This window comes from Lycium ferocissimum, chromosome 2, assembly GCF_029784015.1.
Source record: "Lycium ferocissimum isolate CSIRO_LF1 chromosome 2, AGI_CSIRO_Lferr_CH_V1, whole genome shotgun sequence".
Classification (NCBI taxonomy): domain Eukaryota; kingdom Viridiplantae; phylum Streptophyta; class Magnoliopsida; order Solanales; family Solanaceae; genus Lycium; species Lycium ferocissimum.
The window spans coordinates 71666787-71789229 of NC_081343.1; the positions used below are offsets into that span (position 1 = coordinate 71666787).

Genomic DNA, 122443 nt, shown 5'->3' on the forward strand with positions numbered 1-122443 from the left:
TAAAAGGAATGCATCCTGTATATCTGAACTGCTACTGAGGGCCAATGATATGCATAAATATTGTATATATATGCGTATATAACGCTTGCTCTTATATATACATATATTATATTATATACATCTATATATACATATACATATATGTATATACATATATAACACTTGTCAAGCCTCTGTGGGCATCCCATCATATCATATCTGCCTCTGTGGGCATAATTACCATCATATAACCAACTGATCAAGTGGTAGTACGTATATAAATGCCGCAACCTTCCCCATAACCCATATACATATAATATAAGTATACGCGTATATAACGCCTGTGGGGTCATAGCAGTTTCATCAACATGTGACTCTATGATGCATACTGAATCTGGAGAGGAACTTGCTAAGAACAATATTAACAAGACATGAATCAACATAGAATATCCCTAGCTGCTAAGAATAGAATCATTATGGTGTAGCGTTACGTTTCGTTCATATGAATCATTTCCAAAAGAAGGAAGGTTAACCTTAACATACCTCAAGTCATCAACACAATCCCACAACGAATCCGTCGAGCTAGTACTCCAATCCTATAACAAAGGAAGGCATTTCCAAGCTTAGATGGTACTAGTATATCATGTATATCAAACGATAAATAGATTCTAAAACAAACGGGCTACATTTTCCATATTTCTTAATCATCACACACATCCAACAATCAATATAACAATCTCATATGATCCTCTTTAAACGCATATCTTCAATATTTAGAGACGTACAATAAAACAGTCTGATATACGCTTCGCATACTACACCTATATACTTCCTTCTTCCAAATACACCAAGTGTAACAACCTCAATACTTATATACTACTATCCATACAACAAGATTTCAGCTCAAAAACACATTAACAACATGGCTCAAAGCAGATTACAACTCAACATAAACTCAAGTTCATATTTGAATCTTCCCTCCAACTTCTTTCCCTCCAAACCTAGTATCACCATCACATAAACTATCTTTTTAAGTGACATATTCAAGAAGGTGGAATCTTACTTGTGTGTCGTGATAGTGAATTTTTCATTTTTGCTTCACGGAGAAACTTATATAAACACTTCAACAACCACAAACCCAGTGTGATCTTTCAAGTGGGGTATGAGATAGAGATGTTGTTTCCGATAGACCCTATCGATAGTAAACACTTGATTTTTGATTTTAGAATTTCAATTATCATTTTAAAATCTTGCTTCGTAATTCAAATTAATAGAGCATCAAGTGAACATTCTCGTGTAATTTAATTTAATGGACACCTCTTGCTGTAATATGTGGGTTTTTAATTAACAAGCACTAAGTTCCATTATTTAATTGTAAGGATATAGAATAAAAACTTTGCATACAAGTTTAATTCAGAGAAAATGAAAGGAAGGTTTAAAAGTTTTATGTGTTTATTTTTCATTTTTTTGTTACACCTAAGAAAAACTCTTTTTCCTTTCCTTTCTTTTTTCTTCCTTAATTTTCAAGATTTTTTTTGTCTCCACTAAATACTATTCTGAGCGCTTTGTAATTTAGGAGAAAAAGCCCTTGAAGGATTATTTCTTGTGAATTTTGGTGTGGCTTGTGAAAAAACTTCTTCTCTCTCTCTCTCTCTCTCTCTCTTGTTAAAAAGGAAGTGTAAATCAAGCATCTCCATAATTTAAGAGAGAACTTTAAAGGATTCCTTGAGGTGGATTCGGATTTCTTGTGGAAAATGATCTTCTTCTTCTTTGTTATTAAAGTATATGGAAAATATGTGAAAAATTTAGAGTATATTGTTCAAAAAATATAATTAATTAGGGGAAATATCGGTCTTTTACATTCGTTTAACTCTTTTCTACATTCTTTATCTGTCGTTTAAGATCCATAGAGAGAACTATTTTAATGGCATTGATCATAATCTTCCTTAAATGAGCATATGACTTTTTGGGAGTAGTAATTGTAGACAACAAAATTCTACCCTGTTTGCAATAGGAGATGAGTTCAATTCATCTTCAAACTCTAAGGTTAGTTATGGTTTCTTGGAGGCTACTCTACCCTAAACCCTAGATCATATCTTTAAAAGGGGACACATATTCCCTTAAAAATACATGTCGGATACTCATAAATCATGGGTATTTACAAGGAGATCAATTCTGCCTGACGTTCTTGGTGATCAAATATATCTCAAGGAGGTCCAAATCATTCTACGTTCGAGAAACATGCAACTAACGGCCCTCGAATTATGGAGAAAATTTAGGAGAGAAGAATCAAGGGAATATATAGATTTGTACTCACAATCTTGATAAATGAATTTACTATTTTATTATTTTGTGATTGTAGTTTATTTGTTGTATCTTGAGAAAATTTGTTGCAAGCAGTAACTATTGATTTTTTTAATAAAGTAATTAATGCCTTCTTGATTTTCTAAAATGATAAATAATTCATACCAGTTTTTGTTGAGATCTTAAATCGAGTTAAAAATTGAATAACAATGATAACAAACCCTAACTTTACCAAAGAGAGGAGAGAAAAAAAGAGTTTCATTCCGTGGAAAGAGAAAATCAATCAGTTGAGTTTCACCCGCCTTGAGATCCTTTTATATAGTTTGGGTTTTTCTGGTTTAGGTCGGGTAGAGTACATGTCAGTCTAAATGAAATAAAACTAAATACATTTGCCCAAAACTATTACAATCAGAAACATACACTAATATATACAACTCATATACAAGGAGTTCTAAACTATATACAGCCTGATCATGTAATGCCAACACCTCACCCCCCCTCTCAAGCTAGAGGGTGTGAAGACTCCAAGCTTGCCAAGAAGGATGTGATGTGTAGAGCCTAGAAGAACCTTGGTGAGAATATTAGCTAGTTGAGCAGCAGAAGGCACAAAATGTAATGGGATAAGACCAGCTTGGAGACTATCTCGAACAAAATGACAGTCGACCTCTATGAGCTTCGTAGGTTCATGGAAAACTGGATTTTTTGCAATATATAAGGCTGCCTGGCTATCACAAAAAATAGGAACTGGATGTGAAATAGGCAAACCAAAATCAGCAAGAAGTCTTACTAACCAGGAAACTTCAGCAACAACCTTGCGCAGGGCCCTGTATTCTGCCTCAGCTGATGACAAAGATATAGTAGGTTGCTTCTTGCTTTTCCAAGAAACAGGAGCACCACCAAGTGTAATAAAGTAACCAGTGACAAACTTTCTGGACTGGGCACAAGCAGCCCAGTCTGAGTCAGAATAGGCCAATAAAGAAAAATCAGCAGAGTTTGATAGGAGAAGCCCAAGATCAGGGGCATTCATAAGGTATCGCAAAATATGAAGACCAACCATCATATGAGGAACTTGAGGAGCTTGTAAAAATTAGCTCAATTGCTGTACAGAAAAAGAGATATCTGGCCTTGTGTGCTGAAGGAAATTCAGTTTACCGACTAGCCTCCTATAAGAGGATGGGACAGTCAAAGGTGCACCCATGTCAGCAGTTAATTTGAGTGACACATCAAGGGGAGCAATCACAGGATTGAAATGAGAGCAGTTGAACTCAGTCAACAATTCAGTAGTGAACTTGTGTTGGGACATAAGGTAACCCTGAGGGTGAGTAGTCACTTCTGAACCCAGAAAGTAATAAACAGAACCAAGGTCTTTAATTTTGAACTGATCATCCAAATAGAGTTTCAAATTGTCAAGTTCAGTGACATCATCTCCAGCCAAGAGAATGCCATCAACATATACAGCCAGAACAGTAAGAGAATCATTAGAGGTTTTAGTGAATAAAGAGTAATCATTTTTGCTGGATACATAACCTTTGTTGGACAGAGCCTCAGACAATTTGGAGAACTATTGTCTAGAAGCCTGTTTGAGGCCATACAAGGACTTTTTAAGCTGGCATACCAATGGAGCAGATGTAGGGGTGGAAGAAGAGACTTGCAGGCCAGAAGGAACTTTCATGTACACCTCTTCATAGAGATCCCCATGAAGGAAAGCATTATTGACATCAAGTTGATAGACTACCTAGTGTCTTTTGGCAACAAGGGAAAGAAGAACTTTGATAGTGGCGAATTTCACAACTGGAGAGAAAGTTTTAGTGTAAGTAATCCCCTCCTGTTGAGTATCACCTCTGATGACTAATTTGGCCTTGTATCTTTCCACAGGCCCATCAGATTTCTGTTTGATCTTATAAACCCACTTACATGATATTGGTTTCTTATTATGAGGAAGGGGCACCAGATCCCAAGTTTGATTGGCTTTTAGAGCCTTAAATTCCTGTTACATGGCCCCTTGCCAATTAGGATCATGAACAACCTGTTGGTAAGTTTGAGGTTCAAGCATATGCAGCTTACTGGAAGAAACCTTGGATATAGGTGCAGAACTGGAGGAGACTGAATTACAAATATAATCAGACAAGTAAGAAGGGGGAACAGATGGCCTAGATGATTTTATAGTAGGAGCAGGAATAGGAGGTGGAAGAGGAGCAGGAACAGGAGGGGGTGGTGAAGCAGGGGAAGGAGGAGGAGAATAAAGAGGACTAAGGGGAGGCAATCAAGATCAGGAATAGGATGGGGAGAGGGTCTTTGGTGGAGGAGAAAGGACATGTACTGTAAGTGGAGGAGTATCATCAAAGAAGAGATTAGGGGAAGAAGGGGAAGGAATGGATGAGACAAAATAGGGGAAATGTGTTTCATGGAAGACAACATCTCTAGAAAAAAAATATAGAATGGGTAGCAAGATTCAACAACTTGTATCCTTTCTTGCCACAAGGATAACCAAGGAAGACAGAAGGAATGGCTCTAGGTTGAAATTTATCCCTATCAAGTTTAGGAGTGGTTGCATAACAAAAGCAACCAAAGGATTTGAGATGTTCATAGGATGGTGGCACACCATGTAATTTCTCAAAAGGAGAAGTGTTATTGGGAACAGAAGAAGGAAGTCTATTAATGATATAGGTGGTTTTCAAGACATAGTCACCCCAACATTTGGGAGGTAGTTTGGATTGAAAAAATAAGGCTCTAGATGTTTCAAGGAGGCGTTTATGTTTTCTTTCCATAACACCATTCTGTTGAGGTGTATGTGGGATAGTAGCTTGGTGAAGAGTGTCGTTCTCAGTAAAAAAAAAAAAAAGAGGAAGCTTCAAAGCTGCTACCTAGCTCATATGCATTGTCAGACCTAAAAGATTGTACAGGGGTGTGAAACTGTACCTTGACCATGGATGTGGAGGCTTTTAGAATGGTCAGGGCATTACTCTTACAGGAAATGAGGTGGGTCCATGTGACTCTAGTATAGTCATCTACTAAGGTGAGGAAATACCTATAACCATTATAAGTTTGAGTGTGGTAAGGGCCCCAAGTATCAATGTGTACTAATTGGAAGGGAACTGTAGAGTGTATTTGACTTTGTGGAAAGGAAAATCTTTATTGTCTTGCCAAGGGGCAAACAGGGTAGGTGAAAGTTTGTTTGGGTGAAATTTTAGAATGAATAAAAGGAATTGACTTCATTTTGTGATAAGGCTTATGACAAACCTTTGATGCCAAAACATATTTACTTTATTAACAGCTGGAGAGGAATTACACGATGAGGTACGGGATGGGGGAAGAAGTAGTATTTACAACATTACAAGTGGAAATAGAAGCATGATGAAAATCAGTACAAGCAGAAGTAGAAATAGGAGTAAACTTATTACAAGAGGAAATAGAAACAAAACAGTAGTAAAACTGCAGCTAGTAGGTTGAACTGGATCATGGATGGGATTGCATGGATAGTTGTTGTCATGTTAATAGTAATACAGTCCATTTGAAGCTTTACCAATTTCCAGTGGCCTCTTCAGAGAAGGGCCCTGTAAATGACAAGCAGAAGTAGAAAACATTGCTAACCAATGTAATTGTTTGAGAAGTTGATATATAGAAACTAAGTTGAAGTGGAAAGAAGTTACTAAGAGGACAATGTGCAGAGTGAGGTCATCTCTAAGAAATAGGGACCCTGTTGACACAACCTTTAATTTGTATCCATTTGGTAATGTAATAAGGAAAGGGGTAGATAAAGGTTGAAGTTGGTGTAAAATATGTTTGTGAGGTGGCATATGGTTTGTTGCACCTGAATCTAAAATCCAAGGGTTTGTTCCTAATTGAGAACAAGCACACACAGTGTAACCATTAGAACTAAAAATAATGCTGTTACACAAACCTGTAAAATTGGCAAACCCAGAAGATTCACGCAGTGTGTGCCCTGAGAGCTAGGGGATAACTGGGCTTGTTTTAACATGCTCATAATTTGGTGAACCTGCTCTTGTCTATAACCATAGATTGAGAAGTCCTGAGTGGGTGGAACAGGCATAATATGAGGACGAATTTGAGAAGTATGATCATCTGATAATTGCGCATAGGCTGCTGAAGATTTCTTATTGTTTGTGAACTTGAAATCAGTAGAATATCTGTGTATCCTGTAGCATTTCCCCATGACATGACCAGTTCTCTTGCAATATTTGCAATACAGGGTAGAAGGGTTCTTGTTTGAGGTGTTGTTAGGGTTGCAAGCAACCTTTTGCTAGTAAGTTTTGCTGTTGGAGGATGAAGCAGGATATTGATTGAAATTGGTGTTGTGATGTTGATTGAAATTATTGAGAGGTCTAGTTGATGAGGATGATGCAGAGAAAGTAGCTGAGTCACCAGAAAAACTGGGAATCCCAAACTGAGCCTCCTTCTGGCTTTCATCATTTTGGAGCAATGAATAAACCTTGCTCAGTGAAGGTAAATGTGTCATCATGAGGGTGTTGCTTTTCACAGTGGAGAAGCCCTAATTCAACCCATTAAGGAGTTGGAAGAGTTGCTGATCTTGGATGAACTTAGGTAAGGCACCACAAGTGCATTCAGGCCCAACATAGGAACAATTCAGTTCATCCTAAAGACTCCTCATTCTAGTGAAATAAGCATCTATAGCAGAAGATCCTTGGCTAGTGGAACTAATTTCCCTTTGTATTTGAATGTATCGAGAACCATTAGATTGCCCAAACCTTTCATTTATGTCTTTCCAGACATCTTTGGAAGTGGGAAGACACATTACACTGATTGCTATGTCGCCTTGAGAGTGAATTAGTAATCCAGGCCTTCACCATATGGTTACATCTTTCCCAAAATTCAGAATAAAGTGAATTTTCTTCAGGCCTAGGGTATTTACCATTTACCATACCTAATTTGTTTTTGGCAGATAATGAAGTCACCATACTGTTCCTCCATATGGCAAAACGAATTGGAACTAATTGATAAGTAGGTTTCTCAGATGGATGAATGTAATAGGGATGCGATGAATCTAGGGTAAATTCTGTAAATCCTTCAGTATTACTCGAATTAGCAACATTACCAGTATTGTTTGCGGGAGTACCCATATTAAACAACTAATACAATAATATTTTATGTGAAATGCGAAAAACAGATCGAAAAACACAAAAAAAACCTAAGTATCGATCGACAGAATCGCAAAATCCTCGAAGACGCAGTTTTGATATGTATCGAGTAAGTGAAAAGATGTTACCAGTCTTCTTCTTGACTTGAAGAAGCAGGGTCTTGTCTACAATGGCAAAAATCACAAGAAAACTCGAAGAAAACTTCAAATCGAACCCAAAAAAAATGAAGAAAACTTTAAACCCTAGCTCGAGGGTAATATCGGTCGATTGCGGAACCTTAGATCTTTCAATTGAACCGCTCTGATACCATGTTGAGATCTTAAATCGAGTTAAAATTGGATAACAATGATAACAAACCCTAACTTTACCAAAGAGAGAAGAGAGTAAAAAAGAGTTTCCTTTCGTGGAAAGAGAAAAATCAATCAGTTGAGTTTCACCCGACTTGAGATCCCTTTATATAGTTTGGGCTTTTCTCGTTTAGGCCGGGTAGAGTACATATCAATCTAAATGAAATAAAACTAAATACATTTGCCCAAAACTATTACAATCACAAATATACACTAATATATAAAACTCATATACAAGGAATTCTAAACTATATACAGCCTGATCATGTAATGCCAACAATTTTTGTACTACAGTGACATATAAAGGGACCTCCATTTTTGGTGTGGCTTGTGAAAATACTTCTTCTCTCTCTCTCTCTACTGTTAAAAAGGAAGTGTAAATCAAGTATTTCCATAATTTAAGAGAGAACTTTGAATGATTCCTTGAGGTGGATTCAAATTTGTTGTGGAAAATGATTTTTTTTTTTTTGTTATTAAAGTATATGGAAAATATGTGAAAAATTTACAGTATATTTATCATGAACTTTTCGACTTCTTGTATCCCATTCGTAGTCCTAAATGGTAGTGTAATTTTGTAAAAAATGTGACAAGAAAAAAATAAGATAAAGGGAAATATAAAACTACAATAAGAAGTTTTAAGTTTGATGATGTCTTTGAAGAAGACAATGATTAATACGCAACCAATCAAACACTATTTGAAAACGATTTTTTTACTCCGAAATGAACTATTCCAATGTTTCTAGATTTCTTGCTCTCATTGAACCAGTTATATCTATATGCATTAGAATTTTCGCATTATTTTCTTCTTTGATTCTTTTATTAGCTTATTTATCCCTTTGAAGAAAACTTTTGGAAAATAAAACTATCACCTTATAAAAGAGTATGAAAAGAGTCTTAAGTTACATATAACGGTTAATATTTTGTTTCATCCGGTCACCCTTTTAACACTTAAAAAAAATAATTATATTATATAACTATGATATAGAGAGAGTGAGATGACATCTCATTTTGGCCAAACAATGCGATAATCTTTTTTTTTTTTTTTCTGTCAAATTTTTTTCTTCCCTGGTTTTCTATATTAAAGAATCCAAAAGTTAATTTTAGAATTATCTTAAATACAACTCCCCCCCTTCTTTTCCCCTTCCAATTATAATAATTATAACAATGAATGTCATATCATAACTGCACTGCTCAAGCTATAATTGGGTAAGTAAAGGGGCTTAATGAGGTTATGACCTATCAAGTTTAGTTCTTATTTCGCTAAATATTTCACTTTTAGATGGAACTTTTATCATTTTTTTTGGAGCCTTTCATTCAAATTATGTTAGAATATTCTCAATATATTTTTATCTTTGTGTTATTTCATAAGTTAAAAAGGAGTATTTTAGCGAGGACAAGTTTGCTAAAATGATCATTTTGTAAATGTATTTATTAGGCAAAATACATCAAAACCCCCCTGAACTATACCCGAAAAGTCGATATCACACCTAAACTATACGAGCGACCTATTACACACCTTAACATCTAAAACCGAATTTATTTGCACCTTATAAGCTAACGTGGCAAAAAAAACAATGATAATTAATAAATAGGCGAGTGAAGTAGTAAAAATAATTTTTAATTTAATAAAAGCTCGATTTTCTTTCAACTCTTCTTCTCCATTTTCACCACTACCACCCCACCACCCAAACCCGCCTCTCCTCCATTTCATTTCCACTAAGGTGTTTTGGAGGAATTAGAAGAGATAATAGCATCATTAGCAACTAATGCACCAATAACATTCGGATTTTGGGAGGAGCAGGCTACAGCCAATCATGGATTAGTCTTCAATGGAAGGACGTTCTTCGGAATTGGGAATTCATTAGTTTTGTGTGTTACTCAGTCCAAAGCACCCTAAATTCTTCGAAATATATGCGACCATTTTCTCGAAAGAAAATGATGATATTTGCTTATGTGAGCTTAAAAAAAGGTTGTTTGGGTTTAGAGACGAGTGAATCTGTATCTTGGCTTGGTAAACCTCTGATGGTATGTTTTTTTTTTGATCCACCAAGGAAAAAATTCCAGCAACCAAGCCATAGAATAAGGCAACATCCAACTCAAGTTTTGGAAAAGTAAGAATATGCAAAACCAAATTTCTGGAGGAACATGGTTCAATCTGCCAAAATTGTTTCATAACAGAGACTATAACGACATTAAAACTTAACATCTTCTCGCATTCCGTATTCATTGCTTACGCCTTTGTCTTTCTAGAAGCCAACCGTGTCTCCCGCTCCTTCGACGGACTCTTCCTTCTCGGACAATGTCAACCCAATATGGCAAGGTGAGACATATAGGGGTTGATTCGTCCATGTCCGCGTACGTGCGGCGCCTCTGTTTTTGTGCTTCATTTACTTGGATGTGAGAAATGAAAAGTGAATCCACATCCAAGCCTTTAACCTCAGCATTGCTCTCAGCATTTTTGAGTAAATCTAGAATAAACCCTGCAGATTTCACAGGCCAACGTCCTTGACCATTTGAATGGCGATTCTTTGCCTGAGCAGTACGACCAACCCCACGACAAAAGCGTGTGAACGGGATGGCTTGTTTGATGGTGATGAAATGGAGGAGAGGGCGGGGAAATGAAGAAGAAAGGGACGGGTGGGGGTTGGGGGTGAAGAAGAAAAGGGGGATGTGGTGGTGGTCTGGGGGTGGGGGCTGGCGGGCAGGTGGTGCTGGTGGTGTGAAGGATTTGGGGGGTGGGGGTAGCGTGAAGGTGGAAGGGAAGGGGGGGGGGGGGGGATGGGGATGGTGTGGTGAAATGAAAAAGAAGAGGGAAAATTAGTTTTTAAAATTTTTAATTTTGTTAATAAAGTAAATAAAGCAAAATTGTGAAAGAATAAATAAAATAAATAAAAATTAGAGAATTTTTTGACGTGGCACTGACATGGATTGACGTGGTACTGACGTGGACTGACGTGGCATTGACGTGGGGAGAGAGTGTGTACACTACCTCTCCTAATCTAACCGGTCATATTATATCGGGGAGCAAAAAATATCACTTTTAAATATATTAGGTGTGTAATAGGTCGCTCGTATAGTTTAGGTGTGATATCGACTTTTCGGGTATAGTTCAGGGGGTTTTGATGTATTTTGCCTATTTATTAGTTTGATAAATGATGTGGGTAATCCGAAAGCTTCGAGGTGCGGGGGCATGGAAACGTTATTCTTTAAATTTAGTCAAAGAATTAGTTTGAAATGTGAAAAATAATGTTATAGTATTTGCTTGCGAGAATATGGCCGGTTGTCGGGTAGTGCTCACTTTCCCTTTTTGAGTGCAACCTTTATTCTTCCCCTCCTTGCATTGCGGAATCCATGATGGCACAGACACGGTGGGGATCATACTAAGTTGATTTCCAAGAGCAGACCTTAAGTTGATGTAAATGTGGGAGAGTGATAGTTGTCATAGTTGTGGCAAGTCAGGGCACTGGGCAAGACAATGCCCCAACAAAGCCAGCGTGGGCGATGATTTTGATGGTAAGAAATTTCGACGGTCCTTGCCCTGCCGTTGCGGTGCTGGTTGTTGCAAACTTTTCACCTCAAACACACTTAAAAACCCTGGACGCAATTTCTATCGCTGCCCCGCCAACGACGTCAGTCTCTCTTCTCCCGGCTGCTAAATTTTTGTCTCTTTCATGACATGTTTCATCTTGTTTTGCGTTTCAGAAAAGCAAGTGTCAGTTTTTCAAGTGGGCTGACGAGGTAAACTTTGACGAATTTATTAATGTTCCGCTTTGCCGTTGCGGTGCTGACTTTTGCCGGGTGGGTGCCGAGAGTGATGCGGGTCGGATTTTCTTCATCTGTCCAATTAAAAAGGTTTTACCTTTTCTGCCTTGTACTTGCCTTCTTTTTCCTACATAATTTGACACCGTTTTTTCCCCTTCACATTTCTACTTTTGAATCTAGCAAAAGGACATTATATATAGATAAAGATCTTACTTTTTCGCAAAACACAAGCAAGAATCGTGGTATACTTGTAACAAAAATTGGTCACTGAACCTTGAACTTGCTGCATCATTTCCCCTTGGTCATTGATATAAGTTTTGATTTTACCTCATCATTTTTACAACTGTAGCTTGACTATCATTCATCCACCAGCATTAATGCTATATAAAGATTAAAGTACATAAATGTGGCTGGCTATCATTTTTAGTATAACGGAACATATCGGTCAATGATTTTTCTCTTTGTTATGGATGGGATTGGGGGTCTTTCTCTCTTTGTTACTATTCTAATTTTGGATCCTGAACATTTATCTGAAGAAGTTTGACAAAATGAAATGGTTGTTTTGGTGATACTCGTTTTCCTTCTGCTAAAATTCAAGCACCCCTCAGTTTCAAAAAAAAAATTCAGTTTCAAAAATCAAGCAGCCCTCTAGTTTTATGCTATAGACGTTCTTCCCCTCTTATTTTACAATCTAGTAATTTTATAGATGTAGTATCATTTTGCCTCTAGATTATCATTCCTCATATTCTTTTGTAGATTTGTTTTTGATGATTTTCCTTTTCTTTTTTCGTTTATGCTAGTGAACTCACTTAGTCACTTATATAGCAACTGAAGTGACACGGGCAAAAAGTAGTAAGTTGTAATAAAACACATTTGTTAGTGACAACGAACTATTAATATGTAAAAGAGAAATTTGCTCCTGAAAGATAATTTACTTAATGCAAATCTAAAGTCAAAATTCTACTTACACAATTGAAAATAAAAGAGAGGGTCTCAAACTCGATGCTAAAGTAAAAATTGCTTAAGATAGTTGTAGATTTGTAATAAATGTAACTTGTCACAAAAATATTGTAACAAATTTTTAAGAGTTTCTCTATTAATATTGTGAATGAATTTAGAATCACTATTCAGTGCAAAATAAAACCAAGTTTTAGGTAAAAAGTATAAGATAAAGGGGCAAAGGGAAAAAGGAACATAATAGAGTCAAGTTGATCAATATCGCAAAAAGGAAAAAAAAAAAAAATCTAGATGCAAAAGAATTTACATAAAAAGGGTCTAGAGATTGGTAAATTAAAGAGTAAAGTAGACACTGTCTTTCTATAATCACCGTTCAATAGACGATGTTGAGATATGAAGGGATGATTGTCTATAGTGATATAGTCAAAAGGTACCTGATTTTTCTTGTTCGAATGGGGAGGGGAGGAATGGTACTTAATGAAAATGAATAACACAAAATAACTAGGTTTTCTGATCATGGTGAAACGAAGAGTGTGCATGAGCGTCGGCAGTAATATTCCTATAGATTATGTGAAAATTACAATGTTAAAAAGCATTATGTATGGATATATATACTGAGAAACAAAGAGAAATTAAAACAACAAATACTATAGCCATGCAACATAACTCATCTTAGATATGTTGCATCTTCAAATTTCGAGATTGGATCATTTTGAAAAAAGGTGATTGAGTTGGCTTCAAGGTAAGGAAATAGGGAATGCATGGCTGGGAGAAATACTTTCTTCATTTGCCTTACCTGGTTATTAGTCTATGCCCTAACCACCAGCACAACTAAGAAATGCATTGTACTTACTTGACTTTGGAAAATAAGTGCTGCTTGTTTGCTTGGGCACTGCGGAGCATATTTATGGTAATATCCTATCCTTGAAGTTGTGTTGCTGGGATCTTCTAATTGTATTAGAATCCCGCTTTTACTTGTTTTAGATCTTCTCATAGTTAATTTTCAAAGGATTGTTATATTTTAGCTCTTCAAACTTGAACTGCTATTGACCAAACTCTTGACAGGGACATGGAGCTTGTGACTACAAACTATGGCTAGATGCTGAGGAAGCAGTAGCAAGAAGCGCCCAAGTAAATGAAAGCACTAGTTCATCTCTGTCGACACTGACCAGTGTTGATGTCAGTTCTGCATCTAGTGACTTGGTTGAGGAATGCAGTGTAAGATCCGGAGTTGGTGATATGGACACATCTCCTGAAGAGATTTATTATAACCTCAACACTTTTCCTGCAACAACTGGACCACTGAAGAGTCGCACAGTAATTTTAGAGGATTTCATTGGAGAGGACGAGGTGTTGGATGAACCTTCAAGAAAGCACTGCAAAAGATCACGAAAAGGTGAGCTTAAAGTTGGTGATACTTCTCTTCTCTCTTCAACTGGTTGCTTGCAGTTGCCAGCAACAAAGTCGAGGAACTGTTTGGCTGACGAAATGCTTCATCTGTCTCTTGTGGAATCTGAGGGGGAGATTCATCCAATACAGACTGAAGTTTGCAAACAGATTCTTGTAGATGTTCCAGGTTTGTGTAGAAACTTACTCTGCTTCTCCTATTTTCCAATTTGTTTCCAATGATCACTCACCTTGTAGATCTGACAGGTATTTATGTTTCTTTTTTGTTCTTTTTAATCCTTTCCCCTTGCTTTGCCTTGCAGCTTCATTTGCTCCTTCCCTAGCTCATTCTTCTGTCTCACCAATGCATTTGGTGGCAACAATGGATTGGATGTTAAATTCTATTCATCCAAATTTAAATGTTGCACTCCAGGGTTGGTGGGGCAGGCTTGCCTTCCCCCCTCCTCGGTGCTTGATGGTACCCTCAGTAGAGCATTTTACGCCCTGTAAGTTTCTTTTCTGCAACTGCGTAATAATATGCCCCCCCTACCCCCTCCTATCTCCACAAAAATGAACCAAAAGGGGTGGTTACAGATATCGTAATCTAGCCTCAGTCACCCTAACATATGGCTTGTTTTACTTCACTTTTAATCTCTTTGCAGATGTTTTTCCTCCTGAGCCCATCTTTATCCTTCAAGATGCGGGTAGAGAAGATGATGCTTCCCCAGCCACTCAGCAAAGAAATCTTTTACCAACTGAAATTAACATCTCTTCAATGCTTACGGTTGATGAAGATGTGCAGCTCCTAGACTCTATCAAAAAGAAGCCTGATGGAAAAAGTTTCCAGGGAGGTGGACAAAACAGCACTATGCGGTGTTCGATCTCAAAGGTATTTTGGCAGGCTGCTGATCGTCTTCAGAAGGATCTTCTTACCCTTCTTGAGTCGATGGATATCAATGATCACAAAACTATGATCAAAGAGACAGATGCTACTTTTGCTGCTCTGGACCAATTAGGTGTTGATCGCCAACATTTTAGTGAACGAGTGGAGACTTTTATTTCTTCTGTATCATCACTGGCTAAAATTGAATGCTCTTTATCCAGTGATCAATGCTTTGAAACCCTTGTTAATCACTGGATTTCCGAGAAACTAAAATTAGATGAGCTTTCTCATGCTCATGTTGAGGCAATTAATGCTTCTACTCTTGTTGAGCAACGCCTTCTAAAGCTTGAGGACGAAGCTTCTGTGGTTAGAGCTAGGCTTTCTCAAATCGAGGCTGAATTAGCCCATTGTGAGGTGGAGAACTCAGCTCTGCGATACAGATTGGAACATATCAGTGAGGAGAAGAAAAATTCTGAGGAGAGTCTTTCGATTGCATTGAAGGAGTTGGAGAATGCTCAAGAACAGCGAAATGCTGCAAAGACAGCATATGAGACAGCAAAAGCTATGCTTCATGAATAAATCTGGTGTCTACTCCTTAACAATGATGATGTATCGGGAGGTGCAAAACCTGTATGATTTCAGTTTGGGAGATGTCTCTGTGTCTACTTCACTACCATGATGAAGTATGGAAATGTGCCTATCCTTTATCCATTAGTAGTCAGGTTAAAGGATCATGAAGTAGACATAGCCTGTGCAATATGAATCACTTACGCTATTATGTTTGTGCTTTGTGTAGATGTATTTGTGCTTTGCGTAGATGTATTCTTCCGGATTTCGTCAAGAACTAGACCAATATTTGTATATACTTGGATCGGCTTTCCAACTTCCATGCACTGCGTGCACTATTGTAATAGCTTCTGTAAGCTGTATTTCTATTTTGTGAGAGGAAGAGGAACTCTCTCTAGTTAATCATCTAACTCGTGACATCTTCACTTCTTCGTCGTAGGCACATATTTCGTTTCCAGTGTAGCAAATGTACCAATTTATTTACTTACTGGAATTTCCTTCCCTTCTTTTTCTGTTGGTACTTGGTATATATTGTAAGTTGCTCTTAGTAGTATCCAACATGTAAACTCCGCTGATTCTTAATGAAACTTTGACTGCCTAATGGTTTGCTATGGAAAGGAGATGTGGATTTGATCCGGCCTAATTATGAAACTAGTCTTTATAAACGTGTAGTTGCGCGTTATTTTCAGTCAATCTCAATCATAGTAAAAATTATTAGATAACATTATTTGTAATTATATATTTATTTTATGAGTTACAAAAATATTAAGTACTACTCCCTCCGGATAAAAAAAAGTGTCCACTTAGTTTTTTTTTTCTTGAGTTAAAAAAAGTGTCCACTTATCAAATCAAGAAAGAATTAACATTGTTTTTCCAAATTTGCCCCTATTAAGTGTTATATGATCAAATCCCAATGCTTATTTAATTAGGGGTAGATTAGTCAAATTATCTATTTTTGTCTAGGAGTTAGTATTTTCTTAAGGGGTGTGCAAATGGCTAAATAGACTCTTTTTTTGATCCAGAGGGAGTATTATATTATAGGATTGTGTCTACGTAATATTTCTTTGAAATTGATGTTCCGCCTCTCGCGTTTAGAGTCCATCAAAAAGAGTACAACAATACAACAACAACAACATACCCACAATGTGGGTCCGGGGAGGATAATGTGTACGGCACCTTGCCCCCCACATTGGAAGGTAAAGGCGTTTCCAAAAGACCCGCGCTACAAAAAAGAAAACAAGGAAAAAGAGTCAGATACGGACAAGCAAATCAAAACAATGCGAAAATGAGAAATAGCAAGAGCAAGGAAGTCATGATAAAACAGCAAAGATAGACAAGACCCAACACATAGAAGCAGGATAAAATACTCCTACTGCGAGAAAGAAAACCTCGCGGCCCCCCACTAGCCCTCTACCCTGATACTCGACCTCCACCCCTTCCTATCACCGATCATGTTCTCGGTAAGCTGAAGTAGCACCACATCCTGCCGAATCACCTCTCCCGTGTCTTCTTTGACCTACCCCTCCATCTCTTTAGGCCCACCACTGCCATCCTCTCACACCTCCTCACTGGCGCATCAACGCATCTCCGCTGCATATGGCCGTTCGTCTCAACCTCCCTTCTCGCATCTTATCCACCACAGGGGCTACACCCACCTTGTCTCGAATCACTTCATTTCGAATCCTATCTCTCCTGGTATGCCCGCACATGCATCTCAGCATCCGCATCTCTGTTACCTTCATCTTCTGGTCATGAGCTTTCTTAACTGGCCAACATTCCGTTCCATACAACATAGTCGGTCTAACCACCGCTTTGTAGAACTTTCCCTTTAGAATAAGCGGCACCTTCTTATCGCACAACACCCCCGATGCGAGCCATTTCATCCATCCCGCTCTAATACGATGTGTGATATCGTCGTCAATCTCGCCAGTCCCTTAGATGATCGACTCGAGGTACTTGAAACTTTCTTTCTTCGGGACGACCTGAGTATCCAGCTGCACGTCCTCGTCCTCTACTTGACTCACATCACTGAACTTGCACTCTAAGTACTCTGTCTTAGTTCTGCTCAACTTGAAACCCTTCGACTCCAGAGTCTGTCGCCAAACCTCCAGTCTCGCGTTAACACCGCTCCGCGACTCCATAAAAAAAAGTAACCGTCAAAATACAACAATTAATACAAAATAAGATAATAAAGACTACAACGTTTACATATTAAAATTAAAATTCTCAGCCAAAATCAAAAGAAACCATCAAGCATAAATGATGTCCTAGTCATGAATACAAATTTGTCATAGTCACCGGAAGTTTGTTTTAAATAAAGCTATTAATTGATTTTGAAGTTTTAAATTATAACCTTATTCATATGGAGTATTCATTTATTTACTTATTGGGTGTAAACATCCTGTGTGAGTAAGGTTTTTATTGAAAGAAAATAATTTTTTTAATCAATTAGCATTAATATATTGTCTTTCATAAGGTTTGAGCACATGTATTGCATATCTGAAAGCTAGAAAAAGTGATAATGTTACGCGGAGTATCCCAGCTTGCACTTATACCCCATATGGTAATTGTCACAAGTTATATTGGTTTCGGTTGAATGAAGGTTTGAGAAGTGTTGCTTGTGGCTGAAGTTTTATCCATGGCAGCTGCAAAGGCGTCCCTCCTCTTCTGTCCTGAGGGCTTTCGTCTCTGCAAACCGTTCCCCACTACTACTATTACTGCTACTCATCAAAAGCCCTCCCCTTGTTCTATTACCTTAACCAAGGTCCTGAATGCGGATGCTGTATATACTAAATTGCCTCCCCGAGTACGGAAGGAGCAGGAGCGAGACGCCATCTCTCTCCTTAACGACCGAATTCGGCGGGAGCATGCTAAGAGAGATCACTCCATTCCTCTTAGGCCTGCCATGGATTCCGAGGAGGCTGATAAGTACATTCAGCTGGTCAAGGAGCAGCAGCAAAGGGGCCTCCAGAAACTCAAAACCAAACAAGCTGCTGCAAATGATAATTCAGCTCAACCTACTTTTAGTTACAAGGTCGACCCTTACACTCTCCGTTCCGGCGATTTCGTCGTCCACAGCAAGGTTGGAATTGGACGATTCGTCGGCATCAAATTTGACCTTCCCAAGGATTCCAAGGAGCCTATCGAATATGTCTTTATTGAGTACGCTGATGGTATGGCTAAATTACCCGTCTACCAGGCATCTCGTTTTCTCTACCGTTACAATCTGTACGTACACCATACCTTTTTACTTACCACCTACATATACATTTGTAATTCATTACACTGCTGCTCATTCCCCCCTTTTGGTAATTAAAATTATGCAGTAACTTCTGGACAAAATTATGCAGTCACCTTCTCTTTTTCAGTTCCTAACAGAGGGATACCTCCGACAAATGATCTTATGTCATGAGCTTCCCAGCTATAGACAATAGCCAAATTTCCTTAATACTATAGGAATATGATTTTTCGAATAGAGACTTTGCTTTGCACCTCGCAATCGAAGCAATTTCTTAACATCTTTTCCGGTTATGATGATACTTCCTCAGTACATCACTTAAAATGCCTTTTCAATTCAAGCTTAGTCACAAGCTATCCACTTTCCAACCCTTGGGAAGCTAGCCAAATAATAAGACCCATTTGCTGGTTTCAGCCTAGAGCATATATCTAATACCAAGATGCCATAGGAGCTTTATATTTTGGTCTGTTCCAGGCACTCTTTACATTGCTCTGGTCCTTTTGATTTGAAGGCCTCTCTTTCAATTAGCAAAGGCTGAACAGAAAAAGGAAATGGATCTGCTCTGTCTATGATTATCCTTAGCGAAATCGCTGCATATCACATTTCCAGAGGTGAGATGGGGGTCTGATTCTCGTTTTGGAAGAAATATAATTATTAAGACGGATATACAGGCTTTACCTTTTATAATCCTTTATCACCACCCTTGGAAAGAGTCTCTTGAGTTATGAATAACTGTGTAGCCAAGGGAAACCTGGAAATGTCCTTTATTATCAATTTCGTATGCCAGAGAGATAGTCTAGATTTGCTATTTGATTAGTGCTTTTTTTTTTTTTTTTTGACTATTCAGTCCTAATGAAACCAAAAGACCACGGACTTTGAGCAAGTTAAGCGATACTAGTGCATGGGAGAGGAGAAGGATGAAGGGTAAAGTTGCAGTTCAGAAAATGGTTGTAGATCTAATGGAGCTATACCTACACAGGCTAAAACAAAAAAGGCCTCCATACCCAAAGACTCCAGCTATGGCTGAATTTGCATCTCACTTCCCTTTTGAGCCCACACCGGATCAGAAACAGGTTTAATTGTCTCTTCTGTATCTTTTAAATTCTGACGTCAACCTGCAAGGTTTGCTTCTGCAAAATATAAGCTGTTGTTGGTTCTTGCCATGTGTATAGTTTAGCTGCAATTTTTTTTTTCTTTTTTTTCATCCAGTTGGTTCAGTAAGACATATATGACAAAATTTTAACAACACTCAAAAATAACAGTTTTGCTGTCTTGCCACATTCTATTCAGAATAACTTATTGCTACTAGTGGTCCGTAAAGTGTACTTAGCTTGGCACATTTTAGTCAGAGTAACTTATTGCTACTCATTGTCTGGAGAGTTTAATCATTTTTATTGGTTTACCTATAATGGGAAACCTTTTCTGTTTCTGACAGTTTGGATTCCAATGACAGGCTTTCTTAGATGTAGAAAGGGACTTGACAGAGAGGGAAAATCCAATGGACAGATTAATTTGTGGAGATGTTGGTTTTGGTAAAACTGAAGTTGCACTGCGTGCCATCTTCTGTGTAGTCTCTTCAGGGAAGCAAGCTATGGTTCTAGCGCCAACTATAGTTTTGGCTAAACAACATTTTGGTGTTGTCTCAGAGAGATTCTCAAGATATCCTAACATAAGAGTTGGACTTCTTAGCAGGTTTCAGGTGCATAACTCGATCTTTAGCAATACATGGTTGATGCCTAATAAGCACTTTCTACTTGAGCATCTACTCTTCATCATTTGAATAGTAGTTGGTTTGGTAAAAGAATGGTGGTTGCTTCCGAGCTTCAATGTTTAAAAGTTTACTCATATTGGTTTTTGCGAAACCTATCTTCTCGCATCTCATGATTTCTTAAGATTAGATTTCTTGATCAATAGGTCCATGGCAAGAAGTATTTTTTTAAATTCATCGGAGTGCCTTACAATAAGTGATTCCATTGATAAACTTCCATGCAAGTCAAACTGGCATAGACACATCAAATCTTCTGTCCATTGAGGATTTTATGCAGTTTGAGTTCGTTTAGGCTGTTTCACAAATCGTGCTTAGTTGATTGTTATTTATTTTGAAATTACATATTTAAAAAATTTCACCTTGTTGAGATGGTTTAATATTATTTAACGTCTGTATACTCTTCTTAATTATTGTCTACCTCTTTGATTATTAAGAAGAAAAACGAAAAGAATGACTGTTTGAATATGCAAGTGTACCAAACTAGATATAATGTTTTTTTTCTCTTTCTTTTTGGTATTTTCCTACCAAAATCTGAGTGGTAATGGTTCTCAATGTGAACTCCTTACGTATGTTATTTTTGTTTTAGTTCTTTGGTGTTGACACTGCTGTTTACCTTGTCCAAGCAAACACCGTAACCTGTATTCTAAGTCCTAATGCTAGCTTTCTTTGTGACCTACTATTCCTCAATAAAGACCAAGTCAGAGAAAGAGGAGTACTTGAGTATGATTAAAGACGGACATGTGGACATTATGGTTGGGACTCATTCACTACTTGGCAATCGAGTTGAATATAACAATCTGGGTCTACTTGTGGTTGATGAGGAACAGGTACGTCCACATATCTAAATGCCATTATATTTTGGATTATTTGTTTGTTATTTGCATCTAAAAACAGTAATATTTCGAATTTAGTCATGGATGAAATAGGTTGGTTACTTGTGTAAGTAAGGCCTTATAATGAGGAAAAAGTATGTGTAAACTCCCTTTTTCTAATGTTTTGGTTTCCCCTTTATAAATCAATTTCATTGATCTACAACCTGATTATGCAATTCTTTATTTGATCTATAATAAGGCCAACTATGATTATATTTTCTTGTTGTCCCGTGATGATAAAAAGCTCGAAAAGAAACTTTAACCAGAACCCCCCAAAAAGAAGAAGAAACTTGAAAAAAAAACATAAAGCTTTAGCATTCTTGGGTTCTGCATGTTTTCTAAAATAGCTTCTTTTGATTGTTTCACAAGGTTTAACATTCTTGCGTTGTTGTAATGAGTGATGTACGCTGGAGAGAAGCACCAAGGAGGTGGAAATTTTTCACGTATAAAAAGGGAATAAGACAAAAATACCAAGAGTGGGCGAGGATCTGCAGAAGGTTGTACAGAAGAGTAAAACCTAATTGGCATTGGAAGTCAACAAACTACAGAACTCTTCACACTCACTCACGCTATCTCCAATACCATAGATATATTTGTTCAAGGCTAGCTTGTTAGATGGGGCAGTCCTAGGATGCTATTTCTTTCTTTTGATAGGGTTCCATGATGAAGTGGAAAGCTGGTGTTCATTTATTCATGGTAGTAAGGTTTTCTCGTTATCCACTGAAATGAATAGTAAAATAAATTTATTGAAGAAGGTAGGTAACCCTGAACCTTCCTCTGTGTGTGTGTGTGTGTGTGAGAGAGAGAGAGAGAGAGAGAGAGAGAGAGAGGAGAGAGAGAGACAGAGAGAGAGAGAGAGAGAGAGAGCGAGAGCGAGAGAGTCTGTGTGTGTGTGTCTTTTGGACATCCTTCATACCTATAACCGATTCATCATATTTGATCTCCCTCTGAATTGTTCTTTGTCTTTTCAGAGGTTTGGTGTAAAACAGAAGGAGAAGATTGCTTCATTTAAAACTTCAGTGGATGTACTCACACTTTCAGCAACGCCTATTCCGAGAACTCTCTATTTAGCATTAACTGGATTCCGTGACGCTAGGTAATACCACCGGGTTTGTTTCAAATTTATCAAAGCCCTGGATGGCTGTTGATGAAGTATCCACTATACCGTTGGGCGTTCCAGCAGCCAAAATTGGGTATCATTAGTTTAGCAGTGTCAATGTTGGGTAGATTTGACGAATTGTGAAGTTACATTCAACTCAACATTTTGTCAGTTCAATTTGTTGACTGTTTTGCTTTTTGTCTCTCAAACAGTTTGATCTCAACACCACCTCCTGAGAGAGTTCCAATAAGAACACATCTTTCAGCTTACAGCAAGGACAAAGTAATATCAGCTATCAAGCATGAATTGGACCGTGGTGGCCGAGTTTTTTTTGTCTTGCCCCGCATTAAGGGTAATGCATTCTGTGCCTTTTGTGCACGTTAATTGTGAGTAGCATTATGTAATTTGGGTGCCAGGCTGTAGAGAAGTTTGCTGAAGTTCATCCATTGTACTCATTGTAGTTACATGGGTTCTATTACTCGCAGGTCTTGAAGATGTTATGGAATTTTTAGAACAAACATTTCCACATGTTGAGATAGCTATTGCTCATGGAAAGGTAATTATGGGATCTAATGCATTTGCTTTAAGTTCTGGAATTAAAGGTTAATACTTGGGAAGATTTCAATCAATTAATTGATCAATCAACTGTGTGATGTCTTTTGACTAAGCTGTTATGGGACTCTTCAATATTTCTTCCATAGCTTCCACATTTACTGAACCTTGTTCAGTTGTTCTTGTTTAGATTCTCTTTTGAACTGTCTGATGCCTTTGACTAAGCATACATGATTCTGGGAAACTTTATGTGGCAGGACCTATAAGAGAGGAACTGAGAATTGATTTATCATATGGGAGTAAGATTTTCGGGAATGAAAACCAAAAGCTTATTATTGATAGGTCTTATTTTGCTGAACATGTAATTTTAATAAGCCTTCAACTATGCCTATGTGTTCTTAACTTTTTATTACCTCATTTGTTCCTTCTCAGGCTTGTCTCATTTGCCGTCTTCTTTTTGAGAATCCCTTTCTCATTCTGTTTAGGTCAAACATTGAAACTCTTTCAACCTTTAGTTTAATGCATGTAGACTTTCTTGTGCATGGACCTTCGAGAGCTTAATTTGAAATGGGGAACTCAGAGAGCTTTATTTCTTCAAAACATTTTGGAGAGCTCTTGTGTATACACAGAGCATAGATGATCTTAAGTTGGATATAGGAGCAGGTTGCACGATCAGTGTAAATATAGTCGGATCATTATGAATCCTCATAATGATGAATTTGTTGTGACGCGCCCTTGTAGGCATGCGCTACAATGCCACCCAGACGTAGTTTTAATGCATAAAGGAGTCCATCAGATCACCACATTGGTGTGACGGAATATAAGCAAGGTTTCCTACACCATAGACATGTCTGGATAAAGATATTATTCACCACATTGCCGCTTGGTTGTGGTGTTAGATAAGAGAAGGTTCTTGCATTTTAATAGACAAATGAAGGTAAAAAAAATGCCAGTTCAAGTGAATGAGATCCGGATAGGTTTTGAAACATACTTTTTTTCAAGAAAGCAATGAAATAGTTGGATACTTGAAATAGGAGTTGATATTTCATGTCTATAAGAGAATATACTGGGGAAAGGGCTAGAAATATTAACAACGCAAGTTGCAGCTTGTAGTGTCATGGGATAGATAGAATAGCATAATGTTAAAGGAAAGTAATGTAGAACGGGTGTGAGATCAGCATATCATATGGGAGTGAATGTTTGGCCAATGCCTAGATGAATGTTGGAAATATACAAATATAGATGTGCAATCATACAAGGCTAGACAAGATTAGAAATTATTACAATCCAACAAAGGGTGCACGTAATACACATGAGAGAAGGAAATAGTTTGGCCATGTTATAAGCATACCTCTAAATGCATCAATACGTAGGTATGAAAATATGATAATTTGAGGTGTAATAGGGGATGAGATAAACCTTAAAGCGCATGAAGAAAAGTTGTTTCAATAGACCTAAGATCTCTCCGTATCAATTGAAATTAACTAAGAACTAACTAAGAAAGAATGCAATGAGTCAAAGGATCAACACAGGTGGTACAACTTATTGAGATTAAACTAGTTACTGCAAATTATTTAGTATTGGAATGAAATGGGCCTGAATAGATCAGAATAAATGATTCATGTATCCAACTCCAATTGATTTGGCATTGAAGTGGGGTTGATTGATAGACTGATTATTCTGGGGGACAATAGTGAGCAAATTTCTTTAAAAAGCAATAGCAATGGTGGCTGATATTACTTATTCTGTATCACTTGTACTAGAGTAGAGTTTAAGTTATTGGTGCATTTGCTCTTGCTATTACTCTAAAACTTGGTGCTTTTTTCATAAACAATACCTTTGATAGAATACTTACGTTCATTCAGTCATTAGACATTAATCTAAATTATGAACTCATATTTACATAGCATCTACACTGCATTGTTCAGTTCTAGTGCTCTCACATGCCACTTCATCTTTTCTGCCAGCAATACTCAAAACAACTTGAGGAAACTATGGAAAGATTTGCACGAGGAGATATTAGAATTCTTATATGTACAAACATAGTGGAAAGTGGCCTTGATATTCAAAATGCAAACACAATCATCATTCAAGATGTTCAGCAATTTGGACTTGCACAATTGTATCAGGTTTTTACATTCTCTTGCCTAAACAAACAGCAAGATTTTTCCTGCACTGTATAAGTGACATTGAAACCAGGAAGCAAATCGTTTGTTTTTGTCCATTGATTTTTCTTAGACATAAGTGAAAAAAGCATAGTTTACTTTAATACAGCGTTTTGTTCAATTTTACATGAATTAGATATTCCTTGACAGCATGTAATGTTTGCCCAGCTCTGCGTTAATACAGAATCTCCCTGTTTCCTTGATGTACCTGATTAATCACACAAGACGATTAACGGTGCTAAAAGAGAAAATTTGACTTTTGGGATAACTTAGGTAGCTGGGTTTTAGCATAGCAAGTCTTTGTTACATTCAAAAACTCCTTGTAATCTTGAGATTACATCGAAGTTCAATAGCATAATAGCATATATAGTGTTATTTTCGTTGTAGTGGCATTTCAGTCAAGCTCAGATTCTTATGAGACAAGGGATTTTTACAGAGTGAATAAATGTCGTTGAATCAGCCTTTATTTCATATTTGTAAAGTATTCTGTTCTTTCTTTCAAGAGGAATTTCTGGGTTTGGTTCTCTTGTGATGTTGACCATGGCCTGCTATTAAAGCTGCAGTGGTGAAGTCGACCAATTGTCTTCTACTCGGTTAATGTAGTGATTTCAAACTCCAATGAAAAATTATCTTTCCCGGTTCTTTTTCATTGTATTGACTACTAAAGTTGATTGATCAAAGATTTTCAGCCCTTAATTTCAAGATTTGGCCCCTTACATTGCTAGCTAACTGATTAACTTGTCTCTCTTAATAGCTTATGTCGATACTGTAGTTTTTGCAGTTCGGATGTCTTTTAGCGTACTTTATGAGACTCATCTATGACCATGGGCTAATTAGGCTGTGATGATGCGCTGCTGACAATTCCATATCTCTACTTTGCAGATTCTTAGTGATTATGGTTATTGATCGTTATAATGCTAGTTGCTGTGACTTTGATATTTTTTCTAATTCCTACTCTTTTTGATTATTTTAGTTACGTGGAAGGGTCGGACGGGCGGATAAGGAAGCTCATGCACACTTATTTTATCCCGACAAATCACTTCTTTCTGACCACGCACTAGTATGCTCTCGTTCCTCTATATTTTTCTAATGACGGGATATGTAGGAGATGGTTCATATATTCTGTCTTCTTGCCTTTATTCTGGTAATGTTGCGGCATTTCCATAAGAACAGGGGTTCTAATTTTATCTTATGAAGGACAAATTCTGTGATATACACGTTACTTACATCATCAAAAAAAAAAATTCTGTGATATACACGTTATGTGAAGTTACTTGCGGAAGATTGATCTTTATTATGGCTGTTACATGGGCTTTCATTTGACAATTTAGGAGAGGCTTGCTGCTCTTGAAGAGTGCTGTGAACTTGGCCAGGGTTTTCAGCTTGCAGAAAGAGACATGGCTATTAGAGGATTTGGCAATATTTTCGGCGAGCAACAGACAGGGGATGTCGGCAATGTGGGCATTGATCTATTCTTTGAGATGCTGTTTGAAAGCTTGTCAAAGGTCTGTTTGCATCATCCTTCTACTCCATTATTGCTAGTTTCAAAGATAAACTTGACTGGTATGTGCCTTAGCTAGCAGCTTAGCATTGCTTTCTTCATGCTAGCCTCCTACCTTATTTTGAGATCATGATACGTCTATGCATCAATTATGTACCTTTCAAAATGAAAGAAAATTGTAATGAGATCTGTTATCTTTATTTGTATTCCAGGTTGATGAGCATCGTGTAATATCAGTTCCTTACCATGCAATGAAGGTATTTAATGCTCTCTATATTTTCTGTAAGTTGATACATTTTTCGAGGACAAAATCCATTATAAGTCTGTGGTTGTGTCTCCATTATCCAATACCTAATGTGTGCTGCTCTTTTTAGGAACTGTCATTAATCATTAATTTTTTAATTGATTGGTTAAAATGTCAACCAGAGAAATTCGGATCTTAAAAATTGAATGATTTCGGGACAAAATATTCTTAAATTAGTAACTGTTGAGTCATGTACAACCAGAATTAGCCTAACTATGATGGATTATGAGCTTTTCATAAACACACCCACTTAGGCTTTTATCATGTTTTTATCCTTGTAAGATATACTAGTCTACTGTGGATCATAAAGAAATTATTCAACTTCTCAACAAACAACAATCACAAATTAGAGTTGAGATAAATATGAACGACCATTTTTTTTTTCTTTGCTCTTTTGGTGATTACGTTAAACACTAGGTGATTTTTTCCCATCTTCCCAAGTCTTGGTGGACAGAGTTACCCAATACTTGTGCTGGTGGGAGGTAGCACGTACCTCTTGGAATTAGCCGCGGTGCACGCAAGCTAATCCGGACACCATGGTTATAAAAAAGAAGTATGAAAAGATGTAGTAGTTAATTGGAAAGATGTGGCATCAAGTTTGAAATATCTCGGATAGCATCAGTTTAGATTATTTCATTTTGTTGGAAGGAGAGGATTTTCTAGATTAAAAAAGATGTCAAGTATTTTATGTCTATCCAATAAAGGAAATAGATCAAATATTTTGGTTAAATGGAGAATTAATTAAAAGTCGAAAAAATGGTTAACAATCCAGAGGTTTTTTTAAAGTAATTGGGCAATTATACATGTCCTATGTGGAACATCAAAAGTATAAATCACTGCTTTATTGCATGAAGTTTAATTAATTGTTAAAAGGGCACAAGAAAAATGCAAGGGAGCAACGACAAAGACAAGAAACTATACAGTAATAAATGATCAGTAGGAAGAGTCGAAGTTGTGCAATATTTAGTTTCTTTAGTTGAGTTTCTAATTTACTGCCTTATCGTTGTCTCTTGCTTCTGAACAGGTAGTAAGAGTACAAGGTTAAAAAATAACGACAAATTACTTGGAAATGCATGATCAGGGAATTAAGCTGGGTTAGTTAGCTAATATGTTGAGCACGACCACATTAGTTCGCTAGGCACATGGAAACGGCTTCATATAGGAACTTTAGACTAGTGGTTCTATGAATAGCTTGTAAGAATTTGTGTCTCCTGTTATAGTTATTCTGATTTTGTCACATCCGTTCTGAAAGATATAGCCTATTTATCTGCTGAACTACTTTCATTGGCAATTGCAAATAAATGGGTATAACCTTTTAACATTCTCTCACTTCCTGTCTCAGCTTGATATCAATATAAACCCTCATCTTCCTTCCGACTACATAAATCATTTGGAGAACCCCATGCAAATCATTAATGGCGCTGAAAAAGCAGCTGAAAAGGACATTTTCAGCTTGATGCAATTTACGGAAAATTTGAGGCGTCAGTATGGCAAAGAACCTTACTCTATGGAAATCCTATTGAAGAAGCTATATGTCAAAAGAATGGCAGCAGATTTAGGAATTACCAGCATATATGCTTCAGGAAAGATGGTTGGCATGAAAACAAACATGTCAAAAAAGGTTTTCAAGTTGATAACTGATTCAGCAACTTCAGATGTTCATCAGAATTCTCTGATATTTGAAGATGGCCAAATAAAGGTATGGTTTTGTTGAGTTTTACTATCTTCTCTATACCCATATTAATCCACTAGGGTTACATATTCTTCATTTGAAAGAATGGAGAAAAAGTTAATGTGAAAGGCGTGCTTTCCATATTTAATTGGCTTTGTGTAATGATGCGTCTTATTCAGGCTGAACTGCTCTTGGAGCTACCTAAAGAACAGTTGCTGAATTGGATCTTCCAATGCCTAGCAGAATTATATTCCTCATTGCCGACCTTGATAAAATATTAGTCCTTTCAATAAACTGTGATTCTTTACTTCATCTAGTAGGCAGCCCCATGGCCATCATCCATCGCTATAATAGGGTCCTGGGTGGCTGGTTTAATTAAGAATGTTAGAAGCTTGTCTCTCATCAGCGGCTGTTTCCCCATGTACAGTATGAAAAATTGAGATAGATCTGTATTGTCTATTAAAGCATATTATGTGATATCCAACTGGCGCTTTCCATTCCTCTCGGGCAATCAATCTATATCAGAAGTAAAAGCCACAAGGAGTGCATTGCCTTCTGAGACGAGGTTTATCTTTGGTCCATTCTTTTAATCTTTTCATTTTCTATTTTCATGTTTTGTCTCCTAATCATCAGAGACCTGGTTTGCTTTTTACCGTGCAGGACTAGCCGAGTTGTTTAAATACAGGATATAGGATATATTGATGGACTGTCAAATTTCTCGTGAAAGATATGTTTATGTGACAACAGAAACAATTAGGATTCGTCATTACCCTATTTGAATAGGGAAAGAACAAGGGATCATAATTTGTCTTTCACGTTCCCTTGGAGCCCTGACTCCTTTATGTTAGATGCCACCTCTTCATGACATTTTTTTGCCGAGTTTTGGCGCTTCATGGAATTTGTGTTGCATATTTATTCAAGACATTTGGGCTCAAATGTGATTCTAAATCTAATTGATGCTTAATTCTTCCTATTAGCTAAAATTACAGAAAGATAAAGAGATTACAAGGCTGAATGATTCGTTTGTGACTAAGAAATAAATTCTTATGACAAAGAAATTTCTTGGCAATTACTGACTTTTGATTCCAGCGGTCTAACCCACAGAATAACAACCAAAATGAATCCTACGTTACTGCAAATCTATTGATAAAATTATACCAGGTAGGTATCTTTAAGACAACTCATTGGAATATAACCAGTGCTTATACAGAAGTTGAAAAATAACCAACTCTCCTTTAAAGTAAGTTTAAATGGACTTTTTTGCCCGTTGCTCTTCATCATACTTAAGTACTAACCTATTTACGAAAGAGTGAAACACTAGGACATTGGTTTGGTTGGAGTTCTAAGTTGCGCAAAAAGTTGATTTCTACAATAAATCCATAAGATTTAAAACTAGGGCATAGCGTGCAGTCAGCAAAAATGGACACCAAGAGTTCGCTAGGCGAGCCTATAACAAGATTAAAAACGCTTTACAACCGTATAACACCATTCCCATTTCAGTAACCTATCTAATCCACTTCCTAATCTCCAGAAGAATTAGAACAATAGAAAAACCAAAGAACACAACTCCCGAAGAACAGCTCCTCTTTCAGGCTTTCAGCCACTGCTGGAAGTATGATTGCATCTTGCCACGATTAACAGCATTTCCCACATTAACAGTAGGAATTATCTTTTCTGGCCTCAGAAACTGCAAAACCAAATATTTTCATAAATTAGGATATAGCAATAGTTTGTAAAATTTTAAGGGAACTAGCTCCGGAAGACCGAAACATCCATTTGCGAATTGTACCAGTTGGGCAGTTGGCAATGACATTAACTAAATATTCAACTAGCCAAAAGAAATGTACAAAAAAAATCTCAACCTGCACAAATTCCTGCAGCTCTGTGAAATTAGAATGCTCACTATATGGAACACCTGCAGGAAATTAATGCAGTAGAAGAGTTGATTCAATACCTCAGCCAACTAGGAGCCACAAAAAGCAGTCGTAACGTACAGTAAGTAATACAAATTATACATAAAAATATGTAGGATCTAAACCTCCCAAAAAGCACCAATTTATCTCACCATAAATAGTGATGTTGCCCTTAGAAGTGGGTTTTATTAAGTTTAGATTATCCCCGATGGTCTCTGAGTAAGTCCATCCTGAAAAAAATATGGTAAGGATCTTTTGCATGATATAAGGGAAAGAAATCCACTTCAATAGATGGGTCACAAGCTATAAGTAACAAATATGAGTCACCTGTTGGTCGGAATGCCAACATGCTAGTGTACTGTCCGTCTTGTGATGCCAAATAATGCTGCAGCATCTTGGGAAACATTAACGGAAGAAGTTATAAAGGGAGAATGCATCAATCATCTAAAGAAGGGGATAATGCAAACCTCAAATCTCAAGGATGATATAGGCAATATGTGCAAAGGTGTATCTTTCCCGTTTGTTGACAGATTTTCAGAAATTCCAGCCCATCCAAAAGACCGAAGAACGCGCCTCCTGGAAGCATTTGCATATATTTTTACCTATGAAGTATTTATAATAAATCCAGTCAGATAATAGACAGCATAAAGTTTAGCTTTAAAGAGCACACATCGTAAGCAAACTTGTAACAAATTGTTGCCTTGTCCCAGAAAGACAAATGAAATTTCAATAGTTTGGTGCCATATGCCATGCTATTCATCCATATAGAGAAGGAACTTTAGAAATCTAAGTTATAGGAGCAAAGCAGTTTCATCTTCTGCTGAATGGTCCATGTATTTTTTCTAGCAATAACTCACAATTGTTTACTCTTAAACCTTTGATGTCTTTATAGGGTTGCTAGATACTCATCAAGTCATAATATGGATTAATATCATAAATATAACAAAAAAATAAACAAGAAATACTCGGAAGCAAAGATACCCCCAGTGCCTTTGAAATTGCCAAATACACATGTTCTTTTCCAATGCTGTATGCACCAACAACCACGATGGTTTTTGGATGATTATTCAAATATCTTCTCGTGACGCCTACAACAAATTCCAAAACATCTTCTTTTGAAGGAAACCTGAAGTAGATGTCTCCAAAAAATTAATATCTAGCACAACTGCGAACAACATATATCCACAACACAAAACAAAGAGAATTAACACCTGTACTTTGGATTGCAATATGTTGTGTCAAGGTAAAGTATATTAATACGTTGGCTTGCAAGAAGTGGATATGATTGCATCAGCTTCGAAGCCCTAAAGTCTCCGGTGTGCAAGTAACATTGTCCATTTGGGAGACGGAAGTGAATGATAGCAGCACCAGGACAGTGATTAGCATCAAGCATAGTAACTTTGATTCCTTTAACGTTGTTCTCAGTACCTAATTCCAGAGGACATATGAAACTGCAAAAGAATCAACGGAACGTAACTGTCCTGTACACTGTTTTGTGGTGGGAAGGAGTAAAATAACCCAAAAGATATGAAAATTTTCTTGCTCATTGAGTAAGACACTTTGACAAGGCAAAAAAAGAGTCCCTTACGATGGAGTAACATTAAGACAGATTCTCAGTAAGCGAGCAGTGAGGTTGGTACAGTAGATAGGCCCATGTGACCATCCTTTTGTCAAGCCAATATAGTGATCAGCATGGAAGTGACTAAGGAAATAGGCAGAACAGCCTTTGACAGGACCATAGCAGAATGCGTCAACGGTGAAGGGTGTTCCTGCATGAATGAAGGACTTAAATGTTGAATAACTTAAACTCAGAGAAAATGATGAAAACCAATTCCCAGTAAAGTGTGTTAACTGATTGTCCTAGAGCTGAATAATGCAATAGGCTAGAAAAATGGTGGCCCGGTAGGAGATAGGTTTAATGTCAATAGTAGTAGCCACTGATTATGCAAAGGCAATCAAGCAAAAACATACAGAGATTAGTAACTGAAATAACTACCACAGTAAGGAATAAGTGCAACTAAAAATGGTTAAGCACATTATATTTTTACATTCAGGTATAGTTATGAGAAGTATGTAACTAGAAATTGTGAAGAAGTTGAAGTTCAAAATGGATGTGTAGGCTGAATGTTTTGGAGCACACTAATTTGAAAAGGAAGGAAGAAGAATGTTTGGAGAAATGAAGATGAGAGAGTGACCTGGAATGTTCTTATAGAAGGGGCAAAGGCGCTGTTGAGAAGTAGCCGTCTTGTTGTTGTTGTTACTCTGTTGGAGGTTAGGCTTCTCAAGGCCCCACAACTGGAACAGATTCGTCTGCGTCAGTCTCCTCTTCTTAACAGTGCATATCTCATTTGCCTCACACTCATCATCAGTATAACAGCCGTCGTCGGAATACCAACGGAAATCACTACTCACCGTCCCTTTCAACTTCCACTTCTCCATTTTCGACCTTTCCTTTTCTCTTCCAACAATAAAGATGGCAGCACCTCTAACGTCGACCTTTCCACTACAATGACAAGGAATACTTTTCGGGGCCTAATTGTCCAGAAAATAAATACTCCGTCCCTCACAATTTTTCTGTCATCATTTCACAAGGCATCTAGGTTTATGAATACTTTTAAAATTTGTGATTAAATTTTAGATACTTGTCTGGTTACAAACTTTTCATTAAAGGAAACACAAGAATTTTAAAATTAGGGAAAACGGTCAAATATATCTCTCTACTTTAATTTATTGGTCAAATATACCCTTCGTTAGCTAAAATAGTCAAATATATCCCTCTGTTAGTCAAAGTACACAAATATACCCCTGAATGGATGGAAAATTTCAAATCATCCCAAATTACCCATTTAAAAAAAAAAAAAATTACCCATGCTCCATCACTTAGACCCGACCCGACCCACAAAATTATTTTCCCCCACCCTAATATACCCCTCTACGCGACCTAATCTGGTTAGTGGATGGTCCTTTGTTACAGGATATTCCAGTACCAAAGGATGCAACAATTCCCACTGCAAATATTAAATTTGTCATCACAAACCCCATTTTCTTTCTAATCTCACCATTTTGATAATTTCTGCAACAACATTACGATTTGAAAAAATTAAGTTAATTGGGACAAAAAAATAGCGGTACACCCAAAAAATATGATGAAAAACATAACTTGAAAAATGAATAAATTATAATACCAAATCAATTGATTCAGATTATTGGGTTCTCAAAATGGGTTTTGCAAATGAGATAGAAAAGAACTGTTCTTGTTGACAAGGAGAAATAGCGATCTCAAAAATATTATAACAACATATATTAGTACAAGATTTAGTAATTAATATATTTTCAAAAGTATTTGATATTTTATTTTCTTATTTTTGCTTCAAATGTATTATTATTATTATTATTATTATTATTATTATTATTACTATTATTATTATTTTGTAGGTCGGTCGGGTCTATGTGATTGGGCATGGGTAATTTTTATTAAATGAATAATTTTGGCTGATTTGAAATTTTCCATCCATTTAGGGATATATTTATGTACTTTGGCTAACAGAGGAGTATATTCGATTACTTTGGCTAACGGAGGATATATTTGACCAATAAACTAAAGTAGAGGGGTATATTTGACCCTTTTCCCTTAAAATTATGTTGTTTCTAATTCTCCGACATTTTTTTAACAGATTAAAAGTAAAAGTGTATCACATAAATCCGAACATATGACGTAAAAGTTTTAGTTAGCATTTATTGAGCTCGGAGTTTGAAGTTTACAATTCAAATTTCAAGAGAATTTTATTTAGTTTGGACCGTTTGTTTTTTGAACTATATGATATTGTTATGGAGTTTCTCTAAGGGTGTGTTCGGTACGGAGGAAAACATTTTTCGGAAAATGCTTTTCCAATTTTCTCATATTCGTTTAGTCAAAAAATTTGAAAAATATTTTCTTTAGGAAAATAAATTCTTCAAAAATGGGGAAATGACTTCCCAAATAAAAGTAGGGAAAACAAGTCCACAAATGCATTCCACCAATCACCCTACCACCACCCAACCCACAACCACCAAACCCCAACAACTCCCACCACCACAACCCCGCCGCGACCCAACACCCCCCTCTAAAAAAATTAATTTTGTTTTGAAAAAAAAGTTTAGTGTTTTTTGCACCATCCACCCCCACACCCCAACCATTCCTGCAACTTATGCACTACCCACCTCCGACCACCAAACCCCAACCACTCCCGCAGCCCATGCCCCACCCCCACCCCGCACCCTACCCCCACCTCTGCACCCCACCCCGCACCCTGCACCCTCTATCCCCAGCACCTCACCCCCACCCCTCCCCCTACCTCAAATTTTTGTTAAAAATTTTCTTCTGGGTTTTTTACACCAACACATCCCCCACCCCTCCCGATACCCCACCACCCCCTCCAAAAAAATTAATTTTTTTTTTAAGTTTTGAAAAGTTTTTTTTTTTTTTTTACGACACCCACCTCCCGCACGCACTCCCTACCCCCTCCTGAATTTTCTACTTCCTATTTAATTTTATCTTTATTAAAAAATTATAAAAATGAAAGTTTGAGTGGTTAAAAATTTTAAAAAATTGGAGGTGTGGTGGGCCGAGGGGGGTGGGTGGTAAAACTCCAAAAAAGTAACTTAAAAACTTTTAAGATAGCTTTTTTAGGGTGGGTGCGTGGGTGAGAGAGGGTTGGGGTATGGTATGTGGGAGGTGGGGTTAGAAGTTGGTGAGGGCTTGGGTGAGTATTTTTTAAAAATGTTTTCTGTAAACCAAACGAATGAGAAAAAATAAGTAAGAAATTCACTTATTTTCCACTACCCAAACGAACATGAAAAAATAAGTAGAAATTCACTAATTTTCCAAAAACACATTTTCCTCCATACCAAACCCACCCTAAAGCTCCACTTTACCCATTTCAAACTTTCAAAAATTCTGAAGTAACACTCATAATTTGAAAAAAAAATCAGGAGTGCACCATTATTCAATGAAACTTTTCAGAAGTTTCACTTCAAATTCAAGGAAAAATTTATGAGTGGTAGCTACAACACTCTATAGTTCCAAAAATATATATAAAATATAAAATAATCATGAGTAATGCCTACTGAAATAGTCAGTAATTTCATGAGTCGTCAAAGAGAACTATAATGGAAGGATTTCAGATGTGGTACTCGAGAGAATATGTAATACTCCGTAAATTCGGATTAGGTGTGGATGTGTAAATTGAGTATTAATGTGACATTTTAGACACGTGAAGTACTATCGGGATGAGTTTGGGTGGAAATAGTTGTTTAGATATCAAGATGAATAGTGAGGTGCTTAAGATTCGATATAATCGGCTAAGTTTACTTGTGTGCGCCTTTCGTGAATTCGTGAAAAAATCCGTTTCGAGAATTTGAGAAAACTAAAAAACATGAAAGTCAGAGATCTTTGAAATACCTTTCCAAGAATATATGGTGGGAGGCAAGCGAATACTCGTAATAAGTTATGCGCGTTTAAAACATCAATCGTGTAGAAGCTACAAGGGCCACCAGTGATGGCCATGGGTCGCGTGTGGGGGCGCGTGCGATGACCCCGTCAGATGTCACGCCTTTAATCGACGTAGCGTGATGGACACCGACCCTTTACCAGGGCCTATAGCGAACCCGCTGACTCTCGTAATACTCGTAATCGTACTGGGCCCTTAGCCATAACACAAATACATAATAGAACTTTTTCAGAAAAACAAATATGCTTTTCACCTTCTTTGTATCAAACAAAGATCTCGTAACGTACCTAAATCGAAATTTAATATAACATATAACAACACATCGGCTTATGGAGCTCCGGCCCATGCATCGACATACTATACATACTTTATTAACAGCATGCGCAAAGTCTTCAACATAGAACAAACTTTCATAACATAAACATCTCCGACTCCGACAAATACTCGGAGGAATGGAGCTCGCCAATCCCGCCGGAACATCTACACTAATGTCTTGCCGCATTCGTGCTACTGCCGGTACGAAACGGGCACTGAAGAAAGAGGTCGATGCGGAATATGTCTTTAGTACGTAAAGCATGGAATACGTAAAACGAGATCATAATCGAAATCAGTGAGTACAAACAACAACATAATAACTGTAATGTCAAGGCGTTTGCGTATCCGAAAACAAATCATCATACGAGGTGCGTAAGACCAATATAATGATCGGAATGCCAAAATGCTTAGCTTTCTTTAAAAAACATTTACCTCTAAGTATATATAGAAAATAGATCATATCATAAGCCGACATTAACCGATGTAGGATGCCAAACTTGATAGTGAATTTGCCAAAACCAACGTGGGATTCGCCTTTATACCAATGTGGGGATTCGCCTAAACCGATTATGGAATTTGCCCACCAGGTTTGCCCCACCATTGCGTTTCGCTCCCACCACCGGCTCCGATACCAGCCCGATCACATTTCGGTATCACACACACACACATATATATTATATATATATATATAACATATAACGCGTCCCCGGCCTCCGGTGAGGAGACTCGTGCTTAATCATCGATTATCGATCATCAGGTATTAATCATCATATTATCATATCATCACATTTAACAGAATCATCATATTATCATACCATTAGATTAAACAGAATCATCATATTTGTCATACACGTATCGCATTCATTATATTATCGTATCATCACATTATCAAATCATCATATTACCGTATCATCGTCGATTATATATTATCATATATCAAATCATCCATGTCATCGATTATCATAATATATACCCTATAGCCCGTAATAGGACCCGGCGGATGGAACGTGGTCGCCCTCTGCCTTGGGCGCACAACTCATCACTTCGGAAGTTTCATATCTCCGTCTCTCCGTCACACATCATATCATATAGCCACGTACCAGGCCGAGAGGGCTCAGCGGCACGGGACACATCATAACACCATAATATCGGACGCTCATCATACTTCGGATTGCGCGCACGATAACAACCGGCCGGGACTCGGCGAAGGAAGTAATAATAATATGCACGAGCGGAGACCGTGGGATCTATATGCAACTCAGAATATTTATACAAATATATGCAATGTAAACCATATCAATACAAGCCATTTATAAAGACTTAATCTCTTAATCAAAGCAAATCATTATTTACAAAATTAGAACAATAACCGATCACGTTTCTTATTTCGACATTTGCCACGGCACATATCAAACCGAACTTTAAAAGTCATAGCTTCATATCGGAATCATATTCTTTCACAATGTCTACTCGGGACTTGTCAAATAGAACAGTAATCATAGTTCGGTTTCAAATCACAATCACATTAAGTCTTTTTCGAAATCGTTAAATCCGATCATAGTAAAGTCGGGTTGCCCCATGATTAAGTTCTTTAACAAGTTGCTAGAACTATACGAGCCACGTCTTGCGAGGTCGGAGATATTCATACGATATGGAACCTCCTATGAGCGTTTAAGATCATCATCCGCGCCCGTTTGTACGGACATATGACGTTCGTAGACTTCCTATCGTTTTAGACAAAATTCTTTTGAAAAACAAAACTCTTATGCATTTAAAATTTAGTCATACAAAAGACATAAGGACCATAATTCGATCACATTAAGAATACGAATATCAAGAGACAACTCGAGAATCATAGACGTGCTCGGATCGTAGGAATAGAGTTACCTCGAGAATCGTGTCATAGCTTATTTACTCTAAGACATGCCAAAAGAAAGAAGGAGTAGCTTTACATACCTTGGCCGCTTCCTACGCTACTCCAAACTTAAGCCTCGACTTCTCACGATCTACAATAACGTCATTAGGTATCAACCATTAGCCATAAGCACTTAAGCATCCAATACCAAATTAACACTTTGTCTACAGAAATTTCGCGCAAAGACTTCCCCTACAATTTCAACATCCCCGAGAATTCAACTCGGCCAAATCAACAACAACCATACCAACAATCACATTTACAACATCAATAATCTATTCACAAAATATTCAAGATAATCCAACCCATATCTTACTTCACCCGAAACTTCCAAATGCCATAAGAACAACCACAATACATTTCTCTCCTCCGAATTCATAAACTATATCAACGATTCCATACGTTAGCAACATCATTTTCATTAATACAAGAAACTATATTGAAATCACATTATGTTCTAAATCAGCCCACAACAATTACGACTTCCATTTGAGTGATCAAACCTTCATTTTCATCACATAATCCCCAACAAACAACAACCAAAATACTACATAAAATTAGTTCAACATGCCTATACCAATTCAATATATTCGGCCACAACATCAACTCCAATACTTTATGAGTTTCATTCATTTCTACACATTACAACAACACACAAACATGCTAAGTACAATTAATTCACCACTCATATACAACCTAACATGCACACGGCCACAATCCAACATCCATGGTTCAACTTCATTATCCATATTTTCATGACTTTCATCCATTTCTACACACTTCAACATGTACAAATCATCCACAACATATGAAGAGAAGATTGAACCTTACCTTTTCCCTTCAATTCCTCTCCTCGGCTAGGCTTGCATATGGCAAGAATGAACGCTTTGCTCGCTCCAACGACTACTCCACATTAACAAGGACCCTCCAATTGGTAGGAAAGCTAGGAGGAAGAAATTTTCTAGGCCAAAATTAAGGATCACCACTCTCGGCAGCCCTTGGCCGAGAGTCTCCTTCTCTCTTTTCTTCCATCTTTCTTGAATTTTCCCAAGTTAAAATGATGAATACTACTATGTTTCCATCGCTATATATATATATATATATATATACATGCACATGGCCTTCTGCTTCTTTCTTTCTTTTCCTTTTTTTTTTCTCCAATTTTCTAGAATTCTCTAGGATGAAGAACATGTCTTGCATGGCCATGAATTATACATACACATATACATATACTAAGCATCCATGTGGCCATGGCCCACACCCCATGTGGCCGGCCACATGGCCAATTTTTTTTCATGAATTTGCAACTTTCTCTAATTCACTTTTGGCCCCAAATGTTTCCTTAATATTCCATACCAATAATGCTTACAAGCAACTTATACTTAAATCAAAGTCGAAAAATAGCCTTATCCATAACTTTCCACAATTGGCTCAGAATGTCCCAACGTACAAAATGCGGGATATAACAGGTGACCAGCACGGGAAATCATGCTCTCTTAAATTTGATCTACAGGGGGTCCCGCAATCGCCATGCGTTGCGGGCCCATCTCGGGAAAGTTCTGGTTTCGTGTAAAAAAGTCGAATTTTCGTGTTTTAACTCATATTTACGCTTGAGATTATTTCCCTAACATCCCTAATCATGAAAAATCATTCTAAGGGACAAATTAGAACAAGTCTCAAACCTCAAAACCCTCCAAGGTAAGTTTTATGATGATTAAAGGTTGAATTCAAGTCTCTGATACCTTTCTAACGTGATTAAACCCTTCTAATCCATAGAACCTTGATTGAGATGTTATCGTTGGATGTAGAAACACTAGAATTTGAATTCAAAGGAGTTGAGCAACAAAAAGGTAATCCTTTCACCTTCTAATCATTTGTAGTTGTGAATTGATGAATTCTTGGGAGATAAGTTAATTGGGTTTGATAAAGGGAATCATATGAACTATGGTAGGATTTTGGGATTGTTGACTTGGGATTGTTATAATCATAGGGGTGGTGAAGAATGATGTTAATTCTATCTAATTGGGATTGTAGAATCACCTGAAGTAATAGAATGGGAATTTGGTGAACAAAACCCCATTAATGAAGGTTGTGGAGTTTTATGCCCACCAAGTGTTTGATGAAATTCCTAGATGGCTAAAACTTGAGTATTGTCGCTAATGTTGATTCCATTGACATATATTGATATAGATTAAAGTCTAAAGGGAGCGACAAACATTGTATTATGCTCAAAAGCAGGAAATTAAGGTATGAGAGGCTAACTCTCTACGTTTGGGAATGTTAATGATTCTCCCTGTGCCTCGTTTTTTTACAACGTTACGAATTGCCTCAGGAACACAGTTAAGCTTAGTTCCTTGAATATTGGCAGAACTTCTATTCTTTAGTTTCGTAATTCATTCATGACTTTCATTCCGAATGTTGTAAGCTCAGTACGTAATTAATATAGACTCGTGTTTATACCCGTGAGTCTCAGGCTAGAATACTTAGCATGTTTATAAATAGTAAAAGCTTCAAGTCTCATAAATCGGATCTTGAATACATGTCTCAGTGAATCATTGCTCAGTATGTCAGTGTTGTACTTTTCAGCATGATTCTCAGTTCTTTTATATAAATTGTTTAATGTTGAACACTTGTGTTTTTTATCCTAAGGCCACAGTTAAGTGTATGTATACTTGGGCCCAAGGTCACAGAGTTGTGCACATATATTGGGCCTGAGGCCATTGGTTTTGGTTTCAGTTAAACTTGTGATTCTCCATTTAGAACATGAAGTATTCATATCTTTACTTCTTGAGTTCACTTCAGTTAACAGTTATCAGCTCAGTTTCAGTACTTACAGTTCTTTCTTTCAGTTGCTTTACATACCAGTGCAATTCAAATTTATTGACGTCCCTTTTTCCTGGGGTCTACATCTCGATTTACAGGACGATGAATATGCTCGCTAGGATTTCCAATATCAGGTGCTTGGTGAGCCCCAGTCTTTCGGGGCATTATCATTATTTTACAGTCTTTCAATATTTACAGACAGTCAGGTATGCTAGTGGCCTTATCCTGACAACGGTTGTTTTCAATACTTCATGGAGAGGTTTCATAGACTTGAGTGATGCGAGATGAGTTGCAGGCTTTTCATGTAAGTCATGTTGGCTACAACTTATGCTTCAGACTTATATTAGTGTTTCTACATTTTGATTTATATCATTCACACTTTGAGTATATCAGCATGTGTTAGTTTATTTTTCGCATTCAGTATGTTATGATATCACATGTTGATTCAACGCGCAGTTTGTTTGATCGGTCACATGCAGTCAGACACCGGGTCTTTGTGTTACGTCCAGACCCAAAATAGAAAATTCCAGGATTACAACTTTACTCTATGAATTTTTTTAGAAGTTTCGCTTCAAATTCAAGGAAAAATTTATGAGTGGTGCCTACAACACTCTATAGTTCCAAATATATATATATATATAAAATCACGAGTAATGCCTACTAAAATAGTCGGTAATTTCATGAGCCGTCAAAGAGAACTATAATGGAAGGATTTTCATATGGTACTTGAGAGAATAAGGGGGTAATTTCATGGTAGTACTTACATAACGTGAACCGCTAAGGTTTAAATTTCATGAATTTTTCTGTGAGTTTAAATTGCACATTTGAACTTTAGGAGTTTCACTAGCAAAAACTTAGAATTCCAGTATGTTGTGCTAAATTTCTATATTTTTCCAGTAAGTTTTTTTTTGTTCAAAATTTATTTTCACATTAAAATTAACAAAAATTAGCCTCCATCGTCATTTTATGATGCAAAACAAACACATAAAGATGGGCATATTTGCCAACTAGGATGATTTAAGGTTTCATTTAAATTTTGGTCTCACCTAAGAAATTTGAGCAAAAATAACTTAGTGGTGAACCAGTCGTAATTTTCACAAGCAAATCATTCAGCTTTGGCAAATTATGTTTAGCGATGGAATAAATTACGCTTTCGCAAATTATATTAAAATATATTAAACAATTGTTCACCCCCAAAAAAGGTTCAATTAAATTTGTCGGTGGTTTAAAGGATACGTGAATTGATTTATTATAAGTGGGTAGTAAATAAATGCAATTAGTGGTGAAATCAAGTAAATATAAAGCAAGAAAATAATAACATAAGCCTAGGCCGTATGAGTTTTGGAGGAGATCCTTTGTTAAATTTTCCTCCGGTGAAACACTTGGCCTTCAAGAACTTGTATTAAATCGAACTAAAAAGAATAGCAAAGAAACAATTTTGCTTATAACTAGAATTGAATCGTGTAGCTGTTTGACTTTTTTTTTTCCAGATGACCATTACATTGAGCTCAAGCTTCTTTTATAGTTGATAAATGTAAGCACTAAACTATAAATCTAGCCTAATAATGGGCAATAATAGCCAATAAATGCTAGCTTCAATAAAAAAATGTAACGTGCAGCTTCAAATCTGGACTGGCTACGCAATATTAGCTAATCCATAAATGACACATATCAATTGCTCGGTAATACTTGATTAACGCACATATGAAATCGCTCCTTCCAGATAAACCAAACTCCACTTCATCATTCGACTCCGCATGCCACATGTCCTTCTTTCTTCATGACACGTATCAAGCTATATTTCGATGTATACAACAATAATACAAAATTCAAGAAAGCCCCAAGGTTATTAAAAAATTACTTATGATCACATCACAGAAATTAATAAATTTTAAGTTATTTATACACATATGTAAAGTGGGGTTGATTCGATCTCTTTTCTTAATAAGAAGATGAGTTTTTTCAAACTGAAAAGCAAACCAAATGTAAGTGAAAAATATGTGGATTTGATGTAGTTGGAGTTTTAACACTAATGAAAGCACCAGTGTTTACCGACCGACAGTGAGTTGATAAGTTGTCACGCCTTTGTGTTGTAAAACATGGACCCCTCAACCACACAGCCTGTTTGCTTGCCCTTTATATTATTTGAGAAAAAAGGCATTTCTTATTAGTACTGTATGTATTAGTTGGAAGAAAAAGAAAACAATTCTTTGCTAGGAACGCAAGAAAGGAAAGACTCAATCAAAGCCGTCGTCTTTGTCAACTTCCTTTGGCTGTTGGGCTTCCAATATCATTGTTAGGGTTCTTTTTTCTTTCTGCACAGGATTTAAATGAAAGATCTCTCATTATGTATATAATCCCCCTCTTTCATTTTTTTTCTTTTCTCAGAGATGTCTTTTTCTTTAATAAATCACCTCTTCGGAATTACAGTGATCTGATTGCGTTGGGTGGTGATGCTTCTGCTCCTCTTTAGTTCACCAAAGCAATACTGTGTCAGTGATCTCTTCCATCCATGGGCGAGTGGGTAGTTGGAGCAGTTATCAACTTGTTTGGAAGCATTGCCATTAACTTTGGAACCAACCTCCTTAAGTTAGGTCATGATCAGGTAATTTCTCTACCCTTTATTTTGATCTTCCACATTACATTATTTCCCTTCACACCTCTATTTATCCATTTTTTATTGCTTAACTTTGAAAAGACGAAATTGATTAGCTCAAGGTCTAATTCGGGTCAAATATAGTGTCCATGTCCACATTGAATAAAAATTCCATATCTGAGTATGAAATGCAACACTGTTTTTTTTTTCTGGTAAGAAGGGAAAAACAAGTCTTGCAGTTCATGCTCAAATACGGAATGCAAGACGTGGTGCTACAAAGGGGATATACTCCCGTTGGATATAGCTTGATTCACCTTTGCTATTGTTTCTTCTCTCTCTCTCTCTTTGTTTCACCCTTTTTTTTTTTTTGGTTATGAAAGTAAGTAGGATTGCGAACGGTACCTTTGAGTTTTTGGATGACTTTATACAAACAACTTGTATGTTTGTACACCTGTCTATTTATGGGTTTATCTTTTTGTCGCAAACATTGATTGGATGCAATAAGAAGTATTCATGATGCATCAATGTTCAACTTAGTGCGACATTATCTACTTAGTCATTAGTTTTGATTTCTGTACAAACATTGATTTGATGAGACAGAGATGGATAGAGCATGTTCCTTTAGGCTTACTAAATCTATCCAACAATCTCAAATGCAAGTGTTCAAGCAGATAATAGTGACTCTATACGGTTTGACTAATAATGGAACTGTTATACACTTTGGTTATGCGGGGGGAATAACCTGGCTGCATTAGAAGTGACTCAAATACTTCTGATTTTAAGAGATTACAATATGGTTGGATGGAGGACGTGTTGAAGTTGATCAATGTCTTCCCATAAGTAATACTCCCCGCTCTCAATTTATGTGTCACTGTTTGACTAGGCACAAAGTTCAAGAAAGAATTTGTTGTCTAAAACAAACCTTACACATTTGTGTGGCTATAGATCGTTTCATTAAGGGTAACAGGGGAATTTTAAAGTTAAGAAGTTTCTAATTATAGAAAGGTGACATTCTTTTTGGGGCAGACTAAAAAGGAAAGTGTGCCACATAAATTGGTACGGAGGGAGTATTACACGTATATGAAGTAGGGAGTGACAGGAGAGTTCAAGAATAGAGGGGAACAGGAAGAAAGAAGAGGGGATACTCATTGGTGCGAAACCTGTAGCTAAGTGGCACAGAGGATCAGCTCCCTGATAATCACCCAAAAATGGGATGCAAGGAATTATTTACAAAAAGTTACAATTCTTGAGACAAATGATTGGGGGCTTGGGGTTGGAGGATGTTCTAGCAGTGGCCAGCTAATGTGTCCATACAGTATTAACATCCTTATCACATGTGATTGTTTGATCCCATGTTGATTGGGTTCTTAACAAGAGGCGTATTATGGGTTACCAAGCATTAGATAGTTCTGAAAGACTCAGGGAATATCCCGTCTTCTCCTCTTTTTGCCACCAAGCATTGATGGCAGTACAAAGTGATATACTGTTTCCTGTTTCCGTTATTCTGTCCAAGGTAGTCATTCTTTCTAATCCCCCTTATTTAGTAAGCTTCTTTTGTTTAATAACACAGATGGATATATGGAGCTTATTAGCCAATGACACCCACGTGTTAAATAACCTATGTGGATGCTGAATACTACCTCCGTTACACTTTTGTGATGGTGTTTGACCGGATGTGGAGTTTAGATGTCAGTATGACTTACATAATATGTTGGCTTAACTTAACCCCTGTAGACTGTCGTATTAATATATATATATATATATATATACTTGGACCCATCTGCCACATGTCCTTGTTTAATTGATCATGTTGTCACGTCACCGTGAGTGTATTATACACTTTTTAAACTTTCTGCTGATTGTCAAAAAAGTGTCTAATAGGTACTCATTTTGAGCAGTGTAGGTGTTCAATAGGTACAAGTATGGATTGAGGTGTCTAAGTGAATTCTGTGAACAACTTTAAGGGGCTGTCGATGACTTTTGCCTTAAAGTAATGGTTGAAAAGAGAGAAAACATCACATCAAAGTCAAATTTTCAATAGTTTAATGAATTAAAATCCTGAAACTTAGAAATAGAATGATGTCAAACATGTTGGGCCGTCTCAAATGGAAAGTGTGTCAAATAAATTGGAATAGAGTGAGTCATTATCTATGGAAAATCTCCTGCTGATGAACTACTTTTAAGAAGCCTTTCAACGAATAGTATGCCTGACATTAATTTAACGGAGACATGCCGTTATCTAACTAGGAGGCATAGTTTGGTGTGGAAGTGTTCATTGCCATGTGTTCAATGGTCGGAATTAGTATAATCGTGCAAGAATATCTGCATTTTATATTTCCCCGCTGCATGTTATGAGAGGTTTGAGTAATGATTTATTGTTATGGCAGTATTTTGATATTTTTTGTTCTTGTCGTTCTTTTCTTGTTATCCTCTGTCACCGGAGGCTCAGCTTGAATTTTCTTTAGCAGCTCTAATGAATCATAAGTGTTTCAGAGGGAGAAGCACTCTGTGCTGGGTAATGAGGGAACAGATGTAAAGGCTACGATGAAGCCAATTATATACTTCCAAACATGGAGAGTTGGTAAGCATTGCTTTCGAGTTTGTCCCCTTTCAAGTACTGATCCCTCTTTTTTTTTCTTTTTTTTTTAAAAACTGTATTGATGGTGTGATCTTTTACACAGGTATTCTATTTTTTGCTATAGGAAATTGTCTCAATTTCATTTCATTTGGATATGCTGCTCAGGTCAGTACGTATTAGTTCTAGCCTAGTTTGTCTTCAGATTTGGTGGGCTGTATTGACTTTGGGCAAAGGAAAACGTTAGATCAGGAAGGAGAAGGGGTGGGGGGGGGGGGGGAGAGAGAGAGAGAGAGAGAGAGAGGAGGGAGAGGGAGACAAGTCCAATGGGTGGGTACAAGCATGTAGCCAGATGGACTACTAGGATGTAACCTGTTGGGTGTACGACTGACCACAAGGATTGGGTGTACAAACTATCAAGACTAGTTTTCCGCTCCCATCTCTGATTTTGTCACTCTTCCAACACATCCCACATTGTGCTGGTTAGGTTGATACAATTATAATCTGTTGGTTTTTACAGTGGCATTAGCAGCAACGTTTACCTTTCCTGATGATGTGTATTTTTGTTTTTTTCCCTGATCATCTTGGTAGTATTTTTGTTTTTTCCCTGATCATCTTGGTATTTCCTTTTTGACAGTCACTTCTAGCAGCTTTGGGATCTATACAATTTGTCTCAAACATCGCTTTTGCCTACTTTGTTTTGAACAAAACAGTGACAATCAAGTAAGCTAACATTTTAACTTCTTCTATTAAAATCAATAAGGATCTGAGTCTAAACTACCAGCAATTCAGAAAATTGATTGCTGATGGATAATACTTATTGTCCTCATTATACAAGTTACAGTCTGATAAATATCTTTCGCATTGCAGCGTACTGGTAGCCACTGCCTTTATTGTTCTTGGAAATATCTTCCTTGTAGCCTTTGGCAACCACCAGTCACCTGGTATGTGATGGAAGGTGAAGATTGTTGTTTTAGTTGCTTATATCATGATTGTACAGAATATTGGGTGTCTTCCATAGAGTATCATATCTGTAGAGTATCATATTTTGTATACCTGAAAAAAAGAGTATCATATTTTGTACGTTCTATCAATTTTTATGTACTACTTGTGTGTGGGAGTTGTTCCAATATAAATAAAATTATTAATTTTACAAAAAATATCTCATACCATGAAAATCTGTTATGGTGCTGACATGTGGTCGACTCCCTACTTGATACTTCTAAGTTGACCCCGTGCTATGACGTTACCCTGTGTATATCTTGCTACCTGCACTTCAGATCTTAATTTTTGGAAAAAAATTAGCAACCCATGTCATTTACTTCTGAGACTGTTCAGACCATTTTAGCATATACTGCGCAAGTAAAGTGAAATTTATGCTAGAGGATGGGAGACCTTATAAAGGGTTGTTGATTTATGCTAAAATACTAGAGCTATCAATGAATTGTAAGACCTAAAGGGGCTGGATTTTGAGAAGGGGAAAAAGGCGTAAGAAAGTTGTAGGAAAAGGATTGTACATAGTATTCTCAACATCTGTAGACTGCATATTATGTTTATAAGTCGCCCATAGGTTGCATGCTACTAGATCATTGCTTGAGCATTTGATCTTTTTCTGATTGTGCTGTGTACCCTGATGTGTCTTTTTCCTGCTCGGTGATCTTCATACTTGAATCAGTACTGATTACTTGAGTCCTTATACAAGCTGCCAGCTTAAGTTGAAAATTTACCCACATTTCATGTGACCTCAGTAACAAGCCTTAATGTGCATAATAAGAATATGATTTTGAACTCTTTTCAATGTCATAATCTAGCTGTTATTGCTCTTGGTGAAGTGATAATTATCTTTTCTAATAATTAAGGAAGAACGAGATGGTTTTGGTGTAATATTTGTTAGGGCCTATGTTATCATTGTCAACAAAAAAAAAAAAAAAAAAAAGAAAAATATTTGTTAGATCATGAGGTGACAATGTTCAAACCAGTCAAAGAGTCAATTCCTCACTTACGGTTAAAATGGGGATGCTAAGATTCTATATTTTCCTAAAAGAGAAATGGGTCATTCTTTTTGGGACAGACTAGAAAGGAAAGTGTGTCCGCATAAAATGGGACAGAGAGAGGAACTTTTAACATATTTCAAAGTATGCATACAAACAAGCATATGCTCTACTTTCTAGTAATGTATGACTGTATATGCTTTCACGTGTTTACCTTATTGAACCAAACAAAATGATAAAGAAGAAAGATTGTTACATGTTTCCAACAAATTATAATTTATTATCTTCCTTTCTTTGTAGTTTACACGCCGGAGCAGTTGGCTGAGAAGTACAGCAACATTACGTTTCTTCTTTACTGTCTCACTTTGGTCTTAGTTGTTGCTTTACATCATTCAATATACAAGTAAGTCACAATGGCACAGTCATTAATTTCTGCACCTTCTTTTGGTGTCAAGTAATAGTATTCTGTTAAAATAACATGTCAAATATTGTGACACATAAAAACTTATCTACTAGAAGTAATGGACCTGGGATTTGCCTTCAAAGTAAATTTCAAAAATTTAACACCTTTAACCCTACTTATTGACCAAACGAGTTATTGATGGCTATAACCAGGCAAAAATAAAAAAAAACCTTGGGTATAAACTGTGCCGCTTGCTCCTTTTGATGTCTTTCCCGCCTTCCTCTCCAGTTAGGGACATCAACTTGTCTTTGTTCTCCAGGCATGCTTATACCTGCCGCAACTAAAGTGACTACTCTAAGAATTGCTATGTATCCCTCCTATTCTTCATGGCTATGATTAGTGTTAAATATCAACTTAAGTGAGACTAGTTCTACTTTTATAAGTCAGGTTCACAGGAGATTGTGATCTTAGTTGTTGAATTCGTTCAATGGAGTTAAGTGCCCAGGAAACTAGTTTAAATAGTCAAAAATGGATTGTCTTAGCTGAATACCTTCAGGGGCTATGATTAGTACTCTACATTTTGATTATCTGCTAGAAAAGACTGTCTTTCCTTTTGCAATTGTTTCTAGGTACTGTAAGCTCTCCTTCACTACATATCATTCAATTCCATTCTTAAATTTCACAGCCAATTAAACCAGACCGTAAAATGGGCAGAGGAGTATAATTAGCAGGAGTTACAGGGTACCATTGCATTTGGAGGCATGTATACCAGTAAATGTAGAAGTGGATGCTAAGGAGCCTTTTTTTTTTTTTTTTGGTTTTATACCCGTGGTGTCCGGGCCAGCTTGGCGCACCTCGACTAATTCCACGGGATACCTGCCACCTCCAACCAACAACAGGTGCTGGGTAACTCTGTCGACCAAGGCTAGAAAAAATGGGAAGAAATCACCTAGTGTTTTGTCTCTGCTGGGAACTAAGTTGCTTGGACTCGGGTGCGGGTATCTGATGCGGATGCGGATGCGAGGGTCGCATTCGGCAAAATATAAATTTAGGATTCGGGGGTATGGATCCAGGTATTGATAGGGGTGCTAGGATTCGGCTAAAAAATCAAAATTATAAATATAGAGCTATAAAGATATTCTAAATTTTGATAGATATTTTGTGAAAAACTTTCATGTATGTTTTCGATTTCAATCTTTCATTCTCCAAGATGGGCGTTAAAAAACATGAATTAATTGTCAAAAAAATCAACATGCTAATAATTAAGTTAGAAATTATCCCTATTTTATATGAGAAAGAAAACATTTATAAATAGCAAATATTGACCAATAGGAAAAGCTAAAAAAGATTGAAGCATGCCATTTCATATGTCTTAAATCTGTTTTATCTTTTATTTTGAGAAATCAAATCTCAACCCCCCCCCCCCCCCCCCAACCCACCCACACACACAAAAAAAAAAAAAAAAATAAAAAAAATCTGTGCCACTGTGTCCTAGTTACTAGTTGGAGAGTCAAAGGATGCTTTGATCACATCTCTTGGGGTGCGGCTCTTCCCGGACCCGGCTAACGCTGGATGTTTTGTATACGCTGCTTCCTTTTTTTTTTTTTTTTACGTAAAATATATCATGAACTGTATACTATTTTGACGTATAATTCTTTTTATATAGTTTCTAAATATGTAAATTTTATTTCAAAAGATTTTTGGATATCCTTCTAAGCATTGCAGCAGTAGAGAGGACGATGTTGAGTTTGAAAAACAACAAATTATTATTTTGTCATGTTTTCGATAGATCTGTATTGGAAAAGGAGGATGCTAATCTTGGTACTTGCATATCTAATGTCAATCACGCAGGAGAGGAGAACTAATATATGCTGTCCCTATGAATGAAAGTAAGCCATATTGGCACATGCTGCTTCCATTTTCATATGCAGTTGTTTCAGGTGCTGTTGGATCATGTTCGGTATTGTTTGCGAAGTCTCTGTAAGTTGCATATATGTTTCTTTGCCTTCTGATGGAAGAACTGGTTTTTATACATTTGACGCTGGTTACTTCTATTTTTGCAGTTCAAACATGTTAAGATTGTCTATGTCAAGTGGTTATTCATTGCACAGCTGGTTCACGTATTCCATGCTCCTGCTATTTCTTAGTACAGCTGGATTTTGGGTAATGGAGTGATGGACTTGTTCACTGCATTGTCGTTCAATTGTTGTAAAATAGAATACTTGAAACATGTGTAATTCAACTGATTCTGTTCTTGAATTTATTATTTTTGCAGATGGCAAGGTTAAATGAAGGACTTTCACTCTTTGATGCAATACTTATTGTCCCTATGTTTCAAATCACTTGGACGTTTTTCTCAATATGTACAGGATTTGTGTACTTTCAGGAATACCAGGTTTGCTCGTTCTCCATGTGAACGGCAGGGCATGTGCATCTCCTCACTTTCTCCCTTTCTAAAGTGGATGTAAAGAATTAGAAAAGAACGGATGTTGGGAATTTGCATGATTATTTCTTCAAGCATGTTTGGTCTAAATAGCATTTACAAGTAACCTTAAAGAGGAAAGGAATATAATTCCTAATTTTAGTGGCACTCAATTCTGGAGCAACAGAGTGACTTTGTAAGAATACCTGTTAACTGATCACTCGGGTTGATAAAACTTGTCGCGATGCACCTTGACTCAGTCTTTTGCTGAATGAATGACAATTTACTTCTATATTTGTTCTCTCATGAAATACTGGGTTTAAAGCAATGTATATTGCACCTTGATTGACACAGTTCAATTGCATTGGTGCTTCTCCTCTACCTCTTAACTCTTTAAGAACTTGCTTTAGGATATAAGCTCACATGTAGCCAAAGCCATTACTCGATATTTCCATCGTTGCGGTTGATCTAGTTGCTACATATTGTTTTTTGCTTTTCCAAGATAATAGATTTCCTCCTGTAACAAGATTTCAGTTCTAATTACTCAACTATTAGGATTCCAGACCTTCCCATATTTACAAGGAATACACTCTTGCTATATTGACAATCTCTTTATTCTAAACAATAATGTTGGGAGAAAGATCTATTGTCTCCATTTTGTTAGTCTAGTTGATTGCTGTAATTAGGGCGACAATTCAACTTTGAAGTTTTGTGAGTTCGCAGGCTAAAAAAACTAATATTTTGAATTTACACAGGTCTTTGATGCTTTAAGAACAACAATGTTTATTCTTGGAATGATTTCTGTGTTTGTGGGCATTTCTTTGCTTGCGCCAGATGAATCAAAAGGTATTGTTACTTTAAATCACAGGTTCTTGATAATAAAATGTGCCTAGGGCATGAAAGATTTAAAAGTAATATCTGCAGGAGGTGAAGTGAAGGAAGGTTCTTTAGTTTCAACAACTTCAAATCTGTCGCAGGATGAGGAGAGGTATGTGGTCTCGACCTCTTATTAGTTGGTTATTGGAGATTGAGTAGTAAATTCTTGCTTTTATCTCATCTTTAATTCCTCATGGTTAAACTTGCTTAGCAGAATGGATTGTTCCCTGATTCCTGCCTTTTTTATTGGTAAATATGCACTTGTCAGGCTGTTAATGCCAACTGAAGACTCCCAAATTAAGGACATAAGATCATTTGGACGAGTTATGCTGATGAAAGCTGCTAATATGATTGTCAAGGCAAAGGTTCTGGTGGTTGTTCATATTTCCTATTCCATGAAGGAGATTTCATGCTTACATATCTGAAGAATATACTTCATGCAGGCTGCATGTTCAGTATCACTAGGGTTTGGAGAAGACTCGCTTCATGCATCTTCAGTCCTAGTGATGCCCATGGTTTCATCGAAAATAACAGGCTTCCGAGGAGGTGGCCTTGATCGGGCTAAACTATTATCTGCTCGAGGACAAGGTTGGAGCAAATTCGCAGTAGATAAGCATGGTGAGACAATGCTGGAGACAACTGCAATGCTGCCCCAAGGTATCAACTTGGACTAGGAGGCGTGGCATTGGTCTGTGGAGACGGACATGACAATGGTGGTTATTTCTTCCTCTTATGGAGAATATTCAAGTGTGTCTTTAATTCCCATTTACTAATTATACGCTTAATTCAACCCGTAGTCTGTTAGAAGGCAGCAGATGCTGGGACGGGGAGGGGAACAGGATATGTTTTAGAGGTAGAGCTAGCTAGCCTGATTTGGAAGGGGAATGTACTACGTTGATGAAAGCATTGTGATAGAATATTTGTTTCTCTTTTTCATTTTTTTTAATAGAGGCAACTAATAATAATCTTATAAATTGTTTTGTAGTTTACGAGAAACTATGCCGGACTGTGAGGCAAGATATGGACACTTCTGCACTAGCTGCTGGCAGTTGATAGTTTGAGCTCGCGTGATTGTTTTTCTAGTGTAATTAATGCTTTGGTTTCCTTTGCCTGGTGCATGTGATTCTAGCTGCAACTTAATCAGCTACATAACCTTAAAAGCACAGAATTAAATGATTCTTTTAAAAAATGAAATCTTCTAGCCATAGTCAATAACTTCGATTAAATGGTGGGAGAGTATGTAATCCAACACTAAACACTTGACTAGAATTATCTTTATATGAGTGTAGTGAAAAATGAGCACGTTCAGATGTGACTTTGGTAGTTTAGCGGGCACAGCCCACATTTATATGAAGTTAATATGTCTCCATAAAATCGAATTGCCCTTCTTTTGGGGTGGTCTTTAAATTTTGGCCTTCGCCTAAAATCTATGGGTTCCGGGTTCGAATTCTCGTTTAGTCAAAATTTTAAAAAAATTTGCAAGGCAAAGTTTGAATTTCGCTATGTCTCCTTCGGCAGACTTTGCCTTGAGGCATATATATATATTTTTTTTATAACTTTTTAGGGCAAGCTTTTAGTAATACCTTAACTAAAAGTGTGCCCCATAAGACATAACTAAAAGTATGCCCATAAGGCGGAATTTTTCCTTGAGGCATAACTAAAAATTTGTCTTATTAGGCAAAGTCTATGCCTTAAGGAAAAGTTCCGTCTTATGAGACATACTTTTGGTTATGCCTTAATTAAAAGTCTACCCTATAAGGCATAACTAAACTATTTCTGCCCCATAAGGCATAACTAAACTATGCTTTAAGGAAAAGTTCTGCCTTATGGGGCAGACTTTTAGTTATGCCGGATCCAGCATAACTTTAGTTTTTTCTTAGGATTGTATGCCGTATTCGGCATACACGCCCTCCAGCCCTGCCTTGCGAATTTATTTATTTATTTTATGTCTGAGAGGGAGTTCGAACCCAGAACCTTAGGTATTCGCCCACCTTTCCAAGCGAAGGGCAAAACTTAAAGGCCACAAATATGAGGGGCAAAATTTAAAGACCACAAATATGCGGGACAAGTTTAAAGACTACCCGAAAAGAAGGGCAATTCGCGCAAAAAAAAATGAATAGTTCTCTTTTTCTCAAAATTATAGCCCTTTAGAAATAGATAGAGACAACATAGCCAGTGTAATCTCTCTAGCCCTTTTAAGATTAACTTTAGAATTTATTTTATCATTATAGTCCTGCTTTCTAATATGTTAACAAAACCACATCGGCGGACAGCTATCATAGTATAGTAGAATGACCAGCTTCAAAGCTTACCTTATTAAATGAAGTACTGAAAGAAAAAAAAGAAAAACGTTGGGGCTCGTAAACTGATGGTTGCTGTTTGTTTGTTTTCTTCTGAAGTGTCAGATTAGCGAACTGTCGGGAAAAAAAATCTCAAACTCTCTACAATGTTAATTTTTTGCACAGTTGATCATTTCAGATTCAATGGCTTTTTAAAGTTTGAACTTGAGAAAATTGAACAAATAAGAATTGGAAATTTATAGTTTTTTTTAAAAAAGAATTGGAAAGTTACAGTTAAAGAAAAAGAATTGGAAAGTCAAGGTAAAAAATTCTGGATGCAGAAGTCAGTAGACTCTTCTGTAGATTGGTATTGAAAATATTAGTGATTGGTACAAAATGCATGAGTGTCTCAGCAGTACCAATTACATTGTGCCAAAAAGTCGGCAACATTATTAGCACATGATAGCTAGATTATAAATTATAACCGAAAAACAAAAGGAAGATTTCTAAATGCATACCAGTTGTTCTAGACAGTAAAAATAAATCGGAGAATAGTTTACCCTAAGCCACCTTTCCTCCCACCCATATACCCTTAAAAAGGCGGATCCTCCAACTCCAATGCACAATCAGACACTAGATAAGAAACTCTTTCAACAACCAAATAGTCCACTTTGGATAGTAAGATTTGTTAGAATATTTATTATCCTCATCAGCGCCTTGTTGATATGTTGTGTATTACAAGACTGATCTCTACAACAACTGCGCCTCAATCCCAAACAAGTTGGAGTCGGCTACATGAATCCTCATTTCTTCATTTAAGCTCATATCATATCATCATCACAATAAATACAAGACTGATTGCTATACTACAAAATTGGGGATACTGTACATTGGTACAAAGAATGCATAAGTTTCCCAAGGAGTTGAGACTCTTTGAGAAGGATGATGGCTGCATTCCAGGACAAAAATCAACTTATATAGAATGAAGATGCTGCAGTTTCAATATCATTGAACTTAAATCAGCAATTGCTCAAATTTCAAGTAAAATTTGGTGAATTGCGATGCCCATCAGCAAATTCTCTCACTAAACGCTTCAGAATTCTCCCCCCTTTACCTTGCATATGCCCATAATCACTTGTTTCTCCAACATTTCGCCTGCTCTCAATATAGTCTGAAGCAGCAGCAGAAAGTGCTTTAATCCAAAGAGGAACCAAAGACTCTACTTCGCCCTGCTTTAGGTACTCGGCTGGTAAATTCTGTACCTGGAAAACGATTATTGATCACACAAAAGAATGTCTTGATAAAACTCTCCCAACAAACAAATGTCTCAATGCAATTCTCCCAACTTATTATAGTAGCCGGAAATAATACCACATATCTGGAGAAGGAAAAGAGAATTAACCTGCTAATGGAGTCGAAATAAGTGACAAACTAGCACACAGAATAAAGCTAATATGTAAAATATGCATATGTTATATAAGTAACAAAAGCGGACGATTTCATTAGCTCATATAACTGCTGCCAGAATAACAAGCTTCACTCGAAGTTTGCTGAAGATCAGCGTGTCCGTTATTGTAGAACAACAATTTATTGAGTGCATGAGCGGCAGGATCAGTTTTGATAAAATAAATGAGAAAGGCACTTAGAAGCGAGAGAGAGGACTGACTGCGGAATGGAGCCATCCCTGTAAGGAATCCCAACAAAGATGAACCTTCCAGGTGGTTCTTTCACTTAAACTGCACATTGCAGCCAATTGCTGCAACAGGGTTGCAGACTTGTGAACCTGTTAAGGGAACAATAGTGTTAGCAAAAACGACAACACTGTCAAAAAGACCATAAAGACTGAAATCATCCAACTGTAGTGTTCAAAGAAAAGTTGTTCGTCACTCCTGCCTTTGTTTCAAAATGACTTAGGATGCTCCACAAATAATACCGAGCCACTTGATCCTCATAATATTTCCTAGCAAGAAAGGATCCCATTCTAGCAAAATTGGTTCTACCCTTCTAAGTCTCACTATCTTGCATATATGACAGTTGAAGTGTAATTCAAAGATAAGATTCTAGCATAATTGCAAAATAAATGCTTGATACAAAGAAACCTGCAGCAAACTTGATTCTACCACTTCTTTCTATTATCTTGAGGAATATACATGAGCTGTTCAATTTACCCTTGACATTGCAGAAACGCCAAGTAAAGCATACATTAGGTTTGACACGACGCCATCACCGCTGTGAGATATGACTAGTATTGCCATAGCATCAATTGAACTATTAGAAATACCAACTATGCTTTCCAGTTCAGAACCATGCGCAAGGGATTCAACCAAAGCATTTAAGCCAGTCTCCAGAAAACCTGAAGCACAATATCAAGTTAAGAGTTTCTCATTTAGACTTGAATAACACATCATTAGATGTATAGAACCGGTTTTACTAAGGTCAGAATCAGAAGAAAACTTCCATATCATGAATAGACCAAGATCTTAAAAATTGTCATCAAAAGCCATAACAAATTACAGTTGCACAAGTTGTATCTATTTCATGTCGAAAAAGTGAAAATTCATTAAGGTGCACTATCAATGGACTCCAAAAGATTTGGATTATGAATAAGGATCTGATCAAGTTATTTCCATGTTTTATTATGACTTGCGGTTCTCATTAATAGCAGATCGTATTGGACATATCTAATGTAGCAAGTTCCAACATTTAAGGTATTGCTGGATAGGGAAGCATAGATGGTTCGGTTATGACAGCCTAAGCATTTTTGTTCCAACCACTTTCAGCACCTCAAGTAAGATGGACACAACAATTCATCAAGTTCACTAGTTTCAAGATAGGGGAACCTCGTGGAATTTGCCATTCAGGAGAAATCTATAAGATTGGGCGACAGAGGAATTCTAGAAACTTATAGAATTATTCTATAAGAAGAATATCATATGGTCAAAATGGATTGTTGGAAATGGAATGAGAAGAGAAGCGATTTATCCTCAATGAAATTCTTCTTACACAGTCTACTAAAAAAGAGAGGACACTAGTTCCCAAAATCTACCAGATTGGATTCTCAGAATGTCGAGAAAAGCATGTTTTCTCACATGCTTTGCAGCAACGTCTATTCTAATACTCCATCCGTCCCAATTTATATGGCACCTTTCGGATTTCGAGATTCAAACTAGTCTTTCTTTGACCGTAGTTTTTTCATATATCTTTTAAAATTTTGAATTGTCAATTATTATGACTTGTAGTAGTTTTTACGCAGTTTCCAAATATGTAAATTTTATTTAAAAATACTTAAAAGATTTCATGCCCGAATTCATGGTCAAAATTACATTGTTTGACTCTCGAAATTCGAACTGTGCCACATAAATTGGGACAGAGGAAGTAGCAAGAAACTTAAGGAAAACAAGATTAACATGTGCCAACATGGGTCAAACAGAGGATTCAACATCAAGCTCTAGGCTTGACAGATTTTTGTTATCCACTACATGGGAGGAGATGGCTCCAAATGTATTATAAATCCCTTTGCCCAGATTGACCGCGGACCATTTCCCGATTTTGTTGGATGGAAGCAGAGGAAAACACAAAAAAATCCCATTCAGATTTGTGAACATGTGTTTGAAAGCAACATACTTTGGAGATAGATGATGGGATGGTGGAATGCTTCATCCGGTTACGGGCAACTCAAAATAGCGCCTCACCAAGAATTGAAATTGTTGCAAGGGGAGATAAGTGTGTAGAATAAGGAGGTGTTTATGAGGTTTGAGGAGAACATGAAGGAGATCCTGAATGAACTAGGGGAGTCGGAGGCGGTTGGAGGGCGGGAAGAGTTGGAGGTAAGAGAGGACGAGAGAAAAAAGGAATTAAAGAGGGTGTTAGCTACTTTAGCCAGAGTCTTAAAGTCTAGTTGTAGACAAAAATGGAGGGCATTATGGTTGGAGAAGGGGACTCTAATATTAATTTCTTTCACAGGATAGAGGTGAAAAATAGAAGAAAGTTAATAGAGACGATAGAGGTAGATTGGGTGGTGTGTACACGAGAGACTGTATAATAGGCTATAGCCGGGTTCTACCAAGGTTTATTTAAGGAAGAGGTAGATTGGAGAACAAGGTTGAGAGGGATGCAATTTAAGCAAATCTGAGAAGAGGGAGTGGATGGAGAGGGCGATTGGGAGGAGGAGGTGCGGGAGGCGGTAGAGAGTTAGGCAGGTGATAAAGCTCCGGGTCCGGATAGTTTTACATTCAAGTACGATAAATCTAGACATGTATGAATCTAAGCACATAATCTCTTGATATTCTAACAAACATCAATAGTATGTAGAAAGTTGGGTGCCACAAAATGAAAACAGCTCATGATATGTGGGACAAAGTTAAAGCTGGATACTTGATGGGTGGAGGGGCTTCAACTCATTTTGCTGACTTACATGACATAAATGACATTGCTGCCAGTGCTGCGCCACGATGCATAGCAGTGCAACATATCGCTGCCTTTTGAAATGATAATTCAAGGATGGAGCCAGAAACTACTAACACTTCCTGACAGACATCCAGAAAAGAAGGTGTCATATTCACAAGTTGTTTCTCCAATTATAAAAAAATAAATAAAAAAATAACAACATTCGTGCTCTTTTTTTTTTTTTTTTTTTTGAAGCACCTGCATGTAGGTAAACAACAATGGAAAAACTACATATATCACTGCATATTTTTCATGAATGGGAAGAGAAGAAAAACAGATAAAATAGACGAAGACTTTCAAATAGCTAGGAATCATTTGTGCTCTTCTCTATGCTAGTAGCGATGGAAAGAGCAAAAGTACATTGGTTTGCCATAGTAAGGAAGCAGCAGAGCTGGGTAAACAAGTGGAAGATGGAAAAAAAACTTACACACACACACAACAAAAAAAAAAAAAAAAAGAAGAGAAAATAAAAATTAGCATTGCAATTATAAGCAGGCATAATACAAGATCCTGCGGACTCCAGGAAAAGGAATTGGGTCTGGAGACTAGCAAAGGATGGGTGACACCGGTTTGCCTACATCTACAGAATTTTATCTGTCAAATGGATAACACAACTGCACCGTACAAGCTGCCTAGATCCGTAAATGGCTGATAATGCTACTCAATATCCATCAGGTGAAGGAGGTGACATGGGCCATAGAGAAAGGATGCAATGTTCCACCTACAAAGACGTACTAACTTGGCTAACATTATACCTAGATGGTGAGTGCCCCAGTAGAAGAGAAGACAAGGATACAATCAAGTGCAGTTCAATTTGAACTGTGCACGTTGCTTCTTCACTTAAAGCCCAGTTTTATCCTCATTTTTCTCCTTTATTCAGCTTGTAAAGTTAAATTTAAAAGTGACTGCTTCTCACTCGGATCACTTTGGGCCTTTACTGTCTGAAACGCACGCTTCTTTGAAACTGTTTTATGACATCCATGCGAAGTGAGGACCCGTTGCTCTTATTTTCAAAATAGCATTAAGCAACAGCGCCATTGCTTTTAATAACTGTTAGATATCAAAGGTCCAGGCTCCTCCTCCTCTGAAATATCCAGCAACTTTTGACACCTTTATCGATCGCGAAGATGAGATTAAAGCATCTGATCAAGGGGGAACATTCCGGCAAGAACAATGGCAGTCGCTTTGCTTCAATATAACAGGGAGCACGATCACTCGAGGAGAATGAAAAGGGCAGATGGAGAGGAAAACAAGCAGGGAACATATGCATGAAGTTCACACCTCGAGACTGAAGAAAAATGAAAACCCAGTAAATAGAATTACGCCATGTCTTGAATATGAAACTGCAAGTACCGGGACCAATAAGTGGGAAATGGTCCAAGTGTTTAATCTATATTGATAAGCAAACTGGAGTTACCCATATTTTGATTCTAAGAGAAGAAAAGTTTGAGAGCCTAAAAGACCTGCCTAGAAGGGTCCAGTAGGAAGCTTTAATCACGTGGGTAGGTTTTCAGGCCCGGGAAGAGTCTGGAATCTGGATTCGATGGATCCTTGGGGAATAGTTTATGTTTGCTGTGACCCAGATATCAATGCCATTGGTGGGAAGAAAGGAGATGAATGACCTGGGAAAGGAGGCAACAATCAGGGGCGGAAGTTGGGAAGTGGAAATTTGATTAAACAAGTGTCAGAGACTGGAAATTGGAGGAATGCCAAAGTACACGGAAGAAAATTCTCGATTTTGGATTACTTCTTAGAGTGTCTTTTCAGAGGTTTGAGGGAAGAGTAATTGAGCTACTGGGGACATGGAACAAAATAGATGTAAGCGCTGATGAGGAAAGGAAGGCATTTTTGGGAGGCGAGAAACACGAAGCACAAAACAAGCAACGGAGCTACAGTTAGGTTTAATAGACTTGTTAGGTTTAATAGACTTGTTTCTTATAAAAGAAAAAAAAAAGGTTTAATAGACTTGTTCCTTATAAAAGGAAAAAAAAAGGTTTAATAGACTTGTTTGGAAAAGATCATGGGCAAAGGAGCTAAGCGGGTCAAATTGGCCTTGAACTTTGGGGGTTTCTCTCGCTTTTGGCATAGCGCGCCCCCAGTGGGAGGCTCACACGACGGGCTATTAGCTCAGTGGTAGAGCGCGCCCCTGATAATTGCGTCGTTGTGCCTGGGCTGTGAGGGCTCTCAGCCACATGGATAGTTCAATGTGCTCATCGGCGCCTGACCCTGAGATGTGGATCATCCAAGGCACATTAGCATGGCGTACTCCTTCTGTTCGAATTGGCGTTTGGCGAATGGTCTAAATTTGCACTTTAGCTGCTGCAGTTAGTCCAGATAAGGGAAAAATCAACCACTTTGGACAGGAATGAGACATTAAACGGAGGGCAAATTTGTTCCGTTTTGTGTAGTCTAGTCTAGAGGCATTTTTGACTCTTTACCCATAAATAGAATTATTAGGCTGATATAAGAATAAAAAGCTAAAATACTAAAATATTAAATCATCAGATATTAATAAGTCATAAAAACATGCATTTGGTTAGGATCTTTTCACCTGAGGGAATTTTTCCCTCATATTTCAAGTTCCATAATCAAAATCAGTGTTTGATTACTACATGTGAGAATCAACTTTTTAATTAAACCTATACTTCTCATAGAGCCTGTCTGATTTGGATTATGTTCCTGATTTAAGCAGTTTTCTATGATTCACTATTGTACGAAAAGTAAGTTTAAAACTTAAACAAATATGATTATTCATTAATTTTGCCATCAGATCTATGTAAACATAGGAAAAAGGTAACCAAAAACCTTCGGAGAGCAGCGGACGAAAATAGACGCGAAATTAGCAAAGGCCTCCACCAGATCAGGCTCTTGATCACATATATATGAGGAGGTAAGAGCCATAATTGAAGTTGACTTGGAAAATCTTTCAAAGATGCTGACAAAATGATGTCCGTATTCTTCTCTACTACCAAATTCCTCAATGAGAACGGAAGCTGCAAAAGTTGTTGCGATCAGCTGAGACAAAATAGATGTATTGGAAATATGAGCAGCTCAGCTAAGTTGACAGTTGCCAACTCATACGACTACCAAAAGAAGATCAGATTGAAGCAGGCAAAGAGACAATGACCTAAAGCTGTTCCTGGTATAAATTTCCACAGTCAAAACACTAGTTTTTTTTTCGAATCAAAGGTAACCATTTGTATTAACCATAACTTAACACCTAAAAAATGTTAAGTTAAGAACTTTACAGAATCATACTTACAGCAAAAGTCAGTGCCCCTATTCAAAAGCTAAAACTTATACATTGCCAATTAAATCTACCAATTCTCCTATATCCCCCCACAAATTCTGTTTACACCAAAAAAAGAACAAACTAAGACAATCCATCCTGATTTTCTGAATGGAACTGCTAGTATCCTCAAAATGTCTTGAATTCCTTTCTTTCCAGACTACCCACCATATACAAGCAGGGATGACCTGCCACCAATCTTCATCACTATTTCTTTTCCCCACACTTTTCCAACTGCTTAGAAGTCAAAACACTAGTTAAAGCCTTTGCTTCAGTACTGAAACTGAGACTTGTTCTGAGCTATGCTGCTCGTACTCTCCAAAAATGTTGGCGTACCCATGTCGGATCCTCCAAAAATGAACTACTTTTGAAGGATCCGACACGCACCCAGCGACATTTTTGAAGAGTCCGAGCAACATATGTTCTAAGCAAAGTTCAGAGATATAATGATACTGCTCTTGCAGAAGGGCATAGGGGAAGTAAATACATCTAAGAACAAAGAATTGTACACGTTAAAGCTTTGAAGCAATCTATAACACTCTACCTGTTCTTATGTAGCAGTCATGGCTTTGGAATGAAACAAAGTTAGTCGACAAACAATTTAGCACTCTTGGCAAAACAGACGTGAAGTGCTGACCTGCAAATGTAATGCACCCAAGCAGTAAGCAATTTATGTGATCAAGGTCTGAGCTTTCTTTAGGAAGATACTATGTACAAGAGTCTACTTCAGCAAATAACTTGTCCTTGTATTGGTTTGGAAACCTAGGCCCCGTTTGGACATGATTTGAAATCAGGTTGATTTGAAGTTGAAGTTTTGTTTGGACGTGCAATTTGAATTTCTTAATTTGAATTTTTTCTCATAAACATGAAAACCCCACAAGTTGTGAAAACTATCAAAACTTACTCAATTCTTATAAAATCTCCAAATGAGCAAACCATAGTTCATAACAAAGTTAATACGCTACTAGAAGGCATTTCTAAAAGATACAAAATCTGTTGATCGAACTTTAGTTCAATAAAAAGGAAAATTGGACATGAGTTGTAGGGTAACTAATCTTTAATATAATCCTCCTACATGATACATACAATCTCTTCACGCCGAGCATGCATTTCCGATCAAATGACCGAGAAGAAGAACCAACATTGTCACTTTGAGCCAAGTTTACTTTTTAAAAATATATTAACCAACTCATGGATCTTTTTTTTTTTTTTTTTTACAAAATATAAACTTAAGGGTCACGTTTTACATTTAAAAAAAATTTGAAATCAGGATTTGGAATCCCAAATCCTACTTTTTGGAGAATTTGGGATTTGAAATATGATATGAAGTTGAAGGTGAAATTTTGTGCAAATTTCGTAAACAAACGCTTATTTGAAATCAAAATATGAAATCATGATTCCAAATCGCATGGGCAAATGCCTACCCATAATACCTCGGACATCTAAATGGCTTATGTGTACTTGTTAATATGTGCGAATACATCTGGAAGTGTGGGGGCGGGGCATTTGAGGTTTTGGTGGTTAAAACTTATCTTTCTTGACTAGAATTGAGTGGTTATTCGTACTGATGTTAAATTGACAAGACACTACCTTGGTTGACCATAATTGAGGCTTGGCTGCAGTAAATGAGGTTTAAGGTGAGTGGGAACCCTCTCTTCTGGTTTCTTTCGGGGCTTCAGTGTGTTGTATGTAAACATGGTCCTATTTGTTGTGTCGGGACATGCTTGCATATGCATTTGAGTAGTCTTAAATGTACATGAGACTACACATATGTGGTAATTGTATCACCAATTATTTATTGTAAAACATGTTGTACTTGTACTTACTTGATAAACCCCATAGATGACGAAAGACATAAATGTATCAGTAAGTATCTTGTATATTAAATCCAATTATGAAAAGCTTTTGGGCAGGAAAAAGTCAAACTTTTCATCTACCAGTGTGGATTCCAAGGGTACCGAGAAACTTGTGCTTTTAACTTGGTTAGATGTGTGTGTGGTGGGGGTGGGGAGGCGTTGATTCGACGATTAAGAATTTGACGAACATGAAGATTACATGTGGCGGTTGGTGCTTGATGTGTAAAAAGCTCGCGAGAGGACTTGAATCACCTCCTTTTACACTGCCGAATAGCCTCTCGCTTGTGGTTGCAATTACTGTCATGGTCTAGTCTTGAGTGGGTGATGCCAGACATATTCAAAAAAGTAATGTTTAATCTTCAGAAGGAAGAGAAGATGTAGGGCATGAAATGTTGCTCTACTAGCAGTATGTGCATCGCATGGAGAGCGAGAAAAAGGAAAGCTTTTGATGTAGAGAAGGATTTAATACACTTAGAGGAGTAACTTCTTATCCCTTATTTCCTTTTGGTGCACCCATGAGATTTCAATGTGTAGAATTGTTGTTTGTAGAGATCCATATGTTTTGTAAGTTTTTCTACTTTTTGGTGTAGTCCTTTTATATGGTTATTTAAGTTGCTCGGACTCGGGTGCAAGTATATCCGATATGGGTGCGGATCTAAAGGTCGGATTCTTCATTACATAATATTAGGATTCAGGGGTATGGATCCAACTGTGGCTACCGGTGCTGGGATACGGCCAATGAAAGTATACTATGACATATAAAGTATATTTCTCAACCGATTCAAGCTATTGAACTCTTAATCAATAAAATAAAATAATTAAAGCTATTTAACTAAAACTAATAAAATTTAATTCTTCATAAACGCCTAAATTTTTATTCATAAGATATCTCGTCTAATAGCAAAACATTCCCATACTTACTTCTCAGTCATAGATGTAATCAAAGCACCCAAAGTAAGTTGACCAAATCCGTGTGGATCCCACACCCACACCCATGTCGTGTCAACACGGGTGCGGGAACAATTTTGAAGAGTCTGAACAACACAGGTTATTTCTATGCCCTCCAGTAATAAACTTTCATTACTTTATATCAAAAGAATCATATGTTTTACTAAGATTTTCTACTTTTTGGTATAGTTCTTGTATTGTATATGGATGATTCCGTGCCATTCAATAGTTAAATTTTATTACTTCATATATATATATATATATATATATATGAATAATATGCAAGAAATAAAATATCAGATAAATGCATATCTTTTTAAAAGTTTTGAGTGTTACAAGGCTTCGCGCCTCAAGAATATTTTTGTGGCTCATATATGACACTATTGACTTCTTAGATGTTAGAGAAAATAAATTGTTAAATCGGTTTCGTTTATTTCAATAATATATAAATTCAACGTTTTTCGGAACGTAATTCTTTGAGAAAAGTGTTCAAAACAAACTTAAACTATGGCCAAAGTTGCCATAACACACCTAAACTTTGCATGGGGTCTATGACCCCCCCGGACTTATTTTTTGTGTATTATCTACGCTTTCAAATGGACAAAGTCACCCAAACTGGTTAGATGCGCTAATTTTTTTTTTTTTGTTTTGGAGATGTCAAGAATTTGGCCTTTTTGCTTTCCGTTTAAAAGATTTAATTATTCTTCATAGTATTTTTATTTCTCCACTTTCCTACTAGACAGCAAATCAAACGGGTCTTTTTCGATATTATATATATCTTTTTAAAAGTTTTGAGTAGTGAAACAAAAACTCCATTAGACGTCGAGTTTCGACTTGAAGGCTTCGGATTTGATGCGCCTCACGTAGTTTTTAAATATTTTTGTGGCTCATATACTAGAAAAAGCAAGGAGCCAACAAGGACTGAACTATTGACTTCTTAGATGTTAGAGAAAATAAATCCAAGGCGCCAAATATCGGTTTCGTTTATTTCAATGGCGATATATAAATTCAACGTTTTAGTTTGAGTGTGTTTTGAACCCTTTTCCCTAATTCTTTCATCAACCTTTAGACCCTAACTCTGAAAAAATTAATTATTCTCTGCAATTTGCAATTTCGGAGATTTAGTGTTCTGCTTGCTATCTTGCTTATCTTGCTTCTTCTTTTTCGGCGATGAAGTTGATTAAGACCGATTTACAAAATCGAACGAATGATGAGTTTTTGAGTGGTTATGTTTGGTTCTTCCAAGTATTAAGTACTATTTTTAATTGGGATATTATGAGTACATTTCAAAAGAGTAAACAAAAAGCTCATTGAGAAGAGTTATAAGTAACATACTTAATTAAATCCTTTTGTATATATATATATATTTTTTTTTTTTTGAAAACTGGTAAATTGTATTCCTTAGCATTAAGGATATGTTGGAGACCTCCAAAAAGTTATCCACAAGGAGCTGTAAGATAAAAGACTATTTACAGGCTTCCTAAGAAGTCTACCAACTGTTCTGCTCCCTCTACATTAGCTTCTTTACACCAGATACGAAAATTTGCAATACAGTTCCACTTAATTTTCTGCAGAGTATTAAATTTATCCTCAAAACACCTCCCATTCCTCTCCTTCCAAATTGTCCATCAGATAGCATGATGGAACTGCTCTCCACCATTTGTTCTGAGATTGCTTCCTCCTCTTCTAATCCAGCAGCTTAATAAATTAGCTGTGTGTTCTGGCATGGTCCAACTGTTTTCGGTGAGGCTGAAGAACAGTGACCACAGATGGGCTGTCACTCTACACTGTCTACAGTGCAGAAACAAACAGAAACAAATGACTGTTCTGCAGTCTCATTGCATAGATACACCGTTTACGAGAATCCGGTATACGCCCCTATGTATGGTGGAGCTTACTCCTATCAATCCATTCCAGAAGTTGGGGATGGTAGCATATAAGGGTCTCTAGCTACAAGCGGGGTGGCAGAAAAGATATTTGTCCAAAGGAGGGAAGGAAGTGCTTACTAAGCGTGGTCACTCGAGTATTCCCACTTACTACATGTCTTTGTTTCTTGCTCCAACTTCGGTCACAGAGAAGTTAGAAAAGATTCTAAGAAATTTTCTATGAGATGCGGCGGATGGGGCAAGGAAGTTTCATTTGGTGCGATGGGCGATTGTCACAACTCCTAAAAAATGGGGAGGTCTTGGAATTAAAGGTTTAAAGGTATTTAACAAAGCTTTATTGGGTAAATGGCTATGGAGGTTCGGGGTGGAGACACAAGCTTTTTGGATGGGGGTAGTAATGGATAAATATGGGAGCATGGAAGGTGGGTGGAGAACTGGAGACATCACTTTGCTTTTTGGGTGTGGTCTGGAAAAATATATTGAAGGGATAGGATGTGTTCTGGGGAAACATCTCATTCAATGTCGGAGACGGGGTAGGATTGATATCTAGGGTCATAGATGGTGCGGGGATGTCACTTTGAAAGATAAATTCCAGAGTTTGTACAGAATTTCTTGTCAGAGAGAGTGGACAATTCAACAGATCAAGGAGATTAGGAGAGCAGTTACTAGTCAAAAGACATTTAATGAACCCTACTGCTATGTTATAGACAACGTGTACTGAAAGTAGTGTACTCGTAAATATATTAGTTCATATGTGGAACTAGGTGTTTTTGTATTTTCAAAGTTGCATATCGCCTGTCCGCCTTGGATTGAGTAACTATTCACTGAATCGGTGGACTTGTCCCTTTTCTTACATGTTACAGACGTTGAATTGGGTTAATGTTGAACTGATAATTGACAATTGGTTTTGACATGTCATATTGCGACACCCATTGGATAACAATATTGGATAGTCAGTTGCTTATACTATTATATCTGAGATACATTTAAGTTTATTATTATATTATGCCTGCTAGTTAATACTGGAATTATGGACGGTCCAGGAATAGGGAGACTGTCTGACTTGTAGAAAACTTGGGAAGGCCTTGCTTCGGACAAGCCCCTAGAGGCCGATCATGGCCTCGATTTGGATCATGACAAAATCCGTGCCTTTTCGTTTTGGTTTTGATTTCTTGTCCATTACTTCATTATATACTACTTAGAGGGTGTTTCGATTGGCTTATTCTAATTTCTAAGTGCTTTTTGGCTTTTATGGTCTTTTCCACTTTTTGTGGTGTTTGGGAAAGATAAAAAGTGCTTTTAAGCACTTACTTTTAGACCAAAAAGGTACAAAAATAAGGTAAAAGGTAAAAGTTGGGTATTCCCAACTTATGGCTTTTAGCTTTTACCTTGTAAACTATTTTTAAAAAGCCAATCCAAGCACCCTCTTAGCACGAAAATATGCCACCTTTTCAAAGTCATATATGGAAGTGACAAGTTTAGATATCAATTTCTAAAACCATGACCAGAAGGTGACAAAATTTAATTGTATAAATATGGAAAAGGAAAAGTAGTAATTGGTAAGCCTCGTCGATCTGGGGGAAAGTTTCACCTTCATCAAATAAGCCGATTCCTGGTTTTAGAGATTTTTTTAAAAAAATTATCAGAAAAGAAGTACCAGATGACTGAATTGCTTGCGAAAGAGCTCTGCATGCTGCCATAGATAGAATAGCATTTCCAATGTGCTCTGTCTGAAAAAGTTTTTCTAACATTTGCCAGAATACTCCTAGCAGCGCTACAAGAGGATCATCCAAATCCGAACCAGCAGAAGACTCTGTTGACAGATGGCTGAATACAGTTCCCAATCTGACCAATCAGCCAAGGCTTCACTTAGAAATGTATACGAATGAAAAGCATTGACCAGTAAGCTATTCATAGAAGTCCTTTACAGAAGGGGAAAATAAAAGTTCAGTTCCCAACCTTCATAGAACTAGTGGTTTTGCAGAATGTACGTCAAATACCGTGTTTTAGACTCTTCATGGTAATTAAGACAGACTTAGAGAACAAAATTGGAAAAAAAGTACAGCAGCGAATAATACACATGATCATACAAATACTGCAGATTAAATTCGAAAAAAAATAAATAGAAAACAAATGAAGGATTAAGTTGTTTTTTTATCAAGAGTATTTTCATTCATAAACATGGCCAAAAAACGGCCGTATACAACGGATATTCCAAAGATAAAGACTACAAAATATGATTCTCCACAAACTCCAGCAAGTCCTCTATACAACAAGGAACTTTCTATTTACACCAAAAGAAAATAAGGGAGCGGAGACTACTCCTCAACAGAGAAAAACTTGACTCTACTCCTTCAAAAGCTCTCTTGAAGGATTAAGTTGTTATCTTACAGAAGGGTTCTCAGCAAAAAATTATTTCATAATATCACTTCTAATCTTTATTTTGAATCAGTCATGTAGAGGGAATTGGTTCACTTTCAGAGTAGATGCTCTGTAATGACTCAATTCTGCATGAAACGTCTCATAACAGGTTTTGCGCTGTTGGGAAGAAAAAGAAGGTAAAATTTTATTGCACTCCTTTTATTAATAGCATACTACCAGGAAACGGTCATATGGTGTATTGGTCGAAAAATAGCAGGACATTTCAAAATATGTGCTGTGCCAATGATTGCCTTGTACTGCAAACTAGAGAGCAGAATAACATAGAGCATGATCTTTGTGAATGTTACATTTCAATTGCTCTCATCAGCAACGGCATGCAAACCTTAATAAGAAAAATATCTGAACTAATGCAGATGCAAAAAATAATAATGCCCAGTAGCAATAGGTTCAAACCTATGTAAACTTCTTCTCGCGGCATTAACAAACTGAGAATAAGAAGCAGGATTATCCCTTAAAGAGTGGTCTTGATTTTCATCAATCTGAAACAAAGAAATTCACTCTCAGTTAAGGTAAGCTTAGAGGACAGTCAATAAACAATTTTCAGTACTCTGCATCACGTGCTTTCAAATTGCATAATTTTTTTTAGTTAAGGTAGATAATTTTATAAATAATGGGGACGAACCCGTATACCGAAATATGGTTCTCTATGAAAGAAACTCAATCATCTATATGTGGTGTCTCATGGGTATACCAAAGAGAAACTAGAAACATAAGATTACTTTGCAATTTGACAATATCACCATCAACCCCTTCAAATGCACTCATGTTTCTCTCCTTCCAAAGAACCTACATGATGCTAATGAAGCAACATCCCATGCCCTTGATCTTCTCTTTCTTCTTCTCAATGACCAACTGTGTAATGCCTGAAGCTGATTTTGGAGAAAGGTGAAACTAACAGCATAGGGAAAGAGGGGGACCAAGCTCAAAGAATGGATGTAGAGAGTAGAACTTGATGGTGTGCGAAGGTCACACTGAACCTTGAACTCTAAACGATGGACTACACAATAGACAAAATAATAGCGATATAACTTCATTGTAGAAGAGAAAAAGGGTAAGTAACAACACACAGAATGATGAAGAGAAAAGGAAGGGGGCAAGGGACTATTTTGAACTTTGGGACTTCAAATTAAAAAATTATATGCATGAAGTTTTAAGCTTTTTCCTCTTCATGCTTGCTTGAAGAGGATAAGGAAGGGGGTAATACAGTATTTTGGGACTTCAAGTTCAAAAATTATATGTGTTGATTTGGTATTAATGATTGAGATTGAGATGTTGATTTGATATTATGATTAAGATTGATAGCTTAATTTTAGGAATATATTGTGTTAATGTAATTGATTAGGAATTGATTGTGTAATATTGTCTTTCCTTATTTAGTCTTAGAACTCATGTATTCTTATGGGTTGTATAATTATTCAGAAATACAAGAAGCCTTTTCTTCTTGCTAAAAATTTTCATGGTATCAGAGCCATTGCTGCCTTTTTGAGGTGACTTTTCTCCCTCGCAGCACTAAGGTTCCGTGTTTTATCAAAGAGGTCGAGTTTTTCTCTCTTTGTGGCTGTCCGCACAAAAAACTCCTCCTGTTCAGTTCGTTTACGGATTGTTTTTTCTCGTTGGGGTTGCTGGAACATTCGAGCCTATCCCTTGAGTTTTTTTTTCCGATCACCGGAATTAGGATTCCGGCGTGGCAGCCAACTTTTCGGCGATTTTTTCCTGGATTTTTTTCCCCTATATCGGGTCGTAGGCCTATTCTGACCCTTCCCATCCAGGTTCTAAAGTTGCTCTTTTCAGATTCTAAATTATATTTGGGTTATTATCTGTTAAAATTATGGGTGGTGACACAAAATGGTAGATAATATGGGTGACACTACTTCTGGAGAGACTCTGTCTCAGGATGAAGTTTAACATCTTCGCCGTTTTCTGAAAAAACTTGACTCTTCTAGTGTTGCTAGCCCCAATTATGTGCAGTCAGGTATTGCTTTTAATGCTCAGCTTAATTATTGGATTATTGATTCTGGTACGAATAGACACATGACAGGCTCTTCTAAAGGCCTTCAAAATTACTCTCCTAGTCCCAAAGGGGATTATGTCAGAATAGCCAATGGCTCCCTAGCCCGTCTCTGGAACAAGTTCAATCGTTTGTACTCCTAATATTACCTTATCATCCATTCTTCATGTGCTTGATTTTCCTATTAACCTATTATCTGTTAGTGCTATCACCAACGAACTAAACTATAATGTCATATTCTTTCCTGATTATTGTGTTTTTCAAGATCTTCATACAGGGAAGAAGATTGGCAGTGGTAGATTGCATGATGGCTTATATTTGATCGATGGAACTCGAGACTCTGGTCAGGCCTTTTTTGTAGGAAATAAGGATGTCAACTGAGAAACAATACAGTGGCATAGACGGTTGCGGCACCCATCTTTTTTTGCTTTAAAAAAGCTATACCCTAGTTTATTTTCTAGAAGCGAGTTCGAATCTTTGTCTTGTGATGCATATGAATATGCCAAGCACACTAAAAACTCTTATCCTCGAGTGACAATAAAAGCACAATTCCCTTTTCGACTATTCATTCGATATACGGGGTCCTACTCAAACACTTTCTTTGTACGGTAGTCGATGGTTTGTTACTTTTATCGATTGTTGCACTAGAATGACATGGGTATATCTGTTAAAAGCCAAAAGTGAAGTTTCCTCCGTTTTCGGTCATTTCATAGGATGATTTGTACTCGGTTGAGGCTAAGATAAAGATATTTCGAACTGACAATGGCACAGAATACACGGATAAAACTTTTGGAGCTTACTTGGAGTCTTTTGGGATAAACCATCAAACTAGTTGTCCTTATACCAGTGCACAAAATGGGGTTGCTGACAGAAAAAATAGGCATTTGTTAGAAGTAGCAAGATCCCTTTTGTTTACCATGAATCTGGCGAAGCCTTACTGGGGGGATGCCATTCTAGTAACTGCCTACCTCATCAATAGAATGCCTTTAAAACTCTTAATTTTCAGAGTCCTTTAGAAGCTTTAAAGGGTAAAAATGACTACACTATTCGTCCAAAGATATTTGGGTGTGTTTGCTTTGTTCACGCTAGGAACTCTGGGAAACTTGAACCTAGAGCTCTTAAATGTGTCTTTATTGGGTATTCTCCAACACAGAAAGGGTACAAATGTTATCACCCTCCTTCTAGGAGATTCTTTGTCAGTATGGATGTTACCTTTCGGGAATCTGAGCCCTATTTCAGTATTACATCATTACCTCTTCAGGGGGAGAATTATAAGGAAGAAGAGATGGTTTTTCCTAGTTCCATTGTTAAAACTCACACAAGGCAAAGTGAAATTGGAGAAAGAATTTAGGGGGAGACTGTTGGGCATTTGGATAGGCCTGATTTGATAACTTACTCAAGGAGAAATAGAGCAGAAGAAGCCATCATGCAACCTGCCGAAGCCGAACCTTCTTCTTCTGGTGAGTTATCTATACTTCCTAATGAGTTAGATTTGCCTATTGCTCACAGGAAAGGAGTCGGATCGTGCACTAAACACCTTTTATCTAACTTTGTTTTCTATAATTCTTTGTCGCCCTCCTATAGAGCCTTTGCCTTGTCTATTTCTTCTCTGTCTATTCCTTAGAATTGGAGGGAAGCTTTTGCAGATTCTAAATGGAAGCAAGCTATGATGGAAGAAATGAAGGCCTTATCAAAGAATGAGACTTGGGAACTTATCGCATCACCACCAGACAAGAAGTTGGTTAGTTGCAAATGGGTCTTCACTGTAAAATATAAAGCTGATGGTTCCATTGAAAGGTTCAAAGCAAGATTGGTGGCTAAAGGATTCACTCAGACTTATGGAGTGGATTATCAAGAGACATTTACTCCTGTTGCAAAAATGAACACTATTAGAATTCTTCTATCTTGTGCAGCTAATCTTGACTGGGACTGAAGAGGTGTACATGAAGATTCCTCCTGGTTTTGGTACTGAAGAAAGCCTTGTACGGATTGAAGCAATCTCCTAGAGCTTGGTTTGATAGATTCTATAAAGCAATGATCTCCAGAAATTTGAACGGTCAATTTCCAACACTTTTCACGATACGATGGCATTTTGGTTACCAACAAAGCAATGCGGATCACATCCTTTTTATAAGACATCAAAAGGATAAACTTACTCTTCTCATAGTTTATGTTAATGACATAGTAATGACAGGAGATGACAAAGAGGAGATGACCCGATTGAAGAAGTTGTTGGCACAGGAATTTGAGATCAAGTATCTAGGAAAATTGCAGTACTTCTTGGGAATTGAAGTTGCTAGATCAAAAAGAGGAATCTTTATTTCTCAAAGAAAGTATATTCTGGATCTCTTGAAAGAAATAGGTATGATAGGTTGCAAACCAGCAGAATCACCCATTGAAAGCAATCACAAACTACAAAGCAGAGTTGGAAAGTAACCAGCAGAATCACCCATTGAAAGCAATCACAAACTACAAAGCGAGTTGGAGAGAGATATCAGAGGCTGGTTGGAAGACTCATTTCTCTCTCTCACACTAGACTGACATAGCCTATTCGATCGCCTGCTGAGTCAGTTTATGCATGATCCCCGAGATCCTCATATGCAAGCTGTCTTTCACATTTTGCGGTATCTAAAGTTTGCTCCAGGAAAAGGTCTACTTTACTCTAAACATGGTCACCTCCAAATAGAAGCCTTTACATATGCAGATTGGGTTGGATCTCTAGATGACAGAAGGTCTACATCTGGTTACTGTACACTCGTAGGAGGAAACTTGGTCACTTAGAGAAGCAAGAAGCAAAGTGTAGTTGCTAGATCAAGTGCGGAGGCAGAATATAAAGCTATGGCCCAGGGTGTTTGTGAACTTTTGTGGTTACAAAAGATACTGGAAGAATTGAGATTGTCTGACAAAAGGAAACTTTCCTTGTATTGTGACAACAAGGCTGCAATCAGTATAGCTCAAAATCCAGTCCAGCATGACCGAACAAAGCATGTTGAAATTGATCGACACTTCATCAAAGAAAAAGTCACTGGTGGTGTCTTGAGTTTGTTCCATCTGTCATCGGAAAAACAACTAGCTGATGTGTTTATCAAAGGCCTCAACAAACAGACTTTTCATACACTGGTTTGCAAGTTGGGCATGTGCGACATCTTTGCACCAACTTGAGGGGGAGTGTTGATTTGGTATTAATGATTAAGATTGAGATGTTAATTTGATATTGATGATTAAGATTGATAGCTTAATTTTAGGAATATATTGTATTAATGTAATTGATTAGGAATTGATTGATTAAGATTGATAGGTCTTTCCTTATTTAGTCTTAGAACTCATGTATAAGTACCCATTCTTATGGGTTGTATAATTATTCAGAAATACAAGAAGCCTTTTCTTCTTGCTAAAAATCTTCAATATTGAAATGGAAGAACCTCATAGCTTGCTTCAACTCCTCTACAAGCAGAAGATTGTAATCACTGGTTATAGAAATACATGGAAATGGACTCCTTAGAAGGGAAGCGATGGATTTTCCTCACCCCTTAATGTGAATCCCTAGAGCGCAAAAGAGAAGTTTGTTTCCTCATTTAGCTAGGGAAGCTACTTAAAATGGAGAGCTGAGGGAAAGAACATATACATCATTTGTCGTTTCATGTGAAAGGGGGAGACGGGAAGACTTTAATCATCTACTACTTCACTGCCTAATTGAATATTGATTATAGGTCACAGTATGGAACATGTATGAGTTGAATGGTTTGCGCTTGCCAGTGTGAAAGAAATGCTCATGGGGTGAAAATTCAAAAGAAAAGGGTACACAAATACTGAAATAGAGCATAGAGCATGAGACGCAGCACCAAAGGTCTAATGTGGACAATTCGAAAAGCATGAAACTGAACCAATACAACATAATTGGGTATAAGCGGATCGCATTCATGTTATTTACTTATTTTCGCAAATGTTAGAAGCACCTATGACATACCAGTTACACAAAAAATTGAGTGCTTTTTTGTGTAGAATTGTGTTTTTCTTTGTTATTTTAAGATTTTGTACGCTTTTTGTTTATGCAGGGATTATTTCCCTTACACTTTATAATATAAAATTCATTTTATAAAAAAAAAAAAAAATTAAAGCTAATAATTGGTCCTTACAGAGCACTCACATCAATAAGACCCAACTTTAGGTGGTATTGCAACAAGGAGACTATGCGATGCAGTTCAAACATTTAATACAAAATGTTGAAAGAACTTCAAAACAGTACTGGGGAAAAGAGAGACGCAACACTCTTTGTAGAACCACAATACAATTATGTACTGTTGTAAGTTCATGACATGACAGAGATACAAGAAAAGAAAGAAGATTAACTTACTAGTTTGCCAATAGCTTCATAGCAAGGCGAGACCAACCTAGCTAACAAATTATTCTTCAGCTCCTTGTTAGGAAGGGTACCAAGTATCAAACTAATCGCGCTGACTACTTTTTCTTCATCCTCCAGAGGCAAATGCCTCTCATCCAAACTCTAAGAAGAATATGTCAAAGAAAAGTATGTCAAACACAAGGAACAAGAGAAACAACACAATTACACATTAATTATCACTCCTATAAACGATAAACCAAACCTACTGATCAAATAAACAAGAGGAATGTCTATACTAATTTAAAAGGTAAACAAGACAGTGCAACTGACTTGTTATGTTTATCAACTTTTTTGTCCTAAAATACCCCTCCAATCACCCAACTATCAAGACAAAGAAAAAGATAGTTGAAATGTATAGCTATATTTTCAACTCCACTCACTCTCTAAATCAACTATCTATGCTCTTTTTCTTTCCAATTTTAATTTTAATTAAATTTCAATAAACTATGAACATATACAAGTACGTGACGTCCAGTCAATAATATAGGACCGTCATTTCAAACCATTGTCTTAATAACTAAAACTGGTTTTTGACCTGAGAATGATACTGCAATACAAAATAACTTGAACAAAGACCTTCAGGTAAAAAAAATTTGAGACACCACATAGTTTATATAGGACAAACCTCTCCAATCCAGAGTAAGATCTCCAAACTTGAATGCTCATACATAGGGGCAGTGGCATCTTCGCATAACTTGAGCAAAGCACTGGCACAAGCAGCTGAACATAAAGGTTCTGAGATGCCCGTTGCAAGAAATAATCTGATAATAACATATAAGATCATCACTATAACATCAACAGGAGATACTCATGGACAAGGTACAACAAATTCCACCCAAAAACAAGGGAAAAAAAGCGGTATGCGGTTGTTTTGGGAAAATAATTTGTTTTCAAAATCACAGATAGAAAGAAAAACTTTGCAGAAGAAATGGGTCGAGAGGACAGCATCTGAGGAAGAGTACAAGAAAAGGGCAATTTATGGTATTACACAAACAACTGTAGAAAAAGCATGTCGTGAAAAACAGGATGTAGGGAATCAGTTTTAACCAAATGAAGTGGGGCGGGACTTTCCAGAAGAGGAAGTTTGGGAGCAGGCTAGACATATGCTGTGGGGACAAAGCCCCAAACCCATTCGGTGAAGCTTTCTTCTAGCAGTGTAGGAGCGCAGTAAAGACAAATTACGTAGTACTCACTCCGTTCATTTTATGTCCCTTGATCAGTTGATAAGAGCAACAATATCTTTTTGCATAGCAGTTATAACAATGAAAGAAGGGGCTGTTCCATTAAAGAATTTGACCCGTAAGTTCTGTTGAAAATAAACAAAAAATAGTGTAGTCTTGTAGTAAAATGTCACTAGATTCATTATGTTTCAGAATGGTGTTCTAATAATTGAATATTGTATATGATATTCTAGGATATTCTCTAATTAAATGTACAAATATAATTAGATACCTTAATAAAACCACAACAACATACCCAATGTAATCTCACAAGTGGGGTCTGGGTAGGGTAGGATGTACGCAAACTTTACCCCTACCTTTGTGGGGTAGAGAGGTTGTTTCCCGTAGACCCTCGACTCAAAAGAAATGTAATCAACGCAGGATTGCAAGGAATATATAACAATAAAATATCAAAATACAAAACAAATGAATCAATAGATAGTAATACACACTGAAGAATAAGTAACTATGCGATATAAATAATAAAACTAAGAAAAGGAGATGAGGAGGCTAGCCCCCTACCTTTTTTTTATCAAGTAAAGTTTAAGGCAAGCCCTCAACATCTCCCACACAAAGTGCGATAATACTCAACTACCTACTAACCTTCTACCCTAACTCTCGATCTCTAAATCTTCCTATCCAAGGTCATGTCCTAAGTTAATGGAAGATATGCCATGTTCTATCTAATCACCTCCCCCATTTCTTCTTCGGCCTACCTCTGCCTCTCCTAACTGCTTCTACCGCCAAGCTCTCATACCTCCTAACTAGCGCATCATCGCACCTCCTCTTCACATCCCGAACCATCTGAGTCTTGTTTCTCACATCCTGTCCGCCACAAAGGCCACTCCGAACTTGTCCCGTATAGCTTCGTTTCTAATCATATCTCTCCTAGTATGCTCACACATCCATCTGAGCATCCTCATATCCACTACCATAATTAGATACCTTATTTATTTTTTATTTTTTTGATCAAGTAAAAGACTTCATTGATATTAACAAGGCCATAAATGGCCGTATACAAGAGGTATACCAAAAAAGGAGAAACCTACAAAATAAGGTTCACTCCAAACGACACCCAATCCTCTATACAAACAGGAACTACATGGGAGCACCAAAAGAAAATAAGGGATCGGAGACTACTCCTCAATTAAGCAAAGCTCATCTCCACCCTTTCAAATGCACTCTTAATCTATCTCTTTCCAAATGACCCACAAAAAAGCAAGAGGAGTAACATTCCAAGCCTTGTGACTTCTTCTCCTAGATCCACTCTTCCAACTGAACATCAACTCCTTCACGAATTTTGGCATAACCCAAGAAACACCAAACCATTTAAAGATATCCCACTGTAACCTCATGGCTTGTTTACAATGTAACAAAATATGATCCACGTCCTCCCCTGCCTCCTTACATAGGAAACACCAACTTATACAAATGACCTTTCTTTTCTTAAGGTTCTCCGCCGTCAATATCACCCCTCTAGCCGCCAACCATGCGAAGAAACACACCTTCCTAGGCACCTTAGGTATCCGGACCGAATCAAATGGGAAACTATCCTCCGCCCTAACCAAAAGGTTCTCATAGAATGACTTGATAGAAAAAAGTTTGTTACTTCTCAACTCCCAACTCAAACCATCGGGTCTATCAATTGGCTCGCATAGCTTGTGAAGTAAAGCTAGCAATCTCTGAAGCTCAATCACCTCTCAATCCTGGAAATTCCTCCCGAACCTGAAATCCCAAAGGACCCATCCCCTAGTGCCCCCCTAACTTGCTGAACAGACAAATCCCTTTGGCAAGAGGCCCTATACAATGCTGGGAAGTCATCCTTTAGCACCACATCTCCGCACCATTTTTGCCCCCAAAAACTAACTATTCCCAACCTTAACAGACATGTTATCACTGAAAGCTTTTCACCCCTTCATTATGTTCCTCCATATACCACACCCAAAAGGCATAGTGTCATTGGTTCTCCATCTCCCTTCCATAACTCCAAAAGGCATAGTACCATTGCACCATTTATGTTCTCCAGTGATGCTGGAAATGGTTTGTAGTGGTGGCGGTGGTGGTGGTTGGTGTTAGTGGCCAGTAATTGTGGTGTTGATAGTTGTGATGGTGGAGGAGGTTGGTGTTGTAGTGACTAGCGTGATGGCGGACTTGGTTGATGTTAGTACTTGGCGGTTTTGGTGGTGGTGGCCGAAGAACGTGTGATGATTGACGATGTGCTGGTGGTAGTTAGCGGCGGTGATAGTTGTGATTGTCGAGGTGGTTGATAATAGGGATTGACCGTAGTGGTAGTAGTGGCTGATAGTGGTGGCGGAGGTGATGGCAATGATGGTGGCAATCGGGTATAACTATAATGATGGTTATGGTAGATGTGGTAGCGACTGACAGTAGTGGTTGTATGGCAGAGGTGGTTGGCGCAATGATGGTGGTTGAAAATGGAAGGGGTGGTTAGTGGTGTGATTGTGGATAGAGTGGTGGTGAAAATTATCCACACAATATTACACTCTTAGTGATATTAAGACTTTGTTCTAGATCTTAATGACTAATGGCCTGTTTGGCCAAGCTTCTAAAATCAGCTTATTTTGAGAAGTGCTTTTCCCAAAAGTGCTTTTCAAAAAAATACTTTTGGCGAAAAGTTAGTGTTTGCCAATTAATTTAAAAACACTTTTGAGTGTATTTTTCTCAAAAGTGCTTAATGTATTTTTTCAAAAAAAGTGCTTTTGGGCAGAAGCTATTTTTTTAGCTTCCGAAAAATTGCTTTTGCTACTCGCCAGAAGCACTTATTTTCTCCCAAAAGCTTGGCCAAACACCTCACTTTTTAAAAATAAGCACTTATAAGGAAAAAATAAGCACTTTTGAGGAAAAATAAGCTTGACCAAACAGTCTATAAGACCTACTCAGATCAAATAAGTGCTTAAATCCTAATTAAGGGCCTAAGGTTCAAACCTCCATTAAGGCCTTAGAATCTCTAATAAGTTTGTACTAGGAAGTGCATTTGGAGAACCAAACACTTGGGAAGAGTCGTACCAAGCTACTATGTAAATAAATGTGTGAAAGTTTGAGGGAGTATGTGGACCATCCATTATTGCACTCAGCCCCAAAAAAGGGACATTAGTTGAACCTGCTTAGAATCCATGGGTGATGCCATGGACAGCTAGAGACTTCTTTTTAAAAAGCTGGAAATTTAGGAGAAAAAAGAGAAGTATAAGGAGTGGCACATTGATGTTGACTACCAGGAAAAACGGAATTGAAGAGCTTTTCAAGGGGTTGAAAACCTTTATATATACTACACAAATCTTGTTCTTTGTCAATTAGTACAAATGACTTGGTGCATTTTGCAGATTTGTCTGGAAAACAATCCCAGAGTGAAAAAAAAAAAAAAATGAAGAAGGGAAAGCAGAATAAAGCAAAACTCCAGAAAGAACAGTCAACATCAATTTTTTTTCGAGAGAAAAGTACAATCTCCAAATAGCTAATTAGAACCCACAAGATCTCATTATAGAACCCTACCAAAAATTATAGCTGAAGTTTCAAAATTACCATGACTACTAGTTTTAAACAGCTTTGCAATAGAACAGTACAAAAAGGTTTGAAACCAACGCCTACAGCTTAAAAATACATCAGAAACTAAAACAAAGCCTAAACTAATAAGACATGGCCTGCTTCAGCACTGTATCTTCGGTTTCTATTTCATTTGAAAGAATATGGAAAGAGAATTCTTACAGCAAGGATCTGGCATTGGTTTGACAAGATGATATCCACTTCGAATAGGAAGCAACAACCTCTGCAGCTGATTTATATACCTGGAACAGCAAACGGAAAAAAAAAAATTGGAACATAATTAAAGAAAGGAGGAAAGTACTAAACATTGTCATAACTCAAACCTAATGAAGTAAATAGTTAGTCGAGAATCATTGTTTACAAAATTTTCAGTATGCTTCTCTTTCTTCCTAACAATTTCATCTATCTAGCGTTCCCCTTTTGTGACAAGGATAAGCTAAATAAGAAAAATCTAGTAACATAACACATACAAGTCTCATGAAGCCCTTAGCATCATCTTGTGGCCTACTAGATAATATTGTGACCAAGTGAATAACAAAAGAGAAATCAATGTCTTGGGCTTCCGTGGTAATAACTTCAGCTATCTGAAAAAGAAAGAAATCACAAAGTGAACTTCCTAGCATAATCAAGTTTGTATCATTCCCATAAATAAGCTATAGGCAAAAACATAATCAGTAAAGTGACCATTAACAGAAAAAAAACATGATTTGAGCATGCAAATCACATGTGAAGCCAAAGAAGAGCGCAGAAAGCATGACACACTGATGTCAAATTACCAGCTCTTTTATAATCAACTCATGCAAGACAGTTAAAGAGGATTGCTGAAAACAGCAAGACCTCGAAAACAGAAAAAGGTCTCTACAGAAAATACAAGTACATGATCACAAACTACGGGAAAATCAGGTATGTACTCCAACAAAACAAAAGTATGCAAAGAATGATTTGCTTAGAGATATCTCGAGGAAGCAATGTGATCACAAAAGAGCGTACAAAGGAAGGAGTGACTTCAATCACTTACTATTACATCACAAGATTGTTCAATGTCGGGTAATTTAATGGCTGGCAACCTGGCATAGAGAAAGATCTGATGCAGAGGAGAGAAAAAAGCATGGGTAGTAGCATCTCAAGCAAATAATGATTGTATAGATTTCTATCTCTAATTAGTTAGAAATATCTTACAAAAAGATAATAATATATATTTAATTTAGTTGTATGATGGTGGTGTCCGGGCCAGCTTGCGCGCACCTGGCGTGCTCTGTATTAGTTTCATAAAATGAAAGAAAGTATGAATACGTTTTTGAAGTGATTCCAACAATGACAAGGTACTGAACACAAAATCAGCTTCAAACAACAGAATTAAGGTTTGTTAAGTATCTTTTGGGAATTGAAATCACAAGACGCAAGAAATGTACCTTTTCATTTAAGAGGAATAATGACCTGAATTTATTGGTTGGAATAGAAAAAACTGGTGATAAGCCTTGCAGTGCACTAGTGACCACCAGCTTACAAGTTATGACAGAGGGAGTTCATTGTTAAAAGATCTTGAGATGCACAGGAGATTAGCTGGGAAGTTAAAACCATCTTACAGGACATGACCTGACATTGCTTACTTGTGTAGTATGAAAATTCATGTCTACCCCAACTAGTAATCATTGGGAGACTTTGGGCCAAATGTTGTGTCACTTGAAGGAGCATCTGTCGCAGTCTGTTCTATAGAAACCACTTGCGTGTTCCAGATGAAGATTGGAGGGGATCTAAAGCTGACTGGAGAATAAGAGGATTCAGGTCTTGTTGGAGATAATTTGGTGTAGTAGAAAAAAGTAAAAAGTACTGGTAGTCCCCTGATCTAGTGTTGAATCAAGTAATGAGCTATGTCATAATCCACGTGTGAATGTAGGTATGCAGTTGATAGATGAGATTGGTCTTAAGAAACCTGCTAAGTAGTAGTAGTGTGATAATCGTGATGCTCTCTATATTGCTTCTAATTTGGCACTTCATGAGTGAACCCAACATATCAAGATTCATTGTCATTTTGTGTACGAAAAGATTTAACACAAGATTATATCAATAAGACATATCACGAGGAGGAGAACAAAAGTTCTGAATGGAGCTCGAGTTAACTATGTACTCCCTCCGGTTCAAAATAAGTGTCCACTTAGCTTTTTTTTATTTTGGTTCAAAATAAGTGTCCACTTACAAAATCAAGAAGGAATTAACTTTATTTTTTCCAGATTTTCCCGTATTAAGTGCTAGTGACCGGATCCCAATACCTATTTAATTAAGGATAGTTTAGTCAAACTACCTCTTTTTCTCTAGGAGTTAGTGTTTTCTTAAAGGGTGGGCTAAAAGCTAAGTGGACACTTATTTTGAACTGGAAGGAGTATATAACAAGTTGGACGTGATAAACATCTAAGCTCCAACCTGACACTGTTGCAAAAAGTCAATCAAAAATGCATATAATCAATCAATATGTATTTTGTAATGCTAATAAAGTTGGAGTAATTGTAGGTACTTATATTGCTGGAGAGATTCTAGCGACTTGTCTCTTCTTAGTTAAGAGATATATTAGGAAGAGCCGCATACATAATCTTCCATTCCACCAAATGTATGTGAAACTTTTTTTTTTTTTCGATCAAGTAATAAAAGTATTTTCATTCATAAACATGGCCAAAAACAACGGCCTTATACAAGGGATATACCAAAAGATAAAGAATCTACAAAATATGATTCTCTACAAACTCCACCCAATCCACTATACAACTAGGAACTTTCTGATTACACCAAAAGAAAATATGGGAGCGGAGATTACTCCTCAACTGAGAAAAACTTGACTCTATTCCTTCAAAAGCTCTCTTGTTTGTCTCATTCCAAATTACCCACATCAATGCAAGAGGAACCACGTTCCAAGCCCTTCGTCTTCTCCTCCTCCTCTCGCTCTTCCAACTGACCATCAACTCTTTCACAGTTCTTGGCTTAGCCCAAGTAGTGTTGAACCACCCAAACATGTCCCACCATAATATCATGGTAAACCTGCAATGTAGAAGAAGACGGTCCACGTCCTCCCCCGTCTGCTAGCACATGTAGCACCAACTGACGCAAACAACCTTCCTCTTTCTAAGATTTTCCGCCGTCAAAATCACTCCTCTAGTGGCTAGCCAAATGAAGAAACACACCTTACTCAGCACATTTGGAACCCATATTGCATTACATGGGAAATCAACTTCCTCCCTAACCAAAAGTTTCTCATAAAAAGATTTCACCGAGAACACTCCATTATTTCCCCGAGCCCACCAGCACACATCGGGATTACCCACTCAATTGACTTGCCTATGAAGCAAAATCTATCAATCTTTGAAACTCGTCCACTTCCCAATCTTGAAAATCCCTTCTAAATCTCAAATCCCAAAATGTCAAATCTCTTTGGCAAGACATTTTGCACAAACTCTGGAAATCATATTTCAATAATATGTCCCCACACCGGTTGTGTCCCCAAAAATATACCCTCCTCCCATCTCCGACCTTGAATGAGATATTTTTCACAAAATTATCCCATCCCTTCATGATATTTCTCCACAAACCACAACCAAAAGGCAAAACGGTATCTCTAGTTTTCCAGCTCCCTTTCATAATCTCATATTTGTCAACTATCACCCCCCTCCACAAAGCTTGTACCTCCACCCCGAACCTCCACATCCATTTGCCCAATAAAACTTTATTAAAGACTTTTAAATCCTTAACTCCTAGGCCTCCCCATTTTTTAGGAGATATGATAATGTTCCCCCGCACTAAGTGAAACTTCCTTGTCCCATCCGCAAAGAAATCTCTTTGAATCTTTTCCAACTTATTAGTGACCGAAGTTGGAGCAAGAAATAAAGACAAGTAGTAAGTGGGAATACTCGATAATGTGCTCTTAATAAGCACTTCCTTCCCACCCTTGGACAAATATCTTTTCTGCCACCCTGCTAGTCTCTTCTCAACCCTCTGAACAACCGGATTCCACACCATAAGATCCTTGTTCGAGGCACCTAGTGGTACTCCGAGGTATGTAGTCGGCAGAGCTCCGACCCTGCAATTCAAGACACGAGCAAGCGACCCAATGTTATTCACCTCCCCAACAGGGATAATCTCACACTTCCTCAAATTAATTTTAAGTCCTGATACCGCCTGAAACCAAATGAGAACTTGGCCTAAATAGTCCAATTGGGTCTCAACAACATCACAAAAAATCAAGGTATCATCCGCGAACAATAGGTGAGACACCCCAACCGCTGCATCAAAACCCTTTAGGTATCCCCCCAAGACAGCTCTATCCATCATCCTGCTCAGAGCTTCCATAACCAAATGTATGTGAAACATAATCACCTTTAATGGCATATTCTATAAACTAGATGTGAATAGTGCTTAAGCAAATTGACATGATCATGACAACCAGTGCATGTTTAGACGATATATAGGCATATCACAGTTGGAGATGACTGGAAGTTAGAATCGCATGGAGTAGTAAGCGATATCACATTTCTATACGGGTGTATTACGTAGGTCTAGCAGGAGGAGGAAACAAAATGCTGGGTGGAAGACAATATGGAAGTTTGAAGCTCAATTGTACTATTAACAGCTTTAAGGACATTTCCATCACTTTAATAGAAAAGTGCTTACCAGCACCTTTTTACCAAACATACTTAAAAGTGCTTTGCAACACTTAGTGCTTAAAAACTACTTAAACGCTAAACCAAATGAGCTCTAAGTAAATAAAAGTGTGCTCTCTAACAACTTAAACTTTTAGAGTAGATGGTCACACAATTCAACATTAAAAAAAGCTTTTTTTTGTACAGATAGATGGTTTTTGTATAGATAGATGGATAGCTTACATTTATGATTATAAAAATGTTTGGGCTGTGAATTAGTAAAACGGAAGAGGGCCAAACATACCCTTGTACTATCGGAAAAGGGCCAAATATCCCCCCGTTATACTTTGGGTCCAAATATACCCCTACCGTTATACTTTGGGGCCAAATATACCCTCCCGCCCCCCCACTTTAATGGACACGTGTCATCATCCTATTGACTTATTTCCAAATTAATCAAAATCCAACCCATAATCCCTTATTACCCACATCCTAAAAAATGAAAGCAAGCTTTATCAATGGCTGCCAACCATCCATCGCCATTGCCGATCGCCGACGCTTTTAATCACTTTTGTTATAGCTGATTATGGTCAAAATGTGCCTAGCATTGAAGTCTTGAACACCAACTACTAATAATACTGTAGACGTCTGTAACACCCCGTACCTTTAACCTAAGCTTCGACCATGATCCCAGACTTAGAAAACCCGATAAAGAATGTGGGAATTGGAAATTTCCTCTTCAGTTGTAAGATGGTGGTTTACGCCCATGAACAGTGACCGTATTTCAGTATACGGCCCGCATTTCAAGTCGTAAACTGGTACCAAAGATTTCTGAGCATTCTGGAACTTGACACTTAGAGATTACATCGTTAAATACGGCCCGTATTTCAAAACGTATTTGGAATTTGGGAAAACTTCCTTGATGAAAGTTGTAGAGCTTTGAAATACCTTTCCAACGGTATATTATGGGGGTCAAACGGACATCTGTGCAAAGAGTTATGACCATTTTACTGAACAAACGCAGTGTAGTCCATATGGAATACGGACCATATTTCAAAATACGGCCCGTCTTTCAAAATACGGCCAGTATTTTGCTGGACGTAAAATTCAATTTTCCGAACAAAGTATATATTCGTCCATATCGGTTCAAATCATTATTTTTCATTCCTTCAAGCCCTAGAACGACCTCCTACCCTCCTCCATCATCAAGAACACCAAGGTAAGCCTACTCTAATTATTCCAACTCAATTTTAACATATACTCTAATAATCTAAACAAGAAATCATCATTCCTAAACTAGGGTTTTCAAGAAAACCCATCTCAAGGTTCAAGAATTCAAGATTTTGGAAATCTTCTTCAAAGCTCAAGTCTTTAATTCAAGTTTTGGAGCGACTAAGGTATGTAGAGTTACTATCTACGTGTGGGAACATCATTGTTCTTCACCACGCCTCATCATCCATAAATTATGATTCTTTACGAAACCATGTTCATGATAACCCTAGGTCCATGTCCATGATTATATTATGTATGAATTGTTATAATTCCATCATTGAGTTCTTAATATTTTTTTATGATTATTAAGAATCTGTCCGTAATCTATGAAAAATCCATATATCTCATTCCATGGGTTCATGCATGCTAGTTTATGATATATTATGCTATTTTCAAGATAATACTATACATGTTTTACAAGTTCATGCAAGCAAGCTATAATTTATGATATCCATGTACAAGCAAGTTATATTCATGAAAACCATGGGCGCAAGTGCCACTTATTTTACATGTTCATGATTTTGGGAGTTGCTTTAATTACCGAGGAAGGTTTCAGATAGCCTGAAACTACGTAGCCACCGTAGGATGAGGATCGCTCCACCCATGTCCCGAACGATCTCTCATAATGACTGGATCCTTTCATAGTTTATTAAATCTCATGTTCTCTGGCAAGGACTGAGTGTTCTGCTAGCGGGACGCAAGCACCAGGCCATGGATCGGTTATAAGTTATTGCTCTCCCTACTTATGATATTTTTACCATGTTATATATATATATATATATATGTATATATATATATATTATTTCATGTCCCATGTTATTTCATTCGGTTGCTTTACATACCAAGTACATTCAAAGTGCCGACGTCCCCTTTATATTGCCGGGGGCTCGCATTTCACGATGCAGTGCCGATATACCCGACGACACATTCGCAGGATAGCATTCGTATCAGCTTATTGGTGAGCCCCATCTCATTCGAGGTTTAGTCAACTTTTGTTTTATGATTAATTATGCATCTAAGGTATGCTGGGGGCCTTATCCCAGTAAGTATGTTTTCCAGTCAGACTCATGATAGAGGTTTCATAGACTAGACAAGTCAGTAATGTTATGTCAGACATTCGGAGCCGTATAGCCATTTTGGCTCATTCATATTATTTTCGCACTCATGTTTAAACAAGTATTTTTATTAAGTATTATGACTTACTACGTTTTATAAAGGCTCATCATGCATTCACGTTATATTCCGCTTCATGTTATGCCTCATGATGATTCGGCAAGCCACGTGGTTCGCTTCTGGCCACATGCGGTAAGGCACCGAATGCCGTGTTTCGCCCAGGCCATGGTTCGGGGCGTGACAACATCCTTATCCTCTAGAGTTCATACATATTTATTTACTCTCTCTCTTTTCTTAGACATATTTATTTACTTCACTATAAATGATCTGACTATTATATTTTCTTCATGTTTTTGAAAAGTAAGGAGTGAAGACCCAACACTGAGGAGGCTTTTTGCATTCTCTGTTCTCACATTAACTCTCTTTCTCTAATTTCCAAGCTGCTGACTGGCTAACCGTGTAATAACCCAACTTTTAAATAAGGGTTTATTTGGTAATTTTAGCTAAAAGGAATTAAAAAAAAAAAAAAAAAAATTCGAAATTAGAGTTAAAAAGAAAATTGAAAAGAAGGAATTTAGTGGGCCAAGCCCAAAAAGGAAAAGGAGAAAGGAAAAAAAAAAGTTAAAGACTTCAATAGTCTGATGGTCTAAGCCATTAGACGTGAAGGTTTAATTGTGCACAGCTGAAAGGAAAATAAAAGAGAACAAGCAACCGAGGGAGAAAAACCAGTGGAAAAAAGGAAAAAGAAAGGGAGAAAAAGAAAGGAAAAGAAGGGATAAAAATAAGAACTTTCATCCCAAATCATCAAGGTAATGATTCTAATCTTTTATTTAAGTTTATTACATAATTATGGGTGAATCTTTATAGTAAAAATATGGGGATATTTTGAGGAATTGAGAAAGTTTAGTTGTAGGGTTCTTCAATCAAAATCATTGATTTGAAAGGGCAAATAGTGTCAGAATTTAGACTTCTATATATCGTTGCAATCCTCTCGTTAAGGCCTTCCCGAAAAAATATGTCTTGTTGGGTTTTGAACACATTGACCAGAGGACGTTTTTGTCCTTTTAAAATTTGACTTTAACCGTTTAAGCCTCTAAAAATATAGAAGTAACCCTCAGGGGTTGGCCTGGTGGCAATTGACCTGAGCCTTGGGGTGCTCCCTTTCAAGGTCTCAAGTTCGAAACCCGCTGGGTGCAAACAATTTCTGAGGGCCATCGGACTGGGGAAACCCTGAATTACCCGTGGTGCACTTGCGGGAAACTTATGTGCACCCGGATTAGTCTGGCTCAAAGAGACTCGGACACCCGGTGCTTAATCAAAAAAAATATAGAAGTGGTTTACCCTAAGGGTTTTGACCATTCTAAATCCGTTTTTGTGTAGTTTGGGGCAATCCGGAGACTCGAGAACGCAGTTTTGAATTATTGGGAAGTGTGCTTGAATTGTGAATTTGAGGTAAGTGAGACTTTAAGCTTTGGGTACTTGCTTTTCAAAACCCGTTTTAAAAATTTGTTTTTGTTCGTCAGTCCGTGTGTTGGGGCGAGCGTGTGCTTGGTAGAATCGGTAGTCCTTAAGGCCAGCCGCATATGCTTTATTTTTCAAATAATCTAAAACTATCTTTATAAATTGTTTTGTGATGTGATATAGCTGTGAGCCATGATATTGGGGCATTGTGTATGCTTTTTGATGATATTGTGGCATTGTGTATGCTTCCCTTAGCATTGTGTATGCTTCTTGATGATATTGGGGCATTGTGTATGCTTCCCTTAGCATTGTGTATGCTTCCCGACATATTTGGCACATTGTGTATGTTGCCGTGGATTCATGGTGTTGATTAATTCTTTAACTGCTGTTTATGACAGGTCCTTAGTGTAAATTGTGTTGAGATATATAATATATTTGATAAACAGTGGTTTGGGACTTGTTTGCTATTATATAATGATATATTCATGTGCGTAATATTTTGTGCTTGTTGTGTGTTTGTATTTTCTAACACTTGTTCCAGGGGTATTTAAAGTGGCGAGTCGAGGCCGGGTTATATTTATGTATAACTCATTGCATGTCCATGCGGATACGTGAACGAGGCTAGTAATTGAAGATTTCGTGAGTGGATTCTGTTCGAGGCGAGCCACCGCATTGTTCGTGGAGGCGGCCATTTCAGCTTTATCTAGTTTATTTCTAGTTATTTCTTTTATTTTGGGTTTACATGCCCGACACTCAAAACTCATATAACTCTGTTAGATGCTCCATGATCTTAGCGTGGGATGTGGGCTAGAGATTCTTTTTATCTTACCGTTGGTTGGTTTTCATAAATCGATTATGGATTTGGTTGGCGACTATTTCGCATTTTTATCATTAATAACGTTGTTGGACCTGCACTTACTTTCTTTTAGTGCTTTTGTAAATGATTAAGGGTATGATATATGGTTCGCCTGGCGGGTGGTGTTTGCTGGGTGCCAATCACGTCTAGCGGGTATTTTGGGACGTGACAAAGTTGGTATCAGAGCTTAGGCTTTAAGTCCCGGGTCATGGAGCAGTGTTTAGTAGAATCTTGTTCATAAGTATGTAGGCGCCTATACTTATGACCTTGAGGGTACTGAACATCTAGGAAGTTTTCCCTTCTTTCATTCCTTGTTCGTCCGTGAGTTGAATCAAGTCTAACCTTGTAATATTTATTTCGCAGATGGCTAAGAAACACGCATCTTCATCTGCTAAACGTGGTGCTGGACAGAGTGCTACCCGTGGTGGTAGACAAGCTGGTACTCATCAGACTAGAGCTCAGACTAGGACTCAGGCCACTCCTCAGCCCGAAGTTGTGAATGGGGGTCAGCCCCGAGTTGCGTCAGAGCAAGTGCAGGAACAAGTGGTTCAGAACACTCCACCAGCACCAACTGCTGCACCTACTATTGCTTTGCCTGCAGATGTGGTGACCAAATTGTTGAATGTGTTGGAGGCATTGGCGCCCAATCATGGTGGAATTCTAGGTCCTTAGGCTACTTCACAAGCACAAGCTCAAGTTCTGTTGAACGTTGCGTGACTAATCGAGACACTCGCCTGGCCCCTCAACAAAGTCGTCCGCCCTATAGGGCAATCCAAGGAGTTTAAGAAATTCATGGATCTTAAGCCACCAGAGTTTGGTGCTTCACCAACTTCTATTGAACCTCAAAAGTTCATTGATCGTTGTGAAAAGATATTGACTACGTTGGGGCTGAAGGAGACTCGTGGTGTGGAATTTGCCACTTTCTTATTCTCAGGGTCTGCAGAGTCTTGGTGGATTTCGATTCAGAGAGGTAGACAAGCAGGGTTACCACCTATTACTTGGTCGAATTTTTAGCCGTTTAAGGACAAAGTTTATTCCATTAAGCAAGCAAGATGACATACGAGATGTCGGTTCAATAATCTACAAGGGCGGGGAACTATGATCATTACAGAGTATGAGGCCAAGTTTATAGATTTATCCAGGTATGTGCCTTCTTTGGTTGAGGATCCGAGAGAGGTGAGACGATTCGTGGATGGACTTGAGCATCGCTATCGTGGTCTTGTAGTACGAGATGTGCGACATGGTACCTATTCAGATGTAGTTGACACTGCTCTCCGTTACGAGTCCTATCTAGAGATGGACAAAGTTGAGTGTGAAAGCAAAAAGTCACGTAACACGGGTGGGTTTAGTGGTGCTCCATCTGGGGGCAAGAGTGGTTTTTATCGTGGGCAGTCCAGACCTACTCAGTCAGAATCAGTGGTGCAGTCTTCTAGTGGTTTTTCAGCTAGACAGGGCCAGCAGCAGATGCAGAGGAAGGGTAGCAGCTCCTATCAGTCAGGTTATCATCCGAGGTGTTCTAACTGTGGTAGAAATCACAATGGTCGTTGCTTTGGGGCAGATGGGGCTTGTTTTACTTGTGGTGAAAAGGGGCATATTGCTAAATACTGTCCTAAAGGAAATTCTGGTGCTAGTCGAGCTACTACACAACCGCAGGGAACTACTACAGCTACACAGGGTCAGATTCGCCCCAGCTAGGGCCGCTCCACAGGGTGCTCGTGGACAGGGTCAACAGGGTGCTCAGGGAGGGGGTGGACCGTCGAGATTCTTTGCTATGACCAGACAGGATGTCGAGGCATCTAATGCAGTAGTCACAGGTATTATTACTATTGGTTCTCATGGTGCACATGCTCTTATTGATCCCGGTTCTACGCATTCGTATGTATCTCCTTTTGCTATATTCTTAGAATGGGGAGTTGAGTCTATTAATGTGCCATATGTGGTAGAAACCCCAGTGGGAGAGAGTATATTAGTGGATAGAGTTCATAGAGATTGTGTGATATCTGTTCAGGGCAGGGACACCGTAGTTGATCTATGTGTGTTATCGATGTCCGTTTTCGATGTGATTATGGGCATGGATTGGTTGGCATCATGTTATACATAGGTTGATTGCTATGCTAAGCTTATACGTTTTAATTTTCCTGGAGAACCTTTAGAGTGGAAAGGCATGACTCCTGTGACTCAAGGAAAAATAATATCTTATGTAAAGGCAGTACTTGGCAGAATCAGTAGTCCTTAAGGCCAGCCGCATATACTTTATTTTCAAATAATCTAAAACTCTCTTTATAAATTGTTTTGTGATGTGATATAGCTGTGAGCCATGATATTGGGCATTGTGTATGCTTCCCTTAGCATTGTGTATGCTTCTTGATGATATTGGGGCATTGTGTATGCTTCCCGACATATTTGGCACATTGTGTATGTTGCCGTGGATTCATGGTGTTGATTAATTCTTTAACTGCCGTTTATGACAGGTCCTTAGTGTAAATTGTGTTGAGATATATAATATACTTGATAAACAGTGGTTTGGGACTTGGTTGCTATTGTATAATGATATATTCATGTGCGTAATATTTTGTGCTTGTTGTGTGTTTGTATTTTCTAACACTTGTTCCAGGGGTATTTAAAGTGGCGGGTCGAGGATCTTACTGAGTTATTTTTATGTATAACTCACTCCTTACCTGCATGTCCATGCAGATACTGTCGTTGAGAACGAGGCTAGTAATTGAAGATTTCGTAAGTGGATTCTGTTGCTGAGGTGAGCCACCGCATTGTTCGTGGAGGCGCCATTTCGACTTTATCTAGTTTATTTCTAGTTATTTCTTTTATTTTGGGTTTACATGCCCGACACTCAAACTCATGTAACTCTGTTAGATGCTCCATGGTCTTAGCGTGGGATGTGGACTAGAGATTCTTTTTATCTTAGCGTTGGTTGGTTTTCATAAATCGATTATGGAGTTGGTTGGCGACTATTTCGCATTTTTATCATTAATAACGTTGTTGGACCTGCACTTATTTTCTTTTAGTGCTTTTATAAATGATTAAGGGTATGATATATGGTTCGTCTGGCGGGTGGTGTTTGCTGGGTGCCAATCACGTCTAGCGGGTATTTTGGGACGTGACAAACCGGTTCTGATTCTCATCTCCGGTTTAGAGTTTTTTCTTCATCACCTTTCCTTATAAGCTAGCCCATTTGCTTAACGTTTGCAACTTTCTCTATTTTTTGGCTAGCAAGTTCTCGCCGGTAATTGATTTCTGGTGATTTTGGAATCGGGGTTTTATTCAACAGCTTATTCTAAGTTGAGAGGACTAACGCCGGCGATCGGCAACGGGGACGGATGGTCGGCAGACATTGATGAGGCTTCCTCAATTTTTAGGATGTGGGTAATAAGGGATTATGGGTTAATTTTAATTAATTAGAAAATAATTAAAAATAAGCCAATTGGATGATGACACCTATCACTCCGTTAAAGTGGGGGGTATATTTGGACCCAAAGTATAACGGTAAGGGTATATTTGGACCCAAAGTATAACAAGGGGTACATTTGGCCCTTTTCCGATAGTACAGGGGTATATTTGGTCCTTTTCCGTTAGTAAAATGACTCCGAATTATTACAAAAAAATACATTTGGACATTTACTTGGGGTTTATCAAAGAAAAATGCAAACACCTAACCTAAGATGAAATAAATAGTTTGACAGAGATTTCAGTGAGTGGGATTTTGTTGTCAAAAATGTAATAAGAACAGATCCTGACCTAACATCTATCAAACAATTTACGTGGATACCTTAAATTGAACTGTCACCAGATATAATTCAACTGCTAATTATCACGTAGTTCAGCTTTGGAATATAAGAACTTGGATTGTAAGAACATCATTTTAGCACTTCCAAACATCTGAAACAAGGGATTCATAATTTTGATTAAAAAAAGTTTAAGTATACGAGCTCTATAACCAGACATAAGTGGAACCTGCTTACACCTAGTGCATAGATGCAACTAAAAGTAGGTGTCAACAACAACAATTGAGCCTTTGCCTCTCGCACAGCTGTGTGAGTTCATAGTGCAGCTAAAATAGTATCAATGTTCTATGCTGTTAAGTACTAAGCATTCTCACTGTTCTGATACAATTTTACCTCACAACGCTAAACATATCAGTAACAGGAGTATAGATTTCATCCAGCGGGTATTATCTCATTAGAATCATGAGACAACTTACCACACAATTGATGGCTTAAATTATCCAAAGTTGATTGCTTCATTGGCAGTTATAAATGTATAATATGCAGTTGTTCCTGCGATTTCGAGAAAAGAATTTCACGGTTTATTTTCTCTTCTGTCTTTCCTTTATGTTTTCTCTTTTCATTTTCTGCTTTAGATTCTGACCTAATCCTAACACTTATTAGCAAAACCCACAAAGAATTCAGTATAATGAAGCATTAAGTAGGAGATGATAGCAGAACAATGCATATGTTACTGCCAAGGTTTTGGTTCACAGTACTCACCGCATTAAGTGCAAACATTTTGGCTTCCACCTCCTTCCAGGGAATATGTAAGCTGTTACTGGTCCAACCTCCGAGGAAGATCTGATATTGAATACAAAAACAAAAGTCATTTAATTAATAGAAGAAAGATAATAAAATTGCTAGCTTGAAAATAAGTCCCAGAGTATCCGAAAAACTGTCAAAAGGTGAAAAGAAAAAGAATTTTAAAAAGGGAAATAACCAAATAAGATCATTATTTAGCAGTAAATGCAAAATATGATAAGGAAATACTGGGTAGAAAACTAGATATGGATAGTTCTTGCATATTTCTGTTGAAGTTAAAGATGAGAGGGTAAAAAGGATGGTGCGGTATTGATAGGACGATGACGAAGAGAGGTGACAAACTTGACCAACCAAGAAAATACCAAAGTACAACAACAGCATATAGATTGAAAGATGGAAGAATTCCAAAGTCTAATTGATTTACTTCATAAACAATATATACAACAGGATACCCACAACGTATTTTGGGGGGGGGGGGGGGGGGGGTGTGGGAGAATAATGGAGTGTTCTCGGTTAAATCCTATTATGATAAGCTTTTGAATGAGGAGGTGGACTTTCCATATAGGGTGATTTGGATCCCCAAGGTAACGAGAAAGGTGTATTTTTTACTTGGTTAGCAACTAAAAGAGTGATCTTGACGTTGAAGAATCTAAGGAAGAAGGTCACTTATGCAGTTGGTGCTTCATGTGTAGGGTGGGTGCGGGTGAAGATATTGACCATCTCCTCATTCATTGTCCGGTGGCATTGAGATATGGTGGGAGAGTTTTATATGGTTTGGAATTTTTTGGTTGATGACAGGCACGGTAGAAGAGGTTATGGCCTGTTGGAGTTATGGAAGTAGGAGAAGACGTAGGGTATGGAATTTTGCGCCGTTAGCTCTTACGTGGGTAGTTTGGAGGGAACAAAACACAAGAGCTTTAGATGGAGTAGAGATGATATTTTTTCAGATAAGCAGTAGTGTTTTATCTCTTATTTCCTTTTGGTGCATTCATAAGATTCCTTTATGTATAGAAGATCGGGTGTTCGTAGAAAAACATATTTCCTTAGCGGTTTTCTACTTTTTGGTATACTTCTTGTATACAAGCATTTTTTTTTTTTTTTTTGCTTGAATACCAATAAAATTATTACTTTATTAAAAAAAAATACCAAAATCGAAAAAGAAAAGAGTAAAAGAAAAACGAGAAAAAGTTCCAAATAGCAGAGAAAGGAAGAGCTAATGAAAGCCTAGCCATACCCAACGAATATATTTCTGTGAAAGAGTAAGAGCGGAAAACAAACTCAGTTAAGAGATTAAGCAACGGAAACATAGAGCATCTTATAATTTTTCGTATGCAAATTCTTCTGGTCACTTCTTCGATGTTAGAGGAGATTGGAAAAAAAAAAAAAAAAACTTGTTGGTAGAGTAGAAACTCATGAAATCCATTTGTACTTGCTGGTTATCCATTTTTTTTATAATGAGTTATATGGATATGATCCATATTTAATTGGTAGAGTCTAAATTCATGAAATTCATTTCTAACTTGCTGGTTATCCATTTTTTATTTTAAAAAAAAAAAAGTATCCATTATAATGAGTTATATGGATATGATCCATATTTAATCCGCCTTAAATAAATAAATTATTTACCCCGTTTATAATTTGGAAATCTTATCCATTTCTCCTGCAATTCTTTTTTTCATCAAGTAATAAATTTTAGTTAACAAATGGAAAAAAAAATTACCCATATACAAGGAGTATACTAACTTTAGTTATTTCAGATGAGAAACAAGCCTAGTTATTTCAATTGCAACAAAGTAATAAGCCAACCCAACTGATACCTTCTGGATAAATGCTGTAGAACCTAAAAGCTGACAAACATCCACCAAAAGCTCCATCAGGTTCATCCTGAACTGTTCAAGGCTGTCAGGCAGGTCAACCATTACTCCCTCGCCATAAAAGGTAGAATCATCCACCTGTTTAAGTAGAGACCCATAACACAAAACAAATAAATAAATGAATAAATAACAAAGAAAATAGAAGAGTAAGAAAAGGATGGCATTAGTTTTAGATTAATTTTATGCACGAGAGCAATTAACAGTAAGTACACGGAACTTTACTGAAAGCTAGCCAAGGAAATCATTTTGAAACTAATTCATCAAAATGATTTATAGCGTATTTTAAAGAGGTTAGTCACCACTATAGTACAATATGTTTATACTGATGACATATCAAAACATGAGCAAAAATATTACTTGTCTACTAATCCAATTTTAGTGGCAACCTCTAACGGCCAAATTATGTAGACCGCCAAACAAGGAGAAAAAGGGAGAATAGAAAAATTGAGAAGGAACCAAAAAAAAAAAAAAAAAAAAAAGTAACTGACAATCCCTTATTGTAGGACAAAATAAGGTAAGAGTCTTTAAGATAGATAGTAAATCCTGTGAGCTATCCAGTGACCTTAATGCTGATAAATTCCTTCAGTGAAGCATGCCGAGTTGAGGTTATTATTGAAAGTCAAGAATATTATGTGGAATATTTTTAATGATTCTATCATAATGGTTAGAAAACCCAAAAATTAGGATATTGTTTGTAATGCATGTCGCCAAAAAACTTCCTGTAAAAAACCTCCTATAAGCAGCTCTCCTGTTACTTTTAAAGAATCAAGTCCAAGCAAGAGTTAAGAGTTTTCCTCTCTTCTTTTCTCTTCTAAAATGGTATCAAAGCCTCGATGTTTATTTTTCACCTACTGGCAAGCAGACTTACACTGCCCTCTAACACAACTTCTCTTTCTTTGTTTTACTTTTTCTTGAAAAACATTTTTCTGTATTTTACTATTTTCACTTCTGTTTCAATGATTGTTCTAGCAGCACCTCAGCCTTCTAAAGACCGTTTAATAACACTCAATTTTCTAATGATCTTCGGGACGCACTACTGCTAATACAATCATCCTTCCAGCGACTTTTCCAGTTCTTCTTCGCAGCCAAATTCAAGTCAAGTCGATGATGTCAATCAAATTTGCGACACTATACACCTCCTTCCAGTAATTGAGATGGATTCTCTTTCACTGGCGCTGAAAAGAAACGCTTGTTTCATTGTCAACAGCTTTCATTCCGGTGATTGTTCACTATTGCGCAACACTACTCATGGAAGTGGTACAATATAACATTGATGTTTTAGCCTTGCTTTTAACAAATAGTAGACTACTAGTTTCACCATCTTGAGTTTGAGGGGATGTTGAAAGTCAAGAGAATCACTAGGTATTTTTGGTACAATATTCTTAATCATTAAGTTATTGCTAAAAGTAACTCCGCCTCTCTAAGCTTGCTCACGTTGTTGGTCCCAAGCCCGAAAAAAGGATGAGGGTTGTAGTAAGCTGGCAGCCAGCATAAATTAGTTCTGAAGAGCTGAACACTCTTTATACAACTTAGTTTTTTCTGTGGTATGCGGGACAGTTTGCGCACGCTTTCCACTGGGTACCTGCTACCTCCCATCAGTACAGTTACCAGTTAACTGTGCCCAACAAGGCTTAGGCAGATGGGAAGAAATCACATATTTCAAACTGAAACCTTATGGTTCTCCTCCCACTTTATTGACTACTAGGCAACACCCTTGGGTACCTATTAAAAAAATTAGAAGTTCTTGCTTTGGTAAACTTTTAGAGCATCTACATGGTTCTGGTTAGCATTGCAAAAGATCATATTTTTGTATCTATATTTTGTATGCCATTCTTATAGGTCTTTTTTTTCAATAATTTAATACAATTATTAATTTACCAAAAAAGAGAAGATCTCATATCAAAAAGGATCGTCCCAATATAAACACAACTTTGATTAACAACAACTAATTATTGATATCTCATCAATTCTAGAACTAAGAGGCAACGGCATATATTTCCTCCAATTTCCTGATGATCCAAGTGAAAGCAGCACCCCAATGAAAGATGAAACGAGGGAGAAACAATAATTTCGAAACTATCGCCACATGTGATACCTCAGGAAACCTTGTTGAGTGATAAGTGCATAAGCACAATTTTCTTTCAATTATCACAGATATACTCTACGTGAAGCATAAAAGTTGTCATCTAACGATATTGTAAAACCCAACATAGAAGCAGAATAAAGAAACAATATGCACTACAATTTACAAATGCATGCAAACAGAAGTTAACCTGAGAACGCAACAGAAGGGCATCCAACAACGCCGAGAAAACAGGAAAAAATAAGACCTTGACGCTCTTAACATTTTCTCCACTATCTACATCCAGGCCTAGGATGTACCCAGCAAGACTGCACCTGCAAAGCGAGAGTGTTCTAAAATAGGGGAACCATTTGAACTGCACCTGTCTATAGTTAAGTAACAGGCCCCAATTTGTACAAAAGTAACTTTATTATGAAAAGGTAAAAGCACCAGAACTGCAAAGTCGAGTCTGCAATCTCCCAATCTTCACTTGGAAATGAAACACAACTGCCATCATACAGTACATGTTAGGTACTGATATGTACTAAGACTACACTTACATTTATAAGTAAAAGATGTTTTATTAGATGGACCAAGAAGGTCCCAAAAATTGTGTACATCAAAACAGAAACTTCCTTATCCCCTATGGTTGAAGGGATTCTAAGAAATTTAAGAAAACATCTACATCGTCTTCTAGCTTCAGATTGCACCGGTATTCAATATATGTAAAAATCTAGACCTAAGACAAAAATTTGCTGTGTAATTGTCATCAAAGCATCTGTTGTTTCTTTTTCTCCAAATTCTCCAAAAAATGCAAATGAGACTTGTGTTCCGCATCTGCCAGAGGTGCTTCCTGACATTCTGACTTTGCCATGCCAACAGAGCTTCTTTAATAGATTGAGGCATCACTCACTGATTCCCAAAAATAATAATAGATTGAGGCACCATACCTCCCACATGTATATAAAATGAAGGAGATTATGATTAATAAATTCAATCTCCTTCTGCACAAGTAGCACCTATTACAGAAAATGAACCTTTTTCTTGTATGTCTAGCCATCTGCAATCTACTCCTGCTGGTTTGCATAAAATTTTAGCAAGACTTGACGGCCTTGCTATCGCTTTGCAAAATAATCTGTCCTGCTCTGTTGCTAATAACTGGAAGCTGTCAAGTTGCAAAAAGGTTGAGCCAGCTTTTCTATTTCCCAGTCGAAGCAAATTCCTTCGGAGCATTAAATTCCATCCATCTCCAAGACTGCATTCTGCCAGTGTGGCTTGTTGTTTCGGAACTAAACTGTACAAATCTGGGACGGAAATCATTAAGGGGATTCCTCTAGCCAAGGATCCTCCCACATTTTTGTCTTCCTCCATCGCCAAGTGATATCACAGTCAATTTTTTTAAATTCTCCCAATAAGTTTCTTATTTATTTCCATAATGCAAACTCATAGGAATATGTCACTTGTTTGATAGACCAACAGTTTACCGTTCCATATTTTGTAGCGACAACTTTTCTCTATAAAACATCTTGATCATTGCTAAACCTCCACAACCATTTAAAAGTAGACTTTTGTGATTTAGTTTCAAGTCCCTCACCCCTATTCCACCCCATTGTTTTGGAGTCGTGACTGTGACCACTTCACTGAATTGCCTGACCATAGGAAATCCCTCCTTAGCTTGTCAAGCCGATTTTCAATTTTTCAGGGCAATACATGTATATATAAGTACTAAGTTAGTATCCCGTCTAAGACACTATTTGTTAGTATAAGTCTTTCCCAGCACACCTTTCAAGATAACTCCTTGACTTTGTTGAGCCCCCAGTGGTAAACCAAGGTAAGTAAAAGGAAAATGTTCCGCTTACATACTAGTATTCCAGACCCCACTTGTGGGATTACACTGGGTATGTTGTTTACATACGAGAATTGCAGCCAAGGACTGAATGTTGTTCACTATGTTCACTGAAACAGGCAGCTCTTGGACAGATTTAGATGAAGTACCAATAGTATCAAGGTATCATCTACATACAGCAAATGTTAAAGCTCCATCTGATTATTAACCCCCCAAATTGTGCTAGGTCCTGCTGTAATAGCTGTTACCTTTGCATGGAATAATTTATGGCTGGGGAAACTTTCAGATCTTCTGAACAAGTATCAGAAAGATGCCCTTCCAACTCTATTTTTCGGTAAGCACTTCCATATGGAATACCTTTGCTGGTTTCTTTAATTCCTTCTCCCCAATGAAGTTTGATTCCGTTCTTCATTCTCTTCATTCTCTTGAACTTTTGGTACTCTAAACCCTTTGATCCAGCCCTTTCTCCCTGCGACTTTTAACATCTTGCTCAAAGCTCCCAATACCAACAGTAGCCCACCGGTGTGCCATTAATGAGGATAGAGAACTTCCAGAGGCAATGAAATCTTTCATCCAATTTACCCATCTGTCAAAATATCCCATGGTACCAATAATTTCAACAGAAAAGACCTGTTTACGCAGTCATGGGCTTTTTCCAAGTTTAATTACAAACTATTCTAGCTTCTCCTTACCTCATTCTTGAGTCCAACTCTCATTAGCAACTAAAATTGCATCCGTCGTTTTCTGCCATGGATGAACGCGTTCAGTGTGCCTGAGACTGAGATCAACCTCCTCATAATACTTTTCAGCCTCAGTGAGGACATTAGCTGTGACCATGTAGACACTGCCTAAAAGGCATATTGTCTAAAATCCTTAAGCTATGTTGCCTATATCTTTTTTGGAGTTAATGCAATGAAGGTTGCATTTAGACTCTAGAAAAAAGCCTCTTCCATGTGTAAATATTCAAAAGTTGCCATCAGATCCCAGGAACTTTATCTCCTGCACTTTCTTAAGGTCATGCGAATGTCCTCCTCTGTAAAGGATCTCTGCAGCCATTCCCTGTCTGATTCCGAAAAAATCTTGGTCCATCCAATCTGGACTCCAACTTTCTGCTTCATGGAACAATTTTTGTAACAATTCAAGATTTCTCCTTCTATTGCACCTGGATCCTCAATTTCTGTTCCATCAATCAGTAGCTTTAAGGCCAAACTTTTGCACTAACTGGAGAACATATCAGGATAGACAGTCTCAAAGATAAAGCAGCATTTACATCACTTAGGCCCATGGTTATTAATTCTTCTACTTTATATCTAAATCAGGTTCATTAATACAAGTGCCTCTCTTGGTAAACGAGGCCAGAAATAGGGGCAGTATAAAAAAGGCACATTACAGTAAACTATGTTTACGATGGAGCCAGCCAATGATTATAGAACCAGGATTTTATGCTTTTATTCAAGAAAGTTTCATTTAGTGAATCGGAGAGTTGTCACATCTCCAAAGGAATGGGGAGGACTCGGTGTGAGAAGATTTGGGGTGGAGGAGAAAGCGTTTTTTGATGGGGGTTGTAGCGGAAAAATATGGTATCATAGGAGGATGGAGGACTAGAAACATTAGAACACCATTTGGTGTGGCTTATGGAGGAGTATTATATAGGGGCAGAAAAATATAGTGGACATATCTCTTTTAGGGTGGGGCATGGAAGTAGGGTTAGCCTTTGGGCATATAAGTGGTGTGGGGAGAACGAGTTGAGAGAAGTCTTTCCTAACATTTACAGTGTGTCTTGCCAAATAGATATGATAGTCAAACAAACTTGTAGGTCACATGAGGGGGAAGTTCGTTGGGATTTGAGATTCAGAGGAACCTACCGGGTTTAGAGATGGAAGAGTTCCATGATATGGTTAAGTTATTATATGGACAGGAGATACAGAATAATGGATCAGATGTATGGAGATGGCGAGAGGATAGAATGGCTTCGTCAGTGTTAAATCTTATTATGAAAGATTATTAGGCAGACAGGAATATATCTTCCCTCGTTGCTCAATATGGATCCCCAGGGCACCGAGGAAGGTGTGTTTCTTTGCGAAGTTGGCAGCAAGGAGAGTGATCTTGACAACGGAAAACCTAAGAAAGAAGAGGATCACCTATGTTAGTTGATGTTTTGTGTGCAAATGTTTGGGTGAAGATGTAGATCATCTTCTGTTGCATGGTCAAGTGGATAACTGATTGTGGAAGGTGGTTCTTAATTGGTTTGTTACAATGAATGATGTCGAGCACAATGAAGGAAGTGATGCATAGTTGGGCTTACAGAAGAGGAAGAGAAGTCCAAGGGCATGGAATGTTGCCCCTTAGCAATTATGTGGGTTATTTGGAAAGAGAGAAATAGGAGAGCATTTGAAGGAGTTAAACAAGATTTTTTTTTTAAACTGGGAACTGTGGAGTTGACAAAAATTTTGTAAAGTTGCAAAGTAGTTTGTTGGTTTAGTTTCTTTTGGTGTAACCATGAAACCCTATTTGTATAGAAATTGGGTTTCTTTTGTTGAGGGCCATATTTTGATGTAGGTTCTCTTTTCTGGGTACACAGCTTGTATACGGGGTTTCCCCCGAATTGTTAATAAAATTATTTACCTTATAAAAAAAAAAGAGATGCTTGCAGCACATAAAAGAAAATATAAGAAATGGCATCTGACCTCAAGAGTGCATCTGTCAGTACAAATGCTTCAGGACTTGCTTCAGTAATCAAAGACGGAGCCTATTATACAAGAAAAAATTAGCTAATTAGTTTCAGAGATCCTTGATGCTAAGTTGTTGAAGCATAGGTAGGACCCATTTAGTCTATTTGGCGGCAAGAATCAATTCCAGCTTGGAGTTTGAAATACTTACAGCGTGACCAATTTCTGACAAAAAACAAGCAAGACCACTTATCACAGTCTCGTCTCCACTGTTAAGAGCTGGGAGAAGAAGTACATCCCTAAGAAATCCAACTTTGCATAACAAGACTTGTGGTATACACTGCAAAAGCAAAAGTAGAAAAGGCTGGTTTAAAATCCAAAGAAAAAAATTAAGTTGGGCCAATTTTGTTTGGTGAAAATCTTCCAGATGGATCTCATATTAATTATTTTTTGAAGAAATAAGTAATTTATTGTTTGAAAGGGAGGATCCCCCAAACAACATACCTACAAAAAGTAGAAATATTAATGCAAATATATTTTCTATTCTTTCAAATGTGTTTCTCTTTCCTTCCATATAGTTCACATGATTGCCAACAGAGCCATCTCCCACGCTCTTTTCATTGCTTCTTCCTTCAGGACTTCCATCCTGCTAGCATATATCTAATAGTTTTGGTACTATCTGTCCCACCCCAAACATGTCTCATACGGTACACCCCAACCAGTTTGCTATCGAGCAATGGAGCAGCAAATGATTCACATCCTTACACATAGGATACCAACTTATGCATTTTTCTTTAAAAAGTCCCTACAGTTAGGTCTCATTTTATCCCTCTTCAGCAGCGCATGGTAACACAACTTCACTCTAAATTTGCCCTTTCTCAGTCCACTCCTTCTCCAAGTGTCCCTTTCCACAACTTGTGAAATCCTATGTTTGTATTAAGTTTGAGTAATCATCTCCCAATCTTGCAAATTCTTCTAAATCTTAAGTCTCACAATGTCCGTCTCCTTGTTCCGGTGAATACAGCAAACAACAGCGTGGACACGCCACGCCGTCTTTCTGTCAAAAGTTGATTGCTTGCAACATTTCCGCCATCAAACTGGATATTATATGTTTCCATAGGGCGTTCCATGTGACAACGTTATTCGGTTGGCCTGCCACATGGAGGGTGTTGGCTAAGCTTTTTAGCCAAGTCAAACTGGCTTATAAGCACCTTTTGACTCATCTGTGCATTTGGTAAACACCCAAAGTGCTAATAAGCCAAAAGTCATAAGTTGGTCACCCCCAAATTATGGTTTTTCAACTTATAAGCACTTATAGTTTGACTAAGATTTTTACTATTTTATCCTTAATTTTTTGTTTTTTTTTTTAATAAGTATTTATTAACAAATGGGGAAGTCCCCATATACAAGCCATATACCAAAAGAAGAGAATCTACACCAAAATATAATTCTCAACAAAAGAGATCCAATCCTCTATACAAAAGGAAACTAGAGATAACACACTACTTTGCAACTTTACAAAGTCTTGCTCCACCGCTTCAAATGCCTCCTATTTCTCTCTTTCCAAATGACCCACATGATTGCTAAAGGGGTGACACTCCATGCCCTAGATCTTCTCTTCCCCCTTCTCTGATTCCAACTATGCATAGCCTCTTTCACTGTGCCTGGCATCACCCATTGTGTCTTAAACAAATTAAGGGCCACTCTCCACAACGACTAGCCACATTGCAATGCAATAAAAGCATCCTTTATATTTTTAAAATGCCTTTTTCAAAACAAAGCCTCTTAACTTCCTCTCAATTCCATATCCACCGTTCATTTTTCCTTGCAAAGATTACTTTTACATCTTTTGTAAGGAAAAAAAAGGGTATTTTAGTTATTTTACCAAGAGAACAGCTTAGTAGCCCTTTTTTGCCAAACACGTCAACTACTTATTATCAATTTCAACACTTTTATCCAAACATGTAACTGTTTATTTATAAAATTAATTTCAACACCTAAAAATGCTTATCAGCACGTAATGCTTATCAGCTAATCCAAACGGGCTCTTTAGTTCTCAGCTATGACTTCTCTAGTGATACACGTTCCTCTATTTCAAAACTCCACAATCATATGCCAAGTAGGCTTTATTAAAGATCCCTAATCCCAAGCCCCCCCTTAGATCTCCCAGTTCATGTTCCGCAAGAGATATCTTTGCATTTTTTCTAGTCTTTCTGCCATTGCCATAGGTGTCATAAAAAAGAGAGATTGTAGATTAGGATACTAGATAGAATGCTCTTTATTAGCATTTTAGCACAACTTTTCCTCATGAATAGATCACTTATGCCGCCTTGCCAGTCTTTTCAGCTCTCCCAACAATTAGATTCTACACTACACTTTCCTTGCCAGTTGCACCAAAAGGTAGTCCCTAGTAAATTGCTGGTAGAGAATCTACCTACTGCCGAAATTCTATCAGTTGTTCAATGCAAAGTACTTAAAAGCGAAAAGCGCAAAATGGCACCAAAGTGCATGTGTGCAAGAAATATTATTATTATAAGCACAAATAATAGTTAATTGGATAAAGAATTAAAAAAACTAGAGTTCAGCAAAATATGTGAAGCAAAAATCAAGTCATTCAAGCCCATAAAAATTATTATACATTTCTGATTTAGAGCCCGTTTGGATTGGCTTATAGCTTAAAGCTGTTTGCAGCTTATAAGCTGAAAAAAATAAGTTGGGGTAGTCCAACTTATTTTTTTGGCTTATAAGCTGTTTTCAGCTTTATAAGCGCTTTAGATAAACTAAGTTAAATGGGTCCAATTATTTTTTTGAGCTTATTTTAAGCACAAAATGACTTTAAGCTGGCCAGCCAAACACTCAAAAAAGCTGAAAACAGCTTATAAGCCAACTTATAAGCCAATCCAAACGGGCTCTTAGATAAAAAGACGCAAGTTTAAGTTCTTATTGAATAGCTTTTTATACTAAATTTCTAACTTCTTATATCTAATCACCAAAAAAAAATATTTAAAATGTTTTCTTAATAATAAATGTATATATTTTTTGTCTAATGTTGTCCTCTAAAAGAACATGGGTGAAGAGGCTTACGCCTTAACACCTTGCGCCTACACAAACACCAATTAAGCGAGACAAAGCACACAATTTGGACTTTACCAAGCTCCAGGGCTTAAGTATGCCTCAAGCAAGCCTTTTTTTTTTTTAATAAGGTAACATTTGTATTCCATCCAAAAGTATCAACATTTTTTTGAATGCTGATGTGAAACTTTACATGTAAAGCCACCAAAAACAATGGCCAGGAGGTAATGATGCTAGTTACAATTTACACATTGCCTAGAAAATCTACCAAATCACCTACTTCCCCCACTGTATCTTGTTTACACCAAAAATAAAAGCAACTAAGACACTTCATTTTAACTATCTAGATGGAGTTACCGTTACCTTCAAATTGTCTTGAGTTTCTTTCCTTCTAAATTGACCACCAAATACAAGCTGGAATGGACTACCACCAATCTTCCTTCACCTTCCTTCTTCCAATTTCTTTCCAGTTGCATAGGAGTTCTAGGGTTGATCTTGGTAACACCCACTTCACCCCTACAATACAAAAGAACATATGCCACAGATGTGCAGTTATCTGACAATGTAGGAATAAATGCTCATTTGTTTCTGCATCTTTCCCACAAAGTAGGCATCTTGAGCATATCTGAAGACCTCTTCTTTGTAGAGCCTCTTGTGTTAGACAAGCCCGCTTCAAAACTAATCAAACAAAAGTAGAAACCTTATATGGAATTTTAACTTTCCAAATAAGTTTCCATGGCCAAACCAGAGATGGATTTACAACCTTGTTCTTCTCCCTATAAACTGATTTAACAGTGAAAATCCCTTTGCTGCATAGTTTCCAAACTGGTTTATCTGGAACATTAGTGGTTTCTATGAAGGAATTGAGTACCAAAAGCAAATCTGTGACTCTCCCTATTTCCCAATCATTTAGTGCCCTTCTAAACAAAAGATTTCACCCTTGTGCTGTCCACATTTGGGATATTTTGTCATTTTTTTGGAGACTGGGAATGTGTAAGTCCTGGAATAAAGTTTTGAGATTACAGTGCCCAATCCAATGATCTTCCCAGAAGGAAGTTTTTGTCCCATCCCCCACCTTTATGCTCAAATTTTCACTGCATTCATTCCACATTCTCCTAATAGTCTTCCAAACACTGCATCCGTAAGTAGTATTTGCTTCATTTGTTGTCTACTGATTCAACAAACCATATTTTTGAGCTATGCATTTCCTCCAGAGAGATTTGTCTTCCTTGCAAAACCTCCACAACCACTTCTGGAGTAGACTCTGGTTATGAAGTCTGAGATTCTTAATCCCCATGCCACCATGTTGCTTGCTGAGCATCACAATCTCCTACTCCACTAAGTAATAACCTTTCTTGTCTTTGTTACCATGCCACAAAAATTCCCTTCTTACTTTGTTAATCTTCTTCTCTATAGCCCTACGAATAGGAAGTAAAGACACCATGTAAGTAGGTAAGGCATCCAAGACTGAATTAATCAAAGTCAGTCTACCTCCAAGAGATAAATATTGACACTTCCATCTTGTCAATTTCTTTTCGCACCTTTCTAACACATCATTCCATATCTCTTGTGCCTTGTGGTTAGCACCCAGAGGCATTCCCAAGTACTTTGTGGGCAGTGACTCAGTTTGACAACCCAAGTTACTTGCCAAAACCTGTAGATTAGTCACCTGATTTACCGGATATAAGAAGCTCTTATTCCAGTTAACATGGAGACCTGAAATAGCTTCAAAGATGGTCAATATTGCCCTAAGGTGTATGATTTGTTCAACCTTAGCCTCACAAAACACCAAACAGTCATCCGCATACAATAAGTGTGTAATTTCCATGTCTTCACCCCTATTGGTTTGGGTTCCAAACCCTTTTATCCATCCATTAGTTTTGGCTTTTCTGATCATGTAATTTAGCCCCTCCATGGCTAATAAGAATAGGAAAGGTGACGGGGATCCCCCGCCTCAAACCCCCTGCTAGATTGAAAAAACCTTCAGGACTTCCATTAACTAGAACAGAGAACTTCACTTTTGGATATACAACATTTTATCCAATTGATCAATTTTTCTCCAAAACCCATGTTCCTCAAAATGTTCAGCAGGTAGACCCAGTGACATGGTCAAAAGCCTTTTCAATATCAAGCTTGCACAAAATTCCAGGATTTTTCTGTTTTACTCTGGAATCCACCAACTCATTAGCAAGTAGAGCTAGATCCATGATCTGTCTACCCTGCAAAAATGCCATTTGATGTACATCCACTAGCTTCTCCATGACAGTCTTCATTCTCTTTGTGATTAATTTGGAGATGATCTTGTACATGCCCCCTATCAAACTTATAGGTCTGAAGTCCTTTAATTCTTCAGCTCCAAACTTCTTAGGAATTAGAGCTATGAAAGTGGCATTAAAGGACTTCTCAAAGATCTCATTTTGATGAAAGTTGTCGATGGTTTGCATCAAGCAAGCCTTTAACAATAGTAGTTCAACATTGACCACTACACCTATTGGGATGATACCACATTTCTATAGATTTACTTTCAAACACAATATTGGAACCAAGATCATGTGTTATTCAAGTACCGATGCTAGCTCGGTTCCTAATTATACGAGACAAGAGAATCATCAGTTAAGAACATGTGGAATGCTCATACACCATCCCTTCATCAAACTGTTGCTGAAAAAACTCTCAGAAAAGCCCCAATCGCTGGTTTGTCTATAAATTTGACTAGCTATTTCCATGGCGAAGTTGAATAGCATGTATGATATTGAATCTCCTTGACGTAAGTGGCAAGTACTTTCAAGAAGTCTATAGTATTTCTATCGACCAAAAATGAGAACATAGCATTCAAATGCAGACAAAGATTCACTATCTCCACTTTTCCCGGAGCCATATCTTTTCCGTTACGAATTTTAAAAAACCACAAGAAATATGGCCAAATCCAATATGCCCAAATAAAACTTGATTTCATACTATTGATCTTAGAATTCACTAACTTATTTGCAATTAATTTGTCTAGCGTAATGTGACATCAACACCATAACATCTAAGACATTTTTAAGTCCAAGTGACTTCTCTCCTCACAACTTTGGACTGCCTCTGTTACCTCCTCCAACAACTCCCTCTCTAACAACCACTTCATTTCACCCCCTATGTTACCAAATCATTCTTATATAATTCTCAACACGGAAGTTCTCAATTTCTCCCTCACTTCCTCCCTCTCTTGAACTTTACTTCCACTCTTCCCTTTCCACCTATATTGGAACACCATACCTGCAACTATTTGGTGGATCATTTGGAGGGTGAGAAATGCAAGAATCTTCGAAGGTAAGAAAGACAATATCATTAATCTTAAACCCAAATTTAATTTTTTGCTTTAGTTTTGGTGTAACTTGGCCACGGCCAATGTTTTAAAGCTCATCGCCTTGATAGATTTCTTAGCTCTTTACACTACCTGTAAAGTATGATTCTCTTTGAATGTAATTGCTTACATCAATACAATCTCTACAATTACTTATAAAAAAAACCCTTACACAATCCACATGAAACGACTATATAAGTTAACACGTTCTAAATGTCCAACCTTAGCGGGTGGGTATTAGAATGTCAATTAAGTGTAGCTAAGGTATCCTTACATTGTCTTGGACAATCCTCACCATTGGGCTACTTTTGGCAGTTAAACTAGGCTTAAGGTCCGTTTCCTTAACCGTGTATGAGGCCATCTTTTGGCTACGCTATCCTCAAAATACTAAACTTGCGACATGTGAACCTCGAAATTGGATCACAATATGAGGGTGTTAGCTTATATACGTCTGGGATGAGTTATAAGAGCTCTAAAGACTTCGGTCACTTCACCTATAGTTTTAAGGTTTTGGGTTGGATGCCTAGATTTTTTAACGTGGTCAGAGCCAGACTAGGGTTTTCTTCATATAAATAAAGAAACCACTTCACATAATTCGCTATACAAGAAAATGAATCTTTTACCTCATGTCGACTCACAAGTTCAGTGAGAACTTCAATGGCTAGATCGAATGAAGACGAAACCTGTTAACCATTTGAGTAGGTAACTGCGTATTAATAACTTCTGAACTTGAAGCAACCTGAGACACCATTAGAATATTACCAATGAATGTTAGGTTTTTTGTTTTTTTTTATATTTAGCAATACATATTACCTGTAAAGAATTGAAAACGAAACTCAGAAGTGGATGTCCAGCCAAAGAGCTAGGCGGAATCTCCGAGAAACAACCAGCTCGAACCTATTGAACAGAGGTAGGTAGCAGAGACATTTAAGAGAAATACAAGAAATAACTCTGTACCTAATTCTGGCACCACTCCCACTCAATGACAAGATGCAAATAAGAATTAAATAAAGCATATTTTCCATTCAGGAAAAAGTTAGATTTTGTAAATAATCTAGTTTACTTCAGAGTTAACAAATAGAAGTAAATACTCGTGAAATAGTTGAAGTATGTACTTACTTTAATCATGGATGGTTGAGCTTTATAAGAAATTAAATATTAGGGCCTTCAGTGGGCTGCAAAATATTATGTTCCTACTTGCACGATGCAAAACATTCTTAAAGGTCAAAACCCATCAGAGTTCGATTAATAACAGCTTAGCAACGATAGTACATAATTCTTCATTTCAAGAGTAGTTATTTCTTTTTTTCATGAATAGTCAATTCTTTTTTCATTTCAAACAGTAGTTAGTTGCTGGTACACGGATTGTTTCACTTTGATTTCCTGGACTCTTTGCAGGACTACCGCTCGATGTAATTTCCTCCAAATTCTCTTTCTTTTCCTATTTTATTATCAACAACAATTATGTTGCCAACAAACAGAAGTAAGACAAGATGATACCCTCTATGTAAAGGAAAAAGAAGTCCACTTAAATACCTTTGCATATCAGAGGGCAGCAATCAACAAAAAAATCCTTTAGCTCATACCATAAAGACTCTGGGTGGCCTCAGTCTCAGACATTCCAATACAAAAAGCTAATATTGGACACCCACAGAATTTTGTAACTCCAAGAAGTTTCCCCATTATTGTAGAAGAAAAAAAATTAAGTCAAAAGCTAATAGAAGTCTTCTTATGAGGTCAAAATAACTCAGAACAGGCATAAGAGTAAGCATGACCATCAAACCAAAGACGGCAAACCGGTACTGCGATTCGGTCAGAGTGTGATAACCCTCTTGGTGATCCAGTAGTTCAGTGAACTGAAACACCCTGCTCAGGCCAGGATTTATCTGCACCAGGTATACTATATACATAGGGAGACGACCAGGTTTTATATAGTTGTGAGAGTTCCCTTTTGCACGGAATCTAGAATACTGGGTTTCTCCACACCATTATACAGACTACACACGAATCTTGGTCAGTGCAAGGGGGGATAAGTAGATTTTTTATGTCTCTAATCGGATAAATGTGACTCCAATACCTTTTAAAGTGAAAAAAAAAATACTCAAGAAAAAATAAGATTTGCAGAATATAGTTGCCGGTAAAGAGTTGATGACAACTATTGATTAATAGAGCCAAATGTCAGTGTTTATCATCATATTATTAGCATTATATCAGTCCTTCTCCTATTTTAACGTTTTCCTTTGAAACAGTCTGTCCTATATCGATTGACCACCAAAAGACCTGGTTAATGTATTCAGTCAAGATGAACTTACCCAACTTAGCAAACAACGCAAAATTTTCCTGTGCCTGCCCTGGAGTTGAACGCTACTGTCAAAACTCATATCACTCTGACGATGAAGGAACTCAAGAACCACTGAAGTATGCGAGAGAAGCTGCTCCTTACAGAAAAATATACACGTAAGATATAGAAGCTAGATAAAGTGCAGCAATTCATTCTAAAGCATCAACTTTTCCAAAAGAAAAAAAAAAAGTGCAGCTCTAAAACAATCACAAAGAAGTTATAAACCTCTCGACCATACTCGCGTCGCTGAGCCGAACTAGTTCTGTAATCAGTATTCTGATCCTCCACAACTTCTGGAAGGACTGTCAGCATTTCCAAGACAGCGACGTTGCCTTCATCATGGTTTTCCAAACTTTGGAGACTGCAAAAGAGCTTCTCAATTGGTTTTCCATGCTCTACAGCATGAAGCATGAGTGCAGAGAGAGCAAGACAAATTTGAGTCAACAGCTGTTTCCAACAAAATAAACATCTCAGCCAAAATAAATAAATACTCCCTCCGTCCCATTTATGTGGCACCATTTGACTAGGCATGGAGCTTAAGAAAGAAAGGAAGACTTTTGAAAATTGTGGTCCAAAACAAGCCTTAGATATTTGTGTGGCTGTAAATCATCTCATAAAGTTAAATTGTTTCTAAATATAGAAAGGTGACATTCTTTTTGGGACAGACTAAAAAGGAAAGTGTGCCATATGAATTGGGACAGAGGAAGCAAAATTTTTAACGTTACATTTTGTGCAAGCAGAATGCTGAATCACCTGTGGAGGGCCTAAACTAAATCTCTTAGCAGCCAATAGAAGAGCATTTAGCAGAGCATCCTTTGCTCCCATTTGCAGGTAGCTTCCTTCATTTTGTATCTGTAAGTTAGACAATATCCTCACACTATCAATAAGATATGAGCAACCACAAAAGTAGAATTAAGAGACATGCTTTTTCCTTTCCTAAATCCAGCACAGTACAACTTAATGAAAGTATGATCCGGTACTGAGGCACTGCATAGCTGGGCTTACAGGATGGGGAAGAGAAGTCCAAGGCCATGGAATGTTGCCCCTTTAGCAATTATGTGGGTTATTTGGAAAGAGAGATAGGAGAGCGTTTCAAGGGGTCGAACAACAATTTGTAAAGTTGCAAAGTAGTTTGTTGCTTTTAGTTTCCTTTTGGTGAACCCATGAGATCCCTATTTGTATAAAAAAATTGGGTTTCTTTTGTTGAGAACCATATTTTGATGTAGGTTCTCTTTTTTGGGTATACGGCTTTGTATACAGGGTTTCCCCCAAATTGTTAATAAAAGTATTTACCTTATCAAGAGAAATGATCAGGTATTATTGAATTTTTTTTTGAAAATGTAACATGATCAGGTATTATTGAATTGTGACAATTAAGATGCTATTGTTAACCAACCAACATAACAATGACCCTAATAAGAAAAACGCTAAATGACAAAGAAGAAACAATGGGAGCAGCTTATGGATAATGTACTGATATCACTTATAGCAAGTCAGAGATCCATAGGATAACTATACAGTTCTACTCATATTATGCAATCTAAATTTGGAAACTAGGGTTAGAAATGTGGGTTAAGTCTTCCCCCACCATAGTGTTCCGGTTCCCTCACACCCACCCTACTTATCTCCTCATTTACATTTTCAGATTTTCTTTGTTTTTGACAAATTGAATAATCTTTTTACCCAAATCTCCTATTTAATTTAGATTTTTATTATTATTATTTTGTGATTATTTTTCATAATTGTTCCTTTAAAATTGCAACCAAAAACTTGAAGAGAATAAAAGCTCGATTATTCTCTCGAGCTTGGAACAACAACAACAATAACCCAATATGATCCCACAAATGGGGTCTGGGGAGGGTAGAGTGTATGCAGACCTTACCCCTACCTTGAGAAGCTAGAAAAATTGTTTCTGATAGACCCTCGACTCAAAGAAAGGTGAAAAAGGAAGGCGTAGCAACAAGCATAAACAACAGCAAGATAATAGTCTAAAAAACTAAGAATATAACAATCGACGCTAAAGAAACAACAAGTAGTAATAGAAATCTGAGAATGCGAAAATACAAGAATAAGACTAATATAACAGGAATGGAAAAGAAAAACGCTCGACTACCTACCAACCTTCTACCTTCTTATCAAGGGAGTTGTCCTCAGTGAGCTAAAGTTGTGTTATGTCCTACCTAATCACCTCATCCCAATACTTCTTAGGCCTACTTCTACCCCTCCTCAAGCCCGCTATGACCAACCTCTTACACCTCCTTATCGGGGCATCTGCACATCTCATCTTCACATGCCCGGACCATCTTAACCTCACTTCCCACGTCTTATCCTCCACATGGGCCACTCCCACTTTGGCCCGAATATCTACATTTCTAATCGTATCTTTCCTGGTATGCCCACACATCCATCTCAACATCCTCAACTCTAACACTCTCATTTTCTAGACATAGGAGTTCTTCACTGGCCATTACTCGACCCCATATAACATAGTCGGTCTAACCAACACTCAGTAAAACTTACCTGTAAGTTTCGGCGGTACATTCTTATCACACAGAACACCGGATGCGAGCCTCGTCAATCTCTCCATTACCTTGGATTACTGACCTATGGTCAGGTACTTGAAACTTCCTCTCCAGGGGATGACCTGGGTGTCAAGCATCATTTCCACGTTTACTTTTCAATTTTAGTCCTGCTCAGCTTAAACCTTTTGAGGTCTGTCTCCAATCCCCCATCTTCGCGTTAACGCCGCCTCGCATCTCGTCCATCAGAACTATGTCATCCACAAATAACATACACTATGGCACCTCCCTTCAGATGTGTCGCTAAAGCAAATAAAAACGGGCTAAGAGCGGATCCGTGGTGCAACTCCGTCATGACTAAAAAGCATTCCGAGTCACCTCTCACAGTCCTGACCGGGTCTTAGCACTATCATACATATCCTAAATCACCCTAGTGTAAGCTACAGGAATATATCTAGCCTCCAAACATCTCCGAAGAACCTCCATTGTGACTTTGTAGTAAGCTTACTCTACGGTCTATGAACACCATATGCAAGTTCCTCTTCCTCTTCCTCTCCCTATACTATCCACCAACCTCCTAACAAGGTGAATGGCTTTTGTAGTCGATTGCCCCCGCCATGAATCCGAACTGGTTCTCTGAAATAGACACACTCCTCCTCACCCTCGCTTCCACCACTCTCTCCCAAACTTTCATAGTGTGGCTGAGCAACTTGATACCCCTATATCCATTGCAATTCTGGATATCACCCTTGTTCTTGTACAACGGAATCATCGTTGAGCTTGGAATTTCTAGTAATTGTGAGTGTGTACAACTTTGTTAAATTACTGACTCTAGGCAAGATTTTCATCTAATCTATCAAATCAAGCCATGCCTAATCAAATCAAATCGACCCTAATTAATGTAAATCTTGTTGAAATCTCAATGCTAACCCTAAAGTTGCAGCGTCCACAAGTTTGTTATAAATGTATTCAATTTGAGCCCCTCAAAGGGATTTGACAAGAACATCTGCTAGTTGGCCATTTGAGTTTGTAAAATTTCTGGCAATGTATCTGAACTCAATATCTGCCTAATAAATGGCAATACACCTCCATATGGTTTATCCTTCCATGAAAAACTGCATTTGTATTACTTTATCAAAAAAAGAATAAAAAACTGCATTCGTTGCTATGTATAGGGAAGCTTGATGGTCACATACCACCTTCATCTATTTAACTTCAACGCACATTAACTCTAGGAGAACTTGTTTTAACCAGATAAGCTCACAGGTTACAAAGGTCATAGCTCGATGTCCTGCATTCTACAGAGCAATAACACTTTGTTTTTCTACTTCTCCAAGAATTTAGGTTTCCTCCATCATCACACAGTATCAAGAAATAGAATGTCTATCTGATAGACTATGATCAGAATATCCAATCTAATTACCCATGGTCAGATGAATTTTGTACAATTGAGGAGTAGCTTCTTATCCATTATTTATTTTTGGTGCAGCCATGAGGTCCTGGTTTGTATAGATTTGGTTTCTTTGCTAGAGAACCATCTCTTTTTGTAGTTTTTCAATCTTTTGGTATACCTCTCTTTTGCCCGCTTTTTAATGAAATCATTACCTTATAAAAAGAAAGAATGGTAAGGTTGTACAAATGAAGCATAGAGATTGTACCAAAAATTACATACAATTCACTTCCCTAGCATTCCAGTCTTTTCATATGCAAAAATAGAAAGCGAAGGGGGAGTGTATTGGACCTTTCGCTTGAGAATCTGAGCAGCAAAGAATTCGACTTCAAAGTCAGAAACAAATGGGTGGTGATAATTGGATGTGAGGATGGACGTGGCGACTTCCCAAGCAGCATCGGTCTGTTGAAACTGTACGAGCCATTGATTAGCAGCAACACGGTTGCACGATTGGCTATCGTGATTTAGCACGTGAACAGCTTGCGCGACCTTCATTTGCAGTTCCATTTGTCTTCCTCTCCAGCTCTAACAAAGCAACGGACGTGACTCAATCATCATCAAAAACCAACGGCGATAGGTCACAAGCCCTCGAGTGGAAAAAGTATTGCGCTATTCGGCTGTGTCTGTGCCCCACCCCCACCTAATTTTAAAAAAATACAGTAACTCTTTTCTAATTTGGCTATTGTTTAATTTCAATATGCATATAGCATGTTTAAGATCACACGGTATTTTAGTAGATATTTTAAAATGTTGTGCCCAATTAAACTAAGAAAAATAAATTGAAATAGGGGGAGTATTATGGTTTAGGTTGTGAGTAGGGGGTTTATGGTTTGGTTAAAAATCAATCTAAATCGAACTAACATATTAAATAAATTGAATCTTTTTGGGTTTGATTTGATTTGGTTTTAAATTGTTAAAAACCAACAAAGTTTGGCTTGATTTTAATTTTAGTTTAAAAAAACGAATAAAAAATCGAACCAAACGATATATATATACACAATTTTTGCAATCATACATATACATAATATATTAATTTTATGAATAAGTTTAAATATCTTATATATGTTTTCGTCATGAACTTATTGTAAATAATATTTAAGTTGTTGTTGTTAACATGTTCTGGATTGGATTTTTTGGTTGGTGTTTAAGTTTAAATATGTAAGTTTACTTTAATGGACAGAATTATTTGTAGTTCTCGATTGATTAAATAGAGTCTGGAACCAAAATGCCCCCCAAAAAAATCACTTTGAACCAAAATACCCCCAACAAAAAAAATGTTACAAAACTACCTTTAGCGCGATATTTTCTTTGCGTTATAGAAGCGATTAAAAAAAAACTCTATAACGTTAAGAAAAATCTGCGTTATAGAAACAGTACCAAAAAAAAAAAATTGGCCAACTTTATTTTTTGCAACACTTAGTGTGTTTTTTTTCATACTTTGACCAACGCTTAGTCGTGTGTCAAAACTCCGAAACGTCAATATTTTATATAGAACCTGATATTTTTTTCTGCGTACAATAATGTAGGCTCAATACATCAAAGATACGTAAACGTTCGGATCGTCATTTTAGGGGTTGAAAAGGTGCCCGAAGTAAGTTTTATTTGTAAACTTTAGGTTTAAGTGTTCTATATACATAGACTTGTTGTATATATAGAACACTTAAACCTATATATATAGAACACTTAAACCTAAAGTTTACAAACAAAACTTACTTCGGGCACCTTTTCAACCCTTAAAATGACGATCCGAACGTTTACGTATCCTTGATGTATTGATCCTACATTATTGTACACAGAAAAAAATATCAGGTTCTATATAAAATATTGACGTTTCGGAGTTTTGACACACGACTAATCACTGGTCAAAGTATGGAAAAAAACATTTAGTGTTTCAAAAAATAAAGTTGGCCAATTTTTTTTTTGGTACTGTTTCTATAACGCAGTATTTTACTACGTTATAGATTTTTTTTTTTTTAACAGCTTCTGACGCAGTAAAATACTGCCCTAAAGCAGTTAACGACTCCGTCTCCATGAACTGCTTTAGCGCAATAAATTATTGCGCTAAAGGTAGTTTTGTAACATTTTTTTTTTGTTAGGATATTTTGGTTCAAAGTGGTTTTTTTGGGGGCATTTTGGTTTCGGACTAGATTAAATGCATGCAAGTTTATTTGGTTTATCTCCAAGCTTCTGCATCTTTTATTTGTTTTACCTTCTATAATTTGATTTGAATTTTCTTGAGAGCCATGGCTGTTTTATTTTTTCTTCAGGTAGATTTGACTTATTTGCAACAGCGGTTGTTGTAATATTCTTGAACCAATGCAAATTTCATCTGCAAGTTTATTTTTGGGTCTAATTTATCTGTAGCTTCTTAAAATTGATCGAACTTTTCATGAAATTCACGAAGTTTTAGCCAATCTCTCTTATGCCATAATGAAGATAAAGTTTCATGAATCTTTAGCTTTTGAGTATTCTAGCTGTTAGGATTCCTAAAGAGAAACTCTAAGGAATTCAACAAGAAATTAAAGGATAAAAGCAAGACATAATTGATAATGAAACTAAAGGCAAACTTGGATTGGTTACCAAACCCTCCAATAGATTCATTCAAGAGCGTCTATCTTTGTCACGCCTTGAACCATGGCCTGGGCGTAACTAGGCACTCGGGCCTTGCTTGCATGTGTCCGATCGAACCTCATGGCTTGCTTGTCAACATGGGCATCAAAACAATATAATATATATGATCCAATTTAAATGAATCATGAAAATGTAATTGCGGAATAAAGTCTTGAAATTATCTCATAGCATGAAAAATCATGAAAACGTAATAGTCTGCAAACATGAAAGCATAACTGACTCTGTGAACTAACATCTGTCTATGAAACCTCTAAAACATGCTTGAATACTAACTACCAGGACATGGCCCTGGACTACCATAAACTAAATACTAGTGCAGACTCCATGTTGAACCCCGAGAGGAGTGGGGCTCACCAATAAGCGATAGCGAGGTGATCAATGCGCGGTGTATGCTCCGAAAATCGGATCTGTGGCCGTGAAGTGTAGGCCCCGGGCAAAAGAGACGTTAGTACATGGTGAATAGTACTAGTATGTAAAACATGCTGAAATAAAGAACATGGCACGACATAGGTATAGGACATGAACTGAAACTGAATATAACTTGAACATGAGCATGAAACGTGAGTAAATTCTGAAAACAGTAAATCAATGGAAATACATGTATATAAAACTACTTGTAACGTGGGGAATGCTATAGTATAACCGACAACATGATCGGTACTTGCGTCTACCAGGCGAACACTCACACCTTGCCAGGGATATGAGATTTAAGTAATAATAAGCATGTAAGGATCCAAACTGCATAATGAAGGTGTTGCCTCCTTGCTGATAACCCTTATCCTACTGTGGCTACGTAGTTTCTGGGTTTACTGCGCCTTCTCAGTTAACTAAGCAATTTCCAAAAACATGAACATGATATAGTTGGGTAAGAAGCCCATGATTTTCGTGAACTAACTTGTAAATAACTTGTAATCATGATTTCACGAAATAACTTGTAACATGGTTTCATGAAATATCTTGTAACATGGTTTCATGAGATAACTTGTCATAGTCTTGCAAACATGTTCTTGATTTATGAGTAATAACAATAGTTCATAATATCTATATAATTGACTTGAAAACGTGCTTGTAACTTGCTAGATAAGAATCATAAAGTTTCATATAAACATAATGAGAACACATGAGGAAGAATTCATGATTCATGGATTAAGCTAGGGTTCCTAATAACCGTAATGGAAGATTAGGAATACAATAACGAATATAGATACAAAATTCATATACATAAATATGGGCTACCAATATGTTGGGTTTAATGCCTAGGGTTTGAACTTCATGGATATCAAAAAACGGAGCATGGGGAAGAACGTAGAGATTCCCACATGTAGATGGAAGTTCTACATACCTTAATTGCTCCAAAACTTGAATTAAAGACTTAAATTTTGCAGAAGATTTCCTAAATCTTGATTCTTGAACCTTGAGATGGGTTTTCTTGAAAACCCTAGATTAGGAACAATGATTTCTTGCTTAGATTATTAGAGTATATGTTAGAATTGAGTTAGAAGGGTTTGGATTGACTTAACTTGATGTTTTGGATTGTTGCTAGGGCTTGGAATTGTAAATAATGAAATAAAAGAACTGAAGGCTTGAATTTATACAAAAGTGAGGCGGAAATTATATGGACATACTATACGGTCCGTATAATATGACCATATTTTATCATGGCGCAAAACAGAATGTCGATTTGAAGTTTCATGAAGTACGGACGAATTATACGGTCCATATAAAATTATATGGGTCGTATAACTAGTTCGTATAACATGACCAGTGAACGAACTGCTCTATAATCCTTCAGTCAAATGGCCATAACTTTTTGTACAAATGTCCCCTTGACCCTCATAATATACCGTTGGAAAGGTATTTCAAAGGGATACAACTTTCATTTAGGAAGTTTTCCCAAATTCCAAATTCCTAATTCTTCAGCTAATCATTCTAAAGACTAGGAGCCACTATATATAGTTTTGGCTTTTATTACAACTAAGGCCCAAAAGTGTTCTTTACAATATAGCCAAAGTGGCTAAAATGGCTCTTCGATCTGCGATCTAGCCATAATTTGTGCCTTAAACTCTCTCGCCTTCGTCTTCACTCCAAGCGACCTTCCAAACGTGGTATATCCTTGTATGTTGATCCTCAAGGGCCTCCAAAGTCCCTCTTTGCATGAACACGGCTTGCAAGGCTTGGAGCCCCTTGGCTTGACTATGAGTCAAAGGTCTGAATGACTTGTCCCCCTTGGTATCGTATCATATACTCAATGAAAATATTGGAAGCTTTCAATACTAATTAAAAAACTGCATAGTTAAATATATTTGACTTATTCTGGATATATGTTGATGTTACATTTACCCAATAACAATTTTGTCACTTTATTTGTTTCTTTATTGTTAAGAAATAATAGTAGAAAAAGAAGGAAAGAGTATATATTTATATATGGTTAAAATTGAAGAACCGGACCAAAACCGATAACAACAAACTGAACCATGAACACCCTTAGTTGTATATTATCGACCCAAACCAAACCATGAACACCTCTAGTTGTGAGGCCAATCTATATTTCTATATACCATTTTTCTACATTATAGTATAAGATAGTGTTTTGTTTAATTCAGAGTGTATCAAAAAAACAATGTAAAATAATTACATGATATTGTTGTACTAATTAATTGAAAAACTTAGATCATGTTTGGTCAAACTACCAAAACTGGTTATTTTGAGAAGTGTTTTTGTCAAAATAGTCTTTTAGTAAAGTGCTTCAGGAGAAAAACAGTTTCTGTGCGGCCAATTCATTTGAGAAGTTCTGTTTTAGTATTTGATAAGCATAATATCTTTTGTCAATATTTTCAAAAAGTGCTTTTAAGCATCAAATTATGAAGTAGAACAAGTATCAAGACACACTCTAATACTAGGATTATTTAAAGGGAAAAACTTTTAATTTTTTATTATGAAAGCCTTTAAAGTTATGTGAAAAAAATATTAACTTGTATTTATCCTAGTAACGACTTTGTTATTCCAATGAGAAATAGGGGAGATAAAGGAGAAAGAGACGGTAGGAAAAAAAGGAAAAGTAACTAGTATTTATAGTTGACAAACTAATTCAAAGAAAAGAAGAGAAGAGAAGAGAAGATTGTGCAAAGTGTCCTGATTCCGGTGACATACGAGCCACAAAAGTAACTTGTTGATCGCAAGTCGTAATGGAAGCTGAGAATGAAGTGCTGAAGGACCAACAGACGGCTCCACATACAAGCCGCAGAACCTATATGTGGTCCGTATGTCGTTTCGTAGATGAAGATTGCAGAGAAGCAAAAAATGGCTAAAAGTTGGAATGAACATACGGTACCATATGCGGGCCATAGATACCACATACGGGCCGCAAGTCCAGCCGTAGAATGATCTATTAAAAGGGGAATCTCAGGAAGTAACATACGAGCTCCACATACGGACCGTAGATTTCACGTATGGACCGCAACTCAACATACAACCTATGTCATGCCCCGATGGGCGTAACGCGGCACTCGGTGCCTGACTGCATGTGACCGAGCGAACCACATGGCTTGCTGAATCAACATGGGGCATGTATTGAATGCATAATATAACTTTAAAACATGGACAGTCTGAATAACATGAGTTATCATAATACTAATGAAAATACTGCTTAAACATGATGCAGAAATAATATGAAAATATAATAAATGCTGAGCCAATACTGGCTATGCGATTCTGAACATCTGACATAACATAACTGACTAGTCTATAAAACCTCTTACATGAGTCTGACTGCTAAACTGTTCACCATGACAAGGCCCACGGCATACTTAACTGCAAAACTAACATGAAATATAAATACTGACTAAACGCCGAATGAGATAGGGCTCACCAAAAAGCTGATACAAGTAGTGTCCTAACGAGCTGATTCGTCGTCTTGTAAATCTGCATTGTGAAATGCAGGCTCCCAGGAAAATAAAAGGGGACGTCAGTACATTTGAATTGTACTGGTATGTAAAGCAACTTAATGAACTAAGCATGGCACTTGGAAATAATAGAATTAAAACTGAAACTGTATCTGTAAGCTGAACATGAACATGAGTATCATCTGACATGAGTGTGTGTGTGTGTATATATATCATGAGTAAAATATTTTAAGTGGGAGAGCCTTAATGTAACCGACATGTAACCACCACATAAGCACGTGGCATCTGATCTCTGCCTGATCAGCTAAGCCATCATGTACCTTACTGGGGTACAAGACATAAACATGAATGGATCCAATAACCCGCAATGGGTACACATGAAGGTGTTGTCCTAACTGGGCGGAGCGATCCTTATCCTACGGTGGCAAGCGTAGTTTCAGGCTATCTGAGCCTTCTCGGTAATCTGTGCAACTCTCAAAAACATGAACATGAAAATAGGTGGCATCTGAGCCCATGGTTTTCTTAAACACGAGTTGTAGACATGAATTGTAAGTATAATATTACATGAATATATAATTACATAATATACTTGTATGAAAACATGGAGTTATGTAGGATTTTCATGAAAATAAGCATAATAGTTCATATCTTCCATGTAAGAACCCATGGAATGCAAAGTATGGGCTTTCATAGATTACAGACAGATTCTCAATAACCAAAATGGAATATCAA

At 37.3% G+C, this 122443-nt stretch overlaps 6 protein-coding genes across 15 annotated transcripts; 4 read left to right on the forward strand and 2 right to left on the reverse strand.

Moving 5' to 3' along the window:
* The first annotated feature begins 10934 nt into the window (after nucleotides 1-10934).
* On the forward strand, nucleotides 10935-15532 carry LOC132047367 (uncharacterized). The gene is made up of 5 exons (XM_059438407.1): nucleotides 10935-11376; nucleotides 11450-11599; nucleotides 13532-14042; nucleotides 14176-14358; nucleotides 14515-15532. The coding sequence occupies exons 1-5, from the start codon at nucleotides 11167-11169 to the stop codon at nucleotides 15312-15314; spliced, it is 1854 nt and encodes a 617-aa protein (XP_059294390.1). The 5' UTR covers nucleotides 10935-11166; the 3' UTR covers nucleotides 15315-15532.
* A 2333-nt stretch (nucleotides 15533-17865) lies between these two features.
* LOC132047368 (ATP-dependent DNA helicase At3g02060, chloroplastic) lies at nucleotides 17866-29421 on the forward strand. Its single transcript, XM_059438408.1, has 14 exons — nucleotides 17866-18530; nucleotides 19388-19613; nucleotides 19994-20239; nucleotides 21001-21135; nucleotides 22152-22276; nucleotides 22492-22631; nucleotides 22765-22835; nucleotides 24799-24960; nucleotides 25970-26056; nucleotides 26328-26501; nucleotides 26710-26754; nucleotides 28144-28500; nucleotides 28653-29038; nucleotides 29134-29421. The coding sequence occupies exons 1-13, from the start codon at nucleotides 17941-17943 to the stop codon at nucleotides 28752-28754; spliced, it is 2460 nt and encodes an 819-aa protein (XP_059294391.1). The 5' UTR covers nucleotides 17866-17940; the 3' UTR covers nucleotides 28755-29038; nucleotides 29134-29421.
* A 399-nt stretch (nucleotides 29422-29820) lies between these two features.
* Nucleotides 29821-32962, reverse strand: LOC132047369 (DNA cross-link repair protein SNM1). 2 transcript variants are annotated; one of them, XM_059438411.1, is made up of 9 exons: nucleotides 32582-32962; nucleotides 31975-32155; nucleotides 31598-31837; nucleotides 31368-31512; nucleotides 30854-30988; nucleotides 30714-30771; nucleotides 30539-30616; nucleotides 30336-30388; nucleotides 29821-30160 (listed from the first exon to the last, which is right to left on the reverse strand). In XM_059438411.1, exons 1-9 carry the CDS (start codon nucleotides 32823-32825, stop codon nucleotides 30062-30064), a joined length of 1233 nt encoding a protein of 410 aa, XP_059294394.1. In that variant the 5' UTR covers nucleotides 32826-32962; the 3' UTR covers nucleotides 29821-30061. The 2 variants fall into 2 exon arrangements, with proteins under 2 accessions (XP_059294394.1, XP_059294393.1); XM_059438410.1 differs by having other exon boundaries at nucleotides 30714-30780; nucleotides 32582-32960.
* A 9919-nt stretch (nucleotides 32963-42881) lies between these two features.
* Nucleotides 42882-53106, forward strand: LOC132047370 (probable magnesium transporter NIPA8). Of its 4 annotated transcripts, none has more exons than XM_059438413.1 (15): nucleotides 42882-43020; nucleotides 43359-43533; nucleotides 46018-46105; nucleotides 46206-46267; nucleotides 46737-46822; nucleotides 46970-47043; nucleotides 48391-48493; nucleotides 50345-50473; nucleotides 50557-50656; nucleotides 50769-50888; nucleotides 51671-51761; nucleotides 51840-51903; nucleotides 52060-52156; nucleotides 52235-52504; nucleotides 52777-53106. In XM_059438413.1, exons 2-14 carry the CDS (start codon nucleotides 43441-43443, stop codon nucleotides 52463-52465), a joined length of 1338 nt encoding a protein of 445 aa, XP_059294396.1. In that variant the 5' UTR covers nucleotides 42882-43020; nucleotides 43359-43440; the 3' UTR covers nucleotides 52466-52504; nucleotides 52777-53106. The 4 variants fall into 4 exon arrangements, with proteins under 4 accessions (XP_059294396.1, XP_059294395.1, XP_059294397.1 ...); XM_059438412.1 differs by lacking the exon at nucleotides 42882-43020 and adding an exon at nucleotides 43041-43223; XM_059438414.1 differs by lacking the exon at nucleotides 42882-43020 and having other exon boundaries at nucleotides 43292-43533; nucleotides 45993-46105.
* Nucleotides 53107-54718: 1612 nt separating this feature from the next.
* LOC132047371 (transportin MOS14) lies at nucleotides 54719-115812 on the reverse strand. Of its 6 annotated transcripts, none has more exons than XM_059438418.1 (24): nucleotides 115470-115812; nucleotides 111963-112061; nucleotides 111435-111656; nucleotides 111181-111300; nucleotides 109682-109765; nucleotides 109492-109551; nucleotides 102662-102790; nucleotides 102469-102530; nucleotides 98392-98442; nucleotides 98147-98270; nucleotides 95817-95951; nucleotides 93958-94038; nucleotides 80599-80712; nucleotides 80291-80370; nucleotides 75973-76108; nucleotides 75300-75449; nucleotides 69331-69416; nucleotides 68153-68340; nucleotides 62350-62442; nucleotides 61322-61509; nucleotides 58485-58596; nucleotides 56239-56423; nucleotides 55737-55853; nucleotides 54719-55332 (listed from the first exon to the last, which is right to left on the reverse strand). In XM_059438418.1, the coding sequence occupies exons 1-24, from the start codon at nucleotides 115683-115685 to the stop codon at nucleotides 55108-55110; spliced, it is 3057 nt and encodes a 1018-aa protein (XP_059294401.1). In that variant the 5' UTR covers nucleotides 115686-115812; the 3' UTR covers nucleotides 54719-55107. The 6 variants fall into 6 exon arrangements, with proteins under 6 accessions (XP_059294401.1, XP_059294400.1, XP_059294399.1 ...); XM_059438417.1 differs by having other exon boundaries at nucleotides 98147-98264; nucleotides 98386-98442; XM_059438416.1 differs by having other exon boundaries at nucleotides 98386-98442.
* Nucleotides 90554-92869, forward strand: LOC132032211 (uncharacterized). The gene is made up of 3 exons (XM_059421967.1): nucleotides 90554-90794; nucleotides 90853-91269; nucleotides 92150-92869. The coding sequence occupies exons 1-3, from the start codon at nucleotides 90554-90556 to the stop codon at nucleotides 92179-92181; spliced, it is 690 nt and encodes a 229-aa protein (XP_059277950.1). The 3' UTR covers nucleotides 92182-92869.
* Nucleotides 115813-122443: the final 6631 nt, after the last annotated feature.

Bases quoted from the DNA above. Each gene is read 5' to 3' on its own strand.
- LOC132047367 (XM_059438407.1), top strand. From the start codon at position 11,167: ATGTGGGAGAGTGATAGTTGTCATAGTTGTGGCAAGTCAGGGCACTGG. The intron at 11,377-11,449 runs GTCAGTCTCTCT...TTTGCGTTTCAG, and splicing joins ATCGCTGCCCCGCCAACGAC to AAAAGCAAGTGTCAGTTTTT. The intron at 14,359-14,514 runs GTAAGTTTCTTT...ATCTCTTTGCAG, and splicing joins AGTAGAGCATTTTACGCCCT to ATGTTTTTCCTCCTGAGCCC.
- LOC132047368 (XM_059438408.1), top strand. From the start codon at position 17,941: ATGGCAGCTGCAAAGGCGTCCCTCCTCTTCTGTCCTGAGGGCTTTCGT. The intron at 18,531-19,387 runs GTACGTACACCA...TTGACTATTCAG, and splicing joins TTTCTCTACCGTTACAATCT to TCCTAATGAAACCAAAAGAC. The intron at 22,836-24,798 runs GTAATTATGGGA...CTTTTCTGCCAG, and splicing joins TAGCTATTGCTCATGGAAAG to CAATACTCAAAACAACTTGA.
- LOC132047369 (XM_059438410.1), bottom strand. From the start codon at position 32,825: ATGGAGAAGTGGAAGTTGAAAGGGACGGTGAGTAGTGATTTCCGTTGG. The intron at 30,617-30,713 runs GTGACTCATATT...TATTTTTTTCAG, and splicing joins GTTGGCATTCCGACCAACAG to GATGGACTTACTCAGAGACC. The intron at 30,389-30,538 runs GTGAGATAAATT...AATTTCCTGCAG, and splicing joins GGGCAACATCACTATTTATG to GTGTTCCATATAGTGAGCAT.
- LOC132047370 (XM_059438413.1), top strand. From the start codon at position 43,441: ATGGGCGAGTGGGTAGTTGGAGCAGTTATCAACTTGTTTGGAAGCATT. The intron at 46,823-46,969 runs GTAAGCTAACAT...TTCGCATTGCAG, and splicing joins AACAAAACAGTGACAATCAA to CGTACTGGTAGCCACTGCCT. The intron at 52,157-52,234 runs GTTCTGGTGGTT...TACTTCATGCAG, and splicing joins ATATGATTGTCAAGGCAAAG to GCTGCATGTTCAGTATCACT.
- LOC132032211 (XM_059421967.1), top strand. From the start codon at position 90,554: ATGATCATTACAGAGTATGAGGCCAAGTTTATAGATTTATCCAGGTAT. The intron at 90,795-90,852 runs GTGGGTTTAGTG...TGGGCAGTCCAG, and splicing joins CAAAAAGTCACGTAACACGG to ACCTACTCAGTCAGAATCAG. The intron at 91,270-92,149 runs GTATTATTACTA...ATGTCCATGCAG, and splicing joins ATCTAATGCAGTAGTCACAG to ATACTGTCGTTGAGAACGAG.
- LOC132047371 (XM_059438416.1), bottom strand. From the start codon at position 115,685: ATGGAACTGCAAATGAAGGTCGCGCAAGCTGTTCACGTGCTAAATCAC. The intron at 80,713-93,957 runs GTGAGTACTGTG...TTTCTTTTTCAG, and splicing joins AAATGTTTGCACTTAATGCG to ATAGCTGAAGTTATTACCAC. The intron at 58,597-61,321 runs GTTTTTGGTTAC...GATGTCTGTCAG, and splicing joins TCGTCCGCTGCTCTCCGAAG to GAAGTGTTAGTAGTTTCTGG.